The sequence below is a fragment of the Athene noctua genome, chromosome 21 (assembly GCF_965140245.1).
Source record: "Athene noctua chromosome 21, bAthNoc1.hap1.1, whole genome shotgun sequence".
Lineage (NCBI taxonomy): Eukaryota > Metazoa > Chordata > Aves > Strigiformes > Strigidae > Athene > Athene noctua.
Window position 1 is genome coordinate 5,538,262 of NC_134057.1, and position 108,546 is coordinate 5,646,807.

Below are 108,546 nucleotides of genomic sequence, written 5' to 3' on the forward strand. Positions count from 1 at the left end.
TTGCTACTGGTCACGGGCACACGCTCACCCCCTTGACACCCCTCCAGGGTGTGCAAACAATGACCCATGGGGGAAAACACCCCTCCGCTGGCTATTTCTGCCCGGCCCAACAGACCGGGGCTTTTTCCACCCTGGCACTGGAAGCCCCATGGGATGCAGCCGGAGTGATGCCCACCAACGGGTGGGGATCTGACAGGAGTGGGGGCAGCTCCCGGGGGTAGGTGGGAGCTGAAAAACCCCCATATCTGGAGGGGGATCTCGCAGAGCTGAGTTATCTCTCTTGTAGCACTGTCAGTTTTGCCACATGGTTTTGTTATTTTCTTCTGTGTCAGCAGCGTGCCCCAGGAAATGAGATAGCTTGACAATTGATAACCATGGGAAAACCAAAGCAAATTTTCCACTCTCCTGTCTCACGTACACCTGTGTAATGGGGGCCAGAAGCCTGCAGGGAGCATCAGCCTGTGCCCATCTCCCCCTATCCTGCTGTGCTCCACCAGTGCCCGCACCCCACTGCACTTGGCAAGCAAAGAGCTTTCCACCTTTCTATGAATGTGGAAGTGATACCAGAGATCCAGATCTTAAGCAATCTGGGATGTGCAATTGTTAAGAGGAAAGTATGCCCTTTAGAGGTGCAATTCTTCAGAGGAAAACATGCCCTTTATGGAGTGTCATGGGATGCCCCAGGACCACTGTGAAATTATTTACCTCTCTGTAAACCACTCAGGACATAAAATGTAAATAATCAGCACAAATTAAAAAAATCTCATCTTGAGCTAGAGGACGCAAATTGCTGAAAGTTAACATATATTACTTCTTCTTTTAAACAGAGAACAGCACATGAACTATACTACACTGCAACAGTAACCTTGAAACATGCCATTGCATGACTATCAGTTTAAGAGAAAGAGGGATTTTTTAAAGCCAAATATTTTAAATCCACAGAGGAGGACAGTTGCCATACCTACTAGCTCAGCTACCTCAAATCTGCCTCCTATAAACTGCAAGGAAGATTCATAGGTTCATACTCCTCTTGCATAGGTCCTGTGTATACAGACTGGAAGATTAAATACCCCAACAGAATAAGCCTATAAAAACAAGACAATAAATGAGGAGCAGGTATTTGAGAGCACAGCTTTCTCCTAGAGCATTTCTTACAGCTACCACGCTGAAGCACTGCCATTATTTTCAAATCACATGCAAAGCAGATTAAGAGCTTTGAAGTTTTCTAAGGCATTAATTTGGGGAGCAGGGGGCACGCGGAGGGAGGGGGCTGCCTCCGCACTGTGCACCCAGCCCTTCAACTAGACACTGGGGACTCTTTGCTACGTGCATGAAAGATCTGGGACTAGCCAGTAAACTGTAATAAACACTTTGAAATCTGAAGCGATAAACTGCTCCTTTGTTGTAACTCTCAGGGCTGTTTTATCTCCCAATTGGCTTCAGGAGTAACAAGTAATTTAGCACCATCACTAAGTGGGGACCATACCACAGGAATGCCTGATGTGAGGACATCCATCCTGCTGTCGAGGGCAGGGCATGTAGGGAAAAACCTTCCCAGTGGGTGCACTTCAGCAATCCCGAGGGGCATCTCATAGGAGTGTTTTAATCACAGAATCACAGAATTGTCTAGGTTGGAAAAGACCTTGAAGATCATCCAGTCCAACCATCAACCCAACATTGATCGTTCCCAACTCCCCCAGATCCCTCAGCGCTGGGTCAGCCCGACTCTTCAACCCCCCCAGGGATAGGGACTCCCCCCCTGCCCTGGGCAGCCCATTCCAATGCCCAACAGCTCCTTCTGCAAAGAAATGATTCCTAATATCCAGTCTAAACCTCCCCTGGTGCAATTTGAGGCCATTCCCTCTTGTCCTATCGCTTACTACTTGGTTACAGAGACTCATCCCCCCTCTCTGCCCCCTCCTGGCAGGGAGTTGCTGAGGGCCAGGAGGTCTCCCCTCAGCCTCCTCTTCTCCAGACTGAACCCCCCCAGTTCCCCCAGCCGCTCCCCAGCAGACCTGTGCTCCAGACCCTGCCCCAGCTCCGTTGCCCTTCTCTGGCCACGCTCGAGTCATTCAATGGCCTTTTTGGGGTGAGGGGCCCAAACTGAACACAGTTCAGTTCTGGCCAGTTCTTTGGTGGACACCAATCCCTGCCCTGCTCTACCCCAGATAAACGCTGCCGGAGGAGCGGTCCAGAGGAGCAGTCTGACATAGCTGCGTCGGGCCTCTCCCTCTGCTGCTTTTCCTTGCCAGGCAGCACAGGTTTACTTTGTGGCCTGCATTTCCAACAAGCAGCTAGCCGGGCAGATGGGCTCCCATGGGTGCACGGGCACTCACAGTCCCTGTGCTTATCAGCGAGGCGCACAGGCGAGGCCGTATCTGTCCAGACAAGGGGTCCTGATAAGGAAGTTTCTCATTCATAACTGTTCAGAAATCAGATAAACCCTAACTGCTGCGGGGTCACCCTGCTCACAGGGATCAGGTTTTCCCCTGGCCCAGCAGGCAGGTGCCCAGCCCTGGCTTCAGTGGGGATCCAGGCTGACCCCTGCACCCCTCGAACGCTCCTCCCCAGCGGAGCAGCAAAGCCACAGGTGGCTGAAGCAGCTGGGAGTCCCAAAGCACTGGGCGCTGCCTGCGATGCTCAGTCCTTTATTTGCTCTGCTGGGAAAGTAGAAATAGGTATTTTGTACAGGCCACTGCTCTGGGGAGCAGCCAGTGCAGAAAAGGCTACATCTGTTACAAGCAGAGCTGGAAAAGCAGGTAAAGAGAGAATGATGCCAACAGAAAGAAAAATAGAGGTCAGACTGAACAAAGGGGAGAGAAAGGCAGCTGGGTTGAACACAAGGAGCATTTTTTTTTGCCCATCTTGTCTTTTGGGAAGGAAAGTCAGGTTTCTTCCCCAACACTCACTGCTGAGGTGAGACAACATCCATCAGACCCCGACATCCAACAGGCCCTGAGTACACTCATCCATCTCAGAGAGTACCCACGAGCTGCCCTGTTAAACACCCCAAAATCACCCTGACCCCCCCTAAACAGCAAGCTCCCCTTGAGGCAGGCTGCCCAGCTAGATTTAAGGATGTTTTCTGCTACCAGCTCATGTTCAACCAACCAACCTTTAGGGACTGAAAGCGAAAATATATCCTGCCTCAAAATAGCGAAGACCTGGCAACCCAGGGAGGAAGGTTTGGGTTGACCCGGGGGGATTTCTAAATCTAGCCCTGAGCAAACATGAATTTTTAACCTGAGCTGCATCCGAACTCAGTGCCTGGCTCCTGTGTTTGCCCATGTACCCAGAGCACCGTGGTACATGCAGCAGGGCAGTACATGGCATCCCTCAGCCTCTCGTGCCACCACCTATTGCCTCCAAGGGAAGTATCACGACCTGGCCCATGAAGATAAGATTCAAATCTTGCAAGAAATCATTAACGCTCACATGAATCACATAGAAATCGGACCTTTGATGCTGTCTAGATCACCCAGAAGAGCAACTCCTTGTTTTTTCCCCATCATGAAGGTTAACAAGCCCACAGGGAGAGATCTTTGGTGGAAAGCCACAGCTGCATCAACATCGAATGCAGCTGCCGACTGACAGGAAGCTGCCAACGGCCTTTCCCCATCAGTGATCTCCCCTCTGCCACAATTGTTAACCGAGCAATGGGCCTGTGCTTCAGTAGGAAAAAAGCAACTTTCCTTCGTGCTGGGAGGTGTGGTGCTTTCTGCTGCCTCACGCTGAAATGCTGCTACCAAATTCAAGACTGTAGTTCAAAAGCAACAACTTGTTAAGACACAACACAGCAGCCGAGCTGTGGTTTCTGACTGGGGAGGCAATTTCAGTAGCTGTCCTTCCTTCTTTAAAATCTCATCCCATGGTAGAATCACCCAGCCCTCGCTGGGAGCACAACCTGCACAGCAGAATGAGGGGGGAGCCCCCTTCACAGAACTGCTCCTTGGGAAAACACCCCTTATTTTTCCATAAGGTAATTTGTCCATCACACAGCAACCTCACGTGAGCGAGTTGCTCAGCAGTTTTTAGATGCTTTTTCTCAACCCTGGGCTCTCTCCTCATAGATCCACCCCAAGTAGCTCACCTTGCCCCCACTCTCTGCACAAGTGAAAACATATTTCTAAGCACAAGCACCACCGGTGCCACATAAAAACTTCACAGCGTGTGCAGGGAGAAAGGGCCTCAGCAAATCTGGGAAGATGAAAAGGAGTAGGAAGCACAGATGCTCCTGTGGAGGTCTTGCCACGAACCAGATCCGCTTCCCCCATCCCATGTGTAAAGCAGAGCAGAGCTGGTAGTTGGGCCCCAGTTAACCAACCCTTTACCTACAGTCATAGCTTTGTGTTCTTCACTCAGTTGTTGAGGAAAGAGGGAAAATTACATTCAAAGACAACTTTTTTTTTTTTTTTTTTAATTAATTTCCTATTGACTAAAGGAGCCAGGGATTTTTTTAGCTAGTTTTAAGCATGTTTGTTTTAGTAGAAATATCCTTTGGTTTTGAAATGTGACATGCAGAAAAGGAAAATGAGGAAAGGCATGAAAAGCAGGCTTGCCACAGGAGCATCTCCCCGGCAGGACTGGCACACCCCAGCCCACCGAGCCCCTTTTGGAGGATGTGCTCTGTGCTCTCGGGGTGGGTGCTGCTGCGGCATGAAGCAGCACGCTCCAAAGGGCTGTCCCTCGGGTTCAGAAACAGCCTGCGGTGCTGAGGAAACTGCTCTGGCCCTGGCGGTGCTGGGGATTTCAACATGAGCACATCCCTTTAGAAAACATAATTAGCACTGATTAGGAAAAAAGGCGCTTTTTTTGCCTTTTCCCACTTCAGAGAAACAGGCTCTATAATAGCTCTATTTTTTCATCTCTTAGTGCAGAAGAGGGCTTCGACAGCAGTCAGCCAGGGAAAGCCAAAGCCTGGGACACGAGTCATCTCATCTAACCTTTCCAGCAAAGAGTGCAGTGGGGGGGCCAGGACAGGCCAACCAGGGAGGTAAGACTCACAAGACCCTTTCACTTCCAAAACCTTGTGTCTTTACGGTGTAGAACACAAAGAATGTTTTTCCATGAGCTCTATGTAACACCAGCAGCTTGGTGCTATAAGAAAACATGGAGAATTGAAAAAAGTATGAGAGTTATTTGCCAAAAGTTCCAAATATGGACAGGCAGGATGGATAGCAGTATATGACACTCATCAGCCCTAGATGTCCACGTACAAACCACTGGTAAATGTTTGGGGTTCGGAGAAAACTTTGCTGACAGGAGATTGTTTTGTTCGTTACTGTCCCCTCCTTGCCTGCGGACCATGTGCTGGCAACCAGATCCAGCATCACCATTTCTGTCTCCTTGTCTATACTAGACATCGCTTCTAGGGTGTCACTACCTCTGTTATTTTAAAAGTCCCGGCTTTCTGGTGGAAGGATGCTCCGGGCCTGCCCAATTACATCCTACTGTGGCTGCTGTGAAACTTCTCTGGTGGCTATCCAGAGATGGGCTCCAGGAGAGCAGGAGGAATTTCAGGGCCAACAGAGTGGTTTAAGAGCCCACCTGGGAACCACTTGTTTTTGCTGTCCTCCAAGACAGTTAGCACACAGGAAATCATGTTAATTCCTTTTTTCTCCTCCCCCCCATTTTACCCATGGATCTCTGATGCAAGCACATGTACTCTCTTACGGAGTTCAGTGACTAACACCAGCTCGTTCCATCACATGCCCATCGCAATCTTTCAATCACTCATCCAATTCCTCTTCGTTTCAGCAGAAAATTGCGTTAAAAACCTTGAACAATGAAATCCTTCCATCCTTGTCTAATGCCAACTAGTAAGTTTCCTTTACAGCAACAATGAGTACGTAAAGACTTTAACTATTTTGTGCACACCAAATGCCAAAAACTCAAGCACCAAACATTTAAAACATTGCTAAAAAAACCTGAATTACTGTCTTTGGTGTTAAGGGACCATGTTGGTATCTGTCACTTCTTGCTAAACACACACTTGATACCACGGATATTTTCCATTCTGAGGGCAAGTAACATGTTTGCAAAAAACACTCTGTGTTTATTATCCCCTCTGCCTAAGTGTCTCTCTGGCACATTGTCCAGATCTTCAGCTGCAAAGACAGAGTTGTACAATAGGTTTGGAAAAAAGGTGGCCAAGGCAAGTAGTCTTTGTCAGAAAACTGCTGTTTGTATGCCTGCTTGTGACAAGGAGGATCTAGAAACCACCAGCCAAACTGCAAAATTTAAAAGTACTAGCAAGCACTTTGGACAGTGTTCCTGGGAAGTACATACAAGCAGTTTTCAAACAAAATTTTAAAATCTGCATTAGTCATTTGTGGTGAGCTCTGAAGTAGCCAAAGATGTTGCAACTGAAGAGGAAAGAAAGTTGACAAATGCTTCTCACCACAACTTTACACATTTGATTTTAACATAACAGTCTTTAGTTCTGTAACTTCAAGGCTACAGAAGGGTTGGTCTCGTAAGCTGCCAGTCTAGCCAAGTCGTCCTTTGCAGGACTCTTTCTGGGCATCTCCTAATGGAAAGTTCCACGGAAAACATCTCGGTAACAACCAACTATCTCAGCCTTTTAAAAGAAACACACAAGTAAAGCTCATCTTCACACCCTCGGTGCTGAGCAAAAGGAAAACACCAAACAAAACTGAGATGCGTAAAGCCACATGTTAACAAGATCGGTTTGTTTCTTGTTGTCTGATGTTGAGCTTAATCAGGCCCCTGCAATATTTCCGGACGTGGAAGTGCAGCAGCAATCACACCCAGCGCGAGCGCTGTGCTGATACACTGACACCTTCTCTGCTTTGCAGATAGAGGAGGAAACCATCCACCTCGCCAGGACCATGCGAGCCTGTGCCGGCGCAGGACTAAAACCCCCAGCAGAGGAGCTTTCAGGCAGGTGAACAGAGCAAACCAGCCCAGGGACCTTTTGTTTTGGTCACACCAAGGCAGCAACTGTCACTGGCTGCCTGCCTTGCAATACAGGGGACCTGCTTTCCTGCTGGGAAGGAGAAGTGAGCCTCGCTTCTGCCCGCCTCCCCCGGTATTTCAGCTGGCTTAAGAGGCAAGAACAGCAAAGGACATGGCTCTCCTCCAGTCTGGTCCCCTCAAGGGAAAAAAAAATAGAGCAAGCTCCCTCTGATGGGCTTGTAGGAAGAGACAGAAAACAAGGCACTGGTATCTTTCTCTCCTGAAATATATAAGCGCAGCATAAACTTCCTGAGCGACCCATTTTATAACCCATACAATGTCTCTAGCTGGCATGAGAATTAAGAGCATTTCAGTTAAAACAAAACTGTGTTTTTAATCAACCAAATTGCTTCTTGTATTATGCACCACTTGAAGTACACTGAGGTTATAGCTTCTGAGTTCAGATCTTGCACTCGATATGAATTCTGCACAAACATGGGCCTCTTGTAAATCTCACTGCTTTATGCTGGGTAAGGAGGAAAAAAACCTAGTAGAACCACAGAAAGAAGGTTTCAGTTGTAAATTTTTTTTTTTCCATATAAAAAGGAATAGAAATGCAGGTTAAATGGAGTTCACAGGAACCTAATCTTTAATTAATCTTTGGAATAAATGCCTGACCTCACACATACTTTACAGTTAAAACTCAACATTCTTGAAGGGAGCTTTGCTGCCTAATCCAACAAGCTCCCCACCTCCTTTTTTTTTTAACTAAATGCACAAGCTGACTTAAATTCATTCTCTCAAATCATTGAACAAACAGGAATTATTCATCCTTAAAAAGGCATGCCTTAGAAGAACCACAGTGTAGTGTGTTGTGCTGAGCATCAGGCACAATACAGTCTCCAGTAATAAAATATACTTAGCTGGTGGTAGTCTTGAACATTTTACTATAGGAGATGAAGAACTGACATAATTGGTTTCTGTAACTCCGTGTGCATTTATAAAATGTATTTACATTGTACTGCAGAGTTTTTAAGAAGAGCTGCAGAGCTGAAGCATTCTGGGATGTCTTCAGAGGATAGAGGTGTCCAAACCACAGCACCAACCACACAGCTGTGTTGAAAAGCTCCAATCCCTCTTTATTTCCGGGCCTTCGTAACTACAGACCCACTCCCACCCGTCTGCTGAGCTCTCACTAGGATTTCAGCGAATTCAGGGTACTCCTCCGCACACAGCTGCTGGTTAAAAGGGACACATCACCCTGCACTTTGCTCAGCTTTGCCTACCAACTTTTAATTCTCACTTCAGACCAGTATTTGAAAGATATAACAGTAAAAAAAAAAAAGTCATATGCTGGGATAACTCACAATCTATCCTTCCTCAAATTACAAGTAAACTAAGTTTGATGAGACAATCCTTGCTCTAAAAAATTTCCTCCAAGGCCCTCAAGGATGGACTACTGAAGCATAGAAAAAAGAAAAACCACAACCCCAAACATGTATCAACTTCTTCTTGAATATGAAGCTAAAAAACAGTTTAACTTTAAAATTATGAGTTCACAGTAAAAGTGCACAATAGCTTTAATTGAAATCATAGACAAAGATAACACGCAATACAGCCCACTCAGAACTGTTTCACTGAGAAACTATGGGCTGTCCTACCTTCAGGCCATGGGAAAAAAATGAATTAAAGGTCTGACAGCAGAAAAGAAACTTCTAAAGGCTGACTAGACAATTATTTAGTAAAACAGAAACAACACATACATGCACGTGCATACACTCTCTCTCCCTTATTCTATTTGCATGCAGGTAGCTGGTCTAGTTTTGAGTTTTGCTGCCTCTCGTTTCCAGGACCCATTTGTTGGCCTATTTGTTTGTGGTTAGAAGCATTCGGCAGAGAATTCTGCAAGCTAGAGATTTTTACCACATTTAAGATGCACATGCTTTCTTGCTTGCACATGCTTCCCCCTCACACCCTCCAAGCTAACATCATTTTTTCCCTCCTCGTTTTCTTGCATTTTCCAGAAGAAACCGATTGTTTTGACTATTCTCCTTCAATGCTCTCTATTGCTGTAAACATCTTCCCATGAACTTGACAGTGGCAAGACTGCTGGTGCAGAGTGGCACATCACTGCACACCCCATCACCTTGTCACTTCATCCTCTCTGGCACCTCTGACTGGAATCTCTTAAATACATTTGGACAACATGCTCAGCTGGTTCATAATCCTGCTAGAGACACCAGAAATACAATCTGTGTATGTTTTGGGTCAGAAATGCAACCTAGTCTTCCACAAAGAATAAATAGGTGGCTAAGTTAGAACAAGGCAGAGGTAACAGGTTGTGTAAGACCAGGAACACTGCCAGATCAGCTGGTCCTTAGTGACAATCAGGACAGCTTCGATAGGGAAGTCAGCAATCAATGGCACACAGGCACATTTTGAATAGCACCTCGGCAGCACTGGGATCTGCAGCAACTTCACAGAGGTCCCTACTTGCAGCTCCTGCTAAGACAGCACCAGGGCTCCCTGACAACACAAGGTAAGAAGCCATCCGTGGCATCCCAGGCCTTTAAGCTGCATTCAGCAACTGTTTGGAGCACTAAACAACAGTTATCTCCAACCTGTGAATTCTCTACAGCGTATTAAGAGCAGAGTATCTCCTCCCACCACAAGCAAGAAAGTTTGTTGCTTTCTGGTTCTTGGTTCTGGCTCTTCAATTGCTCATGTATCTTTACTGAAGATACTCCCGTGGAAACACTTTCACAGCTATTTATTTTGGCCAAAGTTGTAATGTGTATCGTATCTTAGACACAAAGAAACAGAATTCCAAGAACTCTGAGAAAACATTTAGCCAAGCTAGTCCATTTATTGAGCCTCTGTCAACTAGGTTTTGATTAACAGGGGAAAAAAGAAAACACCGAGCAACATACAAAAATATTGAAAATAACAGTCACCTTCATATGGATAGTTTTCTGGGGACAAAGGTTAGAAGAGATAAAATGTGTTCCGTTTGGAAGAACGTGCCTCAGGTTTCTTAGAAAAATTTTCCTAGAGGAACAGATTCTCTTAAAACATTAGCACTACATTTAGAAACTGAACCACATGCCAAAGGAGAAAACCATAAGGGAGAAAAGTTTTATATTTACATACAGGAGAAACAATACAAAGCATCAGCTAGACATTCACTTTACATTTAAAGTTTACAACATTAGTGTGGGTGAGCTACTGAACGAGAGTGCTCTGAGTTTTTCACAAAGTTATACCACTGCAGGCTCTAGGTGGATTGCCAAACTGCAGACACCTTAGTTCTATCAGTCAGTAAACAGCACTGGGTTTGACAGGTAACATTTTTACAGTGCACATTTCCTTCAAGGAAAGTATTTATATAAAAGGACAGAGTTTTGCTCTTAGCCTCTCCATTCTTGTTGGAAGAAGACCCACCATCTCCTTACTGAGTTCTAGTTCAGTTTCAATGGCACGGACAGCATCTGGGTACTTCTCACAATAGTCTACCAGAAATGTGTAATATTCCAATGATGTCTGCATGTTTTCCAGCTGCTTTTTGCTATCTGAAGTAATAAGCTTACCATACAGTCGTGCAATATGAAATTTAGCCACCATTGCAGGGCGAAGAACGTCTTCCTCGAGCTCTTCAGGAAACACCTTATCTGGGTTCCTCAAAGAATCTAAGAAGAGTTCATAATATTTGATTGCTAACTGAGCCAGAGAATTAATTTTTTTAATTGTGTGGGAGTCTAGCTCCTCTAACCTGTTACCAATAGCTACCTTTAAATCCATCATCTCGTAATAGGTGTCAGCCAGCTCAAACTGAAGCTGCCTGCTAATCAGCAGATAGTACTGTGGATTCAAATCTGCATATATAGGCTCCAGCATGTCTATTCTACGCTTGTGCATTTTGCAGCGCCTCTCATAGTCTTCTTCAAAGAAAGCAAGTACCTTAAACAAAGCACTGTGATCCTGAACAATTTCAATATGGTCAGTAACATAACCATCAACCTGAAAGAATTCTTTTGCTTCCTGAACATAGTTTTGACCAACCAAGAAGATTTCTCTGGCTTCCTGAAAATCTAATGGATATACGCTGCTCACTTTCTCTTCCATGGCTAAAACAGAGTCACATATATCACTTGTCCCAAAAAGGACAGCTTTTTTCCTGCCCTTCTCTTTTTCATCCTCCTCTTTTTTCCTTTGGGCTTTAAGTTCCAATTGCCTGTCTGGATCCAGCTCTCCTATGTTATCCTGAAATGACAAAGCACACTAATTAAAAATGCATCTGGCTTACAACGAGTGACTTACACTGAATCATTTTATTTATGAGTTACCTTTGAAGTATAAACTAGTTAGCAACAAGACAGAAAATACGTTGGCATATTAGACCTTAGATTCACAAGAACTCATGTAAATTTGTTTTGATTCTGTAAAAACATAAGACTAAGATAATCTAGTCTCCCTACTCTGTGACAATATAGTCAACAATAAATGTAAAGCCCAAAGGCCCTGGTTCTGCAAAGTGTTTCAGCAAATGCTGTTTCCAACAGTAGAACAAATGCTTAAATCAATTAAATGAACGCTTGAATGAGAACACCAGCACACAAAACTGTTGCATATTAAGATGATGTTCTTACTAGCAGTTAAATAAGTAATCTGCCAAATCAAGCTGCAAGAAAATGCAGCAGAGAGGAGGAAAATTTGTGAAGTTGCTGTACAAGCAGTACACTGAGCACACTACAGAGCTGATCCCCTCTCTGTGCTGCACTAAAGTCAAAGCATACTATCAAACACTTGCTACATCACAAGCATCTATTGTATTATCCACTGGGCAATTGTTTATCACTTGCTACCAAATGTGAATTGATTCCTGTTACAAACATCAAAACAGACTTTGTTTTTAAACAATGACAGCTACAGAACAGATTTTCGGTTACCTCAAGTAATTTCCGAGCGCTTTGCAGGAGGTTCAGGCAATACTTGATCCAGCATCTTGCAATTTCAGCTTTTCTCTGTCGAAGATCCTGTTGGTCCTGCTCCGTTTCATCTATTGAATGGATATAAACACATAAAAACTTTAAGAGAACTCGAGCATGCCAGCAAGAACCTCAAATGTTACATGCAAAGAATATGTTACTTGTATTTAACTAATTTTGCCTCATTGTTAGACAGAAACGTGTTCTCCATGTTAGTTCATATAACAATTCTGTAAACTGTCATTCTGGTAGAAACACATACAGATTAACATGGATTTGTCATGCATGCATCCTTCAAAAAAATAGATCATAATGTATGGTTAAAAAGACCTTTGATCTTGAAGGTGTTTTACTGGAAAAGGTTTTCACGTCTCTTTATAACAAGAGAAAGAAATCAGGATAATTTGTTTTCTGAGATTCAGCTGCCTGCCCAGCAATAATTTCTGAGGATGACTAGGGCATTTGTATTGCAATGGGCCCCAGACTTGCTACCAAGAAAGGGAATGAAAGTAGAAGAAACTGCCTTTGGTTACTCTACCTGGTACTAAAATAAAATTTATTAGCTCTACAACTTCTGTATTAGTCTCCCCACTGTCATAAGTAGCAGCACTGCTGATGCCTCAAGATAACGTTTTCAGGAACGAAACAGATTTCAAAGAGAACTCATTTCCCAGTCTCTAGGCAGAAGGCAGTGAATCAGCTGAACAATGAGGGGACGCTAGTATTCTTGTTCACCAAATAAAAAGCCAACTTCAGACTGAGATCCACTCTGCACATTATCCCTCGTTAGAGTCAACTGAGATTTTCTTACTAAGGAAATAAGAATTGGTGCTAATCTAAGAAAAGGCACCTTTAGTAAGTATCTCTGTGTTTGTTTATATTCTTATTAACATGATAAAATGAACGTGCTTGACAGGGGCCAATGCTGACTGTGTATTAGAACTCTATGCATAATGATCTTCCAGTTCACAGTCTGGCACTCTGTACCATGAAAAGGAAGGGAAAATAGGATAAATGTTTACTCCATTGAAACAAACACAAATATCACTACTCCTATTTGGTGTAGGAGGAGATCAAGATAGAAGAAGGTAGTTGACCAAAAGTCACACAAGAAATCTATAATGTACAATTAAAAGTAGGGCTCTTAGCTACCACTGCCAGTCTCGCACCTGAATTTGAGACCATAACTGACTGTGTGTTTCTACACATCTACCAAAAACATAAGCCAAAAAATGAGGTTAAGTATCCCATTAACGAACTCTGACAATTGTGCAGTCAGGTAGCTCTGGAAGCCCATAAACACTGATTCAGACCTACTGAATCTTCTGTTATATACTGTTTTCAAACAGGCTAACAGATTAACATAACCTGACTACTGACAGCCCTGTTCCCCCGAAACTAAAAAGCTTTTGGACATCATACTCGAAGTACTAAGAAAGACAACTGCATAGAGTTCTGTATTTTTGAACTAAGAAAAATATCAAAAGCAATTAATGTACTGTCACTGAACTTCAATTAAATAAAACTCAGTTGGTATCTACTCAGGTTATATTTTAACCTGAAGTAACAACATCAGTGAATTAAAGAGCTTGTGTTCTAAACAGCTCAAACCATTAAAAGTTAACCAATACATTCAGCTGTTCAAAGTCAGAGTTACGGACTCACACAGGGGCTACTGCGAGCACTTGCTCCCTCTCCACGAGTTAAAGCTCTATTGATCTGAGGCTTTCAGTTGCCCAAGACACAGAATGTAAAAGGCTGTGCTGTAGATAAGCAAAGACTAAGCCTAAACCAGAGGACTTACATTGAGTACTGACACTATCACGTAACCACAGGTCTGTAAAACTGTGGTCAGTTCTCTGAAAGTTTCTTTTATTTATCTTCACACCAAACCACAAAGTTGTTTCTTTGCATCAATACCCAAAACTGCAAGGAGGGGACTACAACTCCAAAAAGAGCCATTAATGAGGCTGCAACATCCAGCAACAAAAGACAATACAAGTAAATTCTAGATTTGGGGGTGTTAAGAGCTGAAGTCTCCCTCCCTCTTTTAAAACTATTCCCAGGAAGCATCTGGTTTGGTTCATTAAATTGTTGTCCTCTGATCATTGAGAAGCAAAGGTAAGCTGCATTTTAAGCACATGTACAAGGACAAATGGATGAAATGACATTTGCCACTACTGAAATGAATGCTGGTTTAAATTTTACTTTTATTCTGGTATGCTTTCTGAAACACCAGCAACAAGCACTTGAGGGTTTCTCACAGGGTTTACTCATAGCCAGTCTTAAGCTGTAGCAGTAGCAGCAGCTCTTTAGAAACGTTCCACTTCATTGTTAATTAAACTAGGATAAGTTTTGTACATATTGACTTTTAACATTAGGTATCAATGATGCTTAATTCACAATATTTTATTCAAAACTTTTATGTAAACTTACTGTCTTCAGCAGATGGCACCTGTTCAGCTTGGCTAAAGATGACACTGGCTGCTGCTAAACAGTGTCGGGACTCCATAAAGCATTGCTGAGAGAAACAGAAAGAGCAGGACTTATCACTGGTATAAGCAGTCCAAGCACTGCTCTCAGCTTGGCTAAACCCCCTGCCTCAGATACATGAACACAAGGGAAATGACAGAACTGAGAGGCTCTGGAGCATATTCTGCTGGACACTAGAAGAAAGGACACTATTTTTCCACGCCTACTACCGAATGCAGTATTTTCTAAATAACCATTTTCTCTCTACAACAGCCACAACAGTAAGCTTCGTTTTTTATATTAGATACATACATTGTGAATGTTTTCACTGCTCTAATCTATGCTACTATCTCTTCCTTGTGGTAAAGGAAGCAATGTCTCATGGTAAAGATTGTATCACGGGGTGTTAGTCGGAATAAGCTGGACATACGAGTCAGTGTTATGAGTCAGATTTAGATTCTTTTACTTATATTTGGCAGTGCATTGTTTAATGATTAGTGCTATCAATGCATCAAAAAGCCATGGAAATTACTGTATCAACTGGCTTCGGTACAGCAAAAGTCTTTTAAGTATCAGAAGAGAACATCTGAACAATCTGAAATACAGAAATCCCTAAATAAAGCTGAAGCATTTCCTAACACAGCACATTATTTAGACTTGACACAGATGTGCAGAAGCAAACAGCTACCATCTGTAATGATCTTTAACACTTTAATGTTCACACAGGTTCAAACAAGTCTTAAGAACATGCTAAGGTACAAAGGACCATAATTTATAGGAAACATACAATGTGCAAACCTTGGCCCTCAGATATTTTTGTTTTGAAACTCTTTATTGTAAGAGAACAGCATAAGAAACAACTTCAAAGTTATGATAAGCTTAAAGTTTTACTTATGAACATCACATCACTGCTGATATTTCATTAACTATAGAGCTTTTCCTGTGTCTACACCCATGCTCATTTTTCCCATTGTCATAAAGACACCACAGAAAAAACCTACCAAATGTTTCATGTCAGAAGACAACTTGTGGTTTTATAGCAGCACGTTTTTAATCTGACATGGAGCCCTGTCTCAAACAGCTGTTTAAACAATTGTCTTACTTGATAGTTGATTATGATAGAATTACAGCAGAAAAACATTAGGTTTGTTACCTTAGAGAGATAGTACTGGGACAAAGTAGCAGCATTAAGTGCCCATTCTACTGGGTAGTAGCCACAATACTCAAGCTGTCGCTTAAGCGTAGTATGGCAATACTGAGCAGCCTTCTCAATCATCTCCAGGTGTTGATAGACTTGTGCCAGATAATATAGAGTATGTGTATAGGCTTTTTCAAATCTGGAAAAAACAACAGTCTCTTTAGATTTTTTTTTTCTGCCTCCCTAAATACACCCTCATAAATTTTAAAAAAAAGTAATCATAATCTAGGTATGCTGTTACACACCTTTTGGATCTTTCTTGGTCTGTGAGTTTGTCTTCTTCTGCCATGAAATGTTCACTGGGATCCAGGGGAGGATTTCCATCCTGCAGAAGTACACGATATATTCAGTGAACTACATTTCTCTTACTCTGTAACATAGTGCTCCCTCTTCTGGCTGCAAACGATTTACCATTTTTCAATCCTCAATTCAATAAAACTTCACATAATGCACCTACACCTATCTCAATGTCACATCTCTGGAGCAATTCCACAAAACTCAGGAGATTTAGAGGATGAAAGCCACAACTCCACATGGAATTACAAGGTTTTCAGCTTGTAGAAGACTTCTGCTTACATAGTTTAAAGTAACGCATGCTGTCTGCACCAGAAACACTCAACCGGGGTTCTACAGGACTATAATTGGGTGTCTTTATTCTGTACAAGAACATAATGGGGTTTAAGCATCGATTTAATACTAAGCATGCCTTCAAGTGTGAAATATTCTCCTGCACTAATCAGCAACAAGAAAACATCCTGCAGGAAGTACTGCAAAGAACATTATGTGCAGAAAACACTCAGCAGACCTGCTGTGAAGACTTACCACTGTGAGATTACTCCCTTTATTCACAAGCTGGTAAGACTATTTACTCAAATATATAAATAAGGCAACAGGCAATGTCTTTGGAGGATGAAGCTGCTAAACCTCGATAAGGCATGACCTACGTGCAAGTACAATTATGTGAACTATTTCATTTAGAAGTGCTTTTTTGGTTTTTAAACCATGACTTCTATCAGAACCCTTATATAGACAACTATATATATTTCAGCATTCAACGATGGCATAGAACAACTGTCAATAAAGCCAGAGTCAGCGTTGGCAAGCCCAACAGATGAACATCGCTTATGGCAAAGTTTTATTAGTCTGTTCTTATCTAATTTCCTTTGTTGTGAGTAAATTCAGATGCCAATTCTAAACGCTTCAGATGATGGTGCCTTTCTAAAGATGGCTTTTTTTCCATTACACAGTGCTAGCAAGAAAACCCAGTTTAGTATGCAACTTTCCTAGCCCTCTCCTAACCTCATTTATTTCTTAGCCCAAGAGAAAGTAAGGCAACAAATAAAAATCAGTCTTATGAAAAGTATTTCTCTGGACAATAGAGACTCAAGCAGGACCAGGAGCAAGAGTAGAGAATACATTCACTTTATGGGGAAGAAAACATATTCTTATGTTTGTACTTATTCTCATTTAAAAATCCTGGATTTGTTTGCTTTTAATAGAAATGTTTTATTCATCTTCAATCATAAAAAAATGGGTCTGAAACAGAAAATAACAAATAAATTTAAGTGTGTTCAACCTACCAGAGAGGTATACATTTTTTTAGTATGATCTTTTAATCTTTAGGGTTTTCTGTTTATACCTCATTAGTTTTTAAGATGTGAATTTAGAACTTTTTATCTTGTTTCCTTTAGATACAAAGGCTTACAACCTCAAAAAGGCTCCCAAACCTTCTAACAAGATTTGGAGTATATCCTGGCAAGTCTATAGCTATTCCTGCAAAGAAAGCAATTGAAATGACACAGTAAGCAAGACCCATGCCTCCTTCCTGTACCTATAGATTTATCCTCTGATGTCAAGCCTTATGCCTTTAATTATCCTTAGGAAAAGCTCTGCAACTTTCCCTTCCAGGTGGGCTTTATTACTCTACCTCTCCTATCATCATAAACCTACATGGCTACAAAGGTAGGAATACGGCAGTAACCAACCAATAAAGACATTCTAAAAATTCCATGAGAATAATCTGTGTCATAAACCAAGATCATGTTAAAACCTGAACTGTCATTTCATGAAACTAAGTTCTGTCCAACCCTTACAGCTGTTCTCACAGATAGTGCTCCTTTAAGGCAACAAATGTTTTTAGTTCACTCACGAACTGTCCTTGAGGCAAGTTAGTGTAGGAACAGCTTTGCAAAGAGCTTAAAAATAGCACAAGGGAGTCTTTGTTGATACACAGCAGAATCCACAACTCAAAAGGTTGTTTAATATGCATGAGAGGTTTAGCTGTTTATAAAATTGTTCTCTTGGATATGGAACTAAACTACTTGCCTCTACACAATACTGTGCAGTCAGAGCAAACCATGCAAATATTACAGTTTTGTTTCCTTTTCCCACAGAAAGCAATAGATTGACATTTTACAGGATTTTCAAGACAAGACTAAGAATAATCTTAATTAAAAACCAAATTCCACCTGGCTTCAACTTCAGATTATCTATTCAAAGAGCTTTCAAAAAGGACCATTGTTTTTTGAGCAAAATTATTTTCCTGATAAGTCCATTTTGAATTTAGCAACTGATCCTCTAGTTTGCCTCTCCCTCTGCTAGCAGTACTAATCATATCACTTTTCAAGTGTCATAGCAGTCAGTAGAAAGTGCAGAAACTCATGTTCCATCATGTTTTGGGGTTTTTTTTCCAAAGATTACTAAAACTGCATGTGGCACACAAAAGCAAGACCTGCTGCAATATTAATAAACACAGTACCTCTTTCATGTATTGATTATACAAAGCTTCTGCAGATTCCAAGTAAGTTTGTGCAGTTTTAATTTCATCCCTTTCAGACCAAAGGATACCTAGATTGTTCTAAAGGTAAAAGGAAAAACAAATTAGTTATTTTCCCATTATGTTCCATTTATGTTCCATGCTTGCGCCAAACAATTTATCAGTCTTCATCCTTATATATAAGTGTGTTTCTAATACAGTGGATTTCAAAAGGTGAAAATTGTGCCCACCCATTTTATCGCAAGTTGCTCAAAAGAGAGGGTTCTCACACAGCAGCAAATAACATACGGAAGTCACCTCACAAACTGTGATTTTCTGTGTTAACTCTGCTAATAAGGACTGGTATGTTCCAATAACAAGCTTTTTTCACACAGTATGTTCTGCGTCTGATTCATGTAGCTTTTATATCATATACAAATATCATAAAAAGAGCCAAGGAATTATAAATTTATCATGACTGTAGAAAAATTTAACAGGAAAAAGTTATTCTAGGAATGAATGCACGTATATTTTCAACGATTAGAGTAAAACCATTAAGATGCAAAAGCTACAGACTACTGCCTTCAAACTTAAATTACAGCAACGTACATAGTAACATTACTGCATTTGTGAACCCACTGTTTACAAAAAATGCCTCTAATTTTATTAATAAGATGAAGGTATTAATAACAATCTATGTCTGATGTGCTAATTCAATTCCTAGGCAGAGTTGTTACAGAATCCAACAGGGCTAAAAAAAAAAAAAAAACAAACCAAACCACACCACCTTCAGAAGAGTTAAAACATGTAGTTGTGTGCCAGCCCTGCGTCCCTTTCAATTCCATTTATTATTTTGGTAAGAAAGCACCACAGAGCATGACATTTATGAACAGAAATACTCTGCCCATGGCTGAGCAGTGGAACGGACCAGATATAATTAGAAACTGTGATACACATCCTTATGCAGAAGCTCAGAAACAGGCCCAGCAGGAAAAAGGAATGCTCCTTCTTTCAAAATAGAAGTCAGTGCCGTGAGAACATACTCTGTATGTCCCAGAACATAGAGAAGTACGGCCACTGACTGCTTTTATATCAGACATGTTTTTAATTAAATACTCAAGCCTTCTAAAGTCCTTGGGACAGAAAGCTGAGGGCATGCTCATTTACTGTCACTGCTCTCAGCAGCATGCCTGATGGTAGTGCCAGACAACAGCAGACCAGTTCACTGTTGGAGCACAGCACTTCACATGTGTAACCCAGAAACTTTATCCTGCTGTCTCCTAAAGGCCCTAAACCAGGAAAACCCATGCAACCATTTATCCAACAGAGAGAAGTACTGCTTTCCAACACACCAATTCATAAGCACAGTGGAATCCCTGGCCACCAGCCACAAAAAGCAACAACTCCCCAGGAACATACACTGGTAAGATGTTATTTTAACTGGCTGCCCAAGCAATCTCCAGTCTTATAATGAGCAACATACTTGTATCAGTGTACTCAAACTGTCACACTGAAGGACAATGAGCAGACAGTGAGCAGGAACTCCAGACAAGTCAGTTGATTTAACCAATGTAAGACAAGCCACTGTTTAACTAGCACCTTTCCACATGAACACACAATTCCTTGACAGTTTTGCAATGGTAGACAAAGTACTACCAAGCCTTTTTTCATTAGAGCAGCCTTTTTTGTCAGAGACATCTAAAGAACTGCTCTATTTAATTTCAAGTCTAGAGACAGGTATCTAACTATACAACAGTTGCCATGATGAAGTGGTTGAGCAAAGGCCCTTTGTGAATCTACATAAAGAATTGATTTTGTTAACAGCATTAGTTTCTTCAGGATAAAGAGATATTATTACTCCTAGCCTTATAAAACTGTATTTACTCAACTGGGATAAAATATAATAGATTAAAAGATAACAGGCGAGGCTGAAAAGCAAACAAGTGACTACTTTTGAGAACAATTTACTTTTTCAGGATACTGCTAAATAAAAGCATCTCCCAACTTTACTTTGACAACAAATGTCATTTAAGGAATCACAAATAATTTCTGGACACACTGAGGTCTTCTGCTAATTTATTCTTGCTCAGTTCTTACAAGTTCTGTCTCAGTCTATCCTGAAGAGTGCGCTGCTTTGTTAACACCGTTTCTATTAAGAGAACACACTGTTAGACGCTCTGCATGCCCAGAGGCATCAGCAGCAAGCTTAAAACAGAATAGCGTCTCTCCACAGCCGCCACCTGTGAATTATTTCTTCGAGCAAAAAATAAATGCCAGGACTGCTAGCGTTTATTATTATCATTAAAGAAGCCATACCCATCAGGAGGCTGAAGTGCCACGAATCTCCCCTGCCCTATTCGCAGCCCATTGTGGAGACCACACAGCACGGCCCCCGCACAGCCCCGGCCCCCCCAGGCCGCACAGCCCCGCACCACCGACACCTCCTCGGCCCTCACAGCCCCGGCCCACCTGGGCCTGTATGTAGAGGGAGACGCAGTCTGGGGAGAGGCGGTGGGGCTCCAGGAGCTGCGTGCAGCGCTGCAGGTGCTCCTCGCCGGCCGACAGCTCCTCGGTGTCGGTGTGGTTGACGCCCAGCTCATACTCCAGCACGGCCCGCCGCACGGCCAGCAGCCGCGCCTCGTCGCCCTCCTCGGCGGCGCTCAGCAGCTGCTTGACCTCCTGGAGCAGCGCTCGAGCGCTGTACTTGGAGCGGTAGGGCTCGGTCTCCGGGTCCTTCCGCGACTCCACGGCCGAGAGGGTCCGTGCGGTGCGGAACTTCTCACACACCGCGGCCCACCCGCCTCCCGCCGCCGCCGCCGCCATCTTCCCTCCGCCGGCCGCCCCGCGTCACGCGCGCCGCCGCCTGACGCGCCGCCGGCCAATCACCGCCGCGCTGCGGGGAGGCCCCGCCCCCTCCTCCCGCCCCGCCGTCACGGCGACCGCAGCGGCGCCCCCCGCGCGCCCCACAGCGGGGATGGGGCGGCCTCTCCGGGCGGCCCCCGCGCTCCCCGCTCCTGCTCCTCCACATTCCGAGCGGTTTTCCCCACAGCCGCTGTCGGGGAGTTGAGGGCAAACGATCCCAAGCACTGACAATCAGCGGGTGGAGAGCGACAGGCAAGCGGGAGCACCCCAGCGGGCACCAGAGCCTTCTCAAGGAAGGGTGCTGAGGGGCTCGATAGCAAATCTTTCTGAAAAAAAATACTGGTTTTTAGAACAGGATTTTTAATTCAAGGGCTGCTGAACAGGCAAGGTGCAGTAACTGTCCGTGTTTGGAAGAGCGTTGTTCCTCCACAGCACTGAGTTTCCAGTGAAACACTCACCCCCCACCCTGAGACATGTACGGTGTTTAGTTTAATGGCAGGAAAATGGCAGCAGATAGTTTGCTGGGGGGAAAAAAAAAATCTTCCAAAAAACCCATTCATTTTAAGTCAAGTCATCACACATGACACTTTCTGCTATCCTCAGAGACAGGTTGCTTTGTCAAGGAATAAAAACAAAGAGGAATGTCTAACAGTTTTACTCTGATAAAAACCATCTCAGTCCTGTATCTGTGCCAGAGGTTAATTAAATGACCTGTTAAAATCATGTCCTCGGTTTCCATTCTTAAACCAGTTGTTTCTCTTGAAGCCGCTGTCACCTTGCCTCCCATTTCCAAACCTGGAGAAGCCTCGTCCCCCCTCCTGGAGGTACTCTTCCAGCTCAGGCAATTCCTTTGCCACCGACAGCTGCCAGCGCCTGGTGTCCTTCCACTGTTCCTGAAACAAGACCAACGTAACAAGACTTCATGTGCCTGCAGGTGTGTCCAAGGTACCCTGTATCATTAAAAGCAACACGGAATACAAAGCCATTTCCAGACAAATCCCATCAGTGCCGAAATAAGTCAACAGATTGCTCTTGGGAGACAACTCAGTCCTCTGACAAAGGATAAACAATCAAAGGGACAAGAGGGAGTGAAAATCAACAGAAAATGGGTTAACTCTCAAATAGACTGAAGAGGTCAAAACGCAGAGGAGACAAACAACACAGGATTTTGTTTAATAAAACCAGGTAACAGAACTGAAACGAGAAAGACACACAATAGGGTATTTTGTAATGACTGTGCTGTTACTCTGACTGTTGTCTATGCAATGTCCTTATTAGAACACAAACCTTATCCTCCCAAACCACCCTAGATTCAATCTGATATATGGCCATCACCAACTTTCAAATCATCAGGTTCCAAAAACAATTCTGGCTACAAAAACATACCTGTATGTTACTCAGTTCTTCAACAGGAATATCAAAACACACTCCCTAATAACAGAAAAAAAAAAAAGCATTTGCCTTCCAGTGTTATATCCAAGAACAGGCACACACAACTCCAGACAGGCAGCACCTGCAACCACTCATACACGCTAGGTATAGAAACCAGAAATGGCAGAAAGCATGGTCTTTTGGGGGAAGCCTTTTATAAACTGAAGAAAAAAAAAAAAAAAAAAAAAGCAGTTAAAACACAAAACCTCAAACCAAAATGCAGATTCAAATGCTCGGTGCTGACAGCAGCATTGCTTGCAATCAGCCTCTATGTTTAAAAGTAAGACAGGCATCATTCGGTGCCACACTTGCACAGGAGACAAGTGTCAGACACATCAGGAGCCAGGCTGACAGTCAGGTGACTGCTGTACTGCTCAGGTCAGGCAGTCAGTCACTGCCCTACTCTCCAGCTGGTTTTTCAGTGCAGTGGTATATAGCATTAGCATGAGTTTACAATAAAAGAATAAAGGTCACAACAACTACTCCCACTATATACATATTCCTGATGCTATTTTTTAAGGAGAGAATTCTTGCATTACCATTTAGAAGCAATGTCTCCAAATAAGTGTCTTTTAAAACACTCTACTAGCTCCAATGCAGCTTTTTTTTTTTTTATTTAATAGTGTATACATAAAACAGCAGTTTTAGGGGGCCTCAGGATAGGTTACCATTTTCTGAGAAATGAGATTGAGCAAGGATAGAGTGAGGTATCAACATTTCTATACTGATACTTCAAAGCTCCCACCTCAATCACTGCAAAAACTGGCCATATGTGTACACCCACACCCCCCACACCCTCCTTCCCCAAGGTTGGGTCAGCTTACCATCTTCCCCTTGAGGAAACGCATTGCAGATATTTTGCCATCTGCTTCTTCACCCAGCTGTTCTTTCAGTCCTCGCCAGGCATAGCTCATGGTATGTATTTCTACTGAACACTTCAACACCATGGTCACAAAGCCCTTCAGGAAACAGAGAAAAACATTTACAAGACTAAACTTGATTGAACAGCCTGTAACTCACTAGCTAATGAACTATGCAGTAACTTATTACTGTAACGTAGTATTTAATCCTAAGAAATTAGCTACTAAAAGCCTCTTAAGAGGGGATAACAGCTATTCAGAAATGCTACTGAAAGAGCCTGAGAAGAATATGCCACACTTGGACTAGATGCAAGCAAAAATTCATTTATCCATTCTTGTCAGCACAGATATAGTGTTATTTACCGCAGTTGAGTTGAGTAAGGAGCGCTGCTGTATGTGAGATGCCCCAGAAATATGAGCTAGAGCTGCAGCCAGGGCAGCAACAGCCCCTTTCTCATCTATGAGCTCTTGAGCAGATTTTCTGAAGTAGTCTACTGCAGAAGGAGGAATGGCCTCCAGCAACCTACACAGTGAGAACAAAAGTTTAAAAGATCAGCAAAGGCCAGTACAAAGTTCAATCATGTTTAAGACAGACTTCAGATTAATGAATTATCTCTAAAAGCCTTGGCTATCATGCTCATACTTCATTATCACTCATTTAACTCAACACCTTCAGGATGCTGAATACCTACCTTCTCTGTTCATTAAGCCAAGCCTCTTGAAAGATGTGTTCAAAACAGGATGTACAACATCGCATGTTTGAGAGCACTAGGAAGGCTCTATCTAAATATCAGCATTCTTAACACCATACCACAATAAAGTGTTGCCAGCAAAACCAAGAATCCCTTGCTTTTACTTCACAAGGAAGAGAAGCAAACCACTACAATACCACTGCTGGGCAGGGGCAAGGCACTTCTTGCTCTCAATGCAAGCTGATTAAATTGGTTACTTCTCAGAGTGGTAATGAAAACAAGCTGGGACATGGAGCACTGCTACTTCTCTAATGCTATTTTTGGTACGTCAGCACATCCCACCATTTTTCAGTATGTGATAAACCCAACACCGTGCCCATGATCTCCTTTACACTGGTCAAATCCTTGCTAATTTATTATAATCTCTGTCACTGGCATTTCCACAAGTGGGGCAGCAAATGTAAACAGAGCTGCACAGAATAAAAACCACAACCCTTGAGAATAAAACAATACAAAGAAACACAGGACAGGGCTACACCACACTCACCACTGCAGAGTAACTCTTCATTATACTAAGTGTTGTTCTTTATACACTATTACTATATTATCTGAGTGCACAAAATCCCCACAACAGTAATTCCCCATTCTGCTATTGATTTCCGATGATATAAATGAAGGTTAATTTTTGCAAGAACTTACATAACATCGTGTTCTATGAAAAGGTCTATGTTCAAGCACACAGAGGGTTACTATGATCATCTTATGAATACAAGTCAGTGTCCACAGGGAAACCAGTTGACTTTTACAGCACAGGTGAAGACATGCTCACACACAGGTCTGATCCCTCAAAGCTTTGCATCAACAGCACTGCTGTTGCTAAGATCTCTAGACATCTTTTAGGAACAGGCAAATAAACTTACTTTTTGGCATCATTACTTGAAGCTTTAATTACATCTGTAGCAGAGGGAACACCTATACGCTTAAATGTAATCCCCTAAAATCAAGAAAACGAATTAGTTGAAGGTGTTTTCAGCACTCTACAACTCAACCCTACCTAAGTCATGTTACTGTGACCTCTAGTTGCTTACTGTTTAGAACATCAACACAATCTTTACTCAATTTAAATTACTTCTAAAGCCAGAATAAAGCTTTTCTTTAAATTCTTGCCTTTGTTAATCTGGAGCTCCTTTACATCAACTTACATGCAGATTGTAACAAAAGGCAAGATCTCCATGCATTCCTGTCACAGCCTGCCTGCTGACAGCAACACAGTGCTGCCAACATGGGGAAACTCATGAGACATTAGAACAGGTGATACAAAAGCATTTACAAACACTTGCCAAATACCAACATTTTAGGCCTACTGGACTCATAAGCAGCCATGGTTACAAGGTCTAAGAGTGGCAGTCTTTTTAGGAACTGAGTAACTTCATTAGAAGAGGTCTGAGCAAGGTGCAACTCACCGCTTTGTGCTCAACTTGTTTCAGAAGATCTTCTTCTCTTCTCTGAAATAAACAAATGCAGATCCCAGTCCGGCCAGCTCGACCCGTACGTCCAGAACGATGGATGTAGGAATCAACATCCTTCAGAAATTCAGATTAACACGAGAAAACTGTATGTCACAAACTGTTGACATTTATACATTGTGAGAAAGAGAAAATGCAAGATAAATTCTAATTCAGAAGCCTAAGGAGTGATACATTCTGTGTCTATACCCAAACTTGTAACTGCACACAAACCACTTGGGTTTGCATATGGCTACCCTGTCCAAGGTAAGGTGCCTCAGGTTTAACAAACACTTTGATATAGGGTTTTATTAAATAAAAAGTTCCACTGGAGTTTCAAAAGAAAATCCACTTCATTTCTGAATCAGAATATATTTCTGGTGAAAAACAGAGAAATAACCCACTGTTCTGTCACAAAAACATAAATTACAATTTCAGTTTCAGACTTACTTTTGGTGGTGAACACTGTATAACAAGGTCAACCTCAGGAATATCCAAACCACGGGCAGCTACATTTGTTGCAATGAGAACTTCAAACACGCCACTTCGAAACCCTTTCAATGTAATTTCTCTCTGTTTCTGTGGAATGTCACCATGCAATGACTGGGCATCCTGTCAGTGAAACAAACAATTAACATTTCATTTAACAGAGGAGTCTAGGCTGAAGTATCTAAAGACATTCAATTACAAATCCCAAAATATTGTGCAGAGCAACAGAAAATAATTACACAGCTGACACCAAAGGAATATAAAGCATCCTACTTTGTGGTTTGATCCTCCTCTGGGACAGTAACACTCATAAGCAGTAGTTCTACCATAACATTATTATTTGTAGCATACCAAGAGCAAACTGTACAATTTGCAGTCTGCCATGCCACAACGGCCCACTTCAGCTTTCACTTCCACTGGAACAAATGGAAGCACCTTTACTTAAGCAGTGCTTGTCAAGAGGTAGGGAGAGACTTTGCTCCCTTCCCCAGGAAGCCATCCCAAAACCCACCGAGGCTGAAGTGAGGTTTTCAGGGCATTCCCAAACCCTACAGGTGATCTGAACAACCTCCGCTTTTAATGGGACAAGAGACAGAGCAAGTGTTTGACAAGGAGAAAGGGGAGAGTCACAAGCTCAGAATTCAAAACAAGTAACACAGTAAAGCAGAACTTACTAGTGTAAGAGAACTACATGTCCATACTGACACAAGAACAAAGTCATCCGACTTACTCTGAAAGCAGCAGGGCCAACAGACAAAAATTGTTGCTGGAAGATTTTAATATGGATGGTATATGACATTTATCAAATACTGGGCAAACCATGTATTCCCACCACAGCTCCTCCTCCATAGATTAGTATTTAGTATCAAACAGGATTTTCTCTAAAAAAAATCCAGCACCTTTCTCTACACTCAAAAAAAGGGTAATAATTCAAGCAAGCATAACAAATCTGCTCAATATATCACCTGAGTTCTGAACAAACTATTAAATGACTTTCAAAGAGCAAGAAGACATTCCATTCTACCATATTAGTTGGATTTTCCTGAATAGACTGTTCAAAGAATAAATGCCATTAAGAGATGCGAATCCAAAAAGCACACCAACATGAGAAAGAATGTGTGCGTTATACTAGCTCCTGTTTATTACCATTATTATTACCTCCTGGTTATTCAGCACAAGCTAAATACTTTCCTTGATCCTATCCTGCATGATTTTAAAGCCTTAAGAATTCACAATCATAGCCAAGAGCGTATTTTATCTGCAAAGCTCTACTTTTAGAAACAGCTTTCATAAGTCTTAAAACACCCACAGAAACAACTTTATCCATGCAGCTGCAACCTCATATATATTTCAGAGCATTCAACCCCTGAATATCCACAACTGCTGCTCTCCATTCAGACCCCAGTACCTGTTTGAGAGAAGCATTCATAGCCAGCTCATTTGCTTCCTTTTTGGTCTCACAAAAGACAATGGTCCGCCCGTGGCTGCCACTGTAGACCTGAATGATATCTCCAAGAACTCCTGCTCTCTGAGATGAGCGACACTGTATAGCCAAGTGCTGTTTGGGAAAGAAACACGATAAGCATCCACGTTAAACCTAAGCCACACACAGGACAAAATGAACGCAGAAATAAATGGGGTTTTTTTAAGCTTGCCAACTAATGCCCCCCTATGAAAGCTCTGCTTAAAAAAAATCTGTATGTCAATCGTATGAAAAGTCACTGCACACCCCCATTTGTGAAGTCAATGCAGAATCCACTTCATCCAGGCCACATGCTCTCAGGACATGCACTGCTCTGCGGCAGAATCACTTACTTCCACAGTCGTGGCAGTCCTTTGAGTCTTCTTTCCAATCAGGTCAATTTGTTCATATTCCTCTTTCATGTATTTTTTTGCTACATCATATACCCATCGTGGACAAGTTGCAGAAAACAGAAGTGTCTGGGGGTTGTTTTCAGAACCTGGAAGGAAAGGCCACTGATTTCAGTCATCACAACAGAGTCTGAAACTTGAGAACTGATAAAAAAGCAACAGAGTTGCTCACAAATTGGGCGGTTTACATAGGCAGTAAGCTACAAGAAGAAAACTCAGAAGCAATTTTTAATACCCTTTAGGCACCAAAGGCAAAATTTCAGTAATTTTAACTGGACCAAACTGAATCCTTCATCCTGCCTGAGAAGAAATGCAAGACACATTTCTAGATTGTCTCCTAAAAATGGTTTAGACCATGCCTGAAGTCCACCCACATACCTCTTGTGTCAATCCCTCTTTGCCTAGTATTCCAATACTAACTAGCTGTCAACAGTATAGCTATGTGCAAAGGCAACAGGCTCAAAAGGACACTCTGCAGACCCAGGGGAAGAATTACATAACAAGATAGATTACTCCAGGTAAGAACAGTTTAACAAACAGTATCCTGAAGAAGTCCAACCTGCCTTCATACCTCCACAGGATCAGGCAGAAACACACACACATTTCAGAAGAACACTTACTATTCCCTACAATTTATTTTTCTGTATGAAGAAAATTTTTATGATTGAATAGTTATGGCAACTCTTCCAAAACCTATACAGATTTCCTGTTTTAGAAGATTATCTGTACTTTTTGGCTGTCAGGACAAAGACTGACTCTGCAAAAATGGGGGGAATGTAAAAGTCAAGTCAAAATGACAGTGGCTGTACTGGGTCAAACCTAAGATCCACAAAGCTCATGTACTCTCTCCAAAACCAGGCAAGTGTAGTTAACAAAGATATGAAGAAACTCTGCCAGCAACCAGCTTTTTGTGGCTTCCAGAGCCAGAAGTGATAACCTTACTTTTAGTAATCCTTGATATTTCTACTTCCAGTAATTCATCAAGTCCCTTCTCAGAACTTCTGGCATTAGTACAATATGGCAAGGAATTTCACACTATTAAAATAACCTCTTTCTACTCTGTACCTGCTACCTGGTGTTTTTTCTATATGCCCACTACATCAGAAGGAAATATTCCTTAGCTGTCATCCTTGTGTGATGACAAGTGCACAGACATGTCATCACTTTAACCCTGTGCTTAGTAAACACCACCCTCAGGATGAAGACTACTACATCTCAGAGAGTTGGGTTGGGTTTGTTGCTTTTTTGCCTTTTTTTTTTTTTCCCTCTGCTCCTTCCAGAGATGCCATTCCAGTCCTTCAGCCATCTGTCACTTTGCTTTGAACCTTTTCCAATTCTGTTACCCTTTTCTCTGAGGTCCAATACTATCATCACAAACAAATGATTCAAGTTGGGGGTGCACCAGCAGTTTTCAAAGTAGTATAATTGTTTTCTGCATTGTCCCTTATTCCTCTCCTGATGTCCGAATTTACCTTTTTTATAAGCAAATCCTAAGATTTCTTCCACTTGTTCAGCAAAGCCCATGTCTAACATGTGATCAACTTCATCCAAAACAACATGCTTCACACTGGAAAGTTCCAGCTTGCTATTCTGAATGTGGTCTTTGATCCGTCCAGGAGTTCCCACCAGAATATCAATGCCACTTTTAAGGAGATCAACTGAAAGAAAAAACAGAGAAACAAGGACAGTGTCAGAATGCTAAGAGACAACAAACTAGAAAGTTAGCAGGACACAGCAACACTTCTAATTTTCAAACAAAAAAGCTACTGCCCTTCACTCTGATCTCTTGAAAAAAGTCCTATGTCAGTCTGGGCAACAAACAAGTAAACCAAGTGGCAGCCCAAGTTGCTCTGATACCAACTAAGCCACAAGCAAAGTTACAGTAAGATACACCAATGCACAAACAGCATTAAGCTGGCATCAGAAACCTCCAGAGCTTTATTACAGAAAAAGGCTTTAGTTTTTCAGCTAAATTCTTTTTCACAGCTACCTCTGGAGACAGAGTGAGCCATACACACACACAGAGCTCTCTCTTTTCCTAGGACGGTTGTCTAGTCCCAGTAAATGTCCACACAAAACCCACGCAAACATGCAATAAGGAAGAAACTAAAAGGACCTGTCACTTCGCACAACTACAACCATTCTTTTAAATAAAGATTTATTGGAACTAAAATAATTCAACCCAGGCTGTATGCTTCCTTCAAAAGCAATGTCATGCTTCCTGACTGAAGTAAAACTCTGAAGAGGAAAAAAGCCAATTTTATTAATGGAATGCATGTGGAGAAAGTCAACTCCAATCCAGCAGTAACTCCTTCGTGTTTACTTACGCTGTGCTTTATATGGAGTTCCTCCATAAAAACAAGCCACTGACAGTTGTCTGGTGAGATTCTTGAAGTCTCTGGCTACCTGAGTGGCCAGTTCCCTGGTTGGAACAAGAACCAGCACCTGGAGGGAGTGAAAAGAGACAAAAATGCAGCTGCACTTGCGAGAGGGTGCTTGGAGAAAAGGGTTTACTTCACATTAAACAGCCTGTACTCCATTCTTATTCTACACTTGTTGCAGAGATGCACCATCCCAGCAATATTTACTGCCACCTGGAGCCTGCACAACACAACCTCATAGACAGCAAGAAAAACAAGATAAAGCATTACAAGATAACTGAGATGTAGAACAGCAGTATTTTTTTTTAAGTTCATGCCAGATAAAATAGACACCAGTAACATTACCAAGGACAATAAAGATGCAGTTCAGCATTAAAGGATAGGAACAGTTGCTAAAAATTTGGAGTAGTAAGATCTTAAAAGACACATAGCATGATGCACTCTAGCCATGTATCCTCCTTCTACATCTACTTGCCTTCCTCCAGTATCTATCCTTCCCCCCTCCATTTTCTTTGAGAATGGAACAACAAAACAAAGTGCTGAATTCCTCTCTAGAAATTTTTCAGACAGTAGGATTTTGAAACTTACATCACCTTTAAAGTTAATAAAATAGAAGGATGAAGTAGGCAACAAATCTGCAGACTATAGCAAGTTTTCAGTATAATGATAAATATATACACTTCATTTATGTGGGAATATGATATCTCACCACAGGTATCTGGTTAACAATTCCATCTCATGCTTAAGTAGAAATGTAAACACCACTTCACCCATTAAGTTGAGTCTCCAGACAGAAAAAAACCAAACCAAAAGCCTTCAATTATCACCATATGGAATTTACAGTGAGAAACAACCTCAACAAACGGAGACAGGATCAGCTGTCTCAACTGCTACCTCAGAAGAGGCAGGGAACTGAACCTCAAAGCTGCCTGCCAGCTTCCTGAGGACAGCAATCTGGAGTCCACTAGCTACTGCTGCAGTGCCCTGACCATACTCCCAAATGCAGTCACAAGGAACCCTAAACGTGAAACGTGTTGTCCCTGTGATGCTGCAAAGTTTCAGTCACACTGTAGCTCCTGATCTGAGGAAAGCATTCAGTATTACAAACACCAATGAGGAGACAGAAATCCCAAACAGCAGCCCTCAAAGCAATTACAAAACCACTTTCAAAAACTGCCATATTCTAAGGTTTTGGTGTGAACCCTTAAGTGGCAAGTTACTTTTGGTGCACGGCTTCTTCTACCATCTTGCGAGACACTCTGAAGCTTTTCAGTCAGAGGAAGAGCAAAAGAAAAGGTTTTCCCAGTTCCTGTTCGAGCTTGAGCAATTACGTCTTTGCCATCATATATGGGCTGAAAAGTCCTCACTTGCACAGGGAACAGGTATTTTACACCTCGAGCTGTAAGATAATCCAAAGACATTTCATTAAAAGGTGAACAATTAGACTAGCCCAAATGTGTAGGGCACATCATGTCAAATCCTATACACAACAGGAGATGCAGCTCAGAAGAAAATCATATCTTTGTTTTGACTCCTACTCTAAATCAAAAGGTATCCTGCCCCCATATCTGAGTATCCACGATGAATACAGCCTTCTTTGCGATGTTTGGCATAAGACAACAGGAGAAAAAGAAGAACAAAAAACACACATGTTTTTTCTGATACAGCCCAAGATTTTGTGGTAGCCTGGTTCTGAAGGTGGGGAGGAGGTGAAGGCATTTGTTTCAAACCATTCTAAATCTTCAGAGGTTTTGCACAGTGGAGTGAAACAATACATCCAAGATGAAACTTCTGAGCAAGGAAAACATAAAGGGAACAAGGAGAGTTTTGTCCGAGGAACAAGAATCATACAGCTTCCCAACACAGAGGACAAGAACTCTACAGTGATTACTTCCTCAATAAAAGTAATCAAGAAGAGATATAAAAATGCCCAGAAGTGTGACAGTAATAGACAACCTGTTTACAGGAGCCAAACAGTTTTCACATTACACTTATTTAAGAAGTGATACTGTAGACAACAGATAAGGGAACTGAAGTAAAGATACACAGTAAGTAGAATGATACTTATGAGAAAAGAAAACCTGTCTCTACAATTTATATCTAGGAATAACCGTGTAGAAGAATAAACTCACCCTGAAACTGAACAAAACAAACTTTGTTCCTACTAACAGTAGATTCTTTGAATCTACAGTGACTGCTCATGTGAATATTCTTACCACACTATAAATGTAACAGAATGCAGTTCTGGATATTTACAGAAATTTCTTTTACTGCATTAACTAACCTTTGAGAAGGTTGATGGTGTTTTGGGAGAGAGGAAAATTGGAGAAGGCGCCTTCTTTTGCTTCTTCTGTCAGTTCCTAACAGCATAAAAAAGAAAAATAAAATGTATTAGCCATAAGAGATAAGCAAATAACATAACACTATACAGACACACAAGAAAAGCTGTGCATTTGATTTACTACTGCACTTTACCATCTATCTCCTTTCCGTTTAAAGAAAAAGAAAACCCTTGCGATGCAGATATGTCACAAACAAAAATGTCATCACAGAGTAAGTGGGAAATTTTAATCCAGCCACCTGTATTAGAAAAGACACACTGACACAGGCTGCACCACTCAGTGTGACAGCAATTTCTAAAAGTGAATCCTGGTTTTACATCAGTCTTAAGACTTCCTGCCCAAGGTCTTCCTGCTCTTGTTACCTGCAACAACTTGTTTTAAACCACAACTACTGCTATCTCCTTCCTAATTCAGATATACCTGCACCACCATGACAAACCCATGACAAACAAAAGAGAACAACTTCCCCTGCCATGTGATCTCAGTGCATCATGCACATGTGCTTAGCAAATCAGAAGAGGGAAACTACTTGTTAAAAATCTTCACTGGGGTGCACTGAAATAATTAGAAAACTGGTTTTTCGCAGCAAAACATATTTCGATTCACAATTCACTGTGTGAAGCAGGAACTTCCCTTTAAGTCACATAAACTCAGTACACCACACAAACAGCTTAACTTTGCACACCAGGAGATACGTGCTTAAAACTCACAATTTAGCTTCTGTTTCAAAGACCCAAAAGATCACATAATTACACCTCATGTGCAAAAAACACTTTCTTGACTCACATTCCCATCTTAAACACAAGAGAGGAAACTACCAAGTAAAGGCCCTATACAGGGGAAGGCAAGCTGCAGGGCCCTCTTGCACACGTGTGAGGCCAAGGGTGAAATCTGAACAGGGAAAACCCCAGAAGCGGGAATTAATGAGGATAACCCCGACCTTCCCTTACAGGACACTTTGCCAAATACTTTGTCAAAGGACCTGTCAGCAGAGAAAGCCTCATCACAGCACAAAAGCAGTGCACGTTTCTGTGCACAGGAAGAATGCTTGCACAGCAGGACACAAAACAAGGTGCTACATGAAGACGAGCGAGCACATGGGAACTGTTCCGCGCTAACTAGTCTCTGCAAGAGAGCTACTCCAAACGGCTTGGCATTTACCACAAGAGGGAAAGCAGAACGGGGAGACACAGCTACCACGTGTTGGTGCATGTGCTGCCGCGCTTCACTCCCCGCCCGCAGCGTGGATGGGAACGGGCAGGATGCCAGGCGCTCCCCGATGCCCAGGATCGAGTGCTGTAAATCCAACGGGATCGGCGGCAAAGGCTGCCTACACCCCAAGTCTCCACCACAGCACCCAATATGGCTTATTAAGCCCCCTCATTACCAGCAGGACTTTAATTAGGCAAGACAAGGGCTCCACTGGCAAAGCGTTACTACCTCTGGGTCGCTGTCCTGCTCTCCAGCGGCTGCATCCCCGGACACGCTCTGGGCTGCTGGGGACGTCACATCGTTGCTTACAGCCGAGGAAAGTTTCACCGTACGCTCAGAGCCACTGCCCTCCTCCTTGGCTTTTTTTGTCTTCTTGGGCAGCGGGGGCTCAAGGTCACCGTCGCCCAGCCCGCTCTCCTCGGGCTGGGCCTGCTCGCCCTTACCGCGTCGCCTCAGCTTCTCCCGCCGCTTCAGCTTCTTCTCCTGGGTCTCCTCCTGCCGCGGGAACGCAGGGGTTACGCGGAGGAACGGCCTCCCTCGCCCACCCACTCCGGCAGCCCGCTGTCACCCGGCTTCAGCACCCGAATCCCCGCGCCCGGGTCCCCCCCCCCCGGTTCCCCCGCGGCGGGGCCAGGCCGGGCCGCACAAAATGGCCGCCCCCGCGGCGGCACGTGGCCGCCCGCTCCCACCTTGGCCTTCCTCCGGCGGCCGCGGCGGAGGGACTCGGCGCCCGCCGGCGCCTGCGGCTCGGCGGGGACGGCGGCGGGGCCGGCGGCGGGCATGGCGGCCGGCTGCTCCCCGAGGAGGTGGGCGACGGCGCTGCTGCTACTGCTGCTGCCGCCGCTCGTCTGGCACCGGCGGCCCCAGGCCGCACGCCCCGCCCCGGCGTGCAGGAAGTGAGGCGCGGCGCCGAGGGCGGCCGGCGGGCGGACCGGGCCGCGGGGCAGCGCCGCCGCCAGCAGCAGCAGCGGGCCCGGCCCGGCGCCGCACAGCCAGCCCAGCCGCCGCCGATCGCTGACCGGGGCCGCCGCGCGGAAGCCGAGCCGCGCTGCGCGGCCCCACACCGCCCCCATGGAGCCGCTGCGCCGCCGCACCGGCCCCGCGCCCGCCCCTTCCGCCGGCGCTGCCCGCACGGTCCCTTCCGCCGGCTTCCCCCGCGCCCCCGGTTCCTGGCCGCGACCCGCCTCCTCCCCGCACAGGGCTCCTGCCGCCACCCTCCAAACGCCAGCAACTCCACCGGGACAACAGCACCTGCCCCCTGTAATAATGGATGTAAATGCCTCCTCCCTCATAAAAAATATCCTCCGCCTGTACTCAAACTACACGGCTCGCCTTTGCCCGAACCTTCTAATGTAAGATATGAACTTGTAAAATAATATTTTATTTTTCTGGAAAATGTACAGGTTTGACTGGCAGTGAAGATCTATATATTATACAGTGAGCCAGGCTACAATTTTGAATGGGACAGTCATGTTCTGGAATAAAGATTTTGGTCTCCCAGTTGAAATGGAAATACAAGAAAGAAAGGAAACAACATTTTTTTGGTAATTTTTAAAGTGAAAAGGATCTTGTTTATGACCAGAGTAGTACTGAGAAAAAGAAATCTGAATGACAAGAGTTTTCCAAGTGGTACAAACACAGAGGAATAGCCTATTTTAACATAACTGCAGTCCCACTTTTTCCACTTGTAGATGGTTGAAGTTAACGATCAAATGCTCTTTCAAAACTTCGTTTCTGGCCTCTGCTTCTGAATCTGTTTCTACCAGAGCTACCACGCCGCCCATTTCTGGAGCTTGAGGGGCTTCGGCCACTTCCTCCTCCATTGCCACCACCTCGCTGTGATTCTACTAACTCAGGTAATTCAGTCGCCACGCACAAACGCCATTGTTTTGAATCTTCCCATCTTGCCTATTGAAACAAAATCAGACATAGCAAGTTAAATTCTAGGAATGCAAATACAGGCTATTTCATAATTACTATGTCTGCTCAACTGAAAAGGCAAAATTGTGAGCCAGTATAGGGGATTCAAAAGTTTCTAACTAAAGTGGTCAATACTGGTTTCAAAATTTTAAGCATTAGAGCTACAGCAGTCTGAGTACACCTCATATCCTAAAGAACAGAACGGAAACCCACTCACCTTAAGAGCTTTACAGAGCAGCCTCATCAGTAAACTTTCCCCAGCTTTCATTTACTAAGAATACCACTACAATTATTACTGATCACAAATCCACACCCTCCCCTCAATTCCCCTCTAATCCAGAGCCAAACATTGATTTAGGATCCTGTGAATGAATGCTAGGACATGAGGGTATAGAGATGCACTAAGAGAAAAATACCTGAAAGAAAGATGGGAAGTCTAGGGAATTTTGGCATGGGAATACTAGTTCTGCCAAGCAAAAACCTGGAATTCACTTTTCTGTGGTGAGAATTCTCACTAAAATGAATGGGGGGTGAGGAATAGAAAAAAAAGCTTATTTTATAGCGTAATAAAACTCATTTCCTACAAAGATTAATCCTGCAGCAGTAACAAGGGGTGGGTTGTTCACACCACCACTCTTCTCAGAGCAAAAGTTTCAAGCTACAGATTTTTGGAGATGGGAGTACATTAGGAAAGGAACACTGTATGTTTCTTCTGTTCTTTAGTTCCTTCAAAGCCATCCCTTTTGCCACTAGGAAAGGCAGGATACAGGCTACATAATGTTTTCTGTCTAACCCAGTCCAGCCAGTTTCATCTACAGTCTGCTGTAATCAGGAATTTCACTGAACATACCTCTATTTCCTTTAGGTCTGCTGCAGGAATATCAAAGCATACACCCTAAAAAAAAAGAGAAAATAATTTTAATGGCCTTTTAATTGACTGCAGTTTTTAAAAAAAAGAGCCTACAAATCTATGTATTAGAACAAACAGGTTTACATTTACATTTTTTTTAATAAAGATTTAAGATACTTAAAAGTCATTGAACATTGAGAAAGTTGCATCAGTATTTCTCAAAACACCAAAACTTTCACTTTCTTAATGTTTTCCTCAGATATACACATTTTTCTCTCCTCTGCACAGCCAGTACTTCCAGTTCATATTTACTTGGCTCTTTACAGCTTACAACCCTTTTCCATCCTAAAATGTGGCCTTCTGTAAATTTTATACAGCCAATAAAGTGAGTATCTAGGTTCACATTAGAAATCTGAAGTTAAATTACTTTAATGATTAACTATAATATATAATTCACATGTTAAAAAGCTATTCTTTGTCTGAATGAGCAATTTGGAATCTGAGAATTACAAATCTGATGTAGGGAAAACCATCCATAGATAGTGTTCCATACATCAAATACAAAACCATGCTGTGAAGAGACAGAGGCAAGGACAATAAACCAAATCTTAGCAATTAATGCAATATCAAATATCATGTGTGAATGATGCACTAGAAAAAATTTCAGGCACGGGAATAGTAAAAACAGTTCACTGACATAAAAAAGTGTCCTCAAGTCAAACTTAAAATCAGCATGGTCTGGATAAGAAACCTTGTGAACTACATGTGGAATTCATATGGCAAGACATGCACGTTAACTTTTACACAGAGAGGGAATGTAGAAGAGAATACACACAACACTTAGGACACTTAGGACAAGAACTGTTTTTATATGGAAAAAAAAAAAAGTCTTTGAACTGTTGTTCAACTGTAGGTTGTCCCTTGTTGTAGGCTTTCTAGTTTACCAAGTCTGGGTATTCTCAGTATTGGCTATAGATGTGCTGTGATTTGCTAAACTAGGTGCCATCAACATCTGCCATATTTACATCTCTCTTCTTTTGGTACCTAAAAGGCACCTGTTCTACCTGCACTCATACCATTCTTAATGCTTTATTACAAATCTCTACATAAAAGTTCATTCAGCATCTGTCTCTCAAGTGTCAAGCAGAGCCCTAAGCCCCTGAGATGCCTGAGCCCTAATAACAGACCGAGGCCCATCCTTCTACCAGAGTCATGTCCTTATCAACAGAGCTTGGAATGTGGGAAAAAAAAGACCAAATATCTCCCCTGACAATTGCTGAGAAAAGGCTACAATCGGAAAAGCTCAGCAGCAAAGATACAAAAAAGCTTACCATTCTTCCTTTGAGGAAACACATTCTGTTCACTTTCCTATCAACACCATCACCCAACAGATCACGGAGTCTTCGCCAAGCATAGCTCATATTGTTTATTTCTTCAGAGCAGCGTAGTATCATTGTCACAAATCCCTAAAGAGAAGAAATTGGGCGTGCTCCATTCAGTCAGAGGAATAAACTTCAGCACATCTATCAGACACAAGAAACCTGCTAATTTACAGTTTATAAACTAAGTTTTCAAGTGGATACTGTTACGGGAGAGCGAGTATACTTATAGCCACTATATTCTTGCTTTTAACTAAATCAGTAGTTCCTAGTGGCTTAAGTACAGTTTCCATCAACAAAATCATTAGGAGACAAATAATTCTCTATTTAAACACCACAGAGGTGTGTTGGGTTTTTTTAGATTCAAGATAAATGTTAAGCCATCCAGCCTTACCGCATCTGAGTTCAGCAAGGAGCGCTGTTCAATGGAAGTAGCACCTGAAATGTGTGCTAGAGCTGCAGCCAGAGCATTAACTGGTCCCCTTTCTTGTATTAACAACCGAGCAGATTCTCTGAAATACTCAATAGCAGTTTCAGGAACAGAATCCAGACACCTAAGTAATTAAAGCAGAAAAAAACAAAACAAACAAACCAAGCATTATACACTAGTATTTACTAGGGTCTGGAATAGAAGAAAAACAGCAGTCCAAGACTTTAATAGTGATCCATTCAGAGACAGCAATGAGCTACCCAGACAGCCCATCTGAACTAGGAAGACAGGAAGATACAACAGGGCTTGAGTCACCGAACACACCTGATGGCATCTTTGCTGGAAGCTTTTATTATATCTGTTGCAGTAGGAACACCAACACGCTTGAATGTAATGCCCTGAAATTTAAAAAGCAAAATACAGATGAAGGTTGTAGACCATAAATGATTCAGTTATAAAGAAAAACTACTGGACTCCAATGAAGCAAGCATTTAAATCTATCACTTTTCTTCTTCTTTTCACCTTTTAACTCCCAACTTTTACTAGTGAAAATTACAAGATTAAGCTTGCAGGGAAATGGGTAACACTTAAAAGCTTTTTATGTACCGGGTCAGTTTAAATGATTCAGTGACCTTAAACTGAAATAAATAGAGACCATTTCAGCAGATTCCAGGGGAAAAAAAGACCTACAAATTTTAAATGATTAATTTTAGTCTGATTTACTTTGATTTACAATTACACAGGCTTTCTAAATGTAAGTCTGAGTTTTATGTGCCGAGACTAAACTATCTCAACCCAACTGAATACTTAACTGGCAAGAAAACCATATGGAACAGTGCACAAAGTGCAAAAATGGAAGTAACAGTTCTCAGTAAAACTACACATATGCAAATCACTGATCAGATGACAAGCCAGGGTGAACACTAAACTGAAATCCTGCTTATTTTTTCCCATTTCCACAGGTACAATCTTACTGGCATTTGCTGAAAAAGCGTGGGCATGAGAATCTGCAGCACGCTCCCTGCTCCACAGTAAATGACACTGTGCCCAAACTCTGCTAGGTAACTGAGCCTTAGCTGGGTGCTTTATAAGCTGTATTTTGTAACTGAAGTACTGAACAAACAGGAAGACTTTAGATGATACACTAACATATTACATCTCATTCTTCATGATTAGAAGAAAACTATATACTTTACCGCTTTTTGTTCCACATATCTTAATTGATATTCTTCCTTTCGCTGGTAAAAACAGATACAGATTCCAGTCCGTCCAGCTCGACCTGTGCGTCCGGAACGATGGATATAGGACTCCACATCCTTCAAAATAAATACCCTTATGACTTATGTAATTTACTGCAATTTAATCAATTCATTGTATTCACATAATTTAGTACAAGCTATTACAGTTAAGCCTGAGCAATACACCATAATTGCATCACAGAATTAAATTACAAACCATTGTTTCACTAAAGGCAAACGAATAAGCTTTTCCATAAACCCTCTGAAAATCACAGTTTGAAAGCCAGAACCATGTGCACAAAGCAACTAAGTCTTGTTTTGGCATCACCACAGAGAATATGAGAAAACATTTTGAGCATGTATACCTCTGTAACAATCCCACTCACCCTCCTGCACATTAACTTGAGCATGATTACTGAGATATTAATAGCAAATTCACTGAAATATTATTTTGTTTCTTTTAAACTGTCTTAACTTCAGCCAATGTTCTCACTGTTGGGGTCCTCTCCTCATATATGCCCCTATTTAATGAATTGTTCTTTCAAGACAAACAGTCTTTCTTGACTTCCCACTGCTTCCAGACTTGCAATGACCACACACAGCCTTGAAGGGAGAGGCTTTGAACAGCCTTAATGGAAGGCATTTTAAGGAGACCATCTTTAAACATACTGGAGACTGAAGCACTCTGAAAAAATCCTCTAAGAAACTACCTTCTATATATCAGGACATTTCTTACCCTTAAATGCAATGCTGATAAAGTTTGCATGGTGAATACATCACCTGATAACATACACTACTTGAAAACAAGACTACAGATTATTACAAGATACCCAACATAACCATCTCCTACCTTTGGTGGTGAACTTTGTACAACCAGGTCGACTTCGGGGATATCTAAACCACGGGCAGCGACGTTGGTTGCAACCAGAACTTTAAAGGTACCATTTCTAAAACCTTTCAGTGTGATCTCTCTTTGTTTCTGTGGAATGTCCCCATGCAATGACTGGCAATCCTGAAAAACAGTAAGATTATAGGACTGTACCAAAATCCAAGGCAGTGCTCCATTTTATGGTCAGTTTGGGGTACAATATCTTGGTATTTGATAGATACCATATGGCGAGATACAGAACTGAATTACCAGAGTTTATAATTTAGGTGTCTTACAATATTTACTCAGTATTTCTTATTCATATACCTCAAAGATCTTTAACAAAGATAAGAAAACAGAACCGCAACATGTGTCTTATCTCCACCTCAAATTACTGTGACCTATGAAAACTACTATGCCCTAACCTGCCATCCACACCATCTATGCAAGGCTTTGCTGTTTCAAAATAGTCCTTAACAATTTTCTTAGGCCTTCTTAGTATTCATTTAGACATCTTTTACAAAATAGTATTGCTTCTTAATCCTCTTTAATATACTAATTTCCCCCACTACCAATTATAGAATTAAAATATAAGTGGGTCCTAAAAAAAGAAACCAACTACGGCTTCAAAGAGAATTGTTTAAATCCAAACATTCTGAAAGTCCTTGTGTATCACAGCAGTAACAAGTATCATACAAAATTTGGGTTTTTTCCTCCACTTCACATTTCACAGCTTGCCTGTAGATGGCTACCAGATTTTCCCCAGTAAACAGAGAATGAATTGAAGAAATACTAACACAATGCTAGGGTCAGCACAGAATTCAACAAACTCCTTTTCAGACAGTTTTGGATTTACTTCAGGTGGTAAATGGAATAGGCATATATTCTGTGAGCAAGTATTAAAATGCTAAAACTGAAACATCCAAGTAATTTCCTTCTCTTACCTGCCAAGATCAGAGTTCTGTATAGCCTATGCAAGATTTGATATCGCTAACACCACCAGTAACATAGGATAAGGTGCCACATTCAGGTTTAGCTGTTACTGAGGTGATCTAGAGGTGTAGGAGAAACACTCCTGAACACAGTTGTAGCAGATCAAAAAACCTTCTCCTTTCCTTAAGAACACAGCGCTGTACTGCTTTCTAGACATAACCCATCTCCTTGATGAAAACACATACAGAAAAAGTAGTTGCTGTGCTACCACCACCAAAACCAACCATGCAGAGCCAGTGTCACTACACATCATAGACATTGCACCACTACATCAACGAGTTAATTTTCCACCAGTGCTAGTGTGTGCCATACCACAATCTCAGGAATACACTAGAGGTCATTCACAAGAGAGGGCAGATCGAATTCTTTCTGTGTATACATCTTTAAGGTCTTCATGACAGCTAATGAACATCTTGATGAAAATACAAATATAGCCTCTGTTATATTACAGCTCTAAACCCCAACTGCCCCCCAACAACACTAATTAAAGTCAGCATCACAGCGCAGTAACTATTCTACTATCGTGACCCCTTATCCTAGTAATTCTCCAAGTCTACCACCATTCTTTAATCCAAGACAGCACACTCTACAGAAAAATTAATTCACAACTGTTTCATTTAATGTTAATGAGAGCTCTTCTTTTAAGGAAAAAATTCTTTGTAGCCCAGTATCTGTTAGTTTCAAAACTGCCAAAAAGAACCTTAAAAAAAAAAAACCCAAAACTGGTTAAAGGTTTACAGCATTATAGTCTTCAGGACTAGGCTGCACTATCTGACCACTTGCCTTATCCATTTTTAAAGCTTCCCTTTAAAACAGAGTTGATACACTTCTGACAGGTTTTGTTACTTAATATAGATGATACCTGTTTGATTGAAGCATTTAGAGCCAGTTCATTCGCCTCCTTTTTGGTCTCACAAAAGACTATAGTTCTCCCATGGCTGCCACTGTAGACCTGAATGACATCTCCAATAACCGCAGCTCTCTGAGACCAGTGACACTCTATTGCCAAATGCTACAGAAAAGAATTCCAGTGTTTAGCTTCCATAAAAACATAAGATTCTTTTTCAATACATTTGAAACTGTAAAATACACAAATACTAAAGAGCTACACAGTTTCCTGATGGGCAAAATATGCTAACTCACGTTCCTGGAACATGTAAAATCCATAAGGCTCTTCTGCCCACCAGAATTAGTCTAACATTAAGCAAAATAATTACAGTAAGAGGGAAAAAAAAGATGACAGTGTACACATCCCTTTTTTTAAAGCAAGGAAAAAAAAAAACAGGAGATGTTATATCATTTCTCTGGAGGACAGTCAGGGGTGCAAGATTTTGTCGCCGTTCTATCAACTAGAGCTTTATGTCAGGTAAAGCGAAACAAATAAATACAGTTCGTTAAAAGCTTTTTTAAAGCACAAGATTATAATTGTATCAGCGGGATTACAAGAATGTTAATGTGTCCAACTGATCTGTCTAAAGTAAACAGCAGTACTTAAGCAGAAAGAGTATCTTATTTTACCAAGTAAAGATAATTAATTCAGGCTTCTAGCATATATGTACTGTATTCCCTGCTATGGTATTTACTGCACAGCAAGCTAAGGCCTAGAGAGGTGAGATACCCACAGCAAGTCTGAAAAAAATCTCCTGTATATAGAATAGCAGAATTCAGCTGTGATGATTTAAAAGAGCCAGGCTGATGTTAATGTGTGCCTTTTGTTTCCAACTTGGATAAATCCAGATACCTCTTTTCTCTGAAAACCAACAAAACTAACTGATAACTGAATCCTCACTCTACCCAAGGTGTCTATATGGTTATGGGATGCTGTGAGAAGAGACATCCTAAACCTAGAAACACTTCGACTAGCTGTAATGTGCCTTATACTTATAAGTATATATTAATATATACTTATATATAAGTATATATTAATATATACTTATAAAACCAACTTTCAACATCATTCTGATAATGTACCTTAGGATGGGATGACCATTCATCGTATAAAGGAAAAGGGAAAAGGCCTGAAAACATTCCACATTAGATAGATTACTCACTTCCACTGTTGTAGCAGCCTTTTGAGTTCTTTTCCCAATAAGGTCAATCTGTTCATATCTAGATTTCATGTATTTCTTAGCCACATCATACACCCAATGAGGGCAAGTAGCAGAAAAAAGCAGTGTTTGCGGATTGTCTTCAGAATCTAAAACACAGAACAATGTTTCACAAACCTCATATGTTTCATCTTACAGATGTATACAAGTTGACTATATGCATTATTAAAAATATGACATCAAATATCAGTATATAAAATAAAGGCAATTCTGCTTTTTAAATTTATCCATTACCAACACCTGGAGAAAAAATACTCTGGAAGGTTAAATATTTTCAAAATTAGGAAAAAAGCTATTACGACCAAAAATCAAATCTATTTTCAAGCCATGAAATGGGTAAAAGGCTTCTAATTCCTTTTAACTGGAAGATGTCCCAAGTCCAACTTACAGATAGGTGTCAAAGTTATCTACAGATCCCTAGGTATGGGATTCTAAGCTTTGCAAAGGTCCTCTGAATGTTTCCCACTTTCACAACACTTCCTCAGGTACTGTGTTCACAGTACATTTCCTACCATATATAGTATTCAGTCATTTCTAAACAAAGCCATCTTGCAGCTTGCAGAAAAACATACCTCAATTTTAGCAGACTAAATTATTACTAACATTTCCTACTATTTGTTTAAATATTGAGATTACCCTTCTTGTAGGCAACTCGTAAAATGTCTTCTACTTGCTCAGCAAATCCCATGTCCAGCATCTGGTCGACTTCATCAAGTACAACATGTTTGACCTTGGTAAGGTCCAACTTGCCACTCTGAAGATGGTCTTTGATTCGACCAGGTGTCCCAACCAAAATGTCAATGCCACTTCTCATGAGATCAACTGATAAACAGGAAAGAGCAGAAGAGAAATTAGCAGTGAACTATGGAGCATTCTCTACATTAAAAACACATGGTAGGTTAATAATAATGAAACAGCTTCTTAAACCATTCATAAGTACATTTTTTACAAATGGAAGTGAGAACAAATGGAATGATGAATGGGAGGAGAAAACTTGGGGGAGAAAAGAAGCCAAAACTGGTAAGGTAGAAGTTCTACTGCTCTTCCTGGTGGAATAAAGGTTTCCCATCTCCCTTTCCTCTACCCATGATTTAAATGAAGTGTCAAACAAAGAGCTTCTTTTAACATATTTTGAAAAAAGTTAGCTCTTTCCAAATTGTCTAACTTAATTGGAAATGTAAAAACCACTTTATTTATTTGACCATCCAAATTACTAAAATCACTTCCTCCTGAAGTTCAGCAGGAAAAAACCCAAACATCCCTAATGTCTCAAGATATATTATGATGAAAGAGCTTATTCTCATTCCCACTCTCATTTGCCTTGTTTACAACCATCAAGATGGTAAATTACGCTGTCACAATGAAGAAATCCTTCTCCACTTTACAAATCCTCTAGATATCCCATATGACACAAAAAAACCCCAAACCCTATCACAGCTCTAAGATTAAACATTTTTAAAACAAAATACAAATCTTTACAAGAACCTAAACCCAAATGCTCTGTATACACACTAACAATCTCTTTAATTTAAAGTACATGAGTAAACAAGGAACACCAAGAATATAATTCAGATATTCTCAATTGAAATAATATGATTATTTCTCACCGTAAGAAGATATATTCTGAGCTGCGGAATTCCCCATCAATACTCCCCAGTTCTTGAGTTAAAAGTGTGTGTTTGGAAGGACCCAACTGCATTTCTCAAATATTTCATTCCATTGACATTTCAGTTATTAGTGATAAGTGTCACTTACTTTGTCCATTATATGGAGTTCCTCCATAAAAACAGGCTACTGTTAGTTGTCTTGTGATGTCCTTGAAATCTTTGGCAACCTGGTTTGCCAGCTCTCTCGTTGGACAAAGAACTAGTACCTAGATAGAAGAAAGACAAACATGTTCTCTCAGCATGGCTTCTGCCAAGAAACTGCTAGACACATCATTAGTTTAGGTCTGACCATCTACACATTATTTTTTTTTTTTAATCTGGTTTAAATAGTTATCTAAGCAAAGATTAAAGAAACACAGTTTGTCTCTTGTAAAAATCACTGATCTTCAGCACATTATCATCTAGGCAGGCTAACTTCTTTTTAAATGAGATAGACAGGAGGTACTTAGATCTTATTTAACTTTAGCTCTTGAACAGATCAGCTACAAGTTTTCTTCTACATGCACATATGCTGTTTGAGCAAAAGACTGAAGGATTTGGGTAACTAAATGTTTTTACACATACTCGGTAATGTTTCACAGTCCTGCAGGAAGGTGTAAGAAAGAGCTATCAACTGTCTCTCTGCCTCCCTGTGACTCAGGGAAACATATGTTCAGTCTGCAAAGCTGGTGTTCAGCATGGTTCTGGAACCTGTAATGACATCCCCGCAGAAGGAACCATCCTCTCTTCCAATATACAGGCTTCACAACAAGTGATGGGCAAGCTACTAGCTAGGAGTTTTAACTAATTTAGTTTTTAACATGTGATTGCAGTAATGCTCTCAAACCTGGCACCAGTGGCTCGACAAAAGAACCTTAAAATCCTTGTCCTGTTACTTTTTTCAACATTGAAACGCATTACAAAGAAAGTAGTAGTGTACTATGGTACAGGCCTGAAATCCTTTTAAGATTTGTGATTCCCTCAAAGAAAGCTTTCCCTTTTCCTCAAGACTGTGCCAAATCTAGAGCCAGCATTCTCAGTCAACATGATGGACAGATGCAAATAGAAGAGCTACTACGAGTCCTGGAATGAGTTTCAGATAATCTATGAGATGGGTGACAAGACAGAATAAACTGATAAAAAAAAAAAATCCACTATTAATGGGCATACGATAAGCTTTGCCTACCTAGTTTTGAAGGGCATCATAAGAATTTGGTGAAAAAAATATACATGGTATTCCCTGTGCAGACAGCTCACAATGAATCTGCATTCTCTGGAGCAGAAGCTTCAATACCTGGTGGTGGCCCTAGCGAAAACTAAGTCTGTTTTTAAAAGCTCCCACTATTTACATGTTTAGACAAACACAGTTAAGTGGACAGCTTTTATCAATCAGAAAAAGTCCCTAATCTGTTACTAATCTGGGAGAAAAATAAGCATCCAGTAACCACTGGACCTGAAGAGGTAAGGTGACTGAAGAAAATTTAGTAAGAAGACGTCAAACACCTGTAGTTCTGGTCTCTCTGTAAGCAGAAAAAGGAACTGACAAGTGGATAGAGCTATTGTGCTCTTTACTCCTGATCAGAGGGTGAGGCAGTGCAGGATGCAGGTAAAGCCAACAAAAACAGCTTTCAAATAACCTTTCATGTGGGTTAGCTTATACCTGCACAAACCTGAAGAACTTCTCCATAGGGCTAAAAATCTGAATCACTCTTGACATAAGACAAAGCAAAATCATCATTCTAACTATGCATAAGTTAGTTACCTTTGGTGTACGGCCTCTTCTTTTTTCCTGTGAGTCTCTCTGAAGCTTTTCAATTAACGGAATAGCAAAAGAGAATGTTTTCCCTGTTCCAGTTCGTGCTTGAGCAATGACATCTTTACCAGTATACACTGGGTCAAAGGTCTTCACTTGCACCGGGAACAGGTATGTCACTCCTCGAGCTGTGACAATTTCAACAGAATTCCTTAATTATAATCATCTCACAAGCGTTCTTGAATACTCTTCAGAGGAAACTACCCCAAGCAGAACTTCCATCAACTCTAAAGTAAATCAGGACTGTATCATCACCTCCGCTGATTTATTTAATCACAGAGGTCATCTGTAGAAAGAGTGCCCTGGGACTGTCCACTTTATTCTCCCACTTCATACCACCATAGTGCTAGCTGGGACAGCTGAAGTTACTAGCCTTTAATGAAAGCCTTCAAGTACTGTGGCTTTACTTATGGAATACTCCCCAGCTATCTAGGAAAATCTCTTTCTTTCATATAAAACATATATCAAAACCACTTCTTCTCTTAATTCATACTAAGCCATGTATAAACTAATGTCAAAGATACTAAATTATAACTGGTTTTCCTTTACATACACCAAAATAACTTTTAATTGAAAAATTCTCTCACAGAAATTATGTCTTTTTATTTTTTTGAGCCTATGTCATTTAATATTCTACCATAAAGGCTGACTGAAGTCTGATTAAAGGCAATACTGCAAACAGAAAAATCTATGTTCAAAGCTGTATTTAGAGTATGCAATCAGTGCACCTTCTGTATAGCATTCATGCCTGCATACACACATCAGAGTGCATCTCCAAGCTCACTGATTGAATATGTTGAGTATAAAAACACATGACAGAGATAATTTACTTTCTGTGGTCACATCAGGCCAAGAAATTTACCTTGAAGAAGCTGAACAGTCCCTTTGGAAATAGAAAAATTGGAGAAAGCACCCTCTTTTTGTTCTTCGGTCATTTCCTGTTAGGTAAACAATAAATCAGGTAACATTCCATATGAACACCACACAACGATCAGAAAATTCAAGGTAATGGCATAGGCACTGGTGTCATACTCAAGGGTCAAATTTTCAGTGACAGTATCACAACTGCAGCTAAAAAGCCTTGTTTTACTTAATATCTTATTTCCAAGTTAGACAAAAGTGATCCATAATTCAAGACTGTTTCATATCTAATGGCATAACCCTATAAATGCAAAACACACAAATTAAAACTCTGAAAGTTCTTAATTAAATTTTAATATTCTATTTTAAATAATTACTAATAGTCTAACAGATATGTTGTAATATGCAGGAATCAGGCTTGATATCTAATCTAGCCTATTTCCTACTTCCCAATTAATACAGCACAATGATTTACAGATATAGAAATGGATCCTCAAAAGAATAACGTCACAGTGTAGAACATCAAACACAATTCATAACGCGTTTCCATATATGTTTTAACAGCACAGTGACTAAAATGCTGAGTGAGGAAAGAATGCTAACCATGGAAACCAGTGAAATCCTGGATGCTTTGTAAAGAATCAATTGGAAGAAGCAAAACTAAGTAACAGCAGAACATACAGGTATAAAGACTTTTCAAAACAAATCAAAACAGGTTTCCCTTCAAAAAAACCATAGTTTATACCAAGCCATTTTAAAGGAACCTAAATAAAGTAGGAATAGTCAAAGTAAAAACATTCTTACAGAAAGGCCTAAAAAGACTTACAAAACTGCAACATCATGAGATTTTATTACATCAAGGACCATTTTGTCACATTAACGATTACTATTTAATAAGATGATACATAAAAACATATTAATGCATCAACTTTTTTCCACTAAAAACCAAGTACTTCTTCATTTCACTAGAGAAGTATTCCTAATACCAAAAAGAAGTCAATGAAACTATATTTGTGGCAATTATAGTCATATCTAATGATGCTGAATCATATTAAAACACTATCTCACTGCAGTTTGTTCATCTGCCAACAGCTACTACAGTACTGGACTGATGAAGTGAAGAAAACCATGATCTAGAACTTCAGGACTTTCATAATTCACGTTTTTCGCAAATAATTGACAGAAGGGACAGTCCAAGTAGCTTTAAACCCTGAAAATTTATAGCATTCTACTGACGGGGAGAAAAAAAAGATAATCTGTTCTAAATTTGACCTTGTTGCAAGGCAGGAGTTGAAAGCTAAGTACATCACTATAACCAAATCAGTCATTAGTTTTACCTGCTCTTGTTCACTTTCACCATCACCACTTGACGTTTCGCTCGAATTACTACGACGTTTTTTGCCAGTGGATTTCGCATTTAAGGAAGATAATTTCTCGTTCCCCGGGCTTTCTTCTCTAGCATCACCATTTTGTTTAACTTCAGCCCTCGCTTTCTTGACTTTCGGGGAATCAACTTCATTCTCCGACTGCTCACTTTCATCCGTCTGAGTCCTTTTCCTCTGAGATTTCTCACGGCGTTTAGATTTCTTCTCTTTTTTCTCCTTCTGGTAAGGCATACAGCAACACAGCGGTAAATGAGAAAACATGCACACGATCCGACGGCAAGCAACGGAAAAGACGTTACAGAGACGCTAAAACTGTTATGCTCTAGTTACTGCCGGGGGGGCTCGTATAAAGCAGCAGACCCCTCTCTGCCCCGGCGCAGGTGCCGCCAAGGGGCATTTTCCTGACCACGAGACACCCGGGCCTTCATTTTCGGGACTTTTCCGCCTCCGCGGCTGCACCCTAAAGCGCTCCCCGGGCCGCTGCTCGCCGAGGACGGCCACACGCCCGCCCAGCAGACCCACCACCGCCCCCGGCGGAGCCCGGCGCCACAGGCCGTGCAGCCCGCCGGCCTCCCGAAAGATGCCGCCACAGCCGCCGCGCACGTGGCCAGCCCGGCACTCCCCGTCGCCACGCCGCGCAAACCCGCTCCAGCCCACGCCACCGGGTCGGGGTGGAAGGGCGGAGCACGACCCGAGGCAAGACCCGCCGGATACGAGCCCCAGCGTGCCGGCGAGGCGAGGCGAGGCGGCGCGGCCCGGCCCGGCCAGGCCGTACCCAGCCGCGGGAGGCCCCAGCGCCTTCCCCAGTACCTTGCGCCGCCGCCGGCTGCTCTCCAGGTCTGACTCGCACTCCATAGGGCACTCGGGATCCGACTCGGCCCCGCTGCTAGCGCTAGACCGGCTGGCTTCAGGCATCTCGGCCAGCAGCCGCTCCGCCACCGCACTCCACGCCGTCTCCCGAACACAGTGACAGAACCGAACGCCGCCCACTGCCCCGGTAACGGGGGCGGAGCCACCACGCGCCCGGCAGCCAATAGGCTGCCGCCTCCGCCGCCAGACTACAAGGCCCGGCACGGCACGCGGCCGCGAGGCGGTGGTGCGCGTGCCCAGCCCCGAGCCTTCCCGCGAGGGCCCCGCCGTGGCGGGAGGGCGGGAACTGCCGCCCCGGCCGCCGGCGTTTCCCCGCGCCTCGCGTAATGCTGTACCCCCGCGGCGCACCGGAGCCCCGGCGAGGGGGTTTAAGGAAGCGGGAAAGGCGATGGCAGTCTGAGGCGCTGGGACCTTCCGGAGAAGCCTGAGGGGGAAATGCCGCTACCGGCGTGACTGAAAGAGGCCGTGGCCCGAGGCGGGCGGGAGAGAGCGCTGCAGGGCTCTGCTCAGCCCCAGCCAGCACCAATGCAGCTGCTCCACAGCCAGAGACGCTTTCACTAAAAAAAAATATAAAATCTTCAATAGCATTAAAAAGTGGTAACTACAATTTTAGCCTTCTGTCTCCTCAATTACAGAGATAAGTTGTCAGTAATGAAAGAGCCGAACTTAGTCAATAGCGGTATGACCAAGTGCCTGTCTGTAAGATTTAAAAGAACCACAAGCCTTGGTGGTGATCAGCCGTGTGAAACTAGCAGTCTGCTTTTAGCTACAGGAAGAAATCAAGATTAAGAAGTCTAAATTAGTCTTCTGAACTAAAAGCTGTAAAGTGATCCTGCCAGAGTGTTGATTCCTGAAGAGAAGGGAAGGGGTGGTCAGGAGCAGAGTGGGAGCCTGCCAGCCCACAGCAGGTTTTTTCTCAAAACCACACCACTGACCTTACCTGTTGTCTCCTTTGCCAGCATGTTTTCACTCGCAAAGAATAAATCCTGCTTGCCACATATGAACACACCAAGTAGATTCAGGAGGACAGCTGAGATTTCTTCAGGATACAGTGAGAGAACCTCGGGATTCGAGGACTTTTTGTAGTAACAAGGTGTGTGCTAATCTAGTTCATTTGCTTTGTTTTTTGACAGGGGAGCTGCAATGTTCTGGGAATTTCTGTGGCAGAAGTAGGAAACACTTTCAAGAATTAGAGTGTAAAACAGTCCTGTCCAACCAATACAGTTCCTCTTAGAGCAATACATACCCTTTCCCAGCTAATGGTGTGGTCTAAATGAAGTATATCAGTTTTCATTTTTATTATCACAAGGATGCAAAAACTAATTAAAGATGAGAGCAACAGAAATATACATCAGCTCTCTAAATACTGTGCTCCAAAGTTTTAATTAACAGCTTTGATTTAGAGATAGCCTCACAGATGTGACTGATTGCATTTACAGTATGGTTATGCAGTTACAAAGGGAAAGTTTACAAAGCTTATTTAAAAAATAAATCAAATATTCATGACCAGAGTTAGCTGAAGAAATTTTGTTGTACTTGTCCTTCCACTTTGTCCTCCTCTTTGCATTAGTATTTATGCTTTCAGAATTTGGCAGGAAATTTCATCTTCTTTTCAGTCCATCTAAAATAACATAATTGTTTAGATGTCAGACACCACATATGGCATCAATACAAACAATCAAAATCACCCTTTGAAATACATTTTGCTAAAGAACATCTAGCAGGATTCAAGTGTTTATGTCCATGTAATACACTACAAGTATGCTTGAAAGAGTGAACAGACAAAAGCTGCTTAAGAGGGAAAAAAAAATTAGGATTTCCTTAAAAACTGCAGTATGTGATTTGTTCCTTCATATACTAGCTTCTCAAGGTGGTAGTATATATCTAAGGAAAACTCAAATGGTTTAATTACACTTAAATACCAGCCATTTAAGAAGAATATGTGATGCCATTAAGAAAATGGATATGGTTTTAACTTATGTTCTTGCCAATTTAGTTAACAGTTTTGTAGGTCTCCAAATGCAACGTTGTAAAAGATTGTTTCATACCAATTTGTTTTCCATTAAGAGATTTTACAAGTCTAGTTACAGGTAAAATGTACCCTATGAGAAGAAGCAGAAGCTTCTAGCTCAATATGCACATTCTCCTGTCTCTTATGAGCAAGTTGGATGGTATTTTGTACTTTGGATTTTGATTGAACATCTCTATAAAGCACTTTTTATTCTTCATCTCCGACTGGGGAGACTATGAAAATGTCCATAATGTCATATGGCAAGATTAATGTGAGCTGAACCTGCCTGCTAACATGACTTTATCAATCACCATGTTTGTTAACATTTCTGCACTTGACCATCTCCATCTACAAGGCAGAGCTCATACTATTTTCTTGCCACATGAAAACAAATGCAAAATATGAACAGCAGCATTTATATAGATGATTTAGGAGGAATGTTAATGTAAAAAGACATGGTAAAACTATATAGTTTGAATATTTCCACGACACAACACTGAAGTTTTAAAGATAATTTTGTTGTTGGGGAGGGGGGTTTATGATTTATGGCAACATTTCTGCCTAAATCTGATTTAGATAATTTGAAGATAAAACATCTAATATAGTTACGTGTGTTTTCTTACCTTGGGGAGTCAATTCCACTGTCTCCTGTAATGCTGTGGTTTTCTGTTCCTTCTGAGCGTTTCTGTTCCGATACCACAGTACGTGCATTCTTAAAAACCAGATCTTTTTGTCCCAGAGGGTTTCTGGTTTCTTTGGTCTGGGAGCCTAAAGCACAGCATGCCACTGCTTCACCCACCTCATAGGTGAAGTTCTGCAAAGTGTCAGCATCTGACTCGGCCTCATTAGCGTGGCAGAAATCTGCTACAGCTGAAGCCTTTGCACATTCAGTAAGGCCAGTTTCTTCTTCCTTTCTGTGACTTGTTGGAAGAACCTGACTGCACAAACATCCTTCTTCTGTGAAATCTGGTTTTGGCTGCTCTTTTGAGCCATCTATTGATTCTTCAAAACTAGCACTTTCCTTATATGCATGCTCTCCAGAGTCATGTTTATTTACAGTTGTGTTGTACTGGGTGGGATAAGTAATAACTTTACATTTTTTTAGGGACATAGCTGTCCCCAGCTTTTGCACAGCTTTGCTCCAGTCTCTTGTATCTGAAAAAGCACAGCCATGAGGCAGGTGATACGGTTCGTAGCCTTCAAAATTGTCATCCAGATGTAATGAGTTACGGGTGTCACCATCGTGTGCTTTTTGGTACGGAAGATGGTAGTTATCAGTAAATCCTTCACTTTGCAGCTTCACTGATCTGGGATGGCTGGCGCAGTCATATTTAAATATAAGTTCACTCTTTTTGTCAGCCTTTGGCCTGTATTTCTCACCAACTTGTTTTACAAGGTTAACATTAGCTGTATAATTTGAAAGACAGACATTTTTAAATTCATTTGCTGTTTGATCTAATAACTCACATACTGTGTCAGCTTTGCACCTGCAATACTCATTTTTCAGATGTAATGAAAATTTTGCATCTTCTTTGCACACATTATCTTCAATATAGGAGTGAGGGGATTTTTTAATATCCCCAGGGTTTTTTTTGACTGCTCTTCTGCTGTAGATGTTTTCTTCAGAAGTATTACTCTCCAGAAAGTATTTACTTTTATTATCTATTTGCAAAGTAGTGCCTTGCAGATAACTGACGTTTCCACTTAAACTGTCTTTCTTTAGTTGGAGGGAAGACCTGTTAGCGTGGAGTAGCTTTGCTTTGTCAGCCTGTGTTTCACTAGCCAGCTGCTCAATTTCACAGTCAAAGGTTTTTGAGGAGTCCAAGGACTGTGGCCTTTGCAAAGCCCTTTCTTGCTTTCGAGTCCTGGACTTCAACTGACTGTTAATAGTACCTTTGTACCCTTTTGCATAAAAGTTGCATCTCCATGACATACCCTGAAAAGGGTTCTTAATTTGTTTTTTATATATGACATGGGATTCCACTGCTGCATCAGATGGTTGTTGGTTTCTGATAGGCAGTGAAACGTTCTCTTCCAGTTTCTCGTTTTGGGATGGTAGACTGTGTATGTGAAATTTCCTGTTGTTTCTGCTAATCTGCTTCTCTTTCTTTGTTTTGGTTTTCCTGGTGTGTTTTGCTGTTTTATTTTGTGTCTTTTGAATACAATCCTTTGAAAGATGGTCCTGTCTGACTATCGACATTTCAGCTGAGGTACCCTTACTGATGGTTTTTTTCTGCTCCTCAAACTTCTGCATTAATATTGTGTGTTTAATCAAATTATCAACTGTAAGAGCAGGGTTAATACGCTTGATGATTTCATGTTCAATATCGCGTGGAATATTATCTAAGTCATCTTCATCCCTGACTGGCCACTCCTTGGGAGGAAACTGGGCTGAAAATGTAGAGTACTCCTTCTTACGTTTTTCTTTTTTAGAAGTACTTCTCCAGAAAAGGCCAAAGCCAAGCCTTTTGCTTTTCAGTTTCTCTTTCACAGATGTTAGGAATTTGATGGTGTCCCAGGAATGGTTTTCAGCTGATGTGGAGATCCCTCGGGTTTGAATTGAAAGCTTCAATTCACTGAAGCCTTTTTTACTTCCTCCACTAGGTTCATGGTTCATCAGCTGCCGATGACCTTGTTCACAGACCGTGTTCTGGTCAGGGAAACAATGGCAGGGTCTGTAATGGGATATTGTAGGAATGGTTTTTTTTACTGGGTCTGCACAATGCTCTACGTTTACCAGGTAAGTGATAGGAGGTGATGAACAGCAACAACTGCTCTCCAACGGGACCATTTTATTGTCTTCGGTGGCATCATTTGTGATAAAGTATGTGTTGGGAGTCACAATGAAGTATCCTTCTCCCGTATGATAGATTCTCCTTTCTTTAATTAGAGTTCCAAGGATATTATATAAGATACTGTGAGAGGGAACTGCAACGCCTACAACAAAGGTACAGATATTTCAAATCAGAAATAAGTTTTCAAATAAAATGGGAGCTGGCCAAAAAATAACTTACATACAGCAGATCTGGAAGCCAAACTGAACATGAAATATCCAATGTATTTAGTTCACAGGATTCCAAAAGAAGTTTGAATCTGACCTGGCAACTGAAGTTTAAGTAGGGCATACGCAATTTCAACATGAAAGTGTCCAGTATCACCAGACAAAAGGCAGGAATTTTTTTAATACATCACTACTCTGCTGAGCTTCCAGAACCAGCGATTTTTGTTGCAACCAGCTGTCCCCACCCGCAGCCCTGGGCTCCCTGCAGAACAGGGACAGCCCCACTCTGCAGCAGTGTCCACGCGTGGAGGACAGCGAGGGCTGCCCCAAATCTTGGGGACGGCACAGGCGGCAGCCCTGAGGCAGGGAGAGCCATTCTGGGCCGGCCAGGGGAGGGCAGCACAGAAACATCATCCAGCTGAGGGCTCTGGTAGGTGCAATCCTGCCGGTGTCTTACAGATGAGTAGAAATCTCTAACTCTGCCACAGCCATTCCTCACTGATGAGGCAAGATCACCCCTGAGGAAGAAAGATAAAGGCCAGCTGCGTTTCTGGTTGTCACTGCAGCACTGCTGTGACAGAGCTTCAGATGTTCTCCTTCGAATAAGCAAGGATGTTCTCTTTGTGTCTGTCAGGATATGGTATTCATGAGAGAGAACTTCTGCCAGGTACAGACCAAACAGTGTGTTGTTCAAAGCATTTCCCTCTTGGCAGATTATTTAACAGTGGCTTTTAGCACTCTCTCTGAAGCTTCTGGTATAATTTTGTCAGATGACAACTGCTAACCTAAGTTTACCTCACTGAGACTGGTCTCAGCTACTGGTTTTCCCTCAGGTGTCACAGTCCCAGAGTCATTAGTCTAGTGACATCTGATCTACTACCCCAGGCTCTGGCTGATCTCCTGCCCACAGGAATGAAAACTTCCAGCAAGGTGAAAACATAGCAAGAAATACGCTCTCCCTACAAAGTTTGAGAGTACTACTTCTAGCTGACATAAAAATGCTACCTCGTGGTTGTCTCCGCACATATGGACTACATCATGTTCCTGGCAGAGTTCTGGACCAGTTTATGGGGTTGCAATAACATTCTTCCCACTAGTGAAAATGCCTACCAGACCAACCCGTAATGCTTGCAGGGCTGTAAGATTAAGACTCAAAAGAGGAAGCTCAGGATCAATCAAAGCAACCTCCTGCAGAGGGCCATAATGAGCCTTTACAGTCTCACATGCACACACACGCACTTCAGTATTGCAGATCTGAGGGAAATTGAGCATTTTTCAGATTGAAAAGAAAACGCAGCATTTAAGGGAAGTGACTGCTACCTCATCAGAAGAGAAGGATTAAAGCTCATTAGTGTTAATAATTTGCTTTCAGGAAGGAAGGGGCTGGAATGTGACCAACAAACCTGAATTTGAGACTGGTTGTGGTTTTTGATAGCAAACACCAGATGTAGACTCCTACCCAGTCCCTTTACTGTCAAAGTCAGCTATGTTCCCATCTCTTAAAGGAGGACTCCAAGTCTCTGTGATCTGACACACAGTCTATTTTATGCTGTTCCATATTTGGCACCTAAATACCCCATCTATGCCTTCCCACCCTCTAGAAAGGGCATACACTCAACATGCTACTGCACTCAGTTCCCTTGTATTCTCAAAGAAGGCTTAATACAATCTGTAAAAAGGATTACACTGAAGACAATGTTAGTGATGCTCACAGATTGAGAAGGAGTATGCACATTTATGTATGTTAACAGTTGCCTGTTAATTTATATTCATATTGCCAGCTTTGTTTGTAAACATTCAGTGGTCACTGGCCCAATAATCAGAAACTCAGGCTTTATGATACAGTCACTTTTAAAATGAGGGAGAAACGAACACATTACCTGGATAATTTTTGACTAACTGCTCCGTTAATGTTTCCTGTGTGACCATCACATGATTTGCATTCATGTCTGATATCGTACGGCATATTCCTTCTGCCAGAGGAATGGAGTCTGGCTGCAAGAGAGGATTCATGAGAACAAGGGTCACATCACCTGAAGTCCACAAGGAGGAAAGAAATAAAAGATCGTTTGAATGGAATAGTGTTTCATTTTTTCTATTAGCTGTGACAGATTTTCACTGAAAATTTCTTGTGTTGCCTCAGAACAAGCAACTTACCCTCAGCTAATTTTCTTTGGCAAATTACTCAGAAATATTTATCAGAAAAGGGACTTTTCAAGTGCCTTTGTAATGAAGGAAACAGAAGGTTAGCTTAGGCATGTTTGTTTGTTATTAAATTCCATCTTAAACCATCATTTAGTTTAATAAACAGGGAGCCGAGAGAGAATTATAATTGTCTGATGACTGATGACTTTTTAGATGACTGTTTACATATGAAACCATGCAGGACCTGTATTTCTCTAAGTAGCTAATGAAAAAGGTCAACATCCAATAATCTTAAGTACAAAATCTTTTCACCGAGTCAGAATGCAAGGGAAAAAAGACCAGCAACAAACTTTGTCCCTTGTCTAGCACATACATTTTAATAGAAGTGTTAAAAATTCCATTTTTAGACTGTGCTCTAGAACAAGAGATTATCTACTAGACTTGGCAGAGGGCATAAACTCATTACAACTGCATGCATTTTTTAGGCTACATCACCATCTCTCCGGGTGAGAGACAGTAACATTGTTCCTGTTCTGCATGATGAAAGCAGAAGCTCAGAGGGGTCGCAAGTGTGGCACAGCTCCCCTGGTAACTCTGTAGCCCAGGGGGCTGAAAAGGGTCTTAGTCCTTCGCCTCAACTCCCCCATCCATAAAACCCAAAGATAAACACTGCCCTCTCCCCTCTGCAGGATGGCAAGGCCAGTAAGAGCGAGCCCAGCCGGTACTTCTGGTGCGGTACCAGCGAATGATGTAGGAAAACTTGAAATAAGTATTTTCCCTGAAAGCTGATGACAAAGCACAAAGCAGGGACTCACCTGAGGTCTGTGCATACAGTAAAACAATGATCGCATACACGTTCTCAGACAAACAAAAAGCTTTCTTCTTTTTTTTTTTAATTAGACCGGTCATCTGTTCTCACTCCCTGGTGGTGTCCTGTGCTTCCCTGGTCTGTGTTGCACAGAAAGTCCCTAGGTATCCTCAGCTGCCAGCGCCGGCAGAAGGCACCGGCGACTCCTGGTTACTTCACAGGGCAAAAACTAGTGTATTTACTGCTAACAGTAACTTCCCTGCAAGTAAGAAGTGACATTTTAAATTAAGTGATATTCGCGTTTAACTAAACTGCAATTGGATAGGCTGTTGCGTGACTCTGTAACCCGATATTTGTCCTTCAGGCAGAAAACTACAACAGAAACATTTTTCTGAGTAAATGAATTAAGCAACAGCACTTTGAAGAGCTTAAATTGCTCTTGACCTTTGTTTTACAACTGCTGCTACGTTCAACAAAAAGCACTCGGAAAAAAGTCCTGGCATACAGTTTCCTCAGTGATGTTGCTAGGATACTCCTCGCAGGTGCCGAAACCATTGCAAGCTTTCTTTTTGTGTGGGAAAAGGCCATCAGCATCCAGTAATAACTCTTGTGAAGAGTTTGCTGGCTAAAGTCTCTGCTGTAGGCACACCATACTGCTGCCTGTTTTACCATTTGTTCCTGCAGAGCACCAGACTGCTAAGGAGTAAAACACCAACATTTATCCATTATCTTTATTATTATTATCTTGCTATCATTGTCTGCACCTGTCTCACAGCCTCAAATCCCATCTCTCCATTCAGAGAAGGCCCTTTCAGAATAATATTTAAAACAAAAGATTAAGCAAAAGCTAACTTGATTCTGAAGGGAAAAAAATACACACACACTAAAATTGTGTTCAAATGCAAGTCTATAAAATGATTGTTGCAAATCAATAGTGACAGAGTACACACGTGCTAAAAACACAAATAGTAGATATCATTTCCTCATGACTTTTTGAAATAAAATCTGAAATAGTGAAAACAAGAGTTAGATCATTAGCAACATTGATAAGCAATATGGGAGAAGGCCCAGGCAGCACCCTACAAGTGTCTATCAATTTCTTATTAAAATCTTTGTTGATTTACTTTCCACAGCTAAATAACTGTTGCAGTTGTTCTTCAGTTGTTCTCCCAAATTTGATGGAAATACCTAAAAGTTGCATCCCTTAGATTTGCACAGGGAGCAGCCTTAATGATTGTTCAAGCTATGTCTCACAGGCCTGATGCAAAATCACCAAAATGCCATCCTTGTTAAAGCTCTTCGGTATCTGTCTCTTTACAGTCAAAAAAAGCCTGCAGAATCCCCTGCTCCCTTCCCTACTCTACATAAACCATCTGATGAGAATCATCTTCCTGGTTTCTTCATAGCTTTTATAAAGGACTTGCTTATACCTATGTGCAAGGTACCTGTCAGCAGTCAAGGAACTCAGACTAATCCTCTTGATCATTTAAAATACAGCATGGTTCCCATTTCAACGCTCCGCAGCTCTTCCAGAATCATGTCTACCAATGCCAATCAAGGCAGCTTGCCAGTACTCATATATTATTATCCTTCAGTTTGGTTTACCTGTCTATTCAAACTCTGCTCGTTACCTGGACACCTGAAACCCAAGAATACCCTTTTGTAGCACATATCAGTCACAATGTGGGGAAGTCATCTGTAATATGAGCATCAGATAAAAAAACTCAGTGCACAGGAAAGCCTCTGGGTATTCTTGACTAGCACAAAGTGATTTTTTGTTCCGTCTCTGTAATGTGAGCTTTACCATCTTTCACTGCGTTGTTTAACAGAATTTTTGCATCTCTCGCTCTAAGAGAAATTACATAAAAGGGAACTTATCTAGGTAAAAACCAGGCTAGTTCTGGGGAAGTGAATAGAGAGGCATTTTATTACAAGAACGCTCAATTTACTTCTTAAAAGTTAGGGTAAATGATTTATATAACAAAAAAGGTTTAACAGTAAATTCATTCCAGGGGGAAAAAAAATGCAAATCAAGAATAAACTCCCTTATATGATTCCACTTACATCTGTTGAGACAGAGAAGACACAGCACATGGAAATAAAAGATTGACTTTTCAGTTTTGTAGCTGGAAAGATCTATCATGGAATTGCTTTGTATGCTCTGTTAAAGTTGAACATACGGAGATCCCACAGATCTGGTGCCTCTTTGTGTGAGAGCCCTGGTATGTTTGATGTACTTTACTTTTTGCATAAATGCACCAGGAAAGCCATAAGAAAGTACAGCTCTTTTAGAACTGCCAGGCTTCTGCTCTTCTGTAGGCTATAGCACACCTTGGTCACATAGGAAAAATTATAATTAAAGATAAAAAATTTTAAGGAACAAAAAGTTAATAAGAACATCCTAGAAAGTTGGGAACTGTAGTGAAACACTTTTTGAACATTAATTTTACAAGATGTGTTCATATTAAAGAAGAAAAATTCTATGTGTATTATGAAGACAGCGTTAAGATCATTAAAACATTTTCAATTTTGAGTATATATTAGGGAAACTATTTTGGCACAAATATTGTGTACTAGAGGATGCTGTCAGAAACATCCTTTTACTGAAGCAAAGAGTAAATAGTTCAATTGCATTAAAATTGTCAAATATTGTAACATGTTTGATCTGTTACTGAAACAAACAAAAGCTCTCAGGAACAGCAGACAATATCTTTCTGTTGTTTGATTATTTAGTACAACTCTCAAAGAGAGAAGCAAAACAATTAAGTGTCAGTTTAAGGTCACTGACACTTCTTCAGTTGATATTAAAGAATCCACAAACACATCAAATTTCTATACCTACTGATTCCTGCAAGAACAGACACCCCCAAATCAGGACAATTAGGCAAAAAATGTCCTCCATTTAGACTCAATTGCTGTTTTTTACAATCAGTGGGTGATGCCATGGACTTGTAAAACAAACAAAAAACCAAACACCAACCACTTTTTCTCCCTTTCCGACAACACCCGAAAGCCTAGTCCCAACTGCAAGTGTTACGAACTTTTAAAGTTTTAACATTCCTAGCCAAGAACCATCAAATCCTTCCTCTAATCTTAGGGCTAATAGCAACCCACAGCCATCTTCTCTTTCATCAGCAATAAAAAATAAACCACAGGCAGGTATGGTGAAAACCTGCAAAAAAGGGAAGAGCTCTCCCCTGCAACCTTGGTTCACGTCCCCGATAGGAACAAGTTATACAGCACACACCAAGATGCTCAGTGTGCTACAGTTTTCCTTAAGCCAAGCACAGTGGGAAAGTTTTCCCATTGAAACTTGTATCTCTGATCTTCAGAGAGATCAACCTCTTCAACACTTACCGAGGCCACTGACATGTCCACTTAAATGCTCCAGGAACGGTTTGGGAGCAAGTTTCCAGCTCCAAAGGTACTGACTGAACGCATGAGCAAGCATGCAGCTTCAAACAGACTGTTGAAAAGAAAACAGCACTTCTGCTTCCTTGAAGACTAGCAGGCAAGTTGTCCAGTGGAGATCTGTGTTCCACCTGCAACAGCCGGCAAGACAGCCAACAAGCAAAACCATATAAACACATCTGCCTTGGGGCCATCCCTGCTGGCCCCTGCGCAACTGGCAGAGAAGTTGAACTATGAGCAACAGCATTCAAGATAATTATTTTTCATATAATTTAGCATGCTGATAGCTTTTAAGTCTATTCACATATAGCATTGAACATAACCAGCACAGCTGATAGCAAGGAAAATCATCTTTAACCATTTCAACATTTAGCATCAGGCTTGATTGTAAGACAGATTGATTCAAAAGCTTAATTGCAGGGAGGTAAAAATAACCCAAATTGAAGCAGTCCCGGGCAAGTTGCAAAATCATCAATGACTAACTGATGGAGCCGAACAGCAGAACAGGAATGAACAAGTCACTGGCAACGTGTCTGGCTCCTTTAACTGTCTGCAGGTGGTGCCATCCATTGCTACAGGAATTTGACACAAGCACGTATTTTCCACTTGGCCTGGCCCAAAAAAGCCCCTGAAAGCCCTTTGCATCTCCACTAAAACAGCTCTGTCTTTTCCTTGCTCCCAGCCCTGTCCTCTCTTCTGAAATAAATCTCAGACCATCCAAATAGCTCTTTATTATCAAAAGCTTTGTTCTAAGCAGAAAGCGTTGCTGGGTGGTGGTTAGATACTTACCTATGCAGTGAAAGACTAGAAAAACATCATCACGCAGTTGTGCATTCCTGTCTCTGTTTAGCTAAAGATCAACTCCAACTGCTGCAGTATTCCCAGAGCTGACTCCTTTTCCTGGCTATGTGCTGTCAAAGAAAAGGCAGTCACAAAAAGTATACAATACAAAGCTACAGTCATGGAAATAAGATATACCCATGGTCATGTCTCCCCTCTCCAGAATGGACCAAAATTCATTTTTTTGCACTGGCTTCAGTTTACATTTACCCCAGCCAAGGAAAGTCACAGACTAATCCTTCAGAGAAACAGCACCCACAGAGCTATTCAAAAGAGAACACAGCCCCCTGCAGAGGGTTTCCAGCAAACCATGAATCAGGGGACACGTGACAGCTATTATGTCCAACTCACTCCCAGGCAACACTTGGCCAAATCCCACCCACCGCAGAAGAAGCTGTCAGCTTGGTGCAGCTGTAGCTTCCCTCAGAGCCAGGCCTCTGGCCTGCAGTGAGGACAGCAGCCACCATCACACACCGACGTGGAGAGAAACAGTCCTCAGATCTTGTTTCAGGGCATATCTCAGTGCAAGGAGTTTTTTTTTCATTCAGCTGAGAACCAAAAAAGCAAAAACCACCAAACCAACAACAAAACAACCCACAGATAAAAATCAAAAACCAGTTTAGAAATGAAAAGCAGTATCTTTACTACCACAGGAGGTCTCAGAGAAATTGTTTGGATTAAACAGCACTAGTTTGAGTTTGAGGACCTTAGCCCACAGTTCCCAGATGTTGAAAATGTAGAACAATTCCAGGGGAAAAAGTAAATGATGCAGTCCATGAAGTACCTAAACAAGTCATCTGAATGACAGGTTAGCTTTGTTGCAGTGTTTTCTTGGGAACAAGCAAAATATTTCGTAATTTCAATGGAGTTTTCAGCCTTGGAAACTCAGCATATAGCTGGCCATAGTCCACAAAAGAGCAATCCCGTATCCAGAAAAAAAAAATTGCTACAAGACAAAAAATAAAGCTCGCTCTTTTTTCTTCTTTTTTAGAAACCAGAATAAAGTTCACAGAGGTTCTGTTTTATTTCTGTTTTTCAAATAAGCAGTTTTTCAGCTTTCAAAACAGACTGAGTTTGCTAAACAAACAGCAGTTGCAGTTTCAGTTGCTTCATTGCCCAGAAATCTTTCTGATTCAGTACAAATCAGGCTGCTTATGGAGAAGCTGTGCACTGCCAGCGAGTAGAACATGAATTGCTGCTGATTCATCAGTAGAAGATAAATATACTAGGGAAAAAAATTGTTTCAAATCATATATTAATTATTCCCAAGGGCTTCACTGTATTTTCACCAGTGAGGGCGGTTTGTTGGGGTTTGCATATTGAGCTTTCTGTTTGTTAACAGTGTGGCAGCACTGTGTCACAGTAATGATACGCACTATTAGCATCTCTTTTCAGTTCTCCCAGGAGTGTTTATATAAAGCACAGTAAAGAACTGGCAGAGTGGCTCTGGGTGTATGTTGTTTTTAGAAATGCAGGTACCTACATTTCTCTAAACTGATGTTTAAAAAAGCCCCAAACAGATAGCAAGAAAAACATTATGCAAGTATCACAGCAATTTTATCAACTTAAAGAAAACCATGCTGCCACCAGCCTCAGCTTCTCTGTGCATGTCATGGTTCATTATGCAAATTTTTAACTCATGGACTGTATAATCAAAAACTCACTAAATCTCTCTAAGTATGAGAGAAGCAGCAAAGTTGTCTGAATAAAGCCACTCACCTTTTTCTGCTGATACATCTAATCAATTTTTATTTGGCATTGAACGAAAGCAAGGCTTTTAACAAGAGTCCTCCACAACAACAAAGGCCAAGAGTATCCTGGGCTGAATTAACAGGAACAGAACCAGTAGATCAAAAAATTTATTATCTCCCTCTACTTGGTGCTTATTAAACCACATCTGGCATACTAAGTCTAGTTTTGGGCCCCCAATACAGAAAAGACATCTATAAATGGGGATAAATTCACCAAGATGGTCAGGGCTGGAACACTTGCCCTGTGAGCCAAGGCTGAGGGAATGGGTCTTGTTGAACCTGGAGAAGAAATAGTTCGGGGGGGACCTGACAGCAGACCCTTGAGAAGATGGAGCCAGGCTCTGCATAGCGGTGCCTGGTGGTAGGATGAAAGACAACAGGCATCAGTTGGAACAGGAGAGGTTCAGCCTGGCTATAAGGAATACCTTCTTGCCTTTAAGGACAGGGCAGCAGTGGAGCAGGTTGCCCAGAGAGGTTATGCAGTCTCCAGTCCTGGGGAGTTTCCATGATGTGACTGGATAAAGCCCTGAGCAACCTGGTCTGACCCAATTGCTGACCCTTCTTTGAGTAGGAAGTAGGATAGACTCCCAGGACTAAAATAGTAGTCCAGTCATCTGGTTTAGTTGGATGCCAGTATGTGTGCCTCCCACAGCCACTCTCACCCCCCACTTCGACCACCCTGCTTTCCGTAACCCAATGCAATCACACTTTTGACCTCCACTAGCTCTGAAGTTTTCTTGGGTTACACCAAGTTAAATAAAAAAGTTACGCTTACATCATGTTGTTAATGAGGCCATGCAAAACTGCATCATATGGTAAAACTATTGGTTTTCTCTTCAAACAAATAGCTACTGTTTTCATAATATTTTTTCCATAACTGAACTCCATCTGTGCAGTCTTGTTAGAGCTGGTGCTGTCCACAGTGATGGAGTGGACGTGTCCTAAAGCAAGATGGCCATATAGAAAAGCTAAAACTAGCCTTGAAAACTGCCTTGATTTTGAAACCCTACCAATGACCATAGCTGAGGCACTACTAATGAGTGCAATTGATTTCATTAATTACATGTTATTAACACAAACTGTTGTCTTTTCTGAGACAGAGAAAATATTAACACTGTTCAAATTATCCTCATCCTAAAAGAGCATTAAGGCAGTTAAGATTCAAGTTGCAAGAAATTCAAGACTGAGTATAGCACAGCTCAGCCTGTTTCTTGAGTTTTGTTTTCTCACTCAAAAGACAGAAGCAAGAGTTGCTTCTGCTGAAAATCTTTGGCACTGAGAAATATACAACACGTATCAAGTTCTTCACAACTAATCTTGGAGGTTATCTTTAGAGAAATTCAGAGTAAATTAAACTGAATGGAGCTTATTATAAAAAAATTACACACTCCTGGTACTTGTTAAATAGTGTGACTAGAGACTACTTGCTGAGACAGTGAAAAAATGTGCACACATAAACGCTTTTGCAGATTACACCTTTCAGGTTATTCAATCTGAGCAGATCTGCTAAATGCATCAGAATTCTGGAGAACTTTACAGAACCTTGTACCCTGCACCTTACTGCTCTGAGTTCAATCAGTAGTCCGAATATAACATTTGGGTTTAGTGCAATACGTATTCAACTGAGAGAAGGCTTTTATAATACAGGATGAATACCTTAGTAAGAATTTGATATGGAAATGCATGAGACATGCAGGGGTATCATCTCATCTGAAATCAGTGGTAAGGGCTACATGCCAGCTAAAATTAGGTGCTAAATGTTATGAAATAATGTAAGGTTTACATAGCCATTATGTGGAGAGCATTAAACTAGTAAGCAAATAACAAGGTAGATAAAGTGTCCTCAAGGAGTACAAATGTTTTATTCCATTTTTCCTCCTGAAAATATATCGACAGAGTCACCACTGGAACAACTGTGATAACCAGGAAACCTCAATTACAACTGAATATGCAACTTAGTAAATTCTGAATCTGATACCTTATTGAAAATAATTTTTAAAGTAATGTTTGAGAATAAACCAGTTAAAACTCAAACTATTCTTCATGGTCTGTCAGGCTATATACAGCAGTGCAAAATAAAGCACCATTTTAGGTCATCCACTCTTTTCAAGCCTGAAGAAAATAAAAAGAAACAGAACTCCAAATAATCCTAAAAAGTCAAATACGAAGTATGACCCCATACTGTGAGTTACACTTCACAGAAGCCAGCACCATTGAAGTACAAAATTATTCTCCTTTGACTTGCAAACCTACATCCCTGTTTGTGAGACAGGATGAAAGACACTGGAAGAAAGGAACTCCAAAAGAAAGGAATGCCGTGAAGCACATCCCCAGCCTCCTGCTGAGTTGCCATCCTCATTAAGATTGTGTGTTCCTGTGCCCAACTACAGAGTGCCCGAAAAACAACATCCACTCCGGTGTCATGACCTTTTGTAGGCAAAACAGGAATCAGCTACTCCCAAGGCCATAATTTGATCTATAGCTTCATTAGTCATGCAGCAGAACGATGCTGATACTGACATTAATTGCTGTGAACAAATTTTAATTACTCAAATGAAAATAAAGCCTGTCCTAAAAGCTTGCCAGGTCCATTTTGTAAAAGACTTTTTCTCTCATTTTAAGCAAGGTTGAGAATTGCTAAGAAGTAGAGAATACTCATGCATGCAGTTATAGATGGACTCCAGGTGTACTGGTTTCACAGGTGGCACTTCAAAACTGTTCCTGAAAGCTGGCACAAACATGCAGAGAAGCTCAGCGTGTGAGGACCTCCACAGTGAGATGGCCAGTGCCTGCAGAGCCACATGTCAGCACTGCAGAGATCACTAAATAAATTACACCTGTGAGTCACCACACAGGAACAAATGTAGTTCCCCAAAATTGTCCCCACTTTGGAGGGTAATTACATTTTATAAATACAATGGAAGTTTTACTCTGTACTCCTCAAGCTGTTGCTGAACCTTCTGCTAGAGACTCAATTCCACCCCTCCTATCACAGGGATTCTGTCTGAATATCAAATTAGCATTAAAGCTCCCCAGAATCAAGGATCTTCAGAGACCATCTCTGCCTATTTTTTAGCCCCCTTTCTGAGTGTTTCTCTTCTAAGTTCTGGGAGAGACTCACACAAGGTAAAGAGAAGTGAGGCGCTAGACCTACCAGATGACTCCACCAAATGCACAGACAAGAACACTAAATTCCTTGTCTGATCTCATCCCAATTCGGTCAATACCTCCAGCAAAACCAGATAAAACTCAACACTTCACAGAGAAGTGTATTGTCCTTTCCATGTCACTCTTCAATAAGTTATTTTTCAAGTGAGATAAATTTGCAGCCTGCAGTAGGGACCTAAAGGCTCAGCAGAGGCCAGCAAGCAGACCTCTCCTTAAGAGAAGCGATCAACACATGACACGAACACAGAGAAGGCAGAGCCCGCATGCCAATCCCAGCCTCAGCCCATCTGGAAAGTGCAGGCCTTTCTTAGCTTTCCTTGTGAATAATTTGTAGCCCTGCAAAGAGGCGCTGAACCAGCAGCAAATTCAGCTTCTAAAGGCTAAGCAAAAGCTTTTCAATTTTCCGTTGTTCACTTCTATCCAATAGGAACCATAAAAAGGGAAATCAGGCAGTTCAGGCACGTGAAAGATGCTGCTGTCAAGAGAGAAGGCCGGCTGGTATGTCAGAAACGAACTGGCTATGACCAAGGACAACAAGCAAGCAGCTACTGAGATGCATTCTCCTGAACTATCGCCCCCGTTTCTCTCTTCAAAGGCTCCTGAGGTCAGTGCCCTCAAACTGAGTATTTCCAATTGTATTTAATCTCAGTAGAGACTCCCCTACTCCTCTCCCAGCACCTGCCCTGCATGCATTCCCCGTGGCTCTACAGGAAAGGCGGGAGGGAGCAGTTTGCCCCTCGTTTGGTAAACAATTGACTGAACAACTCAGCTAAGCACAGGAGATGATCTGACAGAGAGAGATGTTAGCATTTTGACAGAGGCTGCTCAGCTGTCAGATCAAGAGGAAAAGTTTTTTTGAACTAGCCCTACTTCACCCTCTGAGGGAGATTTTATTTGAAATTATTTTCCCTTCCTCTTCTCATCCATGCCCCAAGGAGGAGACTATAACATCTCCTACCAGTCCTGGGAGTACCATGCAAACCAGAGATGGAATCCCCATCAGAAGGGAAGAGAAAGACATTTTGGATTTTACCTGGGAAAACATACAGCAGGACAGTTTCTCATTCTTAATAAGCATTTGGGACAGGATTTTCCCTTTATTTATTTTTGTGGTGGCCGACATCAGTCAAGGTGTAATCTATTCCACATAAAGTCCGGATGTCCAACTCCCCGTATATTTTTCTAGAACAAACCTCATTGGAACTGCTGGCATAAAGAGTAACACAAAGATCTGTGCGACCACAGTGTCTTCTGAAGACGAGCAATACCCAGAAAAACTCCCTGAGATACAGCAGTGAGGAGGACTTCTGGGTGCCAAGGGCTTTAAAACCAGGGTGCAACAGGAACTGGAGTACGCCAAGATAGCATGGTAGTATAATTCTTCATTGAAATGTGACTTGGCAAAATTAGTGCTGCTGTACTGCATGGCCATTGCTTCTCACTTACTGTCCAGCAAACAAGTGGTTGTGGATTAAAAAGGAAAAAATTCCAGATGGTTAGCTGATTTTTCTTGTGAGTTTGAAAACTCAGTCTTGACACTTCTCATGTACCATGGCCAAGGATAAAGATACTGTGGGCCAAGTGATTCCCACCACTGACACTGGTGCCCCAGATTGTGAAGATTCACCAAACACTGCTAGAGTTTGCAGACACTGCTATGGCTGTGTGCTGCAGGAAATGTTTCCTAGGAACCACTTAGGACACTGCTTGGTTCCCAACATCCCAGCATTTAGTCACAAATCATGAGAAACCCAAATGGCTTGAATTCCATGTTACTGCCAACAATAACATGACAACAGATAGATGAAAAAAAAAAAACCAAACCAAACAGTCAAATCTCTGTATAAAACAAAGACAGCAGATGTGATACCAATAGCTTCATTTTTAAATATTGTCAATTTCTTTAAAATACAAACCCAAATAAACCTTTGCCCTTTGCATTTTAGTTGTCTAACTTGTCACTTGCTTTTCTATAAAAGGAATATAAGGAACATATAAGGAATGGGAGAAGAGTCTTCCAGAGCAGAAAATGGTCATTATGATGACTGATGGAAGAGAAGGCACAGAATACATCAATTTTAACCAGAAAATTACCTAAACAAAGACACTCAAATTACAAATTTGTTTCAGTTAAGCTTCCAGAAATGGAAGTAAAGCCATGAAAATGTCACTTCAACATCAATTGTCTAAAAAGGTGAAATTCACAAAGAGAAGCTTCTTCAAAGGCATTTGATTAAAGAAACTTGAGAGAAGTCTTAACTTGTTAGAAACCCCTTTGGGTGTTACTTCAGCAAGAGAGAAGATGATAGGGGAAATTATCTAATTCATTCACCAAAGTAATTTACATTTGGATTCAACCAGCCATGCTATGCATCAGAAAAGAAGTTACAGGGAAGCAAGGAGGTAAAAAACAAAGGAGGCAAGGACTCTCCAAACCATCCCCAGAAGAGGGCAAGTAACATAGCAATATTCACCAGCGGTATAAAACTTAACTATGGTAAAAGAAAACCATTCCCAACATACCTAGAGGTATTACTGCCTTTTAGAGGGACACTGTTATATTCTTTATAACATCTCATTTGGATTAACAAATAACTATTTGATTAAGAGGTCACAAGGCTACTTGTGATCAGGGAAGATGAACTCACGCTGGAGCAGATGCTACCAGAGTTTAGTAAAGTTACCACAGTGCCTGAGAAATAAGACTGTATAAAGAGACCAATTTTCTGGTCAGAAAACAGGGCTGCTACAGGGAGTGGCTATGCTCTACAATTTTTGTGAAAAAAGAGTAAATACTAGAAAAAAAAAAAAATCTATGCGATTTAAGCTAAAGCCAGTGTTAAGAGAAGTATAAAGATGTTGAGCTGGCCAAGGACAAGACAGGCTAGACATCAGAAATCTTCGTGTTAAAAATTTTGAAGTAGAACTTGAAGAATTCCTCAAGTCTTCCAAAAGTTGACAGATTTCTTGCTTCATGAAAGAATTCAAAACTCCACTTTTACTCAAAGAACAGCTAGTTAGCTTCAACAAAAAAGCTTTTGTGATTTTTTAATGATCTAATTATTATTATTTATGATATTATTATTATTATTATTACCTTCTTGAGGTAAAACATACTTCCAACTTAAAATATAATTCATCCCTGGACAGAGAGGATTACAGAGCTACACTGAGGGAAAAATAACAATAAACCTCTCAAATAATGACAACTATGAAAATCTCTACTAACCTTTGGAAATCCAACTAAAAAGGGATTTGTTTGCACTTCACCAAGCATGTGTTCGTTACTACAGGGTTTAAGAGCTGTACATCTTCACTTCAGCGTTTTCTATTTGTCTTTGTTAGCAGCTTTCCTGGTTTGGTTGCTAATGCTTCTGACCCTTTAGTTTTGGGAAAGTTAAAGCATGAGTGGTTCATATCAAAACGTTAAAGCAGACATCTGAGCTGACTCGAAGCAAGGACTACACTGCTCACCACTTACCTGCGTTGTGCTTGGTAATTAGAATTTTGTATCTCCTATAATCACCTTCAACAGAGAGCAATCCTGATTAACCGTGTCAAAAACACACAGAAAAGTGCAAGAACTACAGAAGTGCCACAGTGTTGTCTCCTCCTACTAAAGGTCAGTCAGAAAAAGAGCGGCCTTCCAGGGTGCTCCGCAGGATGAACCGACACAAGCCCCAGTAAAACAGACCCAGGGATTAATGACTCCAGCATACCAGTCTGCCCTCACTCCAGGAATTATGAACAGTAAAGGGATTTACTGACTAAAACCAACACACCTCAAGTGCAAACTGAAGAGCTGTGAGGCAGCAGTCAATACCAGGAGCAGGAATGTACTCTCCTCCCCTTGTGAACCACAGTTTCCATGCTGGCTGGTATATTCTGCAGCCACTAACAGTTCAGAGGACTTTTTGTGGCACCTTTGCATTAAGAGCACTTGATAATCCAGCAGCTGCATTTCTATGTACATATTAAGTCCTTGATTGCAGCCTGGCCTCATTAGACTGCAGAGGTCACTAGCACAATTAACTGAATATGAACTAATTGCAGATAGCAGACAGAAATGATGGCTAAATACCAACCAGTACGATCTAGTTAAAAATACTCAAAAAATTTCCCTCGAGGTTGTTTTGTCATTGTTGTTACTACAGCCAGATCTGATAGCATGCTCTCTGTGTAACCCATGAGAGGTAATAACTTCAATTTATATCATGGCAGGAATCAGTGCTGGAATATGTCATCTTCTGCAAAATTCTCATCTTCTAAATTTTTCATGTGAATAATCACATATTTAAGGCAGCAACCTGAATGTGTCTGAGCCCGACTTCTTAGATCTTCCATCAGTGTCACTTGTAAGCATTTTTAGAAAAGATTTAACAGATCATTTTGTAGGTTGTTTATTTGTTTGTTGGGGTTTTTTTTGGTCAACATTTCCAGAGGAATTAAGACTAAAAGCAGCTGCTGACTTCAGAGCATCATGCCTTCATTGGGTAGCAAGGTGCCTTTCCCCCCTCCCCGGGCAGCCATCACCCCACCCACGGTGCCATGCGCCCTCCACTTTTACCTTCTCCAGTGGCAGCACATTCTGTAGCGTTTTCCCAGAGAAATCTTTGTGCTGAGACAGTCCATAACACCCAGCCCCAGCATTTTTTTTAATTCATCATCCTTTGTCTAAAACTATTCATGATGAATTAAGCTAAGTTAGTCTTCCACCGGTTGTGAATGCACCTTCCAGTTCATTACAGTATCAGTCTCTGGACACATTATACCAGTCACCTCCTCCAGGAAACAGCATTACCCACAACAAAACACTGAAAGCAACCAGCACACCTGCTTCCTATCACATTCTTCCTAGATACTGTGTCCCTGCCTACATTGCAATGACTCACCGGGTCACCGCTGACTTGACTTCAGAATCCCAGCAGCTGAAACCCAGTTTGTCCCAGTGTCCGAACCAACAGGGAGGCTGTGCCCCTGGAGAATGCCGTGGTGGTGATGTCCTGCTCACTCCCCGCTTTTCCACCAGCCCGCCTGCAGGATTTTTGCCTGCCAGGATTTACTGCCTGAGGCAGAAGTTACCTGAGGAGAGAGTGGCTGGGTGCTTCCAGCTGATAAAGCCTCTGATGGCAGCGCAGGCTGTCCTCCTTGAATCAACCAGCAGCTCTGCAAAACGGAGAGGATCTCACCGTCGGGATCACACAGGCAGGCAGTGGAGATAAGAAATAGTCGGGATGAAAGCAAATACAGTGGCACTGGAGGGGTCCAGCACTGGCTATGTGTTGCTGCCACTGTGCTCGGCCTTGCCCCAGCCGGGGCACTCTCCCTCCACAAAGTCTCACTCTGGGCTGGAGGAACCTGCCTCTATTTTGCACTAAAATTTCACAGAGACCAAAGACTCCCTCCCCACCCCACCCCGGCGTTTTCCTCCCCCAGCTCGGGGCTCTTGCCCTGTCTCAGATTACGCTTTTCTGAAGTGAGGCCCTGGCAGAGCAGGCAGGGAGGCACCAGGGCAAAGGCACAGAGGCCAGGCTTTGGCACTGCTCCGCGCCGTTTTTACATGTTATTTGTGCAGCTCGTTCCTATTCTGCAAAGCTACAGCGTGCATCTTCTCATTTACTGTGGAAAATCCATGACAGACAAGGTAAGGGCAATGCCTGCTACGGAACCTGGTGCTCACAGAGTGATTTTGTGTCCAATTCAGTGTGTTCTTTAGAAAATTATCATAGGTTCTTAAATTGCAGGTTGCATTTGAATAATCTTCTTTTCAAACTGTCTTCATTGAAAAAAACACCTAGAGTGGATTTGTTTTCCTTTTCTTTAAACTTTTAAGTGCAAAGTAGATATCAGAAAGAATTCACTGCTCAGAGTATCTGCACAGCCATCCTTTATCAATCCCACCTATTCTAAGCCTCTGCTACCCAAAGGTCATGCTATACAACTTCTGCATCGGTCCGTGGATCACTATTATTGTACGTTGTATTACCCCCACAAGTCCCCTTTTGTGCTGTCCACCATTACACGCCCAAATCACAAGACTAAAGATGTTGACTGCACATTCCTTGAAAGCATATTACTGGATCCCATGAACAATCACAGGATTTATAGATGTGCTGCCACCCATACGTGTTCCAGTACTAAAGGTCATCTGTTTTTCCTCTCCTTAGTATAATGAAAAGATACCCACCTCACCCCTTCAAAAAAAAAGAGATCATTAGCTTCATTTCAGGAAAGACAGTAAGGCAGAAAATTGGGTTCAGTATTGGTAAGCAGCTAATCCTCATTTTCATCTGTTTAGTCACGTTATACCTGGCTTCCTTAGAGGAGATACCTGACAAGTATAAGCTTTTCTCTGTAAACAAACATGTTACAAATACTCTCAAGCTGCATTTGGAAACTATTCCCCAAGTTTTCACAACTTGTAAGATGAATGTTCTAATAGTTAATGTACTTCATTTGCTTGAATGGTGGTTTGATAAAACAAAGCCTCAGGAAACAAGCTGAAAGTCTCTTACGGGAGACCTAGACTAACTCTTGTGAAATAGACAGGAGTCTTTCCAGATGTTTAAGAGAACTTCCAAAATTCTCTAATTTCTTATCAGAAAGATGAAAGTGTAACAGCCCATTCCCCCAACCTGTATGTACACTACACTTACAGTGAAAATTGCCTACTTTCCCTTAACTTTTCCTCTGCACACATGCAATGGACTGTTTTACAGTAAATCAGGTTGGTCAGCGAGACAAGTGTTTTTTGAGATCAGCAGTGCAAGGTACTTTTATCTCCAACTGTTCATTTCTATGACATGACAAATGGCAGCAATTTCTCCTTTTTTTATGCAAATCTGCTGGCTACCATCCAGCCCTGCTACAAAGGGACCAAAAATGAAGGTTGCTGTTCTCCAGCTGTTTCTGCCCCTTGCATGACAAAACAGGAATGTAACTGGATGACCCTGTGTCAGGAAGTACAAAAAGAATTAAGCAGTACAGGGGGAAAAAACCGAACTCAAATCCTTCTGTAAACCACTAAAAGGGTTGCAAGCAAAAAAGAAAACCAATTAGAACTCTAAAAATATTTGCAGAAAAGCAGAGTGGGGAGAGTTCAGGCTGGGATTCTCTGCAGTGTTCCTCCTCTCCACTCTTCCTCTCTAGCCAGGTGTTCATGATGAAATGTGAACAGTAATTCAGTCAACAGGATCCTTTCACTTGCGCCCCTCATTAGACTGAGGGAAAATAATCCAGGAATCAATTTCCCATCAAAACATGGGGACATGGGGCTTTGGGAATCTGTCATCTTGGCTGAAATCCAACTCAAGTACTTCCCCCAAATAGTCAGAGCCCTCTCACGGGACTGTTGTTACCTACTTGTTCCAAGAGATCACGACAACACTCTAGTATCTGCTAAGGTGGAGGATCCTAAAGCGTATGAGAGCAGGGACTTCTAGAGGTAGGACATGGACCATATCATTTGCCTCCCACAAAGAAACAAAGTGGTCAGACCTCACCAGGCTGGGAGATTGCTCGCCTATGGGAAGCTCACACGAACACACCTTGACACTGCAGAAGTTATCAGCAAGAATAAAAACTATAGATTAGCTCCTTCCTCAGCCTGGGGGGGATATGGAAAGAAAGACTATTCCTTCTAAATAGAAGGACATCACAGAACAATTTCAACAATTTCAAATTATTTCAACACGCTCTGTAAAAATGGTCTGAATGTAGTGAAGTACCGCAAGTACTAAAGAAAAACTCTGGTAGTTTAACCTCATAACCCAGCACCAAAAAAAATCATACTGCAGCATGCAACGAACAAAACTACTCAGCGCCACTATTCTGCTATCGTTTTAGAGAGGAGAATAAAGAGAACTGAACTAACACTGGGCTAGATACCACAGCTTGCAGGAATACAGAATCAAACCTGAAAAGATACTGATTATTACAAAGCAAAATTCCTAACCACAGTTAAAACCCTACAACACATACAACTTCAGGCAATACTTGGTATGTTCCAAAACTCTAAATTTATACTCTATTGTGATTCCATGGATTATATAGTGGATGAATAAAAAAGGAAAAGAATTTTTGTTTGAAAGCAATACATTTTGTTATTAGAGCTTTTTACTGTAACTACTTTCATACGGTACATCTAATGAGACCCAGTATGCAGAAACATAAAAGTCTGGTGGGAAAACACTGGCAGTTTTGATAGCTGAGTAGAGGTATTCATTATTAATGCCATTTTTATTGTCGCACTACATGGCAATATACAAGTCCCAGTTCAATTTCTACTTGAACCTTTTCTGCTTTCTGGAAAATATCAGCATAAGTGTATCGACTGTGCTACCTACACATTTTGCAATCTATTGCTGGCCATAAAACTCAAGTCACTCAAAATGAATTATTTTATATTTTATATTTTTAAATATAAACTGCACTGAACAAATGCATTCAAGGTAAGAATCTGACCTGGGTACACAAAGATTACAGAGAAGCAAGAGAAAAAACACGTTTTGTGCACATTCCTGATAAAATTATCAGTGAAAGTTAACTGTGTTACATAAGTCCAAACAGATATTCACACAGTACATTACTCAGCAGAAAGATGGCCTGAAAGCCATTCATCTCTCTCAAAGCAGTTAAACATTAAAAAAAAAATGTTATGTTAAAGGACTAAGCTTCGTATTGTTAGATTCTGAAACAACTCAATTGTAAATGCTGGATCTGTGGAAACCCACGGGCACCGGACAGAATTCCAGCTTCTCCATTGCACACTTCAGGGCACCACAGGCAGAGCCAGAGGACACCAGATAAACCAAGCGACAGCTGGGAAGCGATTCTGCAGCAGTGCCCAGGCGCTACAGGCACAAGCATCAAGCACTGGGTGAGTCAAGAAAACGTTCCAGGTCTTCATCGTGGTAGAACATGCAGCAAGTGCTGTAGGCAGCTCCATTATCCCACATGCAATCCTCAAACGCTTCAGAAAACTTTGGCAAAAATTCACTGTTGGTCTATTTGCCGATGTTGCTATGTAGCACTGAAACTATATACTTCTGCCTTTTTGTTACCAGAGCAAAAGCAAAGGAGCCTCAAGAGAGTCTGCTTTATTCTAGACCATTTTGCGTGCAGATATATCGCTCAGAACTTTCTTCCTAGCCGTATTCAGAGACATCCAGAAGTCTGAATATCACTTTGTAAGGGTTTAATTCATTAATTCCCCCATACTAGACAAAACACAAAAGAAGGAAATAATCTATCAAACGAGATCAGATTCCATTTACTGGCCTGCTGTAGCAGTTGGTTCTGTACAGAACAAGGCAGTCTGAGATTTACTACTTCCCACAGAGAATCTATGATGATTTTAAACCTACAAACAAATTGGACATGGAGGCATCAGAGTAAGAACCAGCTTCGGCTCCCTTTTACCAGCCTTTCGTCAGCAACTGATACGTAATGAAAGACTTCGAAGTGGAAAGCCCATGAGGTGGGAAGTGTGGTCAGGAAATGCAAAAACATTCATCAATTAAACCTGACAGAAGATCTCTTCTCCAAACCTCCATTACTGATACTCTATTCAACATTCTTAACAATTAGTTATATTTCTGGGAATATTACCAAGAAGCTTTAGCTAACAACCAGCATTGATACTGTGTATATACAGAACCTTGTGCTGTTTGGTAAAGTGACTTAAAACAGTCTGTAGAGGTGCCTGTTCTTCCTCAGATTAGTTGTGCTTCAGGAGACTGGTCAAGCTTTGTGGAGGTTGTAAAACTTTTCCTTGTTTTTTTTTTTTTTTTCCTTTATTCTTTACCCTTTTAATTTCCCTTCCAACATAAATGCAGACTGTACATAGTATCTGAAACACTATTACATCAAAGCAATATAGAGAAAGATTACACTCATTCTAACAAATACTCTTTTTCTTAAATACTGTAAAAATCTGTATCACTCTAGCAACTATCTCACAGGGCCACTCACTGAAACACAAGATGAGGCCTGGTTGTTGTGACAACTGCTTTCAGCTCAGCAGTTTAGGGTAAAAACACTCAAGCAAAATATTTCAAGAGACATTTCAGTGTGCCTAAGACGTTACCTTGAATTCTAAAATTATTTTCTTGTATGTTCACAGGTACTGCTGAACTCATGAACAAAGTATTTCAAATGCAACCCTTTCAAGTCCATTTAAATAGTGTGCTCAACGTCAAAAATGAAACATGCTGTCAACAATTTGTACAAAGGTAAAGGTGAAAAATATAATTTGATTACAAAAGAATTTGTTAACAACATCTGTACACCACAGATAACGCTTTTGATAAGATTAAATTATCACCATCCTCAATCATTCCAATGAGATGTTATCTCTTAATTCATAAAGCATGCATTTTCTGTGTACTTATATGCAATCATTAGTGTTTTTAAAGTACTTCCTACTTTAGTGTGAACAGTTATTATACAGTGACTCAACTGAGATGAATGAGGGGGAAGCTTATGCATGTTATTTTAATAAAAAGATATTTTACTTGTCTAGCTCCAAAAGAGCCAAGAAAGGTAAGTGATAAAAGCACCAGCTTAGACTCTTTTGAACATAAATTTTAATGTGTATTTCAGTGAAGCTACATGAGTTTCCATGTAGGTTATTCATACATATTATGGCACTTAGACTCTCCTAACAGGTATTTAGTTACCTAGGACATGTAGGCTAAAAAAGGAAAGGTCTGCTAAAATTAACCATTTCTGTAAAAAAACTCTTCTGTCCCAACCTTCAAACCCCTTAATTTTCCTGGAAGTTGCACCAAAAAATATTTCACATTTTCTGAATAAGTTGCCTTTGACAATGATTTCCTGTTAACTATTAGGTCTAGATCTCCAGTGATTTCTGATCACAAAGGAAGGCAATCTTACCCACTTTCAACAATCCAACTTGTGTCCTGCTCCTTAGCAATTACAACGTGGAGTATCGATACTTGTGTATCCATCATTTTGTTGGACTAAAGTATTTGAAGTAATGAAGAAATATTAAGAAAGAAGTCCAAATTTAATTAAAGGTGGCTTACTACGGTAGCTTTTTCTCCATGTAAGGCATTATTCTGACATCTACTGGCCTGGTATCCAACCATACATTTTAATACACTGCATTTTTTTATTAAAAAGGAGCATATATATTAATCCAAAGATAAGAACAATTAAAGGAACACAAATGACATACATTTAAAACAGGCCCATGTATTTTCATATAAATCTCACAACCCTACCAGTATTTTGGTAGGTTTCTATTGCTTTCTTTACTCATCTGAACTACTGTATATTATGAGGCTTTAATACAAGCAGCTTTGGGGGAGAAAGCTATATTTGGAAGGGAAAAGAAAGTTGTGACAAGTAAAAAAAAAAATCCAAGAAGCTTTTTTTTAAAAAAAAAAATCTTTACTTGCAAAATTAAGCAGCATGCTATCTTGTGATTTATATCTGAATTTAAAAAGACTAATTAGACCGAAATGAAAATAAAAACCTAAAAATGGCAATTCTATAAATAATGAAAATTTTGATCTCACTAGACTTTAATGAAAAACATTTGGTAATTAAATACTTGCTACTGTCATTATGTTGATGAACTTTATTAGGGTTAAAACTATAACAAAGTTCATCCTAAAACATTTTGCAATGCAAAATTATTTTCACTCAAGGAGTGTCTCAAATTGAATGCTAAGAATTACAAGTAATCTTCAGAAGCAGACACTCACATTCATAAAACTTTATACATCTTTTGGAACTAAGATATTTATACTACTAAAATCAAACATGCATCACTTCCCATACATTCTGGCATTGTGATTTATATTACATTATGTAACACCATTCTTCTAAACAGCAGCAGTATTATCATACGTTTGCTCCATTTTCTTTGGATTTCTGATCTTTATCTTCATTCTTCACAATATCCTTTAAAGGAAAAAAGGGAGAGGATAACATGAATTCCAGAAGTGATATTTCTCCTGTGAACTATAAAGCAGCGTAAGACAAAGGTTTGGTGTCAACTTTAAATACTACGTGAACTGGTATCTTAGAACCAAATTGTATTTCCAGTATCTTCCTGAAAAGTTGAGGGGGTCAGAAATTAAATGTGACTTATGCACTTCTGAAGAGAAACACAAAAAAACATCCCCAGATGCCTCACTTTATAGTCTAAATGTCCAGGGGATTGTTGGGCTTTGGTTTTGTTTGTTTTTCTGTTGGTTCCTTGTGTTTTGGTTGGTTTGTTTGTTTGGGTTTTGGTTTTTGTTTTTCCTTTTATTTAAAGAGCAAGTGTAAACAGTTTTCTCAAAATCCATTAAATTACAGTAATAATATACCATAACAAACACTTACATTGGTCAAAGCCATCTGAAAACACTAAGCTTAGACATTTTCTTCTCAAAAATACCAGACAGAATGAGCAGGGCTATTTAACTGAGCTTTTTGCATTGCAAAAGAGGGTTATGCAGTGCCTTCAGCAGCTGGTTCTGGTGGAGTAGCAGATCTACAGCGCGTAGAGAAGCACAGGACTGTGTAACAATAGTGATGACAGACAGCTGCAGTTTAATAAGCTACAGTGCCTTATATGATGCAGCACTTGTATCCTGCAAGGTGGGGAAAAAAGAGTTCTAACATTTGTCAAGTTTTCTAGGTTTTTTTTTTGTTTGTGTGGTTTTATTTTTGGGGCTCTTCTAGATGCTATATTGTCTTTTCAAAATAAATGCAGACAGAAATAGAAGCAAGGCTCCCTCTTAGAACCAGTTTGCTACTCAGTAGCCTTCAGAACCTACTTCTTCTCAGTCTTACTTAACAGGCCCCCACAGCATTCCTGTGGAATACAGAAGCATCTTTCTGTACAGGGAGAGAAATGTTCTGGAGAATTATGTGGTTTGCTTAAAAATCATTTTACTAAAATACCCCATATGTATGTTGAAATACTTAAGTTCTGCCTTGAAAAATTACTCTTACTGATCGAAAAGAAGAGAAGATTTGGAGGATGGACAAGATCAGGACAGGAAAACATCAACATGATTTGAGATTTACATCAATATCAAATGTTTTTTCAAAAAGGTATAAAGTCAAGATGTGTTTCAAGTTTAGAAAAAATACATATATTTTTAAATAATCAGTATTGAGCATCTTTTATTTATAAATATGTTAAGATACTACTGCTCTGAATTAATGTGAAAATTCTTTTCTATTCTGAAGTTTTTGTTGTGATAATTTAGTCTACAGGAAGCTTGCATACAATAATAAAAAAGGGAATTAAGCAATTCTAACCTGTTTAAGAACACTCTGTATTTCATCCATAACAGTAGCTAAATTTTTGATTGTCTTATTCAGCTGACCCTCAAATTGCAAATTTTTATCATCAGAGATCTTCAAATTTTCTTGCAGTTGGCCAAGGTCCTTTTTCACTTCTTTGAGCTCCGTAGATAGACTTTTGTTAGAATTCTCCAGTTGTAGTATGGTCTTTTCATCCTCATCTTTGGAAAAAATAAGAGTCTGTCACTTCCAATGCTGTGTATTTTGCATCTTAATATTCCACTTACATGCCAAAACCATAACTACTAATATTTTAAAGAATGTTAAAAACTGCATTTCATTATAATTTGATAATACTCAATTCTGACTACATTTGGAAATCTTACTTTCAGTCTGAATGAAAAAGAAAAGCATTTCAGCATGGTGACAGTGGTACTCAACAATGGTTGGTGTAAAAGTTCAAAGGGCTTGGGAAATAGAAACCAGAAGTTTATGGCGAGCAAATAGCTGAGAAATTTAGATCACAAGTATTACTCAAATTGGTTTATCTACTTAGAAAGTCTTGCATCCACATAAGTACCACCTTCAAAGTAATGCCCCACCTGTTTTTTCTTCCAGTAACTGAAGCTTTTGTTCTATCTCTGCCCGCACTCTTTCACTCTTCTCCAGCTTCTGCAAAAGGCTCCCAACATCCACCATAGCTCCATTATACACAATGAGGCCAACATTTTCTTCTATGGCTTTTGATTCTTGCTTTATAGTTGGCGATGGTAACAGTAATCTGTTTCCTGTATTAGATTAAGCAGCATTAGGAAATAATTCTGTCATTTTTCAGTTCTAGTGACAAACTTCAAAAACTCCTTAAAAGAATAAATTCCTTTAAAATACAGGTTCAAGCTGCTGATCTATCCCTTATATTTCTCTCTTCCCTCCTTACCTGTATCTCTCCCCCACCCCAAAAAAAGGAGCATGCCCTTTCATGGCATTCTTCTATGCCTCCTTTCTGCAGTAATTTGTCTTCAGAAAATCAGGCTCTGTTCTACTACCCTACAGCACTGATCCTCTTGACTGCCAAACTGCTGTGAATGAAAAATGTTGTTCATCAATATTCAGCATTAACTTCTGTCTTCCTTTCTGTTCCAAGATACTAAGATTTATCCTACAGATGCAACAAGATCTGACAAAATACTGTCATTTATGAATTGCCCAAGATTTACTTTTCCAAACCGGCAGGTTCCCTGCAGACCTGAATTAGTTTCTGCAAGACAGCAAATATCTCAGAACTCTCATTATCTTTCGCACAGAAACAATTCTCTGGGAGTTTGTGGCATAAAAAAAAAAATAATACCACCTAACATATCTTCCTGTAGCTCTTCAGACTCTTCTTGGTTTTCTTCATCTTTAGAAGTATCTGTTAGTCTTCTGTAAAAGCAAGATTCTCTAAGCACTACTTTATTAAGTAGCTTCTTGACCTGAAACAAGAGCCAGGGAAAAGAAATAGAGTGTTACTTAATTCACAAAAACTGTATTACCTGAACAAGAAAGTTTTAACTGGAAAACTTAAAGAAGTTGCACAACTTTTTGAACTTTAACATACTGGGGCTTAAAATAAAAACAAGCTAGGGAAAAAGATACAGTTTTGAAGCAAAAGCTACCTATACAATATGTGCATTTTTAACAGCTGCAAACCTCACCTTTCATTCCAAGACAATTTACAAAAGACTAACCTAGTAGTTTATTGTAAATATGAAGCAGTTGCATAAAAATCAGGGAACAAGTATGTAAGCAACAACCTTTAGAAGCTACATTCCTCCTGCTTACAGCATTTCTATAATCTTTTCAAAGAGATTTCTATTACTATACAAAACCTGAGCACGTGACAGGTGTAGTCCAAGAGTGTACAGTATCTCCTCCATGTCCTTCTCCAGAAGATATCCACAATGACTTTGATCAAAATAAACAAAAGCCATCAGAAGATCCCTATTAACAGTTACCATCTGCGTCTTGTCCTTCTCCTACAGAAAATTAATTATGGGACCATTAGGAAGTTAAAATATCATTTTTCCATAAACACGTAAACTTTTTAGTTAACAAAAGTATTCCTCTGTTCATTTTATTGTTACTTTCAGTCAAGTGATCAGTATCTAGCATTTATCTACTGAGCTCAAATATAAGCAAGCTGTTTAGAACAAGTAATCTACTTACTTTAGAACAAGTAAATATTTAAAAGAATTACAGCACAATGGACAGTAACACCTGGTGGACACACTTTCCTTTTGTTCATGCTAGTATGTCCAAAAATTTGAAGAATTAACCTAATTAAATAATAGTAAACATCCCTTCTCCTCTCAATCACATTTTATTGAACAGCTGTTTTCAAAGTGAAATCCCCATGAACATTCAACAAGTGAGCATCCAGCTCTCACAGCTACAGCAGTTCTGCAGACTGTGTTTTCCCACTATTCCTATTCCTACATCTCCTATTTTTGCTTGAAGAAAATAACAGAATCAGAAAGCATTTATAAAGACAGTTTAAGTGTAACAACTCAGAATTATGCAGTCCCCTAATCTGAACTGTGGAGGAAAGCTATTAGCCCTATGATGCAAAAAATCATCCATCTTCCTGCAAGGGGATGTAAAAACATCACAATGATTTCAAGCTCACAACTGAAAAGCCAGTTTATCAATCAAGCTAAGCTGCTCCTTTTCTCATCAGATACATTAGTATCTCATGTAAGAAGGTTTTTCCAACAGCTTTCACCCAATGAAATATAAAATGTAAGTGGGAATAGCTTGTGAGCGCCTTACCCAAAGCTGTCACATGTTCCCTAACTTCTACATACACTTAATGTTTCAGTCCAGAAGTGCTGAAGCATTCCAGGAGTGCAAATAGGTCTTATAATAAACATAAAGTTAAGCTCTAATTAGGACACCTCTAACAAGGTTATATGTAGTTGTTAAGAAAGATGTTAATTACTTTATCTTTAGATGACCTCTCTTTACAATGCCTATTTCCCTCTCTTCTGTCCTCCCGTTTGTTCATTTCCTCTTCATCCCGGTCTGTAAAACAGAAAGAAAATTCAACATACCCACAGCAAACGATTCTATAACCATTGTCTCAGAATACATAAGTTCAGTAGAAAAGCTCATATAAACCCCCAAATACATTAAATTAATATATTTCCCTGAAAAAATAAAAAAACCAAATGACACTTAAGTGAGTCCTATTAAATTTTTATTTTGCTCTAGTCTTATTTTAACATAAGCCATTTGTCATTCTTTTTCCCCTGTGTGTGTTTCACATACACAGGATAGAAGAGCTTAAACAAACGCTAACTAGGCCAGAATGAGTTCCACCATCACTGTCTCTTTAAGTGGTGTGCAGAAAATTAGTGCAATTCTCCCTGATGAGGCTTGGCAGAGTCTGCATTCAGCTATGGTTATTCTTATTAGGACAAAATCAGTACTATTTACTCTGAAATATTTTATATCACAAAAACCTTATCAACTATATAATTAAAAGCATGTGTTTATACTCATGTCTGAGTGAAACATTACTGATCCTATGATTTAGATTCTCCAAGAAGTTACAGATCACATCGCTTATTAGATGTGAATTACAAACTGCAGGTTTTTTGCTTAAAGGTAGACAGTACAGTAAAACGAAATCTAAAATCAAGAGAGAAAGAGGAATATAACAACTGCAGGGATGGATTATGGCATGCAGCTCTGTACCTTATGTGCAAGTCTTTGGTCAGAGAATCATGTGCCAAGTTCAGCTTTAAGCTCACCTTTCTTGTGAGGAAAACTTTGGAAAAAACTATGTATCACAACACTTGTCTAATTTTGCCAACACGTTTCTGAGAACCAATAGCTTTCTCCTGCACCTCCACGGCATGTTGGTTTGTTCTCAGCACCTCTGACTGGGAATGGCACAAGGACAGATTATGGGAAGGAGCAGCACTTGTACAGAACAGACAAGCCCAGGGCACTCTCACAGGCAGATTATAAGCAAATAAGTTTTTTTGGAAACCACAGATCAGCACCAATTTTTTAAGGCTGGTGCAGTCCTCTGCCAAAAATACAACTGAAAACGCTGGTTAGAAAATGCTGGGACTGCAATATCTAAGCAGTTCAAACCCACACCTATAGTGAAAACTCTCCACAAAAGGACAAAACCCCCAAAGAAGTACAAACCAAAAACATACACCATGTCTTACGCCTTTCTGAATCTCTTGAGCAGGGAAAGAGGACTACTGCTGCTCACTGGCGACAGGGAAGTGCCCCAGCCCCTTTCCCCATTTATTCAGGCAAACACAACTCCACCCAAACAGAAATCAACTCCTCTTAACATCATGTAAAGAGCACCCCACACTACATTCTGGCTTAATAAAAACAGTATGACATTTCAGAACTGAGGAATAAGAAGTTAGGCACTTAAAAGTGGCTTGGTTTTTCAGAGGTGCTGAATACTCACATCTCCTACTGACTTCAATGGGAGTTGCGAGTGGTCTGCATTCTGAAAAAAATAAAACCACTTCTATATGCATGCCTTACTTTGAGTACCACAGCTAGTTTATATTAACTATGTTTATACAATGCCTAGCATAAAGGCACTTACAGTTTAAGCAGATCTGGTCAGAATTACTAAAATAAAATTAGTTTAATAATGCAATTTTAAATTTTGTTCCAGAGCATTTGCCAGCTTGACAGAACATATTCAGTGGCAATAAAAATTTCTGAAAGCCACAAAATTAATAATTCAAGATACCTTCATCTTCATCTTCAGCATCTTCTGCCTCCATCGGATCATATTCTTCTTGATTATTGTCATCTTCAGTTTCTTCTTCATCTTTAGAATCATCTTTCCTTTTATCTTCCCTCTGTAACAAAAGTTCCTAAAAATTTATCCAGTCAGAACTAAAAAACAGGAAAGTAAAAACCCCACTACCATTCATTCAAAATTTGTATGTTTGTACTTAGTCACTTAAAAATACAAAATACAAATCCATGGGATATCACTAAATATTAAAATACCCCCAAATGCACCCACAAAATTTTCAGAATACTGAATATGATTGAAGCATATTTAAATAGATCAATGAGTCAAAACAGTTTACTAACACTACAAGCCCTGAATTTTCAAGAGCAATAAAATTCAAATAGAAACAGTTTGATATTGATCCAGACAGGATAGTACTTCATATAAGCTAGCTGCAGACCTTCTTTTCATCTCTATCTTCTTTTTTGTCTTTATCATCTCCAGATTTTCTCCTCTTAGGTTTTGGATCATCTGTTTCATCATCTTTTTCTTCTTTTTTTTCTTTTCTCTCATCTTTTTTGCTTTTTTTGTCTTTTTTGTCCTCCCTCTCTGGGAGAGAAATCAGTGCTTTGTAAATTCTGACACCAAAATCTCTCTGAAGCATTTCATTGAAGAGTTCTGCAAACAATGATACCTGCAAATAAAGAAGAATGAAAAGAGAACTGACAAAAAGTTTTAAAATATGTATTAAAAAAATCTGTACACTTATGATAAATAGCTGTGAGGTCCTATCTTACCAACTTTCACCACGTCAGAATTTTATGTAGTGTCAGATTTCTTACTATCTGCTTTGAATATGGAAACCTTAAACAACTTTATAAAAATGCTTTTTTCCTGTACTGCAGTAGTTTAGGACCTAGACTAGCTGTATGAATTATACTCAGTTCGGTACCTGGAAACATGTGCATTTCTTCTGGGTATCATACAGGGACTAACTGTTATTGTCAACCATGTATCAAAGACTGGATATTTTTTTCTAGGTATTGCACAAAGAAACTAACTTAAGTTTTATATTGCCATGCTATCATAAACTTTTACACTTTAAGAATACTGCAGTTATCACACAGAACTAGAAAGAAACAAGAATGGCTAAGTAGCTAAACATAGCTAAATTACCTCAAAGGAATGTTCTTTATTATCTTCTAATCTATAGTCCAGAAGAACACTAAGAGACATAATGCTACAGTCAAACTTCCCACTCTTTGCTGCCCAGTTAGGGTGTACAATGATTGCTGGTTCATCTGGCAAGATATATCGTCTCTCCCGCCGCTGACGTTCCATTTCTTCTTGACGTTTTCTTTCCTCTTCCTAAAGAGAGGCAAAAAAAGCTTTATGTAGCTTATACCAAAGCTTAACTTTCAGCCTGTATATTAGTTTGTAAGACTCGCTGCTTTGAAGAAGGCCAAGGAAAGCCTAAGCTGCTGAATGCAACACGAACAGAAGTCACGGACTAGAACTTCCAGAACGCATACTGTGGTCACTGCCAGCGCTTGCCTAAGACAACTGGAAATGTGAGCAACACAAAGCAGGACATGCAGTGTTTAGCCCACAGAGCAGTGAGCACCCTTGAAATATTTTACAGTGCTACCTAACTGCAGCATGTTTATTCAACACTGGAAGGACTCAAAGCTAGTTCACTTCAAGAAATGGCATGCAAGCGAGCAAAGCAGTCAATGCTCCTGAGTGGTCTTTTGTTTGTTCAGGGGTGGTTTTAGAGCTGTACAATAAGTTGTTTTATTCCCTACATAGGAAGAGTAAAGGCGTCATACATCATCTTCCCAAAGATATCCAACACAGCTTTAACAATTGCCAGATGACAATTTACATGGCTCTTCTGACTGTGGGAAATGCACTCTCTATAGATACAACTGATGCAAATCAAACAAAAGGTTAAAAAAGGTAAAATACCAAGAACTTACTGATTGCAAAGAGAGAAATATTAAAGTCTTACGAGTACAGAAAGAAGTCATGGCAGAGCTTGTGCTTTTTAAAAAAGCTAGCACAAAGCTCCCTCCCCTAATCTTAAAGAAAGCTGTGGCAAGAAACCCCAAGATAGCTGAAGCCCATCCAAGCTGTGGGAGAAGGCAGCAGCTGACAGAATTAGCAAGCACATGGCCTTTGCTCCCTCAACAAGGTTTACATAGGTATATAAAATTTCAAATCATCCCATATTGGTTAGCAGGTAATACATGAAAAGGCAGGTTTAAAAGCAACTAACACACAATACATTCTCCAGACATTTACACCCCTTTTCTGTGGTTGAGCTTTGGCCTGACTGCACAGATCTTGTTTATCCTTGTGAAACAGCAAAACAGACTAAGGACTACTGAAACTACCAAATGCAAAACTGAGAAACTTCAATACACAGAAGTTTATCCAAAAGCAAAAATTAAAGATTCATAATAAGGGAAAACAAACCTAAGCAACCATTAGCCACGTGAAGAGATAACCTTTTACAGACTGGAACCTGCCCTTCTCCCATTTCCACACGAATTCCCTAAGGCCTGTATGCCACTAAAAGCCACTAAAAGCCAACTAAGCAGCTGCTTTTCGCGTAGGTTTAAGAAGTTAAGATCTTGTTAAGTGTGTTGACCTGTTCTCAAGGTTTTCTTGGGAGTTCAGGATTGATTTTTCCTTACATTGAAGGTCTGACATTAATTCAGACACCCTTAGTGCAGTTGCACATTTCAGCTGACTTTGCTGATATAAAGAAATTCAAACTTGCCAAGATTTCATTCCAATTCAGCAGCTCAAGTTACAGCAAGAGTTCCCAGTAGTCATCCAAGAACTACAAAATCCCAACACAGCTAAGCGTACTCCTGTACTTTTTGTACAATTTATATATTTATGTGTATTTAGTAAGACTTAAAATCAAGTATGTCCAAAACCTAACCTCTTTGTCATCTTCAGATTTCCTATCCTCCTCCTCTTCCTCTTCTTTCTCAGACTTCTCTAGCTCCTTTTGCTCTTCTTTTTGTTCCTCTACTTTCAGCTGCTTTGTCAGTCGAGCTATCAACTGAGATTTCAGTCCTTTAGAGCTAAGGGTTCGACTTTCTAATTCTTTGCGAAGGTCATTTACCTGGTAAACAAAAGCTCTGTAAGTGGTATCAGCCAGTGACATTGCAAAACATTTGATTAGCAGAAAAGGCAAAGTAAAAATTAAGAGCACTGAAAAGTCAACTGTATTTTTTAAGTCTGTACTGAAAAACCACTAACATTTACTGATACAGAAGATATATTACATTTGAAATTGCGTTCTCCTCAAAGAACCCCTTTTAGAGGAACTTTTCACAAGGGCAGGGAAAGGATTTTTCTATATTAAAAGAGTTTATTACTTTTATTCCTTTCGAGGAAACTTTTTATTATCTCTCCTGACATATATTTTTGATAATTATTGCCTTTTAAAAATAAAGTACTTCAGACCCCACATTTTTTAATGCAAGTAGATATGACCAGATTGCTGCAGAACTTTCATTTTCCAGTTAATGTATCATATGTGATACCCTGTAATTGTACAAAGTTCAGAACAGTTTCAATTAGCTGCATTCACTTATTAAAATCAGGAGTCACACTTGCATACTGTGGTATCATATAAAATCAGCAAGGAAGATAAAACACTGCTGAAGCGTTTTGCTCAGTGAAGGGAATGTACAGCTGTATTTTGGGTCGCACCTTGAAAATGAAAATGTACAATGGAATCAATTTTAAGAAAAACATTAGTTACCTTCATGGTTTTTGGATCCAGTTTAGACCAGTGCGTAGGCGTAGAGATCTCTTTAGCTTCCCCATCATCCTTTTCCTCTTCGTCCTGACAAACAAAATTTAGAAATTATCATTCAGAAAGCTAGAAAGCATTTCAGTTATTTTTAAAATTCTGTTGCTGATCTGTGCAAGGTCACAACTGTTTCAGATAGTCTTCTCCTAAAGTTATTATTTAGACAAGTTCACACACACATTCTACCACTTTATAAATGATCACAGTGCCACTCAGCCAATACAAGCCAGATCTGTGGAACACAAAAGGGTGATAAGCAACACCACAAAGAATATCAGGGTTACACAGACACTGCTGGTCTCCATTAACCACACAGTGTGTGATCTTCCCCCAGATTTTAAATCCCCAAAATTACTCTTTGTTCAGTCAGACCTTCCCTTATTCCAAGATGTTGATCAGCCACATGGCCTGAAATTCAGATGTTTCAGACTAATGTTTGTTCAATTTCAAATATCACAATTAGAACTGGCCACAAGAGAGAATTTAGAAATTTTAGAAAATGGCAAAATGTTTAAAGACAGCTATTCATAAACTGCATCTCACTCAACAACTGGTCCCAGATTCCAGCAACTACGTCTATGATAAAAAATTTTCTGCGCATCATAAGCACAATTTAAATTCCATTTGTGATTATCAGCATACACATTTAAAGTTAGTGAACTAGCTGAAATAAAAATAAAACCAACATTCACTACACTGCTGAAAGCTGGTTTACCAGTCATTGTTACCAGTTATGTTCCTCCTATGTATGTATGTTGTGTAGTATGTGGTGTGCATTTTGTGCCTGTGTTCCTGTGCCTGTGAGAAGCAGAAATAGAAAAAGGGATTAGCGTTCAGTGCCTGTTCTCCATCAGCCTCCTTGCGTTCACCCTGAAGCTTCTCGACCAGCTGCTGCTTGTATCCTCGGGAGAGGGTTTCCCACTCTGAGCGGGTGGGAAGGCAATGCCAAACATCCGGGAAAAATAAAACCACTGTCTCCACATGAGCTGGAACTGTACGCCCCTTGTGGGTCTCCTCAGGGCGATGGTAGCGAATCTCTGCAAAACGGTACCTGTTGCAAGGGAAGAAGCATGTTGGAAAAAAAATTCTACAATACATTTTAAAGAGCCTAGATCACTTGTAGCACATCAAGTAAAGAAACTTTGCTGCAAGACCTTGAAGTTTATCTAAAGAAAAAAATTATGGAAGCCATATTTTCTCTTTTGGCACATTTGTAAAAAGGTATCACAATTGAAAAGGAGGAAAACCAACAAAATTCTGTTGAGATAACTTGGTGTTTAGCACGCACAGGTTTAATGAGCAAATTAAAGTTGTTGAAACACTTTAAATTTAGCATACAATAGACTTTCCTGGTATTAATAAAACTGCAGTGAGCACTAACACAGGACAAAAGCTGATCAAGAGAAAATATGGCTATATAACGAACGGCTATTCATTTATAACAAAAGAACAATGAAATGAAGTTCTCTTGACGATCTTCTTCAGCTATGCGCAAAATGAAAAATATTTTCAACGCACATTCATTAAAAAATTACAGCATAACATGTCAAAATAAATCCAGAATTTTTAATTAGTACTTAATGCAGTATTCAGCACAGTTGGCACCAATCAAGCTTATAACAAAACAACATCCTTTGAGTAGTTTACCTGCACTACCAAGAGCTCCGACAAAGAAAGAGAGGTTTTTCCATCTTTTTTTTTTTTCAAACTCCTGGTAACAGACAAGTATTACTACAGTGTACTTTGCTTTGCAGTACAGTACTTACCATTGTGTGCACACACTTAAGTCAATCCCTGTAAGAGCCTTGCAACAACGAATAGCCGTCTTTATCAGCACGGAAGGGTCCTTTTCTGGATCAGGTCCATCCAGTGATGGGGACCAGTGTCCTCCAATAGCCATAGCTTCATCTTTGCCTTTCATACCCACTAAAAACTAGACAAAAAGAGTCTTCTGAATGTTCCCCTGCTAGGGATAAAGTCATATTCCCAAAGCACAAAGAATATTATTTCACAGCACACACACTGAAATCCGTGAGTAAACGCTCACATTATTTTGAAATCTGAAAAATGAAAGTCAGTCAAGAAAGAGTTCAGTTATTTTCTTCCACAGATTATTTCAGAAATGGAATAGGTTTAAAACATCATCACTCATTCTTGTTTGCAAGACTTTCCATCAAGTTTCTTTACTGGTGTAGTCTTGTTCCTTTGCAAATAAAAGCTTTCTAACACAAGAGACAAAAAGATACTAATTTAGATGGTGTCTTAATTCCAATATACATTTATAGACATTCCTGCTTAAGAGTGATAAAGCAAAGCTACAAAAGACAAGACCACAAGAGTATTACATCTATAAATTCAAGTACTCCCGTTTGCTTTAAGATGATGGAGTATAACTGGAAGTCAAGTCTGTGTTGTCCTGAAACACCATAGCACTTACAGGTTGTTCAGTTTAACAAGAATTAAATTTCACTTAATACAATGGTTACTTAACTGCTGCTTCATTTGCATTCTTTTCACAGCTGAGCCCTTAAAAAAAGAAAGTCTGAGTGCTTGTAAAAAAAGCCTAACAAAGTTAATTATTATATAATTAATATAGGTTTCTCCAAATATCTATTGTTTAAGTAAGTTGAACAAAGCAGTAAATCTGAAAGCAGTGAAGATGGAGCTCCTATAAACTGGAAAAAGAATTGACATATAACCTAGGTCCCTTCAGAGGAAAAACAAAGGCATCATTTAGCTGCCTACAAACTCCTCCCTTACCAAGAAATTTTTTAAAGCTCTATAACCAACCTTTATTGCCAAAAGTGTCTGGCATGGAAGCATATTTACCTTTACAAGTCTAGCAGGATGCTGAAATCCGTCACGAAGTTCTTGGGGATCTTCAGCCAGAGCACATGACTTGTGATAGAGATCTTCCATACTAGGACTAGCCATCAACATCACCTGTTGTGTAAGTCAGATCAGTCTTGTGAAGGTCTCCCACTATGACTGGTAAACAATGACCACAACTTGCAAACACATACATACCAGTACTTTTTCCTTAATGCCACAAAAAAATTTAAAACAAGTAAAGTTAAAATAAAATTGTAGAACTGAGTGTTAAAATGTCTGCCAAGGACCAATCTCCCTCTGTCCCATATGGATGCAATGTGTGATCTTACTGGAAAAAATAAACTGAAAGCATGTAAAAGCAACATGCTTTGTATGTTATCACCATATGCCAAATACCCTGCAGCAAGAAGCACACTGAGGATGTTTCTGGTTTCAGTAACCAATTCCTTCCATTTTGTCACAATCACAAGAGAACTGGCCAACACATTCATCTCCATCCTCATAGCACCCTCATAGCATCCCATTAGCCCAGTCATATCTAACAAAGTTGGTTTATATCCTGACAGGTTAATATTATGAAACAGGATGCTACTCCTCAGTTACTGGATGTATTTTGAAGCTTAACCTTCTGAAAGGGCCCTTGCTCTGCATCAGTAGACTGAAAAAAACAGTACATCCAATAGTTGAGCTAAGGCTTTGAAGTTTTTATACACAGAAGGCAAGTAAAGTCTTTCTGAAAAATACAGGGATTAAAGGCAGTTTTGTTTCTAAACCTGTCTTTAACAGGAAATACTTCTAAAACAGATTGACCTAGAAATCTCGGATTTATTTTTATTAAAGAGCTTTCAAATGGAACAGGTTTTAGGAAGACGTTTTGACACTGAGGTCTTTTTTGTATCATTACAGCCCCTGATGCAGCATTTTTTGACATTCAGATAATCCAAATATGCTCAATCTACTTTCAAAAAAATAATAAATATTGAGATAAAGCTGAAAGAAGAAAATCACTAAACAGAAGAGCACAAACTGCACAGAAAGGACCCCTGAAGGGGAAAAAAACCCAAAAGGGCTCCATCAACTATTCAGAATTAATTGCCTATGAAATACATTCAGAAATTGTACAACAGCTGGCTTGCTTTCCTATCATCAGATCACTGCAACTGGGTGCAGAGAATGGAAGACACCTCAGCAAAATCAAGGTTTGGGATAGCTCTAGTAACAGAAAAACAAACTGAATTTCAGTCGTGATTCTTCAAGCTTTACATACTAGCTGTTTCCTGAGAAGTTTAAAATGCTGTATTTTGCTCAAATTGTTGTAGAATATTTTTTCAGTTATACTCACTTTTTCACCCTATTGGTAAAAAAATTTTCTAACGAATAGTCTTAATACTGGAAACCCGTACAAACCTTTGCACTGTACAGATGATCAGCATCGGGTGGATCAAGGACAGAAGCGTTTTTATCTATAGGATCTACTTCTCTATGCATTACGTAGAAATTACAGTAGTTTCCCAGCTGAAATGGTCTAGACATAGGAAAAGCATCCACCCATGTAAACTGAGCATCAAAGAAATCGCTTGGGATATACAAGTTCTGGTAACGCCTCCTCAGCTCCATCATATCACAGCTACGGCTGAAATAAACAACATTATTTGAAAGATACAGCAACAGAAGAACCATTAATAAACCACATAATTAAGAGGTATATTAATTTAACTACAACCATTGTATATTTAATACTATATAAAATTTAAAGGGTAATATATTTAAGTTAGAGTGTCATGGATTGAAGTTTAAAAACAAGTAACTACTAAACATTCATCTGATTAAGATGCCTGTATTAGGGAGTATCTATTCAACAGGGTTATACAGGTATTTTGCAGTAGCATTCAAAAATAAAAAAGTACTAAGAAAAAGTTTATCATACAAGTTTCTCAACGTTAAAGAAAGATCAAATACGTAATGGCTAAGATCATCCTTTAACACTCACTACACACACGTGTTGACAGAGCTCACAGTAATCTGTGCCCCCAATTAAAGTGAGATGCAGGTAAACATCTGGCACTATAAACATACCAGTCCAATGAGAACTTGGAAAACTGAACCGTGTAACGAGGAACAACACGTCGTGGTCTTCGAGGTGACCTCTCCCTCTCTCGTCTAGGTGATCTCTCTCTGGAGCGTTTTCTCTGGGGTGATCTTTCCCGGGACCTACGTCTCTCTCGTTCTCTTTCACGACTTAAAAAATGCACACAAGATACAAATATTTTTGCATGCTGGTAACACAAAATGGTTTCTAGCCCAACAGAAGCTAGACCTGCCAGAGATGACTCACAAAAGGAAGAGGAGAAGTTCCTCATCGTTTCAGTACACTGTCTCTTTTCTAAAGAGACTGATTATGGAACTCCTTCATTTCAGATAGACAAGAACTCTTGACTAGTATCTAACAGTAAAGCCACTTGTGTGTATCACTAACTCACTCTGGAGCAAGAAGCTCAGCTCTGAAGACAGGTCTTTACAGAATGCTTTCATTACAGTCTACTCTTCTACAACGTACCTCCTGTCATCTTTCCGGTTTGGCATAGGGTCTCCTCCTCTGTCATTCCTCCCAGAAAATCTGGATGGGGGGTCTAATCTTCGAGCTGGTTGTGGCTGTGAAACTAGACGAACAGGGGGCTGTAACAAACCACCTGAAAAAAATTTACAAGATCAATACATAACGAGGGCAACTATCTACGCTTAACATTGCTGCTTTACAGTTGTTTACATTTTCTAAAGTAACTCTATAGAGTCAAATGAATCTATGAATAACATCCACCACAAGAAGCTCAAGAGACCTGTGCTTTTCTTCACTGATGCGAACTGAGACTCTGTAAGTGAAACTGTTTAAAAGCATCATCTTAAAATGGAAGCTAATATAATCTAAGCACATACAAGCTATCACAGTAAATAGCTAAGCCTTTTATTGAAAAAGTAATTTAAGACAGATATACTACCTACTCACTGAACTAAAGAAAACTTAGAACTTATCTTTGAGACTATTCATAGGTAAAAACAATCAGCTTCCTAAAAAAATATTCTTAAATCAGTTTATTATACTGCTGCATCAATCCCCCAGCACATACTTTTGCTGTCTCAAGACATTTAACCAACTGGCTGTAATTGGAGCAAACATTAAACACCAATGAACAACTAGGACTAATTAGACTGCAATAAGTATTTATGCAAAACAGTTCTGCTGAGGTGATAGCTTAAGATCTTTTCCCCTTGCTTTTACTGCGGGTAAGACAAGTTTTAATTTTATTTTTATTATCAATCCTATTACTGATTCTTCAAAGTTCAAGAAACCCCACAACAACCTTTGTTTTAGATTTGCCATGTTCAGCACTTCCTTCTCTCAAATGCCAACTTGGCTAAGTGAAATAAAGACAAATATAGAAATAACAGATTCAACAACACAACTGTGTGAAACCTGATCTTGTTGAACACTGCAGAAGACGCTGAAGAACTACACTGCCATTAATACTTTCAACTCCCCAACTCGTCTGTGAAAGCATCAGAATAAAAGTTAAATTGAATTTGTTTTCAGGTTATGAAATCTTAATATGAACAGGAGTCCACAGGGATTTCACTAAGCAGGTGGTTCTTGAGCTACTGCAGGCCATGTGCCTTGAATATAGCTGCAGGCAAACATTCAAACTGAAATTTCTATAGGGCCCTTTCCATAAGACTAACAAAAAAATAATCCCCACACACTAAGCACCAGGAGGACCACACCAAACTTTGTGCACTGAAGGAGCACCTTTCTGCTGTGGCTGCTGCAGCAATGGCTGAGGCTGTGTCTGAAGCAAAGGTGTGATTGATGCTGCAGATATCTGTGCCTGCAACAAGGACTGTGGCTGTGGCTGTGCCTGAACACTGAACGCAGTCTGCTGGGCGATGGGCTGAAGAACTGCTGGTGGGGTCTTCAGTAACGGCTGAGCTTGCGTCTGGTTCTAACAGCAGAAGAGAAGAGGAGTTGTGAGTGAGCTTAAAACAGAAGCGGTCAGTATAAGTTAGACTGGGTAACCCCATATACCTGATTTGGAAGTGTCTGGATCCTTTGTGCATTCCATTTGAATGGCATGTTAGGATTGTAAGTAGCTTCTACCAAAACTCTGTCACCCACCTGAGGTGTCTTTCCTTTAACAGCACTGTAAACGTTACAGAAAAGGAATTGTGAGAGTCTGATTTAGTTAGTTCTACATCTGCGAGTTAAAGTTGGGAGAAAGCAGACAAAGTTCATTAAAAAAAGCTTACAGAAACAGCATCTATCCCCAAATTCAGTGAAAGTAATATCTCCTTCAGTTCGGAGTATGCCCAGGAATTTAATTCCTGTCTTTTGCCCCAGAGGAGAAGTTCCCTAAACAGTACTGAGTTAAGATAGGCAGATAGTAAGTTATATGCATTTAATCACCCACAAATGCTATGATGTCATATTATAAGGAGCTTATTGCCTTTTGAGTCTCCCAGTTTTGGGATCTGCATTAAAAAAATCTAAAAATTCACATAGAAGAACTCAGATCTAGTGTCTATTAACTTATCTGACCACCCGACTTTCAGCGTTGACAGAAAAAAACATCCTAACTGCAGGCACAATCAGTGGAGTCAAAGAACTAGAATGCAATAATTTAAACTTTTTATTTAGCGAGGGTATCATAGAGTACACCTGCAGGCAGGTATTTACACCTTACCTAAGTTGAAAAAAGACATCTTCATCCACAAAACCAAATGTATCATGTAGCTTAGTAACTACCCCAGTGAAGACACGCTGCTTTTGTGGCTGGGTTTGCTGTTGACTTGACCGGGGTGCTGGATAAGAAACAGTTATCTGGGCTGCTGGCTGAGGAGTAGACAGGCTAAGACTGGTAGGCAGGGCAACAGCTGGCTGTAAGCAAAATAAAGCAAACTATAAATCTTGTAGCCAGCTGACATACCTACAATGAACACTTCCTGTACCCATGTAGACACGAGTTTAAAATGTCTTTAAAGGAATTATTCTGAATAGAGATTTTCAGAAGAAGGAAGGTTTTTTGTTTGTTTGGGGTTTTTTAAGATGACTTTTTTTCTACTTTGAATGAAGACTGGCCTTGTTTATCCCTTTCTTTTAAAAAAGTCAGCTTCCCAATACACACATTGTCTATAAAAAAAAAAAAAAAAAAGACTGTTATTTTTTACAGGTAACTTGTACAGTTGGCCTGAAGAGAAGTTCCTAACTTTGCCAGGAATACACACTTGGAGATTATTCTCCATTTATACCCCAACAGAGTGTTAAAAGTCAGTAGAGGTTGAGGCTAACACAAACCCTTCCCTATGTGCTTGCCTTCTTACAAAAGCAGAACACAGATAATAAAATCAAGTAACTCATTTTTACTTTTTTTAAAGCATGTTGAAAAGGCTAAGTGAAAACGGAGCAAGAGCAATTTACAGTGTGTTAAATGCTTGCATGTTTTAAACCTGTCAAGCTCAGCGAGATTCTCTAAACCTATGTGCATACTGCAATACTATTAACACAGAAAGTTAAATTCCTTCTCAAATGAGAAAAATATTTTCCCAGTTTGCTACTTACTGCAAAACTACTGAACACTTGAAGTTCAAACCAAAAAAAAAATTATAATGTAATCCATAGACATAAGCCCTTCAAGATTAAGGAGAAGTGGTTGCTATTAATTTTGGAAACCAAGGCTATGCATATTTTAACATCTGGATAAAATAAACCTGTACCAGTAAAACGTCCATTTATATTAGTTCATTTTACAGATTAAACTACCCAAGACGTCACAAATTTGCACTTTTGCATTATCTGTGTTTGGGGATGAAGACCAAACAATAAAACCAAACTAACCTGAGTTAAAAGGGTCTGCTGAGGTTGCTGCAACTTAAAATAAATAAAGTTATAAATTAATTTTATATGCTTAAGGAAATTGTACAATTTTACCTCCTCTTTACAAGTAAGAGTTTTTGCTTAATCTGAGTCACTTAATAGTCCTTTGGGGCTTGGTCATTTCAGAAGTTTGCATATGCATAAGATTGTGCTCATGTGGTTCATTTTAAGGTTGTATAATCCAGGCTTACTCAATAAGCAGAAATGCTGGGGTTTTTGTAACTGAAAGTTAATAGCAATACCAAAAAAAGTTTTGGCAGCTGGAGAACCTTAGGTCTGTAATTTTCATGTCCTTTTATTCTTTTTCAAAATCCTGTTAAGTTCAAAGACCATTTAAAAAAAAAACAAAAACAAACAGAAAAGGGAACTTTTTTTGGACAGCATCTTTCCAGCAGTTAAAATACACGGCCCTGTTTAGAGCAAAGTTTAGCAGGAATCGTGTACACACGGAATAGTATGTATTTTTAAATTTCCTTTTTTGCATGAAGGTAGGCAGGCTTCCATTCTGGATATGTCTCTCCAAGTTTATGAACTTCAAGCTCTCTTTCATTACAAAAAAAAAATTACTTAGTTTCTTTAGCAACTTCCTGTATGAGGATGATTTCGGAGACAAATCCTACAAGACACACAACCAACATTATTTTTAAAACTATTTGTGATGTACACAGTAAGAATCAGACAAACCTGTTGCTGTACACTATAGAGAGTCTGCTGAGGTTGTGAGTATTGCTGAAACAGATAAAAGCAAAATATCTCATAAACGGGAAGTATTATTAACCCAGTAATACCAAATACAAGTTATCTGCTAAGCAACTTTCAAGACAAACTATTTACATTTAACCATTCTAATACAAAACATAACTAAGAGTATCAACACAGACTACTTTCATAACAAATATTCTTGGCCTTTAGAGTAGTCTCTGATGTACTCTTTCTAGCTAAAATCAGCAATTTTTAGGCCTAACACTTATATAGTAACTAGGGCACAGTATGAAATAATGCAAAATGCTATTAAGGATACACATAGTGATGGAAGATACTTGGAACTCGAGAATCTCAGTTTAGGTGCAGCAAAACTCCTTTTCCCAAAAGGCTTTCCATAGCTAAAAGTCCACACCTCCACAGCCAAAATTCCCACCTTCACAGGTTAATACAACGATCGATAACTGTAGACTTAAAATCCCACCGGTTTTTAAGCAGGTTTATACTGCAATGTTCATCATTTCCCATTCTGCTTTTCTCTTGGATACTTTAGCTCGACAAAGCCACTGTTTTATATCATTAAAGTTCATACAGTCAACAGCAAATGCTCCTTTTTCTTTACCTGCTGTAAGGCAGCTGCTGCAGCTGCAGCTTGCTGCTGTAAAGCAGCTGTCTGAGTGAGCTGATAGTTCGTTGGTGTTTGTGTAGTGAGGCCTGCTGCTGCCAATGCCGTCTGCTGGGTGTATATTGTAGGAGAGGCTCCAAGCAGCGACGGCTGCTGTACACCAAGAGCAGCTGAAAAGAGAACACACAATAAGTGCAACTTTCAACAGCTGAGGTTGCTGACACTTATACTAGATGCATTATGTCATGCTTTGCTCGAGTCAAGCTCATGAAGTAGTGAAATCGGATTCCAAAATTCAAAATAAAGGATCACACCTCACTAGCTTCTAATCTAAATTCATTTACAAATAGTACACCACAGCAGAGGCACAGACACCGCTTAATTTCCTTCTCTCAAGTTACTCACGATTTTACAGCTCTAATAGTTGTCACCCCCATCTGTGCCCACCCCCACATACACACACACTGTATTCCTTCTTGAATGTATTTCAGATTCTGGATCAGCCTGATGAAGACTGTTGCTCTGTTCTGTAAATTAATACATTTTATTCTATCTAAAGGCAAGAGAACTCTTTACTGCAATAGCAGCTATGAAACAGAGGCTTACGGAACACATTCCCTGTAAATGCACAAGGCTTTGCTTCACTCAGTACTGTCTTTGTCCCCGAGTGAGCTGGATTTTATAGATGTGGGGACTGGTAGAGAAGGAACAGCCTTATAACAACAGGGAGTTTAGTTGTTCCCCACATATAAAGGGACAAAGTCAAGCTCTCTCCAGATCTTACTAGGAAGGATTTGTGCTGCCCAGACTCAAACTGCCTGGAAGGAAAAGACTGGTTTATTTTATTGTCATATCAACTTCTAATTCACTGCAGAAGAAGATTAAGCAAATCATAAGGAGCAGCTATCCACACGCTACGTCATGCATGTGATACTTCCAAACAAGGTATGCTTAAGCCTCGCGGATGGAATTTTTCAGGACAAAGAGCCCTGCACAACACAAAACTGAGCAAAGAGCTGCAAACATATCTGGAAACTGTCTCCCTCTGGCAGAAGTTTTTTACAAAATTATCTGCAGCTGCATGATCAAATGTCACTTCATCAAGCTATCAGTCTAGTCCATGTTTAAATAAAACCAAAGAGAAAATCAGCAGGGAAACATTGCCAGCAAAAACAGGTCAGCCAGCCACCTTCAGAACGGAGGAACATTCAAGCTAAGCAGGGTTCTCCTTTCTCTTCCAAAGCCATTAAAGAGGCACGATGAAACGAAGAACAGATTTACAGTATTCTTCCTGCAGTTTGTGTCCCACACAGTTCTTACTGGTCCAAAGTAAAGCTTTCATTCCTGACCCAGGGATGCACTAAGAGATTGCTTGTAGTTGGCCACCATCACCAGAGAACACACAAAAATGCTGTAACCAACTCAACAGATCCTGAATAAGGTTAATCCTCTCTACCACGCTTGCCAGCAGAGTACTATCTTCAGAAAACAAGTTGATATCACTGATCATCTTGCCATTTTGCAATGAAACATGGAAGAAATACATAAGCAACAATTAAAATAATCACCATCACTATAATCTGTATCAAATATTGTCACAGCAGTGTTCCTGGAAGTAATACTATTTTAATAGTGAAATCAGGCATGCTATAGCACAGCAAAATTACTTTTGTATTTCCAGTATCACATGAACTTTCTCCCTAGAAAATTCCAACATGTGGGCTTCTTCAGAAGCCAAGCAAGCTAAACCTCAGGCTTCTCCCATGCCAGGCCCTCCATTCTCTTTATCCTCTTGCTTGCCCATCAGCTCCCATTTGAATATGTATTTTTTTGCTGTGCAGAAGCATGCTCTGATGTGAAACCTCACCACTGCCTTACATAACACACCCTAAATAGACCTTTAAATCTAATGAAAATGCTTTGTTGCTGCATCGTGGGACAACTTTCACCTTTCTTGGCTGCATTACTTTGCTGGTGCACTCAAGGTAGATAAACAATGCGTTAAATCTTTCTCCCCTTATTTCCACATGCTGAGCAGAAATTCCTATTAGTGCAGAAATTCACTTCATGCTATTACCTTCTAGCTATTGTCATTCAGTCTAGTGTTGTTCCAACACAGGAGGATGGAGTTGGGAAACGTCATCAAGCAAGTTTCACAAGTTCTCTCCTACTTTTTGTACCAAAGACACCCACAGAAATATTAACATGCTTGCTCCCCAAACGAGATCTTGGAGTTATTCCGCTTTTCAGCTTCCACTATGACAATTCCCCTTCCAGCATAAGCACCTCAAACAATTCCCATCCCACCCCTAAGACTCTTACCCCATTTTCTCCATTAAAGAGGGGAAGGAAAAAAAAAAAAAGGAAAAGACCTTTTGCTATCTCTACTGTCACTTTATGAGCATTTATTATTAACTGGGTATCATGTCATCCACAACACTGCAGAGCAACTTACTAACAAAAGGCAAAGACAAAAGACCAACGAGATCCCCTCAAAGGATAACATCTGTAGTAACAAGTTTTTCAAAGCTTTATCTTGTTCCTACTGATTTGCCCCAAAGTATTCCAGGAGTTTAATTTGATTACCTTTTAGCACTCAGCTCGGTCAAACGGGTTCTGATTAAATAGGTGACTGTGTTTGCATTACTAGTTTAAAAAAAGGAAAAGAAAAAGGAAAAAAAAAATCATACACAAAACCAAGACAAAGAATGAATTGCAGACCGAGTGTGGAATTGACACTGAGTGCCTTATTATTATTATTGGCAACAAGCATCTGCAGCAACAAATAATAGCTTCTTAGGATTTGTAATTATCTCAGTAAGTAGATGACTGCCTTCAAATGCAGTCTAAACAGCTTCTGTTCGCACCAAATACTGCATGGCACGTCCATTCTAGAGACGCTTTAAGATTAGGGAAACAATCTTCAAAGCATGCAGTTACATATATCTCCTCCACAAGTGATGTAGATTTATTAGGATTACAGTAAAGAAGGGCCTGATCCAGGGCTTTGGATACTTTTCACAGTTGTCAGAAATAGTGACTTTGGGTCCTGGGGTTTTGAATTTTCTTCAAGCTTAACACACTTGCAATACAAACACCATACAACCTACACCAAAAAAAAAAAAATCCTTTTAATGGGCACACAATAGAATCTAGGCTCAGCATATTTATCACAGGACATCCGTTTACAGCAAAGCCAGCATGTGGTGCATTAGCTACTATTTCTTAGTGGCTCTGAGATGCACTACATGCTTGTTCTATTCTTACACTTTTTTTTTAGTCACCTCACAGGGGCCAGCAGCAATAAGATACTGAGATTTGGATACTTTTGCTTTCATCAGGTGTGCTGTTTTCCATTCTAAGGCAATGAAGAATCGATACAGGAAAGATGATGGCACCAATCAGCTAGAACACGGCATAGCTAAGACTTCCCCTTGACTACAGTTCTGTAAAAACAGGCTTCACTATGCAACCACAAATCATAACCCTGGAAAAAGCACATGCCAAGCACTGCAATACACACTAAAGACATGTCAAAAATTAACAGCTCAGAGAATAGGAGGGGATTGTCCTTTGTAGGTGTTTCAGGAACTCGCCCATCATTATGCAAGTTAAAAGTATAAAGAGTACTTGCATGCGTTAAGAATTTTAGAATATTTTTTTTAAACTTTAATTTTTTGTAGTAGGCATGATTTCATTTATGCTTTAACAATGCTTAACCAGCATAGCAGGGAGTTTATTCTGGTTTTAGTCATGTGATGCGCAAAACCATGAGACAAGGAGTAGTGAAACAATTTCACTGTGTTACAAGTAGGAGTCTCTCTTCACACATAGATCTTTGCTGGCACCTGAAATTACTGTCTCTCTTCCAATACCACAGGTACAGACAGTAATTAGTAAGCTATCCTAAAGGGATTGCAGGAACCCTTCATTACACAGCATGTCACTCTACAACTACCTTAAGAGTGTCACACCTGAATAATTAACAGCCTTAACTCATATAGTTACTTCTTCATCAGGGATGGCCAAGACAGCATCCGAGTCAGCAATACAAAAAAACCCACAACCCCAAAACACAACTCTGAAATTACCTTTTTTGCAGTTACCAAACTGGGTTTATAACACCATCACTCACCACTTTCGACAACAGCGTAGGAAAAAGCTATGTTATTATGTTGCCTGTGTTATAAAAATCAAGATTGCTTTCTCCCGTACTCAAGCACCTCCATGCTTTGGAGAAGGAACCTGACACTTGGATAAGAACAGCTGGCATGCATAAATATATGTAATACCTTTAGCCAATCCTCTGAAAACACACAAGAATTTGGTAAATGCCGTTTTTAAAATCAGTTTATGGACATTGAGGTTTATGAGGGTAAGCCAATCTGCACAAATTCTTGACTGCAGCCACAGGTGAGAAGTAGCACATGCCTGTCAGCATGCCTGAGCACTGACAGCATCTCTCTTCATCAGGCCGGCAAGCCAGCTGGGCAGTCACGGCTGCATGCTGAAAGGTACATGAAAGGTGACTACTTGGCTGCAGTTCAATGGTAAACACTGTTCTTCAGCTCTCAGCAGTGTCAAAGAGCACTGCCGACTTCGCAGAAGAACTTTCTTGTGCTCTGTATTATAAATCATTACAAATCAGAATTGCCAATTAAAAAAAGCAGGGGAACAGGTACTAACACAGGAGCTGGGCAATAGAATCCTGGGGACTGGATTCATTAGTACAGACAGGGAAGAAAGAGGATGGTGACTGTGTACTGCAGCAGGAATAGCAAAGGATTGCATGGAAGGATGCAAGTAACTAAATTCCCTCAAGTGATACTGCAGAGAAGATACTACAGTGTGAAGAGGGACACTAGGAACACAAAGGAAGGTGGAACTATCACAGGAAGAAGGCAAAAGTGCAAGCAAATGTTGGTCTTTAATGGCTCTCATGTCTGAGTCAGGTGCTGCTGGATCAGATGAACAGCTAAATATCCCTAGAGATACTGTCCTCATTAAGCAGGTGAGAAATCTCTCACACAATTGATGCTGACCAGTCCTATTCCAATTAAATTTTGCACTTCGTTTAATTTAAAGAGGCTCAGAAGTAGGCTAACCAAAGGCAGAGTTGTAAGAATAAGAAAATGGGTAAGAAGTTGGTGTGTACTTTTAGTTCCCTTGCTCCATCCACCTCTTCTCCTGGGCTCCCTTCTGGTCCAGGCTTGGCAAGATGGCTGCCAGCTCCTTCCTGCATCACGTTTTATGCAGCCTTCCCTCTGAAACAGGACATGGAGCTTGCCCGCAGTCTTCCATCACTATTTCTGACTCACTAGCTGTCACATCAGCCAACATTAAAAGAATACCCAGCCCAGATGCTGCCATCCATTGATCACTCCAAGGTATCACCCATTCAGACACAAGAACCAAAACCAAAGTTTGTCTCTCCTGTGTTCCCCATGCTGACCCTTTCCACCTGTCAGGCAATTTCTTACAGAAGAACAGTAGTGCCATTTGAGGAAGGGAAGGGTGAACTATTCAGAGAAACAGTACAAAACTGCTTGTAGGCAGCTGGTTAGGTACAGCAACAGTTTAGGTAGAGAGTAGGAGTGAACAGGCATGAAGGAATAGGAAAAAGCACATTGGGACAGAGTATTGTGAAACACCTGGCAGGGTAGGGGGTGGCACATGCACTCAGATTGGGCCAGTGCCCAAAAGAAAAACTGGAGATGGAGAAGTCAATTTGGGACAGAAAACTGAGTCAGGAGAAAGATTTGGGTTTGTTTGTTTGTTTCCCCCCCCCGCCCCCGACATTCACCTTCAAAGAATGGCAAGTATTCCCAACGTTTCCTAAGCTCCCAGACTTAAAACCACTGACAAAGAAGGTATGTCATTCGGCTTCGTATCAAACTAGAGCAAGATGCAAAGGACAACTGCAAAACCCATACAACTCTTTAGAAAGACATCTCTTCAACAATGTTACTGCCTGTGCTCACGTTCTGACAGCCCGAATCCTCAAAGTACCACAACTTCATTGAAGCCTTTTCACATCAGAAATGAAACAACAATATTTAGGAAATATTTTATATTCAAGAATAGAAAAAGGCAGCCCAGAACGAAATGGAAGCACCGAGATTCACCATGCAGCAAGTGTCACATTCTTGCCTCAAAAATTTTCATGCTACAAAACAATGCGAAACATGAAAATCTAGCCAGCTAGGTTTTTATATACACTAGCCTGTGATTAAATAAGGCTTCTGAGCTAAATCAAAGGAAAACCTCTACCATTATCAGGGTGATACCTTTGGTTACAGGGATCTCTGAGTTCTAACTTGACACTAACAAGAAAATAAAATATATCCCCTCCGCACACAAATTTCTGAGACCTCTTCACTACGTGAAGTTTGTCCAATGTATTAAGACAAAATACTTTGTAAACATTGAAGGCTGCCCTGGAAATGAAACTCGGGCAGCACTTAAAAAAAAAAAAAAAAGCTCTGTAATGCCTTATTAGTACTGTTATTATTTAATCTAGAGCAATGCAATTAAAAGGTAATCTGATTTACGCATCTTTGGATACAAGTAACTTGATATGTTGTTTACTGACCAAGAGAATCAATAAAAAATTCACCTGGGATTTTATTTATCACCCTTCACAAAAAAGACCAACAAAACCCAAGAGCTAGTATTAGGCAATTATCTTTAATGTCTCTATTGTGTGAAAAACTCCCAACTTAAACCATTTAAATAGAATTTAAATAAATTAGTTATCGTGGTGCCACTCTTAACTGCATACCCAACTACAGAATCTCCAAATCTACTAGATGTCAGGGTTCAAACATTAAGCGATATGTAAACTGACCTGGCTGAGATACTGCAGTGGCTGTAAACTGAGTAGCCCAAGGGGGATTCTTCTGTCCTCCAAACTGAGCCATGGCGAAAGGCAAAATCTCCTGGGTGTCTATCTTCTATAACTGCAATCTATTAAAATAAAGCGCAGCTACAATCTTTGAAATATATACCATCAGGCTATTTTAATTCTGGGTCATAAAAAAAAAAAGTGTTGAAAGATTATCTTTACACTCCTAAACCTGGTGGGCAACACAGATCAAAAGCGGGAAACACAAAAAGTTGCAAGACAAGTTATTATATTTTCCTAAGGCACGATCTCCACCCTCCCCGCCTCAACAATGGGACTAACGCTACTTAAACGCAAAAATTTATTCAAGTTTCCAACGAAGACTAAGGGAAAGGTGACTCTGCAGAATGACGGATTTTTATTTTTTGTTATTATTTCTTTTTCAGGCTATTGCTCCGCCGCCGTGTGGGAGCGCTGCCGGCAGAGGAACAACGTACGCTTTCAGCCATGGTTCAGTTTCCCTCTCCCCGAACAAGGGCAAGTTAACCACGCGAACATGGCAGGGCCGCTCACCAACTCCGCCACTTCCCTCCCTCCCTCCCTCCCTCCCTCCCCTCGCACCCGCCGGGGAAACCGCCCGCTCCTTCCCTGCAACCACGATTTTTAAAAAATTACCGTAACCCACCTCAGCACCGCTAATGCCCCCCACTTTTTTTTTTTTTTTTTTTTTTTTTTTTCCGCGCGCAGCCTCAAATACCCGCCGCGTAAGCGGGCCCCGCCGCCGAGGAACGGCTAACACAGCACGGGGAGAAAGGAAAAGGGGAGGCGGCGGGTGCCGGCCCTTCCTCCCGGCGTGGCGGCGGCAGGCCGGGCGGGCGGGAAGCAGGCGCCTCCCCACCCCCCGCCGCGGCGAGGCCGCCGCCCGCCCCTTCCTCCTCCTCCTCCTCCCGCCGCCCCCGGCCAACAATGCGGGCCTGAGCGCGAGCCCGCGCTCGCCTTGCTCTCCCCCACCCCAGGCGCCACCAAGGCCTGCTCCGGGGAAGGCGCCAGGGCCTCCGCGCCCAGCCCGGGCCCCTTCTGCTGCCGCCGCCGCCGGTACCTGAGCGGCGCCTCGCCGGAGCCATCGCCAGCCCCTCCGAGCCTCCCGCACCGAGCGCGCCCCAACTGCGCAGGCGCGCCCACCCCCGCGGCCGGCGGCAGGCGGCGGCGCGTGCTGATGACGTCTTCGTCTGCGACCACACGACGCCGGCGGGCCCGAGCGCGCAGGCGCGGGGCGGGGCCAGGCGGGCGGATGGGCGCGCGCCCGGCCTGCCGCGTGCGGAGAGGCCGTTAGGGGAGGGGCGGGGCCCCGGCGCCATCTTGGCCGAGACGGGCGGCCGGAGGGCGGGGTTGCGGGGCCGCCATCTTGCAGCTGGGCCTAGCGGCTCGGGCCGCGGCGCTGCCCCTCCTCAGGTCCGCTCTGGCCGCCGCAAGCGCGCTGCTCGACCTCCTCCCCCGCCCCACAAACGACTCGCAGCAGGCGTCAGTCTGGGCAGATGTCAGGTGCTTCTCGCACCGTCTCATGCGCGCCTTAGTGCTGTAGGAAATAGGCAGCCCTCAACCTGAAGCAAAGCCATGCGTGAGCTTCTGAACCGGAGAGCTGATTTTATGTGCGGAAGCATTCTGGTTGTTATGGGAGGGGGGTAACAGGTTCATCTGAGGTGAAGAGAGAGCAGAATCACCAGAGGGACTCATCAGAGCACTTAAGCTGCTTTGAAACAGAAATTGCAGCCAGAAATCATTGTAGTAAGTAGTTCAGTAGTTCATGGGCAACAGTAATTTCCCCCTTGATATTATAAAGAGCCTTCCTTAAATAGTTTTTTACCCAAGTTTGCTATGAGGTGGAATGGGTTATTAATGTTTGAGAGTAGAGTCAACAAAACCCACTTTGTAAATGAAAATGGCACTTCTAAGTGGTGTATTGTCATTCAGAACAAAGTGATGGAATAAAATCTCTCTTGAGAGACAAGAACATTAAACTCACTTGCAGTGGGCTAGATTAGGAGGACAACTAGAGAAAGAAACAGGAGACCGGCAGATGAAATTAAATTTCTGTCAACATTTGGTACTCAATAATACACAAAACCAGATCTGCCTTAGCCCTTTAAAGTATATTGCAAATTACATGAGGGTTTAGATGTTTTACACTAACAAGCATAGTTTATCATTTTTAAATCCACGCATCTTGAACCTTAACTGATGTCTCTTCCTGGTACAACTCCATTAAACTCAGTTGACTAAAGCA

The 108,546-nt window shown here is 40.8% G+C and overlaps 5 protein-coding genes and 1 non-coding gene across 14 annotated transcripts; all 6 read right to left on the reverse strand.

The window, feature by feature from the left end:
- Positions 1-9,752: 9,752 nt before the first annotated feature.
- KIFBP (kinesin family binding protein) lies at positions 9,753-21,169 on the reverse strand. Of its 2 annotated transcripts, none has more exons than XM_074924254.1 (7): positions 20,798-21,169; positions 18,332-18,430; positions 15,819-15,898; positions 15,529-15,712; positions 14,340-14,424; positions 11,883-11,974; positions 9,753-11,196 (listed from the first exon to the last, which is right to left on the reverse strand). In XM_074924254.1, the coding sequence occupies exons 1-7, from the start codon at positions 21,149-21,151 to the stop codon at positions 10,300-10,302; spliced, it is 1,791 nt and encodes a 596-aa protein (XP_074780355.1). In that variant the 5' UTR covers positions 21,152-21,169; the 3' UTR covers positions 9,753-10,299. The 2 variants fall into 2 exon arrangements, with proteins under 2 accessions (XP_074780355.1, XP_074780354.1); XM_074924253.1 differs by having other exon boundaries at positions 9,753-11,178; positions 11,865-11,974.
- Positions 21,170-21,527: 358 nt separating this feature from the next.
- LOC141969012 (nucleolar RNA helicase 2-like) lies at positions 21,528-35,060 on the reverse strand. Its single transcript, XM_074924345.1, has 15 exons — positions 34,664-35,060; positions 34,203-34,469; positions 32,705-32,780; positions 31,641-31,819; positions 30,367-30,484; positions 29,512-29,697; positions 27,983-28,128; positions 27,576-27,725; positions 26,129-26,290; positions 25,637-25,756; positions 25,094-25,167; positions 23,845-24,004; positions 23,446-23,580; positions 22,577-22,621; positions 21,528-22,083 (listed from the first exon to the last, which is right to left on the reverse strand). Exons 1-15 carry the CDS (start codon positions 35,045-35,047, stop codon positions 21,889-21,891), a joined length of 2,397 nt encoding a protein of 798 aa, XP_074780446.1. The 5' UTR covers positions 35,048-35,060; the 3' UTR covers positions 21,528-21,888.
- A 279-nt stretch (positions 35,061-35,339) lies between these two features.
- On the reverse strand, positions 35,340-50,444 carry LOC141968942 (nucleolar RNA helicase 2-like). Its single transcript, XM_074924236.1, has 15 exons — positions 50,276-50,444; positions 49,418-49,684; positions 48,082-48,157; positions 47,169-47,347; positions 45,516-45,633; positions 44,397-44,582; positions 43,704-43,849; positions 42,515-42,664; positions 40,642-40,803; positions 39,750-39,869; positions 38,878-38,951; positions 38,518-38,677; positions 38,076-38,210; positions 36,745-36,789; positions 35,340-35,882 (listed from the first exon to the last, which is right to left on the reverse strand). Exons 1-15 carry the CDS (start codon positions 50,378-50,380, stop codon positions 35,676-35,678), a joined length of 2,130 nt encoding a protein of 709 aa, XP_074780337.1. The 5' UTR covers positions 50,381-50,444; the 3' UTR covers positions 35,340-35,675.
- A 1,219-nt stretch (positions 50,445-51,663) lies between these two features.
- On the reverse strand, positions 51,664-72,767 carry STOX1 (storkhead box 1). Of its 5 annotated transcripts, none has more exons than XM_074924265.1 (7): positions 72,553-72,767; positions 62,501-62,622; positions 61,658-61,842; positions 58,308-58,559; positions 57,228-57,342; positions 52,970-55,283; positions 51,664-51,956 (listed from the first exon to the last, which is right to left on the reverse strand). In XM_074924265.1, the coding sequence occupies exons 4-7, from the start codon at positions 58,341-58,343 to the stop codon at positions 51,917-51,919; spliced, it is 2,505 nt and encodes an 834-aa protein (XP_074780366.1). In that variant the 5' UTR covers positions 58,344-58,559; positions 61,658-61,842; positions 62,501-62,622; positions 72,553-72,767; the 3' UTR covers positions 51,664-51,916. The 5 variants fall into 5 exon arrangements, with proteins under 5 accessions (XP_074780366.1, XP_074780365.1, XP_074780368.1 ...); XM_074924264.1 differs by lacking the exon at positions 72,553-72,767 and adding an exon at positions 72,363-72,488; XM_074924267.1 differs by lacking the exon at positions 72,553-72,767 and adding an exon at positions 62,690-62,761 and having other exon boundaries at positions 62,501-62,611.
- Positions 72,768-75,863: 3,096 nt separating this feature from the next.
- On the reverse strand, positions 75,864-107,439 carry CCAR1 (cell division cycle and apoptosis regulator 1). 4 transcript variants are annotated; one of them, XM_074924159.1, is made up of 26 exons: positions 107,362-107,439; positions 106,266-106,384; positions 99,416-99,588; positions 98,776-98,820; positions 98,053-98,085; positions 96,902-97,095; positions 96,247-96,361; positions 95,971-96,163; positions 94,726-94,858; positions 94,245-94,406; positions 93,576-93,801; positions 92,166-92,279; positions 91,103-91,269; positions 90,177-90,387; positions 89,286-89,369; positions 88,455-88,640; positions 86,678-86,869; positions 85,962-86,195; positions 85,511-85,622; positions 85,217-85,258; positions 83,717-83,799; positions 82,608-82,754; positions 82,091-82,211; positions 81,342-81,527; positions 80,755-80,960; positions 75,864-79,401 (listed from the first exon to the last, which is right to left on the reverse strand). In XM_074924159.1, the coding sequence occupies exons 2-26, from the start codon at positions 106,336-106,338 to the stop codon at positions 79,342-79,344; spliced, it is 3,492 nt and encodes a 1,163-aa protein (XP_074780260.1). In that variant the 5' UTR covers positions 106,339-106,384; positions 107,362-107,439; the 3' UTR covers positions 75,864-79,341. The 4 variants fall into 4 exon arrangements, with proteins under 4 accessions (XP_074780260.1, XP_074780261.1, XP_074780262.1 ...); XM_074924160.1 differs by lacking the exon at positions 98,053-98,085; XM_074924161.1 differs by lacking the exon at positions 85,217-85,258.
- Positions 91,423-91,486, reverse strand: LOC141969077 (small nucleolar RNA SNORD98). The gene has a single exon (XR_012634987.1). It is a non-coding gene; the product is annotated as a small nucleolar RNA SNORD98 (small nucleolar RNA).
- Positions 107,440-108,546: the final 1,107 nt, after the last annotated feature.

Excerpts from the sequence above, each read along its gene's own strand:
- KIFBP (XM_074924254.1), bottom strand. The coding sequence starts at position 21,151 with ATGGCGGCGGCGGCGGCGGGAGGCGGGTGGGCCGCGGTGTGTGAGAAG. Across the intron at positions 15,899-18,331 it reads ATAATCAATACATGAAAGAG|GATGGAAATCCTCCCCTGGA; the intron begins GTACTGTGTTTA and ends GTACTTCTGCAG. Across the intron at positions 11,975-14,339 it reads GGTGCCATCTGCTGAAGACA|ATGAAACGGAGCAGGACCAA; the intron begins GTAAGTTTACAT and ends TCCATTCAATAG.
- LOC141969012 (XM_074924345.1), bottom strand. The coding sequence starts at position 35,047 with ATGGGGGCGGTGTGGGGCCGCGCAGCGCGGCTCGGCTTCCGCGCGGCG. Across the intron at positions 32,781-34,202 it reads AGCAGGACAGCGACCCAGAG|GAACTGACAGAAGAAGCAAA; the intron begins GTAGTAACGCTT and ends TTATGCTGTTAG. Across the intron at positions 22,622-23,445 it reads GTTTCCTCAAGGGGAAGATG|GGAGTGTGTTTTGATATTCC; the intron begins GTAAGCTGACCC and ends TTCTGTTATTAG.
- LOC141968942 (XM_074924236.1), bottom strand. The coding sequence starts at position 50,380 with ATGCCTGAAGCCAGCCGGTCTAGCGCTAGCAGCGGGGCCGAGTCGGAT. Across the intron at positions 47,348-48,081 it reads GACTGTTCAGCTTCTTCAAG|CTCGAGGAGTGACATACCTG; the intron begins GTAAATTTCTTG and ends AAATTGTCACAG. Across the intron at positions 45,634-47,168 it reads GAAGAGGCCGTACACCAAAG|GTACTAGTTCTTTGTCCAAC; the intron begins GTAACTAACTTA and ends TCTTCTATCTAG.
- STOX1 (XM_074924265.1), bottom strand. The coding sequence starts at position 58,343 with ATGCGATCATTGTTTTACTGTATGCACAGACCTCAG. Across the intron at positions 55,284-57,227 it reads GTTAGTCAAAAATTATCCAG|GCGTTGCAGTTCCCTCTCAC; the intron begins GTAATGTGTTCG and ends CCTTTGTTGTAG. Across the intron at positions 51,957-52,969 it reads AGTGGAATTGACTCCCCAAG|ATGGACTGAAAAGAAGATGA; the intron begins GTAAGAAAACAC and ends ATGTTATTTTAG.
- CCAR1 (XM_074924159.1), bottom strand. The coding sequence starts at position 106,338 with ATGGCTCAGTTTGGAGGACAGAAGAATCCCCCTTGGGCTACTCAGTTT. Across the intron at positions 83,800-85,216 it reads CATTGAAGTCAGTAGGAGAT|ACCGGGATGAAGAGGAAATG; the intron begins GTGAGTATTCAG and ends TCTGTTTTACAG. Across the intron at positions 79,402-80,754 it reads TACAGAGTGTTCTTAAACAG|GATATTGTGAAGAATGAAGA; the intron begins GTTAGAATTGCT and ends TTTCCTTTAAAG.